Source organism: Schistocerca piceifrons, chromosome 3, assembly GCF_021461385.2.
Source record: "Schistocerca piceifrons isolate TAMUIC-IGC-003096 chromosome 3, iqSchPice1.1, whole genome shotgun sequence".
Lineage (NCBI taxonomy): Eukaryota > Metazoa > Arthropoda > Insecta > Orthoptera > Acrididae > Schistocerca > Schistocerca piceifrons.
This window is the reverse complement of record NC_060140.1, coordinates 534,086,219-534,230,397: the sequence shown is the minus strand read 5'-3', so window position 1 is coordinate 534,230,397 and position 144,179 is coordinate 534,086,219. Positions and strand designations below refer to the sequence as shown.

At 43.6% G+C, this 144,179-nt stretch overlaps 1 pseudogene; it reads left to right on the top strand.

Moving 5' to 3' along the window:
* The first annotated feature begins 23,782 nt into the window (after positions 1-23,782).
* LOC124790294 lies at positions 23,783-23,899 on the top strand (annotated as a pseudogene).
* Positions 23,900-144,179: the final 120,280 nt, after the last annotated feature.

Below are 144,179 nucleotides of genomic sequence, written 5' to 3'. Positions count from 1 at the left end.
CTTTACGAAGACGAGATTATCACAGGAACAAAAAAGGTCAAAGGGTGCTGGAAGTGATGGAATTTATCAAAAAAAAAAAAAAAGGTTCAAATGGCTCTGAGCACTATGGGACTTTACATCTGTGGTCATCAGTCCCCTAGAACTTAGAACTACTTAAACCTAACTAACCTAAGGACATTACACACATCCATGCCCGAGGCAGGATTCGAACCTGCGACCGTAGTAGTCGCGTGGTTCCGGACTGAGCGCCTGAACCGCTAGACCACCGCGGCCGGCTGGAATTTATCCTGAGTTATATAGTTCATAGTACATATAAATGACCAAGCGGAAAACGGGGGAAGCTCGTGGATGATGCGGTTGCACGCAGAGAAGTCGCAACTCTAGAGAATTGTTGCGAGATGCAGCAAGACCTGCAGAGTATCGACTATTCTTACAGTTCCCCCCTAGCGTTCCCCCCTCGTTAAAGGTGATGCCTGAATTTTAGTTCTGAGCAATGAATATTTATCGGTATTTGTTTGGTCTCGGTTATAATAGGTATTTTAATTTTTTACTAATAACCGGGCCGGCCGCGGTGGTCTCGCGGTTCTAGGCGCGCAGTCCGGAACCGCGCGACTGCTACGGTCGCAGGTTCGAATCCTGCCTCGGGCACGGATGTGTGTGATGTCCTTAGGTTAGTTAGGTTTAAGTAGTTCTAAGTTCTAGGGGACTGATGACCACAGCTGTTAAGTCCCATAGTGCTCAGAGCCATTTGAACCATTTGAACTAATAACCGGGAATAAAATCGGTATATCAATGGGCCATAGTGTTAAAAGTTTTGGTTTGTAGATGCAACTTTTTTTTTTAACGAGTTTGGTTGGCAGTTCTGTGGCCCCTGAAAGATTGGTATCCTCTTTGAAAGATATTGTTTCTAATGAAGGGAGTTAACTTACAGATCAACACACTACAGAACGAGTATTTATGAATAGACTGGACAATGGTATTGGCCAATGGATTAATTTATTATTGAAATTTTAACTATTGTCATGTAACTGTTCCTGGTAAATGTTAAATATCTATCTATATTGGTCATTCGAAATTTTTGAGAGAGCATTTTTGGTTTTGTCAATAAATTTCAACTGTATTCAAGTTATCATTACAAAGTAAAAAGATTTGTAGCTGAATAGCTTAGCGCCCGCTGCTTCGCTCACGTGGTGGTGGTGGTGATTACTGTTTAACGTCCCGTCGACAACGAGGTCATTAGAGACGGAGCACAAGCTCGGATTAGGGAAGGATGGGGAAGGAAATCGGCCGTGTCCTTTCTAAGGAACCATCCCGGCATTTGCCTGAAGCGATTTAGGGAAATCACGGAAAACCTAAATCAGGATGGCCGGACGCCGGATTGAACCGTCGTCCTCCCGAATGCGAGTCCAGTGTGTTAACCACTGCGCCACCTCGCTCGGTTTCGCTCAGGTGAACTGTATGGCCTGCAAACATTTCTTTCTTCTGTTTTTCTTTAATTGAATTTTTATGTTATTCACAACCTACAACATCTTCTAAACTGTTCCAGATAATTAAGGCCGTGGAAGCATGGTCTCTTCCGAATGAACTTGTGACTTAAAAGCGATTCTGTTAGCTGGAGTCTGAGGTCTTCGTTAATACTGCCTTTTGAGTTCTTGAGGTGATATTTTCATAAAAACTTTCATCCCGTAACACATATATGTCTTTAGAAGTCAGATACCAATTTTTGTGGAGTTAGCTTTAAATATGTTTTAACATAACGAAATATTTTCATAAAAGTTTCCGTCTCCTATTTCACCCTTGTGGTCTTCAGTCCAGAGAATGGTTTGATGCAGCTCTCCATGCTACTCCATACAGGAAAGCTGGATGCCGTCGGGAAAAATTACGGCTGTAGTTTCCCCTTGCTTTGAGCCGTTCGCAGTACCAGCACAGCAAGGCCGTCTTGGTTAATGTTACAAGGCCAGATCAGTAAATCATCCACACTGTTGCCCCTGCAACGACTGAAAAGACTGCTGCCCCTCTTCAAGAACCACACGTTTGCCTGGCCTTTCAACAGATACCCCTCCGTTGTGGTTGCATCTACGCAACGGCTATCTGTATCGCTGAGGCATGCAAGCTTCCCCACCAACGACAAAGTCCATGGTTCATGGTTCATGGGTGGAAGTTCACCCTCTTAAGGGTCGAATTTCTGTAAACACTGAAACGTATTTTTTTTTTATATATATTTCCATCCGAAAAGTGAAATTCCAGTTTTCGTACACATAGAACTGAATGTGCTTCAGTAATACTTTAATAATGATTTATTTTAGAAATAAACTTCCACCCACTGTTTTACCCGCATAGTGTTTGAATTTGCAAAACTGCTGATGCATGTATTTTCTTATTTCTGACCGAGAAACCAAATATCAATTTTCATAGTTCTGTCTTCAAAATGGTCTTAATAGCGACATATTTTCAAAAACCTTTCATCTCCTACTTCGTCCACTTGGGGATGAAGTTCAAACAAAGCCTAATTAAATGATACGTGTAGTATAAGATGAACACCCTCTCCAAATTTCAAGTTTCTATCCTTAGAGGTTTGGGCTGGGCGATGATGAGTCGGTCAGTCAGGACTTTGCCTTTTATACATAGAGATTAAAAGACGGGTTTTTTCATTCGAAATAAATAAAGAAGAAGAACGTTAGACCTATATAATTTGCTTATAATTGCTTATTACTTGTCGGTCGTTTCTATGAAATAATAAAAGAGAAAGGACGTTAGGCCAACAATAAATTAAAAACTTAACAATTCAGTCACACATTACAATAATAATACAAAGTAGCTGACCTGGTACCTGTGCCTTCATCAGGGTTTTTTTTTTTTTTTTTAACTTGTTGGAGAAGGCCAGCACCGTAGATTTAAAATAGCATCGTAACTATAATTAGCCGCTGCGCCACCACCAGTGAACGTCATAATGTGTGAACAACGTGATGCGATGGGCAGCGGCGTGAGACGAGGTACTGCGTGTGCGTGCGCGCCTTTGTGTGTGTGTGTGTGTGTGTGTGTGTGTGTGTGTGTGTGTGGTTGGTTGGTTGGTTTGGGGAAGGAGACCAGACAGCGTGATCATCGGCCTCATCGGATTAGGGAAGGATTGGGAAGGAAGTCGGCCGTACCCTTTCAGAGGAACCATCCCGGCATTTGCCTGGAGTGATTTAGGGAAATCACGGAAAACCTAAATCAGGATGGCCGGACGCGGGATTGAACCGTCGTCCTCCCGAATGCGAGTCCAGTGTCTAACCACTGCGCCACCCCGCTCGGTTTTGTGTGTGTGTGTGTGTGTGTGTGTGTGTGTGTGTGTGTGTGTACACAGTATACCCAAGATAGCTGAGCTTCGTCCCGAAGTTGTGAACGGCATATATCGCCTTTTGTTTACCACGGCCAGCAACCTCAGAGCTCTAGCAACATGCTGACGTCTTGTGTTACATGTGTGAATGAGGAAATGACAAGTGGAGTGCATGAACTTGAGCGTCCGCATAACGTGCTTTCACGAAATCTTGTTTCATCCGTTTCGTAATTTATGTCATAGCTACTGATAAAATGCGCGCACGGCACACACAAGACTAAAAGTTGGCAGCCGTTCGTACGTACACATCCTCCCCCTCACTTCCTTTTGCCCGTGGCGCTCAAAGAGTTTTCATCTTTCCCTGCCTCGTACTCTTCTTAGACTATAGGTCGATGCTCTATTTTCAAAACTGGAAATTTGTAACTTTAATGGCGGAGGGGTGCGGACGATGGAGCAGGTTGGGGGGTGGGAGATGCGGGAGGACGTGTACTCGACCCACGAAGGATGTAACTTACAGGATTCTCGTTCGACCGTTAACTAAATATTGCACTTCTGTCTGGGACTCTTACTAGACAGGAAATAGAGAAGATTCAAAGAAGAGCAGCACATTTCGTCACAGACTCTTCTGGTAAGCGCGAAGACAGGACGAGCGTAAGCCTAGCAACAACTGGCGTTGTACGAGTAGTCGTAAATTGTAGCTACGCTGGGAAAGAACCATGACTCCAAGCGCTGATTGAGAACACTGAGCTTCAAATTGTTATAGGAATGGTTAAAGCCGGATATAAGCTCAGCCAAAATCTTTACTAAGGAAGTAATGGTGTTCAGAAAGAATAAATTAAATACAATTGTTTTTAATAGTAGTTGATTTTGCAGTGAACCTGAAATAGTCAGTTCCTCGGGTTAGTATAGGTAGAGGATACACTGGGAAAACGTAACAAATTAATAACTGATTTCTTTTATCGATCCCCTCGTCACAGATGATATAGTTGCTGAAGAGTTCAAAAGAAGTAGCGAGTCTCATTTAGAACGGGTATCCTCTCACACAGACGTACGTAGCGGGATCAGATGACGTACATAGGGTTGCTCGTCTCAGGGTACATGAAATTCGAAAGTGTGCTGAAAAGTAATGCCACCGAATGCCTGCGGGAAAGTAATGTGTCCTGCACCCTGTTTCGGTTCGTACACTCTCGGAATTTTTACAGCGAAAGCCTTCTTGTAACTGGAGCGGGATGAACACCTGCCTGAGGTTATGGACCTTACCAAATGGGCCCATGACGAAACGCACTGTTTTTCTTAGGATGTTCCCCTTTTCCTCCCCAAACAAGGTGGCGCAGTAGTATGGCAGGAGATTTGTACTCGGAAGGGACGGTAGCTGAGATACCCCCGTCCAGCATTTATAATTTGGTTTCCTGTTGGTTTTCTAAATCGCTTAAAGTGATTGGCGCAATCCTTCCTTAGAAAACGACACCGCCAATTTCCTGCTCCATCTGAGTTTGTGCTTCGTTTTTGATGACCTTTTCGACGGCGGGACGTTAAATCATAATCTCTCTTCTTTCATTTTTACTGCTAGTTTTATATGATCGTTCGATTTTAAATCGCTCTGAACGCCGTCAAACCATGATTAAGATAGATGACGACAGAGTTCTACGAATGCGTTTACAGAAGCTCGTCCTCTGCATTACTGTAAGTGTATTCATATCGCAAGAATACTTAGGAGGAAGAGTACAAAGAGGATAACAGCAGTCCTGTATCCACCCCAGAAAGCACTAAATCATACTAACAACAAATAGGCTCCCATGTTACGTATAGATACTTGACAGAAAACTAAAATCTAGAAAGTATCACCAGCTTTCTACAGTAGGAATACTGTAGCTCACAATCTTTCAACAGTAAGAGGAAGCTTTTACCTTTGGAGACATTGGAATTCATGGGATTTCGTGGAATTTGTATTGCAAAGAACATACAGATCAGTAAGGTAGGGATACAACTACTAGACAAATCGAACATGAAAGGACTTTGAGAGTAAAAAAATGCCATCCTTGTGATATTAAATGCAATGTTCTCCGTAGATCAAATGAAGGCAGAAAACTAACATTCCTGGAAATTTTGAAAGTCAGTAGACAACAATAACGGAATCCTGATTTATTTGTTAATTATCAAATACATAAGTACATTTCCATTATTCACCCTTGCTAAAGCAGAAGCAGTCAGTTGACATTGTTCTCACTATAAGGTGACACGCTTGTTGTAAATAGTGTCATAGCTTCCCACCCCACTCACTGTATTGTCTCTTTCCTCTGCAGGCCGGTGTGGCCAAGCGGTTCTAGGCGCTTCAGTCTGGAACCGCGCAACCACTACGGTCGCAGGTTCGAATCCTGCCTTGGGCATAGATGTGTGTGATGTCCATAGGCTAGTTAGATTTAAGTAGTTCTAAGTTCTAGGGGACTGATGACTTCAGATGTTAAATCCCATAGTGGTCAGAGCCATTTGAATCATTTTCTCTTTCCTCTCTTCTTTCCCCATTTTTACTGTTCATCACATTCACCAAACTCTGCTTGCTATTATAATAATCCGTGCCATTACATGCTTTGTTTACTGTTTCCCCCTTTTACAGTCATATACTTTTATCTTTGAGCAGAACAGAATATAAGGCTTGTTGATACGTCGCTTCACTGTGTGTATTTTCAATATTATGTCAGTTTAGCAGTTTGTGAATAGTTTAGAAGCTTTAACTAATATCTGTACAACTTGTGGAGCACAGTATGTTTAGGTGAGAAAGTCAGGACGTTTAAGGATTTGTAGTTCTATCATATACACTGCTGTAAAAACTAATAGACCCTTCGCGAGGATCCCAATTCACTCAAGATTTATTGTTGCAACAATGCATATGGGGTATATGCAATGATTACTTTTACTGATCAATAGCACAAACAGTTCTGAGGTACGAGGTATCGGTCTATGCTGAAACACGCATATCGGTACGTGGTGTAGCCTCCACAGGAGCTGACTCTGGCATCCAATCGATCGTACAGATGGCAGATACTGGCCTGGGAAACGTTGTGTCGCACCTGCTCGAACTATTCACATAGTTCTGTAAGGGTCGTTGGTTGAGCAGTCACACGAATCATTTCTCATCCCATCATGTCCCACACATGCTCGATTGGAGACGTGTCCGGAGATAGTGCTGGCCAGGGAAGTTGCTGCACGTCTTGCAGAGTACGTTGAGTTTCACAGGCAGTGTATGGGCGAGTATTATCCTGTTGGAACAACACATCACATTCCGGTTGCAAGACCGGCAACAACATTCTGCCTGTACCGAGCGCTGGTTAGCGTCCCCTCCAGAAACACCATCTCGGACCATAAGGCTTGGGTTGCGACCAGTGTGTCGTGGACTAATGCACTCTACGAGAGAGCGCTCATCAGGTATACGTCGTAAACGCAAAAGACCTCCAGGCAGAATCTGATTTCATCGCTGAAGACCACGTCGCGCCATTCCATTTTCCAAGCGCTCCTCTGACGACACTAATCGAACCGTGCACTATTGTGGCGTCAGTGGAAGACGAGCTAGAGGTCTGCCTGCCCATAGTCTCACTGCTAATAAACCGCAACAGTTCGTATCCTCTGGGCTCATAAGCCCTCTTATCTGTGTCGTGGTATCTGAACGATCTCCCACTGCAGCCCTTGCAATACGATCCTGCCGGGCGTCTGTGCTGCGACGACGTTCAGAACCTCGTTTAGGGGTTTGAGAATGTCCACGTGATCACTGATAACAAGCATCGTTGCGCAACTGGCGCATCATGTCCGTGTTGTGTGTCAATTCTCCGAAAGGACCATCCCACCACTCGGAAGAACTCAATTTGACTTCTTTTAAATTCGCCCAGCAGGCTTTAGGAAGTACGAGTATGAAAGCTTCTCATTGGAACCGTCGCCTGCTTGCTTCACACGTTTGTCCCACACAGAGCCATCTGGCTGGGAGCATTGCTTATTAAAGGGGTGACACAGATGGCGCACTCGTAGCTATGTCACTACGCTATCTGTTGACGGAAGACGTTGAAGCTATTGTCAGTACATCCACTATCCCCCAGGTGACATCTGCCGCCATCGCATCAAAGTCTTTCCAGGTGTACTAACTTTTTTTCTGGGAGTGTATACGTCCATGAACCATAGACCTTGCCGTTGGTAGGATGGCTTGCTCGCCTCAGCGATACAAGTGGTCATACCGCAGGTGCAACCACAACGGTGGGGTATCTGTTGAGAGGCCGGACAAACATGTGGTTCAGGAGAGAGTCAGCGGCCTTTTCAGTAATTGCAGGGGCAACAGTCTGGATGATTGACTGATCTGGCCTTGAAACATCAACCAAAAACTACAGCCATAATTTTTCAAATGGTTCAAATGGCTCTGAGCACTATGGGACTTAACTTCTGAGGTCATCAGTCTCCTAGAACTTAGAACTACTTAAACCTAACTAACGTAAGGACATCACACACATCCATGCCCGAGGCAGGATTCGAACCTGCGACCGCAACGGTCGCGCGGTTCCAGACTTTAGCGCCTAGAACCACTCGGCCACTCCGGCCGGCCCTTAATTTTTCCCAAGGACATGCAGCTCTGCTGTGCTCAGGACGATGTCATCATCAGGAGAAACAGAATTGTCGCTCCATGGATCGGAATGTGGAATGTTAGATCTTTCAATTGCCCAGGCAGTTAGAAAATTTAAAAAGCGAAGTGGTTGGATTGAAATTGAATATAGTAGAAATTAGTGAAGTTCAGTGGCAAGAGGAACAGGGCTTCTGGTCAGGTGAATACAGGGTTGTAAGTATAAAATCAAATATGGGTAATGCAGGAGTACATTTAATAATGAATAAGAAAATAGAAACATGGGTCAGCTACTATGAACAGCATAGTGAACGCATTATCGTTGTCGAGATAGACACAAAGCCAACCATCATAGTAGTGCAAGTTTAGATGCCAACTAGCTCTGCAGATGATGAGGAGATTGAAGAAATGTATGATGAGATAAAAGAAATTATTTTTTCAGGTACTTACGGGAGACGAAATTTTAATTATGATGGGGGGATTGGAATTCGATAGTAGGAAAAGGAAGAGCAGGAAAAATTGTTGATGGAAAGGGGGGAAAGGAATGAAAGAGGAAGCCGCCTGGTAGAATTTTGCACAGAGCATACTTTAATAATCGCTAAAACCTGCTTTAAGGATAATGAAAAAAGCTTATATACGTTGAGAAGACCTGGAGACTATGGAAGATTTCAGATTGATTATGCAGGGTGAACATCAATGAAACCGAAAAGGACAAATTCCTGACTGGAAATTGAGGGAAAAAGGTCCTATGAACAGGTGACCGGAAATCCATCGTTTCCACGGTACATGGCGCTGACGAATGCGCCTTCCTCTGACCACATATTATGTGTTCCTTGTGTGTTGAAGGCTGTGCGATTGACACAGCGTACTGTAAGCAGCAGAATGGTCCGGTATTCACGTAGGAAACAAGCCGAGATCGTGTTTCCATATGGACAAGCAGATGGAAGTATTCTGTAGAACCCGGTTGTCCAAATCCGGTGTATGCACGTCCGCCGCACATACGTCCAAAAATGGCTTAGAATGTTGGGTGATGTGGTTGGCGTCTGTAAGGGCACTTGTTTTGGCATAGCCATGCTGCCCCTCGGCCGTTTCCATCTGCTTGGTCGTACACAAATACCATCTCGGCTTGTTATTTATTTGGCCTTGCGAGTAGCAATCGATTTAGCCATCAACAACAGATAGTTACAATGAATATAGAATTTGCTAAAAGAATACAGAAATGCATATTTACAAGTAGAGAAAGCGCAAACTGTCACAGCTGTGTCCACTATATTTTCGCAATAGTTAGATTAAAAGGTTATTAAAATTGTGTTGAGTTACAGTTCACTCCATCCCTGAAAAGTCTTCTGAAGCAAGATAAAAAAATAGAATATGTACCCATTAAAACCTACAGATTGTGCCCAGTACTCTTAATGAACTTAAAGATGACTTTATAAAGGCGAATTTCTTTGGTAAATAAAAGAGAAGTAACTGTTTGAGGAAAATGGCAGCCCATACTTAGCAACGTATTCAGAAAGTCCAACCGTTCGCAGTTAAATTTGGGTCACATAAACAAGATCTGATGACATCAGCTTCTGACTCAGGATCACATCACGTGCCGGAGAAGCGTAAACGTTGATCCGATGTAGACGCTGAAGAAAAGAAGCGTGAGTGAAGCGAAGTCGTATGATAGTAGAAATCATGGATCGGTCCAAATGCGTCCTCGTGAATCACGGCTGTGAAGGAAGACAAGGTCGGAGCACTGAGCAATAACAGCTTTTCGTTTGCTGGGAAACGTTCCATATCTCTTGTCATTGTTGGTTTGCGTGACCCTTGGCTTCATGTAAGTAGTCTGTCTAAGGTAATTTCAAATCCAGGACAGTGCCTAAAGATGTCGCTTGCTTGGCTAATGCATCACCATCCTCATTGTGCAGTATATCTGCGTGGGAAGGCACCCATAGCAAACTCATTGTCCGCCCCATCCGCGTGCTGCGAATGTATTCCGAAACAACATTCAAGATTTAGCGATTAGTTGTTTTGTTCCAGCTCCAGTGTTGGGTATTTTGAAGGACGCTTTGAGATTCATACACAATTACTATCCTGGGGAACGAAGTGGAACAGACAAACTTAAGAACTTCCAAAAGTGCCACTGTCTCCGTTGCAAATATAGAAACGTCTGGGGGCAGTTTGAAGGTTTTCCGTATCTGAATCAGGGGCAGAGAAATGCACATCCAGTATATTCTTCCTGTGGAATTTTGGATCCATCGGTATATACACATAGAAGACCAAGCCACTGAGCCGTAACGAGATGACTGAATCCAATAATGACATTAGCACTTGCCAAACAGTTTATATTAAACCGATAGACTGGAATATGACAACCGAGTGTCTGACGATCGTAGGCAAAAAGAGGCAAATGCGATGAACTTCGTATAGAACGTATGAGAGATGACCAAGTGTCAGAGCTGGTCAAAATGGCCGGAGCTTTATTTCTTCTGTAGAGCGCAGCCCGTAGACATAACTATCCATAAAGGCCATGCATTTAATTTAGAATGTATCCGATAACATTTTGCGTCCAATGCTCAAGGGCATCTTCCATACTTCCACTAAGAGAGCGTTGGTGGGCGTCGATCGCGTGGTTCCAAGACACGTGATAATGACTCTGTATTGTAGACTATTTAGTTTGTTGAGATGAACCTTTGGTGCATTGTGGTACAGTTGACAGCCATAATCTAGCCGAGGTCAAACAATCCGCCGGTACATGGTGAGTAAACTACTCTGGTGCGCTTCCCACCACACACGGGTGACTGGTCGAATAACATACAAGCCTTCTCACACTTGGTAACAATGGATCGGATGTGAGACGCCCAGCCACCATATCGGCTTGTTCCCGACGTGAATACCGGACCAGTCTGCTGCTTGCAGTACCCTGCGTCAATCACATAGCCTGCAACACACAGGGAACACACTACACGTTGTCGGAGGAATCTGAATTCGACAGCGCCATCTACCGTGGTAACAAAGCATTCCCGGACACATGTTCATAGGACCTCTTTTCCTCCATTTCCAGTCAGGAATCCATCTCTGCATTTTGTCGGTTTTATTAATGTTCAGCCTGTATATTGGCAAACCAGAGGATTCGGAACCAGATTTCAAATTTTAAGATATTTCCCGGACTAGATGTAGACTCTGACCACAGTTTATTAGTTACGAACTGTAGAGTACAACTAAAGAAACTGCAAATATGAAGGAAAATAAGGACAGGGGACCTGGATAGGTTGAAAGTACCAGAGGTTTTTGTGTGTTGCAGAGAGAGAATTAGAACAGGACAAAGGGACACGGTAGAGCACAAAGTGGTAGCTTTGAGAGGTGTAATAGTGAGGCCATCAGAGGATCAAATAGACAAAAAGACAAGGCCTTGCAGAAATACTTGGATGACACAGGAGATATTGAATTTAATTGATGAAAGAAGAAAATATAAAAATTCAGAAAATGGAGCAAGCGAAAGAGAATACAAACGCCAGAAAAATGAGAGTAACAGGAAGTGCAAAATGACCAAACTGGAATGTATATGCAGACTGAAGAGACTTGAAAAGGTCTCTGGAGGTATATAGTTGCATCTGATTAAGCAGGAATGTCTAGAGGACAAACTTATGATTTAGAAGCTTATCGGTCTTTCACTAGGGGAAAGATAAATACCCCCACAGAAAAGTTAAAGAGGCATTTTGAGAAAAGGGATCGGCTCTAAGAATATCAAGAGTTCAGGTGGAAAACCAGTCCTAAGCAAAGAAAGAAAAGTTGAAGGTTGGAGGAGTACATAGAGGGTCTATACAAGGGAGATGAAGTTAATGGCAATATTATAGAAATGGAAGAGGACGTAGATGGAGATGAGATGGAGATATGATACTGAGAGAAGAATTTAACAGAGCACTGAAAGATCCAAGTCGAAACCAGGCCGCGGGAGTAGACGACGTTCCGTCAGAAGTATTGACAGTGTTGGGAGGGCCAGCCGTGACAAAACTCTTCCATCTGGTATGTATGATATATCAGAAAGGCGAAATACCCTCAGACTTCAAGAAGAATATAATAATTCCAATTCCAAAGAAAGCAGGTGCTGACAGGTGTGAATATTATCGAACTGTCAGTTTAATTAGTTAGGATTGCAAAATACCAACATGAATGGTTTACAGCAGAATGAAAAACGGGGAGAACCCGACCTCGGGGAAGACCAATTTGGATCCCGGACAAATGTAGGAGCACGCAAGGCAGTACTACCCCTCCGACTTACACTCCTGGAAATCGAAATAAGAACACCGTGAATTCATTGTCCCAGGAAGGGGAAACTTTATTGACACATTCCTGGGGTCAGATACATCACATGATCACACTGACAGAACCACAGGCACATAGACACAGGCAACAGAGCATGCACAATGTCGGCACTAGTACAGTGTATATCCACCTTTTGCAGCAATGCAGGCTGCTATTCTCCCATGGAGACGATCGTAGAGATGCTGGATGTAGTCCTGTGGAACGGCTTGCCATGCCATTTCCACCTGGCGCCTCAGTTGGACCAGCGTTCGTGCTGGACGTGCAGACCGCGTGAGACGACGCTTCATCCAGTCCCAAACATGCTCAATGGGGGACAGATCCGGAGATCTTGCTGGCCAGGGTAGTTGACTTACACCTTCTAGAGCACGTTGGGTGGCACGGGATACATGCGGACGTGCATTGTCCTGTTGGAACAGCAAGTTCCCTTGCCGGTCTAGGAATGGTAGAACGATGGGTTCGATGACGGTTTGGATGTACCGTGCACTATTCAGTGTACCCTCGACGATCACCAGTGGTGTACGGCCAGTGTAGGAGATCGCTCCCCACACCATGATGCCGGGTGTTGGCCCTGTGTGCCTCGGTCGTATGCAGTCCTGATTGTGGCGCTCACCTGCACGGCGCCAAACACGCATACGACCATCATTGGCACCAAGGCAGAAGCGACTCTCATCGCTGAAGACGACACGTCTCCATTCGTCCCTCCATTCACGCCTGTCGCGACACCACTGGAGGCGGGCTGCACGATGTTGGGGCGTGAGCGGAAGACGGCCTAACGGTGTGCGGGACCGTAGCCCAGCTTCATGGAGACGGTTGCGAATGGTCCTCGCCGATACCCCAGGAGCAACAGTGTCCCTAATTTGCTGGGAAGTGGCGGTGCGGTCCCCTACGGCACTGCGTAGGATCCTACGGTCTTGGCGTGCATCCGTGCGTCGCTGCGGTCCGGTCCCAGGTCGACGGGCACGTGCACCTTCCGCCGACCACTGGCGACAACATCGATGTACTGTGGAGACCTCACGCCCCACGTGTTGAGCAATTCGGCGGTACGTCTACCCGGCCTCCCGCATGCCCACTATATGCCCTCGCTCAAAGTCCGTCAACTGCACATACGGTTCACGTCCACGCTGTCGCGGCATGCTACCAGTGTTAAAGACTGCGATGGAGCTCCGTATGCCACGGCAAACTGGCTGACACTGACGGCGGCGGTGCACAAATGCTGCGCAGCTAGCGCCATTCGACGGCCAACACCGCGGTTCCTGGTGTGTCCGCTGTGCCGTGCGTGTGATCATTGCTTGTACAGCCCTCTCGCAGTGTCCGGAGCAAGTATGGTGGGTCTGACACACCGGTGTCAATGTGTTCTTTTTTCCATTTCTAGGAGTGTATTTTAGACAATGGAAAAGCAAACCCACGTTTATAGGATTTGTACACTTAGGGTAAAAAAATTATGGTCTTGGGGTAGCACCATTGATTCATAATCAAAACGTTTTCGGTTCTGAGTTCGAATCTCGCCACTGCTTAAATTTTAATTAATAATCAGCATTGGCGGCAGAAGGCTTCCGGCATAAGAAGTCACCCTCATTCTCCCAACGGCCCTGTCAAAGAGGGCGGAAGATCGGACAGAGGTTCAGGGCACTCTCTTGTCCTAAGGGTGGGAAACTGCTCCTGAAGGCGGAAGAATCAACAAAGATCAACGGCATGAGGATGCAGGAGGCAATGGCAACCACGGCATTAAAGACACGTAACGTGTATCTGCAGGACATGTAGCCTGTAATTGAAGAAGTGTCATGATGATATTTCCTTTAGCAAAAGATTCCGGAATAATTTCCCCTTCGGATCTCCGGGAGGGAGACTGCACAAGGGGGGGGCCGGTGACCATGAGAAAAAGATTGAACGAAATAATAACATCCTACGAATCGGGGCTTGGAATGTCAGAAGCCTGAACGTGGTAGGAAAAATAGAAAACCTGAAAAGGGAAATGCAAAAGCTCAATCTAGTTGTTGTAGGGGTCAGTGAAGTGAAGTGGAAATAAGACAAGAATTTCTGGTCAGATGAGTATTGGGTAATATCAACAGCAGCAGAAAACAGTATAACGGGAATAGGATTCTTTATGAATAAGAAGGTAGGGCACAGAGTGTGTTACTGTGAACAGTTCAGTGATAGGGTTATTCTTATCAGAATCTACAGCACTTCAAAACCGACAACGATACTTGAGGGCCGGCCGAAGTGGCTGTGCGGTTAAAGGCGCTGCAGCCTGGAACCGCAAGACCGCTACGGTCGCAGGTTCGAATCCTGCCTCGGGCATGGATGTTTGTGATGTCCTTAGGTTAGTTAGGTTTAACTAGTTCTAAGTTCTAGGGGACTAATGACCTCAGCAGTTGAGTCTCATAGTGCTCAGAGCCATTTGAACCATTCGATACTTGAGGTATACATGCCGACGTCGCAAGCTGGAGATGAAAGTGTATGAGGATATTGAAAGGGTAATAAAGTATGTAAAGAGAGATGAAAATCTAATTGTCATGGGAGACTGGAATGAAGTTGTAGGGGAAGGAGTAGAAGAAAAGGTTACAGGAGAATATGGGCTTGGGACAAGGAATGAGACAGGAGAAAGTTTAATTGAGTTCTGTAAAGGCCGAGTGATACGGGAAGATTTCAGTTAGATTACACCATGGTCAGACAGAGATTCCGAAATCAGACACTGGATTGTAAGGCGTACCCAGGAGTAGATATAGACTCAGATCACACGATAGTAGCGATGAAGAGTAGGCTGAAGTTTAAGACTTAAGTCAACAAGAATCAATATGCAAAGAAGTGGGATACGGAAGTACTAAGGAACGCCGAGATAGTTTGAAGTTCTTTAAGGCTATAGGTACAGCAATAAGGAATAGCTCAGTAGGCAGTACAGCTGAAAAGGAATGGACATCCCTCAAAAGGGCGATAACAGAAGTTGGGAAGGAAAACATAGGTACAAGGAAGGTAACTGCGAAGAAACCGTGAGTAACAGAAGGAATACTTCAATTTATCGATGAAAGCAGGAAGTACAAAAATGTTCCGGGAGACTCAGGAATACCGAAATACAAGTCGCCGAGGAATAAAATAAATAGGAAGTGCAGGGAAGCTAAGAGGATATGGCTGCAAGAAAAATTTGAAGAAATCGAAAAAGAAATGATTATCGGTAGGACTGACTCAGCATACAGGAAAGTCAAAACAACCTTCGGTGACATTAAAAGCAAGGGTGGTAGCGTTAAGAGTGCAACGTTAATTCCACTGATAAAAGCAGACGAGAGAGAGGATAGGTGGAAAGAGTGCATTGCAAGCCTCTAAGAAGGGGAAGGTTTGTCTGGTGTGATAGAAGAAGAAACAGTATTCGATTTAGAAGAGATAGGGGACCCGGTGTTAGAATCAGAATTTAAAAGATCTTTGGTGGAATTAAGATCAAAAAGGCAGAAGGGATAGATAGCATTCCATCAGAATATCTAAAATCGTTGGAGGAAGTGGCAACAAAACGACTATTCACGTTGGTGTGTACAATGTATGAGTCTGGCGACGTGCCTTCTGACTTTCGGAAAAACATCATCCACACAATTCCGAACGGCAAGAGCTGACAAGTGCGAGAATTATCACACAATTAGCTTAACAGCTCATACATTCAAGTTTCTGACAAGAATAATATACAGAAGAATGGAAAAGAAAACTGAGGATGCGCTAGACGACGATCAGTTTGGCTTTACGAAAGGTAAAGGCATGAGAGAGGCAGTTCTAACATTGCGGTTAATAATGGAAGCACGCCTAAAGAAAAATCGAGACACGTCATAGGATATGTCGACCTGGAAAAAGTGTTCGACAATGTAAAATGGTGCAAGATGTTCGAAATTCTGAGAAAACTAGGGGTAAGCTATAGGGAGAGACGGGTCGTATAAAATATGTACAACAGCCAAGAGGGAATAATAAGAGTGGACGACCAAGAATGAAGCCTCGTATTAAAAAGGTTGTTAGACAAGGGTGTAGTCTTTCGCCCCTACTGTTCAATCTGTACATCGAGGCAGCAATGATTGATATAAAAGAAATGTTCAGGAGTGGAATTAAAATTCAACGTGAAATGATATCAATGTTGCGATTAGCTGATGACATTGCTATCCTGAGTGAAAGTGAAGAAGAATTACATGATCTGCTGAGCGGAATGAACAGTCTAATGAGCACAGAGTATGGACTGAGAGTAAATTGAAGAAAGACGAAAGTAATGAGTAGTAGTAGAAACGAGAACAGCGAGAAACTTAATATTAGAATCGATGGTCACGAAGTAGACGAAGTTAAGGAATTCTGCTGCTCACGCAGTAAAATAACTGGTGACGGACGGAGCAAGGAGGACATCAAAAGGAGACTAACAAAGGCATAAAGGGCATTCCTGGCCAAGAGAAGTCTACTAATATCAAATATCGGCCTTAATTTGAGGTAGAAATTTCTGAAAATGTGCTTCTGGAGTACAGCATTGTATGGTAGTGAAACATGGACTGTGGGAAAACCGGGACAGAAGAGAATCGAAGAATTTGAAATGTGGTGCTACGGACGAATGTAGAAAATTAGGTGGACTGATAAAGTAAGGAATGAGGAGCTTCCGTGCAGAATCGTAGAGGAAAGAAATATGTAGAAAACACTTATAAGGAGAAGGGACAGGATGATAGAACGTCTGTTAAGGCATGAGGGAATGACTTGCATGGTACTAGAGGGAGCTGTAGAAGGCAAAAACTGTAGAGGAAGGCAGAGATTGGAATACGTCAAGCAAATAATAGAGGACGTGGGTCGCAAGTGCTACTCTGAGATGAAGAGGTTAGCACCGGAGAGGAATTCGTGGCAGGCTGCATCAAATCAGATCAAACCAGTAAGAAGGCTGATGAGGAAAAAAAAAAAAAAAAAAAAAAAAAAAAAAAAAAAAAAAAAAAAAAAAAAAAACAGGTTTAGAGAAAACTTTTGACAATGTTGACTGGAATACTCCCTTTAAAACTGTGAAGGTAGCAGGGGTAAATTACTGGGAGCCAAATGTTACTTACAAATTGTTCAGAAACTAGACGATAATTGTAAGATTCGAGGAGCATGAAAGGGAAGCAGTGGTTGACAAACGACTGAGACAGGGATGTAGCCCATCGCCGATATTATTCAATCTGTACACTGAGTTAGTATTAAAGGAGTAGGAATTAAAATTCAGGAAGAAAAAATAAAAGCTTTGAGGTTTTCCGGTGACATTGTAGTTCTGTCAGAGACAGATGGAAGAGCAGATGAACGGAATGGACAGTGTCCTGAAAGGATATAAGATGAACATCAACAAAAGCAAAACAAGGGTTAAGCAATACAGTCGAATCAAATCAGGTGACGCTGAGGGAATGGAAGTAACGGTCTTTATACTAATCGAAGTTCTCACTGATGTTGAGTGGACTGTCTGTTCGGTCTTAAGGTGTCAGATGATGGCCTAGAAATCCGAAAGCCGGTTGATAACAGATGGTAATACAAATATTATTGCAGACAGACAGGGTGTTTCAGTTTTTAATATATCCTTCAAGCACCGACGGAATATGCTGGAAATGTTAACAGGAGGCAGCTTAAGGTTACGCGTCTTATAAGAATTGCGTAAAAGTATCGGTGTATCCTTAGCAACCAAATGGAAGTTGCTCTTCGAATTTCCCTGGCATCTCTACATACCATAAATTAAAGCCACATGCCGACTTTTTCTGTCTTTGTGTGAAGATCTACTAGCAGTACAGTGCGAGATGTCCCACAGTTCGCAGCCTATGTGCGTGGTTCGAAGTGCACCAGGATGAGTTCACAGTACTCTCATGGCACCCAAACTGTCCGGACTTCAACGCAATCGCCACGCCAACAAATTGTACCTCAGAGCACGCGTTTTTGAGAATACATTCATTTTATATTCGACCTGTACGAAGAAGATTTCCGTATATAATTTCTAAATATTTCGTGTAAATTGACTGAAATATGATGATGGCGTCGATTAAACAGAGCCTTCTGAGAACTTTCCTGACGTGCGCTTCTTATGTCGTTTAAGTTAAACTAGAATTTGGAGTCAATATTCCGTTACCTAACGTTGTTCTCCGAAGTGTAATTACACAGAGGTGACAATAGTCATCGGATACCTCCTAATATCGTGTCGAGGAAAATGAAACTGCATGTAGGGATGGACATGATCCCCAAGGTTAGATGCGCACTTATGTTGATCCATTGTGCCTTCCATAACGACGAGATCGCCTAGGGAGTGCCCTTAAGCGTGGACCCTACTGACGACTGTTGCATGGTGTTTGCTCTAAGACGTTTCACGCCTCACACGCCAACGGCCGATGGCGCATAAAACGCGATTCATCTGAAAAGCCGATCTATCGCCACTCTGACGAGGCCGAGTTGCGGTACATGGGTGTCTAACTCAAGTGCCTGGTGCTGAGTCCAGTACGCAGAGAGGTTCGCTGGACGGTCGTTGAGGAGACAACGTTGATAGCCTCTTGGTTCGCCTGGGTGGTCAGTTGCTCAACGGTTGCACGTCTATTCGCCCGTACACATCTCCGCAGGCGTCTTTCACCCCTGCCGCCTATGGCCCGTAGTGCACCACAGTTGTCTCGGCGCCAGTTTTGGTAAGCTTTAACCACGGCGGCATGCGAACACAAAGTCGTTTCTATAGGGCTTGCACCCTTGGACCGAAAGCGAATGATAATGCCCTCTTAGGCGTCAGATAAATCGCTCCATTTCCGCATTACCACAATGATTACTGTGTTTTCCTCGTACGCCGACACGTGTTTTTTATACTCTCCACTGTCAATGCTGCCATCTGTCGTCTGTGAGTGGTTACTGAACGTTGACGTCGGACATAGGCGGTGGTCACATAGATAAGACTGGACTGTGCTCATAATATATCACTATCTTATTTGAAGACGGACTAAGTTACCGCTTCTAGATTTGATAATGACCTCAGTTCGGAGAAGAGGATAGTTCAGGTTTCTTCAGGTATGCCATATTCAGCTGATGATCAGATCCTCCAAAACTACAAAAAATCGAGGATGTTAATTGCTATTCCACACAGTCCCAAAAATGTTCTGTGTGATTGTAATGAAATGTTTTACCGAGCGAGTAGAGGTGCCTTGAGTGTTCGTATGCACGCAGCCCTGTCGACAGGACTGTTGTCATCTTGGGAAACGAGAGTGTCCACAGGTTACTCAACATGTAGTACTTGATAGCCCAGATTTCGCCCTCTTGAGCATTTTCAAGCTACCTGGTGGTGAAACAGACGACAAAAGCTACAGCAGCAGCAATAAGATATGTGACTGTAGTTTTTCTCTGGGACGGAGTTGTGTGAAAATGTTTATGTATATTTCTGACTATTCTTGAAGCTACTGTTACTTTTGTCATTTTTTTCACTACCACGTAGTTTTGAAATACCCAGTGCGGGCGAAATTAGCTAATAAAGTGTTTATTTCAAAACTAAATAGCCTATGCAGTACAATGATTTCCCTGGAGAAATTTGCAGCGGCTGTGTGCGCACATACACATAAGACTACAAAAGAATCTTTCTGCAATTGTACCGCGTCTCGCTCGTCGAATCATCATACTACACTGTTTTCATAGAAGTGAGTGACACCCACCAACCATTCCAATACCGTGACTTGCATCAGAGGTGAAGAATCACATGACCACTTGGTGCCGGTTATATACCATCTACAGTGCTGCAAAACAATCAGTATGCTCTTATAACGGGTAACTAATATTTTGTTCACTGTGCTCAGTTTATTAGACTGGTGCTAACGGTAGAGGGTAGTGAAACATGAGTACTCTATGGTTTCAGAGGCGTCCTGATTCACGGGGAGCGTCCTATGTCAAGTGCTAATATGGTGACTGCGTGCCAGAGGTGTTATAATATAATTTCGACATTCTCATCCCAGAACCGCATATGGTGTACGGATTTCCGCTGTAATTATATTGCATATTTTCTTTCACTTTTTCACCCTTCTGCAGAGCATATTTTGGAAACAAGGTCTCCTGCTGTGTTGTTTTAACGCCTTCTACTGCTTTTCTCCTTTTAGTTAATGTTTTGAATTCTGGCTTGATGCTTTCGTTTTCTACTTCAGTGTGGTTACACACATAGTTTTAGGCATTTTGTTCCTTTCCCGGGTCTCAGGCGGAAGGATTCTCTTGGGGTATGGTTTTAATCCGAGACCTGTGTGATTAAGGAAAAAAGGGACTGGTAACTTTGCAGTTTAGTCCCTTTAATCTCCAAACCAATCAAACAAACAACCAACCAAGTAAACTACTTAGTGATTTTCAACTCCTCGAAATGTTCCTGTCTTCTGTGTCGTTGAAAAAGCAGAATCGACCGCCGCCGTCCACATGCTCCAGCGAGATGAGGTTCGCCCGAGTTCGCTCTGCAACGTACAGGAGCTGGATAAAACTATGGAAACAGCGCGAGAAATGCATGCTTGAACACAAGCGCAGTCACTAGCCACGGCTGCAGGCCGCAGGTTGCGCTGTCGTATTTGACCATGAACGGCACCTGTGTATTGTACTACAGAGGTTGCAAGGGTCAGTGGTGTGAGATCAGTGTTCTATCTCGCCGAGAGTGCATTACGCAGGAGCTGAATGAGTTCGAACGTGGACACGTTGTTGGGGCTATTATGATGGGTGCTTACGTAAGGAAGGTAGTCCAAGTGTTTGGTGTTTCAAGAGGCACCGTATCAAAGATTTATACCGCGTACAAGGAAAGGAGAAAAACATCTTCCGCAAGTCACAACGCGGACGAAAATGTATGTCGAGTGATCGTTACGGATGGTAATTGAAGAAGATTGTGACGGATAATAAGAGGACGACAGCTGCAAAAGTTACCACAGAACTGAGTGTCACACTCGTGAACCCATTCAGCACCAAAACAACATGAGGGGAGCTCCATAAACGGGGAATTGCAGGCCTAGCTGGGATTCCAAAACCACTCTTCAGTGATGCAAATACCCCTAACCGAAAAACTTTGTGTCGACGCTGTAAAACCTGGACTATGGAACAACGGAAGAATGTCGTTTGGTCAGATGAGTCTTGTTGCACTCTGTCCCAACTTCTGGCCGATTTTACGTCACTCTCCCAAACATAGCGGGAGTTCGGCGATGATTTGAGCAGCCTAATCGTGGTATTCCTTGGGACCCTTGGTTATTCTGCAAGGTAGCATTACTGCCAAGGGTTATGTGATCATTTGACTGATCACGTCCATTACATGGTATAGTGGTTGTTCCCCAGTGGTGACAGATATCTGGCATAACCTCAGGGAAACCTCGGTCGAATCTGAGGGATTGGAACGTCTTTCTGTTTTTTAAAAATATACTTTTCATTCTCTACTACAAGGAGTAGAGCAAGCTGTTTTAGATGAAGCCAGTTACCACCTGAGCTGGTAGTGGGTCACAGAGGTTCTCAACTGGGAGTAAGTAAGATGTTCTACATAAGTATCGCCAGCTTCACATTGACTTGAGAGAGAAGGTTAAGTTGTTGCAACTCCTACTACAATAACATAAGACTTGTAGCACTCTAATTGCCACTCGCAAAAACCCATACAGCAGATCACAGGGCCTTAGGAAGACACACCACTTGACATCTGCACTGAGCCATCTGCTAACTGCTTTGGTTCATACTACGTTCTCCGAAAATATGGAAAGCAAAGAGCTTGCAGTAGAAGAAATTTGTTTCACAGTGTCAAAGATGACGAACTGCTCATAGCTCTATTTGAGGATTGCGTTTTACAGTCTATGTGTACTAGAGTTTTTTGCTTCAAATGATCATCCTCCGCATCATATCCCTGAATACTGACGATTCCTTCTGGGGCACCCTGTATAAGGAAGCATCACACATTGAGTTTCTCGTTCAGAAACCACATTTGAATGTTGTTTGTTTGTGAGAAGAATATGTTAGGCCTCACGTAACAAAGAGAAACTTCCATCAGCATGGAGTTTGCGTAAAATACTGTGGCCACTAGATGCACAGATCACAGGGCATGCGAGGGGAGAGTGGCAGTGGTGGGGGGTGTAAGGGATATGCTGAGCGCTGGAGGGAAAGTGCTGTTCTAAACTGAAGCCTACACTCACATTTTTGTAAATATTAAGCGGGGTCCCTCCACGCCCACACTTGCTTGGTGACCATTCAGAAAGATCTCTCACCTCTGATTTGGTTGGTATCTTAAAAGAACTTCGTCGAGAATGCGGTGCCTTATTTTTGCCAGGCTTGTTAACCATTTGTAACTTTCAGAGAAGTGTCATGCATGTCGAATTTTGAATAAGACCTACACATTTATCGTGTTGCCGTGTTAACATTTGCTTCTTTGGCAAAACACTGATGAGTTTACACAGTCTCACCTCACTAACATGCTGCGCTGATGCAATTGCGAGAGAATTCTGAAACAGTGTTTATTAAGTTTATTAAGTGAGGAACTGACAAAAAGTAAGGTCAGTGTCTTAAGAAAAGGCACAAACTCGTACAAAATAAACGTGTAATCTCTTCACATATGCTATTCCGAAACCAACAGCATTTCTCGTTTCACCAGCTATCGATGGTCCTTAAAAATTACATTCTTCCATCGAAAAAGTGTGTAGTTAGTGGAATAACGCAGTAGATAATGAAGTTTTGCATATAACCATACGGCAAAATACTCTCGCTTTGTGTGCGACCATTTGCTGAAGTCTCATTTAGGTATCTCAAACTGTTTATGAAATATGAGGAATGTTGTGGATATTTCACACTGGTTTTATTGCTGGCACGGCGCTATCACAAATGGGTGTGCTACGTCAGATCAATTTTCTCGATTTGATGACCTCTACCCAAGTCTAAAGTAAACTTCAGTATGTTAGCTAAATTTCATACACAGCAACATATTATATAATATACACCAAACGCAAAATAATTGCGACTCCTATATTTCATTGCAAACTTTTTCGAATTCGCGCAGTGTTTTGCTTCCACGCATATATCACAGTAAGTAAGACCATTAACGAAGTGATGGGCACATCACGAATGTGGCACATGAAGCTACAAGTAAGACAAAAATGAATTTTTTTACCGAATAGTTTCTGTAAAATCACTTGAGAAGGATTGCAGGGCGTGCGCCACCGTATCCTGTGCGAACTGTACAACCTCGTCAAGTATCTTGAATGACGAAATGGGCTTGTCCGCAGCAAGACGAGTATCCACACTGACAGTGCAACGATGACGGGAGTTGCAAAGATTGTCAGCACAGCGACCATTGCTGCGGCTTCCGTTGATGCATCAGGTAAGTGAGGTGCACTGACACTGGTATAATGGTACCTCCAGTCACAACACTGGGCACAGCAGAAATACTGGGAAAGCACTGAATGTGCTGAGAAAGACTGTACTGTTTCCTAGGTGTTTTTTTCGCAAACAAAACGAAATTAAAATGTATTAAGTAGGCATCCAAATCATATTGAAAACCCAATAAAGTCCTTTTTCCTAACCAAGAAGTCAAGTATAAATGAAACCTACCGAAATAAGCAAAGAAATCTCGTTAAGTTTTTAATACGCAAGCCAACGGCCTTGCCCAGTGGTAACGCAGGTTCCCGTCAGATCACCGAAGCTAAGCACTGTCGGGCTGGGCTAGCATTTGGATGGGTGACCATCCGATCTGCCGAGTGCTGTTGGCAAGCGAGGTGCACTCAGCCCTTGTGGGGCAAACTGAGGAGCTACTTGACTGAGAAGTAGCGGCGCCGGTCCCGGAAACTGATACGGCCGGGAGAGCGGCTGATTTCTGAAATCAATTACAAAACAGTGAAAAACTTTCCTGACAAATAAGAAAGACTGTTAAATGAACAGATATATTTTATTAATCATATTTATTTTAGTAATTTTGCGGGATGCTGGGGATAAGAAGTGTTTTGTGGACACATTAATTGTAAAGAATCTGTATGTGGCTTGATCACGCACTCAACCCCCCTTTTCTATCACGGTAGCTGTATCACAAGGATAAATAAACGTGGAAACAATTAGTGAAGTGACCCTGTATATGACGCAATAATTTAATTGAATTATGAAGTAATTAGTTACCTTAGTAGTCATTAATCAATAAGGGAGGAAACGGCAGCAATTAAAAAAACACACACACGCACATATATATATATATATATATGTCACTGGTGAAATATACCTGTACATAATTATGGGATCAGATATAGTACATATGAAGAAGAGAAACAGCGGCAGAGCAGTGATAAAATACTTTCCTAACAAATAAGAAAGACGTCTTGCAAAAAGAACACAGCGTACAGCTGTACGACAATCTTGATACAGGTGCTCTCTTCTTTCTTCAAACATTTTCTGACAATGTGAGAATTCGGTAATACGTCTTTCTGTTCTTAATCGTAAACGCTTTTAGGCAGTTCTAAGTTTTCGTTTTTTCTGGAAGTCCCTTGAAACTACTTCATAATCTAAATCTGTATTCCGTAAGCCACCATACGGTTTGTATTGAAGGGTGCCACTACGATTTCTATTCTTCCCTACTGCAGTCTCGAATGGTGCTCGGGAAGAGCGGCTGTTGCTAAATCTCCGTACGAGCACTAATTTCTCATCGTACTTATTTCACAGAACGCATTTGCGAGAAAGTACAGTAATATGATGGCTGACTCTTCTCGGAACGTAGTTCCCGGAATTTCAATTGCAAACCTCTTGCATACTCCTCCCTGGTAGCATCTGTGGAACATCTCCGTAACGCTTTCACACTTACGAAACAATACTATGAAGAGACGCTCGCATCTTCGTCGAAAGAGTGTTTTATAAGCCAATGCTTTCGCCGATGAATTACGTCTCCTTAACACAAGAAGTGTAAAAAACAAAAAAACACCATCGGTTACAATTTTTTCGTGTTTTATTAAACTACACAGTCCATTGCGGACCCCGTGGGTCCATCGTGGGGTGCAAATCGTCTAATACACAATTTACTTTTGTTCTTCAGTGAGGAGACATGCATGTTCCTGTTATGAGAATGCTGGATGTTAGGTTTTGTATTTCAACAATCAAGTGCGGAAAATACGCGAGAAACAGCGGAAAAACAGTGAAAAACTTTCCTAACAAATAAGAAAAAACGTCTTGCAAAAAGAACACAGCGTACAGCTGTACGACAATCTTTAATGAAACAAGACTGATTTCTTGCCTACACACACATCCTCAGGTGTACATCTAAACAGAAAAATAATATTTTAAGTAATTAAAGAAACAGATGTAGGAAAGATGTGAGACCCAGCCTTCACTGGGAAAACGGCATTAGCCGCCAAATGCATATGGTACAGGAGAGAAAACTGAGGGACTTCTTGAATTATTCACTTCATTCCACAAATATACACATTCACAATAAAACATGAGGGCAACAAAAGCGTGAATTTCTTGAATCTTAGAATCACCAACTTCAAATAAAACCATAAGTTCAGCATACGCTGAAAACACACATACACAAGCAATTAACAACTCATCATCCCGTCGTACTGCACACAGAAGCCGGCCTGTGTGGCCGAGCGGTTCTAGGCGTTACAGTCTGGAGCCGCGCGACCGCTACGGTCGCAGGTTCGAATCCTGCCTCGGGCATGGATGTGCGTGATGTACTTAGGTTAGTTAGATTTAAGTAGTTCTAAGTTCTAGTGGATTGATGACCTCAGAAGTTAAGTCCCATAGTGCTCAGCGCCATTTTTTGCACACAAAACATGCTGCCTTTAACCCAATGTTGCAATGATGTAACTCACTTGAGTTGGACGAAACCAATCTTACGATAGGTTGTGCGCGAAAAAAACTATTTCCATAAACAACGGTTACAGAATCAAATCACTCGATGATGTAAACACACAAATAAACAAAAATAAGACAACAAATTGCTTCACTAAGAAAGAAGAGAAAATATTTACCTGTTTTCATACTTGGGCCCCATACCACAAAAATTGCAAGCCTATCAAAAAACCATGTAACAACTGCATTCTCCACGTTAGAACACTTAGTAGCCCACAACATAAAAACAAATAACAAAAAATTCAGCAGCAGTGGAGTATATAAAGTATTATTCCCTAATTGTCCTGTCTACTATGTAAGGAAATCAGGCAGATATTTCAGAACATATTTCCAAGAAAACATAAATGCTTTCAGACTCAACCACATTGCAAAATGTTATTGGACAGCTTTTGCTAGAAGCCAGACACATTATCAACTGGACAGAAAACAATTATGTAATATGTACAACACAATGATGCCCTTGGCAAGATGCGACTATATAGCTCTACAAAATCGAAAACCCTGAATCTATGTTAAATGAACAGATATATTTTATTAATCATATTTATTTTAGTAATTTTGCGAGGTGCTGGGGATAAGAAGTGTTTTGTGGACACATTAATTGTAAAGAATCTGTATGTGGCTTGATCACGCACTCAACCCCCCGTTTTCTATCACGATAACTATAGCACAAGGATAAATAAACGTGGAAACAATTAGTGAAGTGACCCTGTATATGACGCGATAATTTAATTGAATTATGAAGTAATTAGTTTCCTTAGTAGTCATTAATCAATAAGGGAGGAAATGGCAGCAATTAATTGACTACTGAATGACAAACAGTTTAAGTATAACAAAGTGGTTTACTGAACTAAGGACCTGGAAAAAATAAAGTACACATTACAATAACTCCTCTTATTAAAGGCACAAGGACTGGAATATTGAATGAGAAGTTGGTCGCATACTTAAAGGGGCTCCCACCCTCAAATAACGAGCAGACTGATTTGATCCGCACATTAAATGCTACTTTCCGACTGTCTAACAGCATGGCGATCGGTCGTGGGAAGTTTAATTAGAAAAAATAGAAAATTTGGGTGGTACTGGCGACACCGAGAACACGTGCTGCTGAGGGCTTCAGTGCAAAAACTATTACAAAGTCCCTACAGTGGCGGAGCAGCCAAAATACTTTATTACAAACGTCTTCAGTAGTACAAAGTCGGCAAAAAGCAAACAGTTGGTGCAGTCACTGAGATCTGCGCCGCCGACTCTTCTAACATGCTCTGTCTGTGAGGAAAAACCCTTCACGAATTACTTCTGTCCGGGTGACCGACCCCGTGCACTTGCTAGCTCGCAATAAAACGTCTTCAGGAGGAGACACAGAGGAGAACGCCTAACACGAAATGTTACACCCTGACGGTACCAAGGCTAGATCCAGAATCACATCCCTAATGTGCACTGCGCTCACACTTTCCAAGTTGAGTCATCCGTGATCGTCACCACAGTTGAAAGTTTCCAATATTTGCGCTCCGTGTTCAAACCCAATCTTGTGTTATTTATTTTTCTCTTGCCTTTGCGGAAGTATGTGTCATAAATGAGATTAACATTTTTGAGACATTGAGAAATACAGTGGAATTATTTACAAAATAAATATGCATTTCAATCTCATCAAAATTAAATTTTATCATCACGAATCTTACACAGGGTGAGACATGTGAGACTTATCATCCCTTTTATTTCGTTAACAGTTATAATCTTGAAACGTGGTTTTCGGCAAATGTTAGAGCGTCCAGGGCCACAGATTTTTTTTGTGTGGTTAATGTTTTTAGTGCTAGTACCAGCGGAGATACTGAAGCAAGTAGATTTTGTTAAATGGAACTGTATACTTTTTATAAGTGCATTCGATAGCTCTTGAGAAGACGATTGCAATGATATAGCGTTTGTTAATGTTGATGTTGAAACCTGTCGTAAAAAAAAATTCGAGAAATGTCCTAGAATGTGAGAGCCGATAGCCGGAATCGGCTTTAGTAGTGCAAACACCGCCAAGCAGAGCCTCGTCCTACCCTGTGTCAGAATGTCAACACATTTGCCTGTTTACTTGTCAGCACTCATTTCTGCTTCAGCACTTCCTGAGTGCAGACATTTACACCAATGAGAAGAAGCTGAACAGACTACTTTCATATGGTGATCGAAAAAGAAATGCCGTAGGAGCAGTACAGCGGTAAAGGGCTTTCTGACCGGAACGCCTGTGTCCGACGCGCCAGGCAGTCGCACGAATTATTAGATTAGATTAGATTAATTATTTATTCCATAGACCCATAAAAGAGGGAATCCTCCTGGGTATGGAACATGTCAGATAAACACATTACAAAAATGTTGAGTTTCATTAATTTTAATGATCCTCAGTCAATAAACAGTAAAATTATGTAATGAATTAAATTTAAACTTCTAATATTTACAGGTTTAATACTTACATCTGCTTTCTTTAAATCCATCATTCATACATTTGCTAGTTTATTGGCTATTACAGCCAAGTATTGTCAAAAATTAAAGTAAATTATTCATTTCAGTGATCCTCAGTTAAGCACAGTACAAGATTTAAAATTAAACTTCCACTATTTACAGACTTAAGATTTACATCTGCTTCCCATACATCCATCATTCACACAGTAGGTAGTTACTTGGCTGTTACAACCAAGTATTGTCAAAAATTAAAGTATAATAAATTTTCATTAAAATGGTTAACTGCACTTGTTGAGAAACTCATGGGTGGAATAGAAGGAGTTGGCCACCAAAAATTCTTTTAAATTATGTTTAAATTGTGCCTTGTCAGAAACTAAACTCTGAATGGTATCTGGTAACTTATTGAAAATATGTGTTGCTGAATACTGGACTCCTTTCTGGGCAAGAGTAAGTGATTTTAAATCTTTAAGTATATTGTTCTTATTCCTAGTATTGATACTGTGTACTAAGCAGTTAGTTGGAAAAAGAGATGTATTATTTACAACAAACTTCATTAAGGAATAAATATACTGAGAAGCTGTTGTTAATATGCCCAATTATTTGAATAGGTTTCGACATGATGTTCTTGGATTTACACTACTCATTATTCTTTTTATACGCTTCTATACTCTAAAAAATTTTTCTCTGTTTGTGGAGTTGAGACTCTAGTGCGGACAGGCTGTTTGAACGTCAAAGAGAGAACAAGAAAGAAGAGTGCAACTGACAGAGAATCCGAAGAAGCTGGGACAGTCGAAAATCCACACTAGCTTCGTGAGATGCAACATCAACAGCCGTGAAGCGTAAACGTACGATGCGGCATCATAGGAAATTACACTGTATGATATTACTTTATTTTTGACGTTATAAATGGACAAGTGTACCCACACTTGCTGACGAACATTCTGCCTGTTACTGTAGAAGAGGTACCACTGGATATTCGACAGTGTATGCGGTTGAAACCGACGGTTTTCCGGCTCACTCGTCCCGTGTTTCAGCGCAAATACTGAATGAGAACTTTCCTGGACTTTGGACAGAACGAACTTCGGTTGTCAAATAGCCTGCGAGGTCCCCCGATTTGATTCCTTTTGATTTCTTTCTTTGGGATGCACTCAGAGATGCAGTCTATGACGAAACCCCAACTACCACAGACGATGAGTGTTGTCGAATCGCCACTGCATACTGTACCATGTCATCCACTGTAATTACTCTGTTCATCAACATCCTTTCAAAAGACGATTGCAAATGTGCCTTTCAGTCCATGGTCAACAGTTTGACCACATGTTTAGATAAAGGGTAAAGCTATTTGTGTGGAAGACAAAATTTATGTAATGTGGTTTGGATGGTTATCAAATTATTGTCAGTAAATTATTTATTTCATTTATGCGTGTACGAAATTGCATTACGATGTCAAATAAGTCGACACTTGTATTGCACGAAACTGGTAACGCTGTCATTACGCGCCTATGTTCAACATGAAACGACGTTTCATTAAGAAGACTTTTATTTTTCGGTGTAAAGGTGGTAACCAAAGTATCATTAATAAAATGGTTACTTCAGCGAATGTATCCCATGTGATACAAATTAGAGCAGTGTAGATAGAGACAGTTCTCCGACAGGATATATTTTACCTCTAACAAGCACACAGGCGCGTACAGGAAAAGATAGGTCAAATCTTCCTTGTAACATTTAGATATTTAATACGGTAGTTTTCCAGTGTACAAGACCTCTATTTTTGAAGAATAAACAGTTGATATCTCTGTTTCAGCTCACGTAACTCTGAGAGGATACACAAATCTGAACTAGTTTTTCTAAGCCCTTTGTGATATACTGTATTCTAGCCTATTTCGTATTTCCATATACAACATTCGTAGGTGAACCTGCATCTAGGTCGTAAATTGGACACATTTCTCGAATTTTTTCGACAGGTTTCAATGTCAACGTTGACAAACGCTATATTACCGTGATTGTCTTCCCAAGAGCTGTCGAATGCAGTTATAAAAAGTATAAGGTTCTGTTTTAAAAAACCGCACTTTCTTCAACATCTCCGTTGATAGCACCGCTAAAAGCATTAACCACGCAAAAAATACGTCCCCTTCGATGCTCTAACTTTTGCCGAAAGCTACGTTTAGATATGTGTAACCGTTCAGGAAGTAAGACGGGTATTACGTCTTACGTGGCTCATCCTCTACAACCTTATGTTACTAACAGTAATTCAAAATGAAGGACATATAAAGTCTAATAAAAAACGGTAATGTACCAGAATGCTGCTATAATTGTTAATTGCAAGACATTTTACATTAGCAGTAGGCCTACATCCGCATTATCGCCATCTTCAGGCTACCTGCAACCAAATATACTTTGTTAGAGTTGTAACATTATAACTGATAAAAATTTTGTTTTGTTTACGTTTGCTGTGCAATGAGGATGGGACACTTCTGTAATGGGCGAATGCAATTCTTCACCTGTCAGTAAATGTACACGTCGTAGTGTTGACTGAACTGCATACGCTTTGATGGAATTTCTTTTAATGAACACGTCGATTTTCCGATTTCATAGATAAACAGACCATTGTATAAGGAGGGATAGCTTTGCACACCCCGCGAGTAAATAACGTACAGGAACGGCTCCATTTTTATGTAAAGTCGAAAACTTCGTCCAAAAGCTGATGATAGATTTCTTTGTTTCAATTGGCCGACTGCTATTTAATTTTCTCACCTCAAACCGATAACATTCTCTTACTACAGATGTGATAAATTCTGTTTGATTCGTATTTACAACGAAAACGGGATTGAAATCAGGAATTATAATGGAGGTCTGAAGTCAAAAGAATCTCGATGTTTCCAATGATTCACCAAACGTAAGTTTTTCACTGGTGCTGATGTGTTTGGTGACACGACGCTGCTGAATTATGTGTGTCCCCTTGAATAAATCGTACCAGGTGTTTGAGGCTTTGAAGTCCCATCTTACTGACAGCAATGAGGCTGCTTTAGGCATTGCTTACTGCCACAGTGCTTGTCTCGTAACCACAAAATGGCTCTGAGCACTATGGGACTCAACTGCTGAGGTCATCAGTCCCCTAGAACTAGTTAAACCTACCGACATCACAAACATCCATGCCCGAGGCAGGATTCGAACCTTTAACCGCACGGCCACTTCGGCCGGCTCGTAACCACATGTTCATTGTTTATAGGTCTCTATGAAACGATCTAGCACCCACGAATCGATCCTTTTATATTTATCTCAATCAGATCCTACTCTTGTCATTTGTGTCCTCCATCATGATAGCTGTTTTGTACTTGAGAGCATGCTCGTTCACAACGGCCCAATACTTAACGCTTTCCAAAAAGCAATTACTAATAGCTTTTCTTTGTCTCCAAGGAGTCAGTGGCAAATCTGGTCCTCGAGTTCAACAAGATGTAAACCAGTTATAAGACGGCGTCATGATGCGTACGCAACAGCCGCTAAATCTGGAAAGCTCAAAAAAGATATTTATTGTCAGTTTTTAGACAAAGTTTTGTGACCTTACGTAAAAATTCTGTGATTATTGACTTGTGTGATGGGTAAATCTATTCATCCTGCTTGACGATGAAATCGCAATATCCATGTGTTCGCCGGCCATTGTGGCCGAGCGGTTCTAGACGCGTCAGTCTGGAACCGCGCTGTTGCTACTGTCGCAGGTTCGAATCCTGCCTTGGACATGGATGTGTGTGCTGTCCTTATGTTGGTTAGGTTTAAGTAGTTCTAAGTCTAGGGGACTGATGACCTCAGATGTTAAGTCCCATAGTGCTGAGCGCCATTTTTTTCCATGTGTTCATTGAAAGTAATTCCGCCAAAGCGTATGCCATTCTGTCAACCCTACGACCTATACTTTTACTGACAGGTGAAGATTAAATCGCCCATTACAGAAGTGTCCTATTCTCATCGCACAGCAAACGGAAATCATAAGCAGAAGCAATGCAATTAATGAAATAAATATTTGGGTCCGTAATCGATTGCAGGCTCCAGCTGTCGAGAAAATGCTTTGATATGCTTGGTGTGCCCCGAATTTATCGACCGATCGTCTTTAGCAATGTTAACGAGGTTGCTTTTTCTAATCATATTCACACTAAAATATGTGACTGTGCCATCTGTGCCTTCCCACGGTGCTTATGGTGCTCTGAATTTGTGATATGAATGTTTTTATGGTACTTATAACTCTAAGAATTGGGCTATAATGAAAGAGAATTGGGCTATATTGAAAAGAAAATTATAAATTCTAATAGAATTTATATGTTTTTCGTATAAGGATGTACAAGATTGTGTGATGATAAAATAATATTCTATGGTAATAAAACTGTAAAATCGTCGTGTCTGTCTGTCAGAACACGCTAATCTCCAAAACTACTAGACATATTTTCATGGGGTTTTCGCAGTTAACTTGAGAGTAGTTGGGGCAATGTAAAGGCTTTATTTCATCAAAATCGGAACAAGAAAAGAAAGGTATCGTAATTTAAAGTTTTAGGAGCCTGCTCAGCTTAACAGCGACGGTACGCAAAGGCCCTTGTTTAACTTCCATTGAGAGGTATGGACAAACAGCTAGTCTGTATTAAGATTTGAAATACTTGTTTCTCTTCTCAGTAGTTTCATTCTATTTCTCAACGTCACAAAAAAATATTGATGTCTTGATGTGACATACTCATAACAAAAAAACATAAGATTGGATCTGAACACGGAGTTCAAAAATTTTGTAGCTGTGCCCCTAGCCACTATGCTACCGACACGCTTGGTTTAATGTTGCGCGCTAACTAATGAAGTAGCGTCAAAACTTTGACTCAATTTCTGGAAAACTATTGAGTGTTGGCGCCTAAAACAAAATGAGTGCCCGTACAGTTTCACCATTCTTTCACCAAGTTAAGTTTCAATTGTGTCAGAGAGCGATCGACGGCGGGTCCCCCTTCTTAGAAAAGGCGTATACGTTAACGCCATCTGATGGAGCTGTTTTCCTGACGTCGAAACGAGCGCACTCTAACCAGTTTGCGCTAATGCTTCTTCATAGTAACTTCGACGACATACTTTGTATCATTATGTTTTGGGAAGGTCTACTGTTCTGCTATGTTGACACTGTACTATAGTGCTTGCTCTCAATGTATACTTGTCGTAATTTATTCAATGTCATCGCTTTGGTAGTCATGTATTCTACATCTTTTTTAGATGTTCTGTAAATGGCATAACGCCGAAACGCTACGGATTAGTAACGTTAATAAAGAATTCGTGGCCGAGAGTTAAGATTTATTCTATTACAAGAATAATATTTTTACACGAAGAAAAATCGAAGTGTGCACTGATCATTATCAGCATTTCACTTAACATTACGATTACGACCGCAGATATCGATACTATTGCCATGCGAACGAGCAGACGAACAGAATTTTGTTTCTTTCAATCGTTTCGAGTGCGTTCAGGGATTTCCCATTACAACGGCTTCAACTTCTGCAGTAGACTTTGGTGTAACAACGTGGTATGCCTGACCGGGACACTGGGCGTCTGCCACAAAAGTCACACCATTTCCAAACTTTCTACTCCACTCACACACTTGCTGCAGTGCCAAACGTGCATCACCACACTGCGCCTTCAATCACCGATGGTTTTCAATAGATTTCGTACTTTCACTACTCCGAAAATGTATGTCAGAACGCCATTCTTCCTTGATGATTGTTGCAATTGGGGCAGTAATTTTAAACTGGTAATCTGCCCGCGTTTCGCTTGTCTGTAGTATTCTTCCACCTACAGGACACCTAAAAAGACGACGTCAATTTTTATCAGATGATGACATATACCACCTGGGGGATAGTAGATGTACTGATCTGCATCTACATCCATACTCCGCAAGCCACCTGACGGTGTGTGTGGCGGAGGGTACTTTGAGTACCTCTATCGGTTCTCCCTTCTATTCCAGTTTCGTATTGTTCGTGGAAAGAAAGAGTGTCGGTATGCCTCTGTCTGGGCTCTAATCTCTCCGATTTTATCCTCATGGTCTCTTCGCGAGATATACGTAGGAGGGAGCAATATACTGCTTGACTCCTCGGTGAAGGTATGTTCTCGAAACTTCATCAACAAAAGCCCGTACCGAGCCACTGAGCGTCTCTCCTGAAAAGTCTTCCACTGGAGTTTATCTATCATCTCCATAACGCTTTCGCGATTACTAAATGATCCTGTAACGAAGCGCGCTGCTCTCCGTTGGATCTTCTCTATCTCTTCTATCAACCCTATCAGGTACGGATCCCACACCAGTGAGCAGTATTCAAGCAGTTGGCGAACAAGTGTACTGCAACCTACTTCCTTTGTTTTCGAATAGCATTTCCTTAGGATTCTTCCAATGAATCTCAGTCTGGCATCTGCTTTACTGACGATTAATTTTATATGGTCATTCCATTTTAAATGCCTACTCCCAGATAATTTATGGAATTAACTGCTTCCAATTGCTGACCTGCTACTTTTTAGCTAAATGATAAAGGATCTTTCTTTCTATGTATTCGCAGCGCATTACACTTGTCTACACTGAGATTCAATTGCCATTCCCTGCACCATGCGTCAATTCGTTGCAGATCCTCCTGCATTTCAGAACAATTTTCCATTGTTACCATCTCTCGATATACTACAGCATCATCCGCAAAAAGAACTTCCGATGTTATCCACAAGGTCATTGATATATATTGTGAATAGCAACGGTCCTACGACACTCCCCTGCGGCACACCTGAAATCACTCTTACTTCGGAAGACTTCTCTCCATTGAGAATGACAAGCTGTACTGATAATGGTTTCAACGCCATTTTCCACAGATAGCGTAGTGGCATAGCCACCAGAGCGCCATCCGTGTCTATCCTTTAATAGGGAATGCTCGTAGCCAGAAGGTTCAGTGTGGGGCAAACGTGTGAAGCAAGTAGGCAACTATGCCACGGAGAGGCATTCGTGCTTCCTACATCAAACTGAGCGAATTTGAAAAGAATCAGATTGTGGCCTTCCGACTGGTAGAACGATGCTTCCGAAGAATTGCCACACAGGTTGGACGTGCTGCATCAGTTGTGCAACGATGCTGGTATTCATCACGTGAACATCCTCATACCCGTAGGCAAAGTTCTGGACGTTCACGCAGCACAGACGCCCATCAGGATCTTCGTATTCTAAGGGTAGCAGTGGCAGATCGTACAGACATCACAGCGCTTGTGAGCCCAGAAGTGTCAATATGAACTGTTGCCGACTGTTTATTAGCAGTGAGACTACGACAGGTGCACCTCTAGCTCGTTTTCCACTTGCGGCACAGCTCCGTTGTGCTCGGTTCGATTACTGTCGTCAAAGGATCGCTTGGAAAATCAAACGGCACCCCTTGATTTTCAGCGTTGGAAACAGATTCTGCCTGCGAGTGATGGTCTTTTACGCGTACGACGTAAACTTGTCGAGCGCTGCCTCGTAAAGAGTATTCGTCCAAGACATACTGGGCCCACTCCAGGCCTTATGTTCTGTGATGCAATAAGCTTCATTCACCTTTGGCATTTCTGGAGGAGACGCTAACCAGAGCTCGGTACGTCCAAAGTATTGTTAGCCCCATTCTTTTGCAGTTTTTGGAAAATGAAGGTAATGTGTTATTCCAACAGGATAATGCTCGCCCATACACTCAACGTGCTCTGCAAGACATGCGGCAACTTCGTTGGCCAGTGTGATATCAATACTTAACTTCAAACGAGCACGTGTGGGATGCGATAGGAACAGAAGTGACGTATCCCAGGACAGCATTCGGCATCAGTAGGATCGACTGGATGCCGGAGTCAGTTGCCGCACAAGGAGGTTCAAAAAATGGTTCAAATGGCTCTGAGCACTATGGGACTTAACATCTATGGTCATCAGTCCCCTAGAACTTAGAACTACTTAAACCTAACTAACCTAAGGACATCACACAACACCCAGCCATCACGAGGCAGAGAAAATCCCTGACCCCGCCGGGAATCGAACCCGGGAACCCGGGCGTGGGAAGCGAGAACGCTACCGCACGACCACGAGATGCGGGCACAAGGAGGCTACACCACATTTTAATATGGGTGTTTTAGCGTGGGTCAGTACCTGATACCTCACAACCGCTTGTGCTATTGATGTGTGAGTGTAATCATTTCATGTACTCCGAATGCACTCTTCAGCAATAAATCTTGAGTGGACTGTAAGTCATTATAAGGGTGTATTCGTTTTTATGGCAGTGTATAACTGACTCTTTTAGTAAATGTTCTTTGTGAGGGGGTGAGGGATGGGAAGATCACGACCACCTTCCCTTGGATTCCCTCGCTCCCTTCGCCCTCAGGGGTTTGCGCGATATCGAGGCGAACATATCAACTAAGGACTGTACCGCGTGGTCGTCCAGGCGTGGCAGCCTAGAACAACACGCAATTTGTGGAGACAGTGTGTGCCGAGTAGGCCAACGCGTGCGTGACTGTGGCAGTCGGAGGCGCCGCCACCCACGCGGGACAAGGTCTCAGACGCCGCCCGCGCAGCGCGGCCAAATGCTGTAAGCGGGCTACTGGAGCCCCCTGCTGTGTCTGCGGCCGCCTCTCACCACCGGCTCTTGGCACCGTTCCCTGTGTCGTCTCGCCACTGACCTACTGCGTCTGGGCGTACTGGCCACTGCTTGATTGCTTTCAAGGGAAAGAGAACTGTAGGCGCCGTTTGTCTGCACAAGTTCGAAATTCACTGACACCGCAGTTAGGCACTGTAATTTTTACAGGGGTATCAAAACAGTTCAGTACAGTATAGGGCATTCAGTATTAGTATTGATTAGCTGCTTGTTTCCTTTTAAGGGACAGAGAATTGTAGTGAGCTTTTGTCTGCGCAAATTCGAAACTTACTGGATCACAGTTGGATACTGTAATGTTTGCAGGATGCAGGGGTATCGGTTACTTCAGTACAGGTGCACAAAGCAAGGCATCGGACAATTCAGTATTAGCATGTCAACTGGTTGAGTACATTCAAGGGACTTAGTGGTTCCAGAATGAGATTTTTACTCTGCAGCGGAGTGTGCGCTGATATGAAACTTCCTGGCAGATTAAAACTGTGTGCCGTACCGAGACTCGAACTCGGGACCTTTGCCTTTCGCGGGCAAGTGCTCTACCAACTGAGCTACCCAAGCACGACTCAGTGGTTGCATAGCCGGGTATTGTAATGCTTTCGGGAGTATTAGTCAGTTCAGTACAGTTGCGCGATGGGTGTATCAGACAATTCGGTATTATTGTCGGTCATTTCATACCCGATTTTAGAACTGGGAGAATCGGGTAGTTAGTTTATACTTTCTGAGAGGCGAGGTATCGTGTACCTTACCTGATCAAAGATATCTGGCCAGCGGTATGTAATGCGGAGATGACCGCTGGATGCGACGAAAGGCGAGCACGTCATTATAAAAGGAGGCAGGGATCATTGTGTTGTTAGCAGCTAAGCAGTAAAAGCAGAATGGGTCGGTGAGGATAGCTCAGTGACATCGAACGTGGACCAGGCACTGGATGTCACCAGGGTAACAAATCCATGAGAGACATTTCAGTTCTTCAAAAGCTGCTCAAGTGACGTGATTGTGAAGTGGAATCGTGAAGTAACAACCACAGCTAAACCACGACCAAGCTGACCTTATGTACTGATGGACGGGGACTACCAAGCATTGCGGAAGATGGTTATAAAAATCGCATGAAGTCTGCGGAAATGTGAGCTTCAAACTGGTAGCAGCAATACGGCCAGCATAATGGCTGGCGTAGAGAGTTAAAACGTATGGGGTACAGTGCTCGCCAATCCGATGGAAAGATCTGGGTTTGGGAATGCCTGGAGAACTTTACCTGCCGTCATGTGAAGTGTGAACGGTGAGGTACAGAGATGTTACGGTATCGGGGTGTTTTTCGTAGTTAGGGGTCTGGTCGTCCTATTCCACTTAAGAAAACATTAAATATAAAACACACTTTAGAGAAAGCGGCACCTGTGAATCGATGGTTTGTGGACAATATCATTCCTAAAACACCTTGACCTGGTCAGAGTCCCAACTTGAACCCACTGGGAGGAGTCAGAGAATCCACTTCAGACCCCAGCGTCAAGCATCACGTACTTCACTTGTTTCGGCTCTTGAGGAAGAATGGACAGCGCCTCATCCACTGACACTCAGACACCTCACGGAAAGCGTCTCCAGTAGACCTTAAGCTGCCATAAAGGCTGATTGTGGACACATTACATATTAAAGACCACTAGTAAGTGTGCCGATACTTTTCATTGGATAGTATATTTACGATACACATATGTGTTTCGGTAAATAAACGTTTATTTCATTACGACTCCTTATCGTAATAATGTACATTATATCCGTGAATATCGCAGTGAACTCACATCGCATTATATCTACTTTCAATAATTCACACTGTATTTGTGATGGGTGCTTGAATTTATCTATAAATGAATGTTAATTTCATCACAATTCGTTATTGCACCTCGCCATAAATTTAAGAGAAAGATTATCATTATTGTAATTCTTGTTGCTACCAGGGTTATTCTAAACTTAAAGAACGCATCGATCTGACGAGCGTCGCAATCCCCCCCCCCTCCCCCCGTCTACCGACCTCATCCCAACCCACCACATCCCTGCCGCCGTGTCATGGACCTTCTCAATCGTTGACGCCAATGCGACGATAACAGCGAGCAGGAACGATAGTTCACAATTCACTATTTGTGTGATTCAGAACTACATGACAAAATTAACAATCCCATCAATTTTGAGGTTCGTAGTGTAATACTGTTTCTGGTTACCAAAAATGACCGCCCTGTCGAAATTGTCAGAAAGATGTCCCAAGATTACGTAAATGGTGCATCATTTTTAATGCCAGATGAAGAACGGTCAGATCGACCTGTACGATATGCAGTGCCTGTGTTGCTGACGAGTACGATGCAATGTACGATGCATGCACCTCCGAAGGAACAGTGCACCGTACTTTTGAAAAATACAGACACTGCAATATCGTATTTATCCGCCGACGCCGGACAAGCGACTTTCAATTAAAATGTCTTCTCTGGGCTGGAAAATACACAATGAATCTACGAGTGCAGGCTGAAGACAGGATTGACGACATAAGGAAGTTTGTTTCTGGCCATGAGTCGTGCTCGGGTAGCCTAATGGTAAGGCGACCGCTCGAGATACGCAGGAAATCCGGGTTCGAGTCCCAGTCCAGCACAAATTTTCACTGTCATCATTTCATTCTACTACTGATGGTGGTCTTTATTCGCAATTGCGAATTCATTTCATGTGGTCTGTAACGGTTGTGATCGCCGCAGTGCCTGATTCTTTGGACGTGTATGCATGTCCAAAGGAACTCTGTATCGTAATCACACAGCCACTACAATATCGTAAAACCAGAAAAAGCCAAACAAATTCTCACAAGGAAAAAAATTATAACGACAGTGTTTCGGGATCGAAAATGAGTCCTTACTCATCGATTTCATGCCCAGAGGAGAGACCTTGTGGAACCTCTTCCTCGCTCAATTGACGCCATTATAAAGCGTAGAGGAGGTGTTGTACATTACTGGCGTGACCTCTCTTGGGGATGACTGATTTACTTGTCTGATACGCTTATTACTGCCAAGATCGTTTAGGATCGCGCCTCTACGCTGAGAGTATTTTCCACCGCAGATAATAATTGATTTTCTGGCTCCAAAAGACAGATGATACAATTAGAGTAGAAAATGGCATGCTTGAATTTTATTTTAGTTAAGCAATGAGAGGTGCTGCACCATTGCTAGCCACTTACTCACTCTGACTTCTTCAGTCGAGTTTTCAGCGACGAGGGAAAAAACAAAATAGAGACAGCCGAAACGTGTTCCGCGCCGTCTCGCGACAAGGAGCCCTTTCACAAGGGAGGCCGTGCCTCTGGATCCCGCGAGCCGCTTCTTGCAGCCAACGAGTCACGCTCACTGAGTCTCAGATGTCATGTGGTAGCAGTACGTGCCTGGTGGCGTGTTCCTGTTGAGCTACTCGGTGACATCATGTTTCGCATGGAGCTGACTGTTATTGCTCCAAGGGATGTCTTCATGAAGAAACGCGAAATGCGGCATAGAAAGAACTGGTGCCACCCAGTACATATTTCTATGCCAGTTTAGGAGCTTTCCGATGTTTTTATGAGATTTCTACTTCTACACCTACATCAACATCTTCATTCATACTCCGAAATGTATATATGCAGAGTGGAGCGACGAATTAAAATTTGTACCAAGTCCAGGTTTCGAAGCTACGACTGCTGCTTACTAGGCAGATGCACTAACTACTACGCCACACGGGCACAGAGGCTTTGTAGAACTGCACAGACTACCCAAACACGCCTCCCTCCTCAATCCAGATTTCCATTCACGCCTCAGACCACTTGGTATTCCCCCTAAACTCCAACAGCATTGCAAAGACTCTCCAACTATAGTGGAGTAGCACCTCAACAGCGAACGAAAAAGGGGATCCTGTCTGAAACCCAGGCATAGTGCTTTAATCAGATGAAACTATATGCTTCCAGAGACCTTTTCTAGTCTCAGACATCTGTGATATATATGCAGTCTGATGTGATGAATGAAAATTCGTACCGTGGCGGGGATTCAAACCAGGATCTCCTGCTCATAAATGGAACGATATAGTTTCATTTTAGTAGGGCATCTGCGCCTGCATTCCCTTGTTTCGTTCTATGCTGAGGTGCTCTTCCAGTACAGCTGGAGAGCTTCTCCAATGTTGTTCGAGCTTAGGGGGAATACCAAGTGGGTTGAGGCGTGAATGCGAATCTGGATTGAGCAGGGAGGAGTGCTAGCATAGTGTGTGCAGTTGTGCAAAGCCACATTCGCGTAGTGGTTAGCGCATCTGTCTACTGAGCAGCAGACCTGGGTTCGAATCCCAGCCTTGGTACAAATTTTCACTCGTCGCTTGAGTCTGCATCACAGACGCTAGAGACGTCTATGTGGTTTCATACTCCGAAAACCACTGTGAAGCTCATGGCAGAGGGTACATCCCATAGTACTATTAGGGCTACTTCTCGTTCCATTTACGTATTGAGCACGAGAATAATATTTATTTAAATCAGGGGTGGCCAATACTTCGGCTAGTTACACGCTTTTTCCTCGGCCATCACCACCTCCGCCCACCCCCACAGGGGGCTCACCTTTCGTGAGTTTGTACATGCCGCTCAAGGGCCTCTGAGCTACTACAACTCTTTCTTCCTTCCCAGGCTGTATTTTCTTCCCCATACCCCTCCATAGTCTCTCCGTCCTTGCTGCCCCCTCTTCCCCTTCTCTCGGTGTCCATGTGTGGACCTGGCTATCTGCCTGGTTTCCTGTATTCCATGCAGTTTTGTTTCCCCTTGCTGTTTCTCTTTCATCTTTTTTGGCGTTTTTGGTCTCCCTTTGGAGTTTGACTCTCACTTCTGAATTTTCTGTCTGTAGTGTGAGGCATTTTGGGAAAAACTCCCTCTCTAGTGTCCACAGCGCTACTTCGTCTCCCCCTTTTTTCCCTTCTTGCTGTAGCCCCCCTACTTCCTGCTAGGTCACCAGCACTTGTAGCCAGGCTGTGTGGTGGTTGTTATGTATTGCATCTGGCTGAGCAAGGATCACACTTCTTATACCTGAGCTGTTGTCTCCCCACGTATACCTAGGAGTGGTTGCTTGTCATTCCGGAGCATTAGAACTCCCAGCAATAGCAGCTGCACCAGACAGCCCTTGCTGGGGCTGGGTGGCGCCCATGGGGTGAGCCTCAGATCAGACTGGATGGGATCAGGGCGGATGCTTTGCACATGAAGCGTATCAAGCTCCAAAAATCCGGCAATGCTCCTACGGCTGTCTGGTAATGGATCACTGAATGCTGCTTTTTATGACCCTGTGGCCTTTCCTTCCCTTGCTACACCCTGGGAGGAGAGGCAGCTGGCTTAGGATCAAACACTTTCCCCGCTACCTGGTCTGTACTAGGACGGATGGAGCACGAAGTCCCTATTTTTGTGGAAAATATGGAAGACATGTTTGGTGAGGTAAGATGCAGCCAGGTTCCCTGTTGATCAGAGCTGCTTCGGCTGCCCAATCTGCAATGTACTTGGCGAAGTTCCGGTGTCTACTACACCTCAGCAGTCTCTGAATGGGGTCAGGGGAGCCATTTTTATTTGGACGTCATCCTTCAAACTAAAGAGAAAATTTCTGCTAATCTGAAATGTTCATTTTGAATGACGTACGCAGAAAGATCGCAAGGAGAACTGCACCGATACCACTGCCTTTGTTATTGCTTTTGAGGGAGACACCCTTCTGGAGAAGGTCAAGGTTTTGTGTTATCAGTGTGACGTGATGCTGTACATCCTGCCACTCATGAGATGCTTTCGGTGCTTGCGTTTCGAGCCTTTGTCTTCCAGATGTACGATGGAACCTCAGTGAGGTGACTGTGGACACCCATTCGATGAGGGGAGCCCCTGTGTTCCACTATCTCTGTGCGTCACGAGCGAAACTCTGCATGCTTACCAGATTGCCCAGCTTGAGAGAAAGATGATGAGACCCCATACTCCGAGGACCGTAGGGAACGATGCGGGAGACACGCACCGCCGAAGAGGTAAGGTCGTAGCGGAGGTGGTTTGCCATTGCCTTCCTCCGACCGCAGTGGGGATGAATGATGATGATAACACAACAACACCCAGTCATCTCGAGGCAGGGAAAATCCCTGACCCCGCCGAGAATCTAATCCGGGACCCGTGCGCGGGAAGCGAGAACGCTACCGCAAGACCACGAGCTGCGGACTAAAGGAAAGAAAAGAAGAAACAAGAGTATAAGTTTACCGGGAGCCAACATTGCCTGCAGGGTGAGCGACTGTTAAAAATGGGCTTTTGAAAACAGCCACATGTCGCACTTTGTATTTTTTATTGATCGGTTCACTCTTCGAATGAACAAAGGCATCATCTGACTATACAGTTGGCTGACAACTTTAAAGATTACCTTTGAAGTTGGCTGACAGCTCTAAAGATTAATGTGGTTATACTACAGTACCTAAACCTATGTTTAAAGTACGTCTTAAGTACCGTATGATGACAGTACAGCCAGATTAATCTTTAGAGCTGTCAGCCAGCACCAAAAGCAATCTTTAATGCTGTTGACCAGCTTTAAACTGTATGTTCTGATGATACTGTTGTTCATTTGAAGAATAAAACTGGTCAGTAAAAAATAAAAAGTGCCACTTGTGGATGTTTTCAAAAACTTAAGAGTATCTGTCCCTGGATCACCTATCTTACACTGAGGCTCGTCAAAAACATGACTGACTCGATCCTGTATTAATGATGTGTAGTTTTGCTTGTTATGTCCATTCCACCTCCTCCCTCTTCCTTATCCCAGTTCCATCCCCCTCTCCTCTCGCCCCCTCATGTGATTCCCAAGCGCTCCTCTGTGGGTGCTACTCTCCCTCCCCAGCCGAAGAAGTGCCTCCCTTCTTCAGCGCCCACTTGTGATAGTGCTCCTTCCCACGACACCCCCCCCCCCTCCCACCTGGCTAATTACCACTCGGCTTCGGATCTAGCTGAAGCCTGCTCTCCCTCTACGCCCTGCCCTCCTCAGCCTATGAAAGAGAAGAAGAAGAAAAGTAAGTCCCAGGACAGTTCCTGTTGATTCTCTCTTTCCCTTCCTGCCTTCCGATGGCCACATTTCCCGCTGGGCTTTTAATCGTGCTGATTGGCTTCTGTACACCTCCGAGGACATGTTTCCACCTTCTTTGTCAGGTTGTATTGATGATGTCGTCAGCATACAGTTCTGTGGTGGAGCATGGCAGTTGTCACCACTACCTATGATCGTCGCCACGTCTTGCAACATCTTAAGTGGCACCCATCCTCTGCCAGCCTTATTACCTTTGCACGTCTTTGCGCTAAAGCCCGTTAGTTAATCAAAAAGTGCAAACGGGTGCATTGGAAATGCTTTGTCGCTTCTTTAGGTTGTTCTGTCCTTTGTCTTGCGTGTGGGATATATACTGTATCTTTTGAGGTTGTCAGCATCTTCCATTCCAGGCCTTGTCCTTCCAAGTGGACTTCGTGCAGATAAATGAGCTCTTGGAGAACAGCCGGCGACCCATTTTGCGACGGCACCGGCGTCAGCCTCCTATCGAACTGCCTTCTTTCTCCGGAAACAGTGAGCTGAAGCTTCCCACTTATGTTTTATCCATTTTCAGGCAGAATGCTACAATGAATCTTTTTCTGAATGGGAGCTTCTTCTGGCCCTCTTTTTCTCTCACAATACAGCTCCTAGTCCTGACTCGATCCACAACCAACTGCTTGAATGCCTCAGTCCTCCAAGACAACGTCGCTTCCAGGTGTTTACCTGTATTTGGTTCCAAGGCATTTTCCCCTCTCAATAGAGAGGCAATACTGTGGTTCCTGTTCTTAAGCCTGGCAAGGATCCTTTGTCCTTGATAGTTACAGGCCTATCAGTCTGATAAATATCCCCTCGAAGTTACTAGAATGGATGGTGGCTCGTTGCCTCAATTCGTTACTTGAATGTGAGGACCTTTTATCTCCTTACCAGTGTGGCTTTCGAGATGGACAGGCTCCGATCAATCGTCTGCTTCGATTGCAGTTTGGCAGGCCTTTTATCAGCATCGCCATCTTGTCACAGTTTTTTTTCGATCTTTGTAAAGCCTATGATACAACTTGGCGCTGTCACATCCTCCATACACTTCATGAGTGTGGTCTTCGGGGCCCCCACCCGAGTTTTATTCGCCAGCTTCTGTCACACTGGTCGCTCAGAGTCTGGGTTGGCATTGTTCTCAGCTCTCCACAGATCCAGGAGAATGGCCTTGTACAGAGCTCTGCAACATGTATCCTTTTTCTAATCGCTATTAATGGACTTCAGTCTCTGCCGGACCATTGGTCAGACCAGCTCTGTAAGTGGATGATATCTGTATTTGGGCTAGCTCCCACTCGGTGGCCTCTGTGGAACGGCAGCTGCAGGGTGCCATCTGCTGCACTTCCACATGGACACCCCTGCACAGTTTTCAGTTCTCTCCTCTTAAGTTGAGGGTGGGGCATTTCTGTCGTCTGATCTGGAGCTCTGCCTCGACACCCAACACCTGACCATGGTCCCTCAGTTGGGTCTTCTATTTGACAACCAGCTTACTTGGTAGCCTCATATCCATCATCTGGAGGTTGACTGTTTTCGTAAACTCAATGTTCTTCACTTCCTTGCCCATACCTCTTGGGGTGCAGATTGTTTGACTCTTCTTCAACTTTACTAGGAGTTAGTTTTGTCCCACCTGGACTATGATTGTCAAGTTTGTGGATTTGCTGCCTCTTCTACACTGGTCCTCTTGGATCCAGTTCACAGCCAAGCTATCAACTTAGCCACTGGTGCCTTTCGCACTAGCCCTGTCAATAGTCTTCTGATTGATGCTGGGATCCCTTCCCTTTCGATTCGGCAGTCCCAGATCCTGGTTTCCTATGCCATCACTATCTGCTCATTTCCTGTTCTATTTTTTTCGTGGCCGGCCGGTGTGGCCGTGCGGTTCTAGGCGCTTCAGTCTGGAACCGCGTGACCGCTACGGTCGCAGGTTCGAATCCTGCCTCGGGCATGGATGTGTGTGATGTCCTTAGGTTAGTTAATTTTAAGTAGTTCTAAGTTCTAGGGGACTGATGACCACTTTGAAATGTTATCAAGATCTGACTGAATATTTGTGCAGCTTCTTTCAGGCTGTACTTCGGTATAGACAACTGCATCATCTGTAAAATACTTGTTTTTAAGTTTAGCTGCACGAACGGGACTACAAAATAATGTATTCATTAACGTTAACGCTAATCATCTACACATATCCTGCAAACTGACTCGTTCCACGTCATTTCGATGAAAGAATCGTTCAAATGATCGATGGAACGTCCAACTAACTAACTCACTAAATATGTGAAAACTGTGAAGTTACTATGAACAGCAAGGGACGCAACGCGTCTCCGTGGCACACCCGAAGTTACTTCTACGTCTGACAACGACGACTACCGATCCATGATAACTTGCTGCAGCCTCTTTAGAAAAAATAAATAAATAAATAAAAAATAAAAATAAAATTAAAAAATCATTTGATACACCACACGATCATGCTTTAGATAATAACCGTAGGTGTGGTACTGAGTCAAATGTTTTACGGAAATAGATAAATACTGTATTTACCCGACTGTCTGGATCCATGGCTGTCAGTATGTCATGGGTAAAAATTATGAGTTGGGTTTCCCATGATCGATGGCTCGAAATCCCTGCTGTTTGGCATGGAAGAGGCAATTCTGTTCGAAATAACTCAGTATGTTTGGGCTCAGAATATTTTCAAAGGCTCTACAACAAACGGATACCAAGGATATTGGACGGTAGTTTTGTGGATCACTTCTGGTACCCTTCTTGTAGAAGGATGTATCCTATGCTGTCTTGCAACAACTGGGCATGATGTTTTGTTCGAGATACCTACAATGGTTATAGTTAACCGAGGGGCCGACTCAGGGATTCAGGTCTCAGCTGTTTCTTAACGTCACTGATACTAACATCTATTTCACTCTTCTTTTCAGTGATACGAGAATAAAACATGGGCAGTGCTCTTTGGGTTTCCTTTGTGAAGCTATTCTGCTTCTGCTTATGCTTTATTACTTTCAGTTGTTGTCTCGTCCGTGAATGAAAGGACACTAATTTTGGTGCCACTAACAGTCTTTACATACGGCCAGAATTTGTTTGGGTTTTGTGAAAGATCTTTCGACAGTATTTTGCTACGGTGGTCATTGAAGGCTTCACACATTACTATTTTGACAGTAAAAGCCGTTTGATTCAATATCTCTCTATCTACAATCCTATGCTTTGTTTTATACTAGTTATGCAATAGTACCTGTTTCTTTAGAAGTTTCACTGCAGGTACTGTGTGCCATCATTAAATGTTCTACGCAGTGCATGCTCAACTATTCATTCAAATTTGAGCCATAGTTTCTCTACATCCTAAGTTAAATTTTCAATTTCACCATTGAGATATGGTACTGCTTCTTGTTTGTCTAGTTCGCTGAACAAACAAATCTTTCTACTTGTTTTAGTAGCTCTTTGCACTTCGGTATTAGTTGTTGCTATAAATGCCTCGTGAATTTTAGTTTCGATGTGGGCATCGCTACAGAGGTTAGATCTGTTTATTGCCATTGGATCTAATGAATTCCCATCACGAGTGGGGTACCGAACTATCTATTCTAGGCAGTTTTCAGAGAAGGCATTTAGTAATGTTTCACAAGATGTGCCTTTTCACGACCACCACTAACAAAACGGTAAATTTTCCAAATGCCTGTTAGGTGATTAAGCACCATTGTGTCGATCCGCAGCCGTACATATATATTTGCCGAAAGAAATTTCCGACATTTGCTGCCTTGGGGTATTGAAATAACTCAGTGGCGGCTGATGAAAGTCTCTGCCGGACCGGGCAGAGTAACGTCACCTGTCCATTATTCCTCTTCGTTCGCAGCCCTACCGTATTTCAGTGCAAGGTCCGACGCAATTGTACGGCTGCACTGGAAGATCGGTAGTCATCAGGCGCATATATTATATAGGTATGGTGTCTGTTCTTTTGGACATGCTTGTCGCTGTCGACGGGACATTAGACACTACTCTCCCTGCCAGTAGTGTTGATATTGTGGTCTTCAGTCTGAAAAACAGTTCGATGTCGCTCTCCACGGTAGTCTGTCCTGTGTGTAACTACTGGAACACACATAAATCTGAACATCCTTATTGAAGCCAAGATTTGGTCTCACACTGCCACCATTCCCGCCCCCGCCCTTCCACCCCCCCTCCCCGCCCCCTCCCGCACACACACGTAAACTTTTCTCGATACCAAAGTGAAGAATTCTTGATTCCTATCCATTGTTTCAGTCACGTTGTGTCACAAATTTCGTTTCTCTCCAACTCAATTCAGCACTACCTCATCAGTTATCTGATATATCCATCTAACTTCGAGCATTCTTCTGGAGCACCACATTTTAAAAGCTCCTACTGTCTAGTCTTCTGTACTATTTATCGCCCATTTTTCATTTCCGAATTAGTCTATTCTACAGAAGAGGCTCCCTACCACTTAAATTTATATTCGCTGTTAACAAATCTCTCATTTTCTGGAACGCTTTCCTTTCTATTCTATCGCTATCTATCGCTTGCGCCTTTGTCCCGCATTTTGCCTGGGGTTGGCGTGGTTAAACCAGATTTGGCATGTTAATGTGAAGGGGTGGCCGGATTCCCTTCCTGCCGCCACCCCGTACCCGCCCGCCCCCCTCCCAGGACGGAATCAGAGTACCCCATCTGTGTGCGTACAGTGTAAATCATGGAAAAGTGCGGATGTGTTGAAAATGTCTGTGAGTCGTGTAACTGAGGCGGGACCTGGGGACCAGCCCGTTATTCACCTGGAGGGATGTGGAAAACCGCCTAAAAACATCAGGCCCTCGTCGTTAATCCGGCAGGCTGATTCGGTCCGGGGCCGGCGCGCCTACCCGAGTACAGGAAGCAGCACTTTAGCGCTCTCGGCTAACCTGGCGGGTCAGAACGCTTTTCTTTCTATAGTTAGACTGAATTTTATGTCCTCTGTACTTCGTTCGACGTCCGTTATCGTGTTACCCAAATAGCAAAACTCAGCTACTACTTTTAGTCGCTCTATTCCTAATCTAATACCCTCACCATCTCTTAATTTAATTATTTTTCATTATACTAGGTTTTTAATAAATGAAAAGCACCAGTTTGCTTTCGTTCTACAAAATAAACTGGTGCTTTTCATTTATTGTAATGTTGTTCTACCAAGAACCGACGGAAGATTCTGCTAACTAGGTTTTTTGTTGACATTCTGTTTGCAACGTGTTTTAAGACACTATATATTCCGGTCGACTGATTTTCCAAATCTTTTGCTTCTCTGAAAAAATTACAGTCTCATCGGAAAACCGGAAAGGCACTCATTTCTTCTCCTTCAATCTTAAATTGCGTTACCAAATTTCTCTTTGGTTTTCTTTACTGTTTGTTCAGCGTACAGAAAGAGTGCAACCTGATTTCTGCATACGTTGCAGAAAACATTTTACTCGGTGCGTTTTATATCTTATAGGTTCAGAATTTCAAACAGTATCAAAAGCATTCTCTAAATCTAAAAATTCTACAAATGTAGATTAGCCTTCTTTTAAATCTACATTCAGCGTTACGTAGTATATTCTTACGTTTCTCTGGCACTCAAGCTCACCTTTCTCGGAGTCGGTACCAGTATTTCCATTCTTTTGCAAATAATTGATCTCATAAAGGCCGGGCGGTGCGGCCGAGCGGTTCTAGGCGCTTCAGTCTGGAACCGCGCGACCGCTACGGTCGCAGGTTCGAATCCTGCCTCGGGCATGGATGTGTGTGATGTCCTTAGGTTAGTTAGGTTTAAGTAGTTCTAAGTTCTAGGGGACTGATGACCTCAGCTGTTAAGTCCCAGAGTGCTCAGAGCCATTTGATCTCATAAATCTTGCATACTAGATGTCATCTACATCTACATATAGGAAAAATTTTCGCAAGGATGGCTGTGGATACGTTGACTGCTCCATGTGCCTTGATTCGACTTTTCTCTTTTAGTACTTTGTCACATCCTCCCTGCAATACCAAATCTCCTGTCTCTTCTTCATGTACTTCTTCTTCCCTTCCTATAATACTGCCTTCACACTCACTTCGCTTGACAGCCCTCCTGTACACTCTTTACACTTTTCAGCCTTCCCTCTTTTGCTTAGTACTGCCTTGCCACCTGAGCTCCTGACTAGTGTAACAGTCAGTAACTGGACTCTTGGTTGGTGGTTGGCGTGCTATGAGGTGGCGGCTCGCGACCGCGAGCTGCACGGCCGGAAACCGGGGGCGGAGGGCCATCATGCCTCGCCTTACACTCTCCGCTGGTTGTGTAACGTGGACATGGCCCGGCAGTCCCCAGGCACGTAGAAAGTGGCGAAACTCACCGAGTTGGCCCTCCCGGCCTTCATGAAGGGTACTGCCCTGTGGCCGTTAGACTTTCAGAAGCAAGTGTTGAAATAAAACCTGACATCACAATTAAGTTGATGTCTCGCGACACATCCGCTTTTTTTAAACAAATTATTATCTTAATTGTGAGTGAATGGAAGCTGTCCTCGAGGCTAAGCTTGAATTCAAGCATTAACGATGGAGGGCGCCACGAACTCGTAAGTTATTTTCAACCAGGTCTCCGGATACTTTTGATTACATAGTGAATACCGATGTTATGCTTTCGCGCAACGCATGTTCGGTGTCCTTGATAGAGGGGCAGAAATATCTGTCAAATACGATCTATCACTGCAACATCATGTTCATTCAAAATGTGTAAAATTTTCTTCGAGAGACCTCCGAATGCTAGTGGTACCTCTCTTAAGGTTTGCAGTAAACAGAATAATATATCGATGATTAAAGCATGAACAGTTTCCTGCTCAGTGGTTACTATTTTGTATTTCCAGGTCTTGCATCAACATAGAAGCGTATCAAGGGTCGGAACGTTCTGACATCGAAAACGTTTGAAAACAGTATCTTGGTAAACCTGACCCCCATTCAGAAGATTTAAAAAATTGAACTGGGTGGCTATAGTACAGCTGAAAATTTTGAAAATACGCTCAGGCCAAACGCTACTCTCAAAATTTTCATAATCAAATTAAATAACAGAAATGGTCTCTCTCGAAGCTGTGAGGTTTGTGACCGCTACTACCCAACTAGTGGGATTCAGGATTATGTAATCCAACGGTTTTATACGGTTCTGGCCGTAGAACCATGAGACATATCTTTGGTCGTGGACTCTCGTGCTGTAACAGTCGGTTCCACCGACCAGTTTCAGGGTTCTTTGTACGTCCGTTCTGGTAGTGGTTGGTTTCAACGACTTCGGCCGTTCAGCATGAGATGACAATTAAAACTCCTGCAGCCGTCACTTTTGCGTTTAATTTATTTAATACAAAAATACAAAAGAGACGACTGGAGGTTTTTTAATTTTCATTTCCATTTGGAGGTTGTTTTGGAAGGTTTCGCACATTCTCACAGAATGCTCTCCTGGGTCCACAAAGGCCAAGCAACCAAAAACATGTAGTTCTCAAAACATTTTTTATTCAGATTTCATTACGACAGTTAACCTTAAAAAACAAAAGATTTGGAAGTATTGCAGTAAATCCATTAACCTGATCACCTGCAAACTTTTATAAGTGAGAAATACCTCTAGAAAATACTTTTTATCACTTAAATTTATGTTCGATGCCAACAAATTTCTTCTTTACATAAGCACTTTTATTCCTATTGCCAATCTGCTTTTATATCCTCTCTACTTCGGCCATTTAGTTTGTTGCACCAACAACAAAACTCACCTACTTATTTTAGTTTCTCACTTCCTAATGTAATTCCTGGAGTACCACCAGTTTTAATTCTACTGCAGTCTTGTGTTTCTCCCTTAGCCGTTCCTGCGTTTCCATTTTACACTTCGTCAATCTAATGTTTATAATCGTGTCTTCCATTTTATCTGCTTCATTTGCTGCATTTTTATGTTTTCTTCTTGCGTCAGTTAAATTTAACATCTCGTGTTTTCTCGTAGGATTTCCACTAGACGTTATCCTTTCGCCAGTTTGATCCTCTGCTACTTTTACTATTTAATTTCTCTGTGCTACCCGTTCGTTTTCTCTTGTATTCATTTCTCCTGTTTCACTCAACCGTAGCCGAATTCTCCCGTTAATACTGTCAACAACTTCTAATTCTTTTAATTTATCCACGTCTAATCTTAATTTACTACATTTCCGCAGTTTATATAGTACGTAACCACTAAATTATGGTCAGAGTGCACATATGACATTGCAAACATTTTAGACTTTTAAAAATCTGGTTTCTAAATTTGTGTCTTACCAGTATGTGGCCTTTCTGAAACTTTTTAGCCGGCCGCTCTAGCCAAGCGGTTCTAGGCGCTTCAGTACGGAACCGTGCTACTGCTACGGTCGCAAGTTCGAATCCTGCCTCGGGCATGGATGTGTGTGGTGTCCTTATTAGTTAGGTTTAAGTAGTTCTAAGTCTAGGGGACTGATGACCTCAGATGTTAAGTCCCATAGTGCTTAGAGCCATTTTTTTGAAACTTTTTAGTTGGTTATTTTGTTATCTTACCAGTATGAAGTCTTTTTGAAACTTTTTAGTTACTTAGTTATTTTGTTACTTGTTCCACAGTTCGGATTTACGATAAACGTTGTGATGAGGAACATGTCAGCAGAACAAACATAGAACACCTACATACATCTAAATAAGAATATTTATATAGCTGCATGCTGGCCATTTACAGTTTTTTAATGTCTGGTTATCTCCACTCAAGAATTACTCTATAGTATAGAAGGAGTAGTTCAGGAGAAAGCTCTTTAATCTACATTTGAAAACACTTCTGCTATCTGTTAGACATTTTATTTCAATGGATAAATTGTCAGAGAGTTTTATAAGTGCGTATATCATCCCTTTCCGTGGAAAGTTATAGTCATTAAAGGGTAATGCAGATCACAGTTCCTTTAAGCGTTGTAATTGTGACTATCACTGACTCTTACTTGCGTGGATTGTTGATAAAATATTTCACAAGTGATTAAACGTAATTTGAGGGTGTGGTTAGTATTCCCCTCTGCTTAAAGATATGCCTGCAACATGTTAAGTGTGAATTCTACACATAATTCCAACGACTTTCTTGTGTGCAATGAGTACTTTTTGCCTAAGCGAGGAGTTACTCAGACCAATATCCCATAAGACATCAACTTACTGACTTTTATATCTCCAAAGTCGGTAATTATTCTTATGGTAAAAGTAGCCAAACCTAAACGTTGTAGCAGGTCTGCTGTATAGTTTTCCCAGTCGAAGTTTTCATCAATGTGCACAGTTAAGAACTTACAATTTTCTACCCTGTTAGTTATTTCTTGTTTGTAAACCAGTTTAATAGGAAGGAGGATATTTTTGATAGCACATAATTGGGCGTACTGCGTTTTTTCAAAGTTTAAAGGTAGCCCAGTTGAGAAAAACCACAGAATCAACGTTTACTGTTTTGTGTTTTGACGCTTCTTTGCTCGGTGTCACAATAACGCTTATGTGATCTGCGTCTCCTACTGCTTCTGGTACTCTACGTCTCTTTCACGCCTACAGTCTCCTTTTATGATCCTTAAACCAACTGTTACCAATGATAATATTGTTCTCTGTGCAAAATTCTAATAGACGGCTTCGCCCAGTGCGCGTTCAAAAATGGTTCAAATGGTTCTGAGCACTATGGCACTTAACTTCTAAGGTCATCAGTCCCCTAGAACTTAGAACTACTTAAACCTAACTAACCTAAGGACATCACACACATCCATGCCCGAGGCAGGATTCGAAGCTGCGATCGCAGCGGTCGCGCGGTTCCAGACTGTAGCGCCTAGAACCGCTCGGCCACCCGGGCCGGCCCAGAATGTGTTATTTTACAGATTTTCCTACTGTTCCTTTTCGTGATATCGGATTCCCCTCCCACCCCCCCCCCATCCCAAATGTTCCTCACCCTTACCAGTATGAATAACATGTTTTTGTTTCATCGTACATCCTTTCAATCTTTTCTTCATCTGCAGACTTGATGGCTTTGTTTATATCATGGCTACGAGAATACAGCCACTGTCCTGTTCACAGTATTTTTACCCGCATTCCTTGTTTCGTATTGATTGTCCGACTAACTCGTGTATTACTACTATTTGATTTTGATTTAGTTGCCCTGCAGTGTGGCCTTACCGTAAGTCCTGTTCTTTCTGCCACCGGATTTAACTAATTCCCACCGTACCTGACCTCAACCTTTTCATTTCGTGTTTTAAATTCTCCAACCTATATAGCCGACTGAAAGAAGTAACATTTTACGTTCCGACTAGTAGAACGAAAGTTTTGTCAGTCCTGATGGCGACATCCTCCTGTCATGAATAGTCTAACTCTCCCCCCCCCCCCCCCTACACACACACACACATACACACAACCACACCGGAGACAATCTCACATCCGGGATATTTTACCAAAGAGGATGTAATCATCATTAAATTATGTACTACAGCTGCATGCAGTCGGAGAATATAACGAATGTATTTTTCCCTTGCTTTCAGGCGTTCGCACTATCTACATAGCGCGACCATATTGGCTGAATGTTACAAGGCTTGACTATTCAGTCATCAAGACTGTCCCCCCCCCCCCCCCCCCTGCTTAAAAGGCTGCTACCTCTCTTTGCGAAGCATTGTTTGATTGTTTGATTGGCTTCCCTCATAGATACCTCATGAGTGTTGTTATACCTAATGTAAGGCTGTCTGTATAGTTGAGACACGCAAGCCACCCCACCGCGGCGTCCTGTGGGAAAAAGTAGCTAACTTAAAAAATAAAAGCTGTTGAGAGAACAACTTCCAGTCCTTTGATGTACAATGAGTTTTGTGTATCTCTTGGTCTAATTACTGGAGTAAAACAGGTCTCCAATATCACTGAACTGATGAGACGCAAATTTTTTGAATCTTGTCCCCTCTTGGATAAATTTCTGCGAACGCCAATACAGACGTTGATTCCGTCCTCTTGTATGCTTGCCTTGCAATCTACGACACTGGTTGTAAACCGTGAGCTGTCGACGTTGTATGAAATACTGTGACTTGACAGTGGAGTCTCATCGATGACTGACAAATAAAACCGATACAGGAGGCGCACAGAAATCCACTGTTTGGAAAGACGAATATTTGGAAATGTCAGAAAAATTCTGATATTTTTATGGTACTGACTGTAGAGACGTTATTGGTTAAGAACCTCTCGAGACTGCGGACAACATTTATCAACAGAAGTACAGCGGCGCAAGGCGCACGGCCTAAATGACGATGTGGGATCATAATGGTCGCTTTACGTAATTGGAAATTTTCACATTAAGTGAATAAGAGACCGAGTCGAGGAGCTACGTGTGTACAGTGAAAGGTGAAATTCTAAGGAGAGATTTGTGTTCGGAGAAACGTCTCAAGCTAAAGGCAGCGCTGACTTTCTGTGTAGTCCAGCACCGGTGCGAAACTGCTCTGTCAGTCCACTGAAGTCAATGAGTTGATGCTTCACCATTGGAAATCCCCAACAACCACATAAAAAACTCAGTCGTCTTGTATCAAAATTTTTATCTTACGTAAATGAAAAATAATGGTAGCGCGACATCTAACTCGAGTACTAGATTAAACGGTGCCGTCCACGTGTTGCCAAGGTTGGTACGATTACGCTGCAATCGTTTCGCTGAGAAGCCCTCACAGATCCTCCATTCAATCCAGATCTCGTCCCACGTCATTTCCACGCTTACTGAGGACTGAAAAAAGACATTCTTGGCCGTCGATTTACTTCGAACGGAGAGGTGCACGTCTGCGTACAAACATGATTCCGTAGGCAATGGCAAATATTTTTCCGTGAAGGCATTGACCATCTTGTCTCCGAGTAGCATAAATGTATCAACAGCTACGGCGATTACTTTTGAGATAAGAAACAGTTTACTTACTCTTTTCCATCTGTTCCGTTTTCATTTGCCTGCGCCTTGTATTACGGCGGACATAATAACCCTGAAGTCCTTTCTTAACTGAATAAACCTAGCATATGGAAAACTGACCAAGTGTTTCCTGAAGTATTTTGACTGTACTCAGATGCCTCGAGGAAATTATCCTGTTTGGTTATTCTATAAGCTGTTCAGGGATACGCTTAAGGTGTTTTTCGATATGTCTCTTATTCGTCACTCGTGATTCCTCCCTAGACTGTTAAAAAAACATTCTTAATTTTTCGTGATCTACTTTTATTTGGTTAATAATAACACTTCTAGGTCACTGGTCAAAATTCATCAATTTCAATACAAGCGAAATAGTTGAAAAACTGTCACATACTAATCCAATATGACGTATATCCTTATTTTCTGTATTATATAAGATATATTGGTGTTTAAAATCTGTAGTCACGGCAAATGAAAAGATGCAGAAGGTAATACTAATAATTGTGTTACGCTTGTCGTTGGTGATGCAGTTGTAAACACAGATATCACATGATTTTTTTTCTTAAAAAGGACTGCGAATGATGAACGGCTGTTACGAAGGAACTGACCTTAAACATTGACAAATCTAATGTAACGGACAGGCAATAATGGTTGAGCAATCAGCCACAACCGAAAACTAAGGTTATTCAATGGGAGTGGTTTATGGTGGAACTTTGGCATCAGTCTTATTCTGTGGAATGTGGACAAGTGAGTGCAGTCCGTTGCAACAATACTGTGGAGGAACGTTGTTTCCTCCAGGGACTGGCAGTTGAGCTTTACGGTTCGATTATTATATTTGAGAAACATTAACAACAGTTAAATGCCTACGGCTAACCGTCCAGGACGATATAAAGTAGAATGTCAACATAAAAACTGTAGGGAAAATAAATGCCAGACTGAGATTCACCGCAAGAATCTTAAGGAAATGTAATACCTCCAGGAAAGAAGTGGCTTACAAAACCATAGTAAGAGCGATTCTTGAGCACTGTTCATCAGTCTGAGACCACTATCAGGCTGGATTAATAGGATAGATAGAGGAGATAAAACAGAGAGGGGCACTTTTCGTCAAGATGTCGTTTCATAAGCGCGAGAGCGTTACGGAGTTGTTTAGAAAAGCTCCAGTGGCAGGCGCTACGAGAGACGCGTTGTCCATCACGGAGAAGTTTACCGTCGACATTTCGTGAGCGTATGTTGCAAGAAGAGTCGCAAGACATGTTACTTCCACACACATTCGCAACGCGAAACACCCACACCGAGAAAATGAGAGTAATTAGACCTCAAACGTAGGTTTATCGACTCGCTCAGGTAGCCAATAGGACTGTCGATATTTTTAAAAATTGCGAGAACCCGATATATCGGTATTTAAAAGAATATCATTACCTGCTCTTGAAATGCAGCAGAAATGAGTCGATATATCGACAGAAAGAATATCGAAGTACTTGCCTGTGAAAGTATCGGCTGCTGATTGTAAATATATCGCCGGTTTTAGAGCTGTATATTTAAGTATTTATTTATTATTAGATATTCTGTAGTTCAAGAAGCTAGCAGCCTGCTTATCCCCCTTAGAGCAAGAATTGAAAGGGAAACGATGCACATTCACGCTTAGCGATAAGCACTATGCTAACAGTGGTAACTACATGAAAGTGGCACAATAAAATGTGTGCAATTGGTCCGTCGTTCGGTTTGCCTGGAACACTTCATGTCGACTTCCCTATTTTTTTCATTTCTCTCAACGCCAGTGACCTAGCAGTTGTAGTGTCAAAACTGCGTGGTGATGCTAAACGTTGCAATTCCTGTTGGTACTACCGAGCGCCGAGTACCTTAGCATTTTTGCTCTCGTTATTTAGACTTTTGGGCACCATTTTCAAAAATGGCTGTGAGCACTATGGGACTTCTGAGGTCATCAGTCCCCTAGAACGTACAACTACTTAAACCTAACATCCATGCCCGAGGCAGGATTCGAACCTGCGACCGTAGCGGTCGCTCGGTTCCAGACTGTAGCGCCTAGAACCGCTCGGCCACTTCGGCCGGCGCTTCCTCTTTTGTGCCACACATACTCGCTTAGCACAATCAAAGCGAAAGATTGTACGTGATAAAAGCTCAGAAAGCAGCAGTAAGACTGTTTCATACACAGAGAGTAAAATTATGTTCTACTACATTTTCAAAAGGTGAACTTGAAATATTTACCGAAAATTACGAAAAAATATAATATAAAATAAAAATATCGGCACTCGGGATAGCCATTTTGATATCGATACATCGGATAGAATAATGCCGATATGTATCTAACTCCTTTAGAAAAATATATCGATATTTTATCAAAAGCTCTAATAGCCACGCGTGTTAACATGTCGCCTCAGGGATTCGGATGGTGCGCTGGCTCCGGATTAAATCCGCCCAGCGGATTAACAACTAGAATCGGTGTGCCGATCTGCCTAGATGTGACCTGTATGCAGTTTCCCACATCTGACTCGGTACCCAAGTCCCTCCTCACTTAAACGATTCGCAAATGTTCAGAAAGGTTCGCTCTCTTTCACATGGATAACACTGCTCGTAGACAGTTGAGGTACTCATATTCGGTCCTGGGAAGGAGGCGGGGGAGGGGGGAGGGGGGCAGAACGGGGTAACGAGGTGGCAAAAGGAATGACATCCGGCAATTCCATGCCAAATCCGTCACTAACCATGCTGCGGGACAAACGCATAAAAAAATGAAGAAGATGCAGAGGCTTAATGACTGTCCTGTTTCCCACGCACCATTCGCAAATGGCGCATGGAAGGGGAAACATTAGTCTTTTCTCGAAATAACCTCCACCCCAAATTTTAAGGCGACTGCACTGATGAGCCAAAACATTATCCACATCCGTTTAATAGCTTATTTGTCCGTCTTTGGGACGAAATACACCACTGATGCTGCGTATCAGGTAACCGACATTTTTTTAGCAGGTTTCTGGAGTTATGTGGCATTAGATGTCTATTCGCAGTTGATGTAAATCGGGTAAATAGCGGACCGCTGATCTGCGTACGCGGTAATGGCGCCCAGTAGCGAAGCTACCAAGAAGTGTTCCATAGGATTTACATCATGCGAATTTGGTCGCTGAGACATCAACGTGAGTTCAATATAATGCTCCTCAAACCACTGTAGAACATCGCTGTCCTTGAAGACATCAAGCATGAAGGGCTGCAGCTGTTAGCGTATGTCTTCGATTACTACCACAGGTTCCATGCAAGCACAGGCCAATGTTTTCTCTAGCATAAATCTGTTTTCATCAGCCTGCATCCGTGGTGCGCTGCACGTTTCGAGCCACCGTTCACCCCAATAACGGCGTTTATGGGGACAAGCATCAATCAAGTGTAGCAAAAATTTGATTCATCCAAAGAGACGAGACATTTCTACTGATCGACGGTCGAATCCCGATGGTCCCGTGCCCACTACAATCGTAATTGGCGGTGTTGTTGGGTCAACATGTGAACATGCATCGGTGGTCTACTGCCGAGCTCCATGTTCAACAACGAACGATGAACGGCGTACTTCAAAACACGTCTGCGTGCAACAGCATTGCGCTCTTTCGGCAAAGATGCCACAGATCACCGTCTGTCTTACTTTACACAGCAGAAAAGCCTCCAAAACCCGCGTTCTGTGAAGCGTCGCGGTCATCCGACCGTTTAGCGCCTAGTGGTTGTTTCACTGTCCTCCTTGCAATTTCTGTAGATGCTCACGACAGTAGCACGTGAACATTCGACCAGCTACGCCGTTATCGAGATACTCGTTCACGGGTTCTGCGTGATAATAATCTAGCCTTTGTCACAGTTACGTATCTCAATGGATTTCCCAATTTGCAGTACATATCTTCACTAGGGTTATGCCCCATCCGTGTCTGCTCGGCTAACATACGTTTGTTACCGAGTCACATGTCCGTAACGCCACCAGGTGGCATTCAACGGTGGGCGATAGGCGTAATGTTTTGGCTCACCACTACAACTGTAGATGCAAGTGAAGTAGATCTCATCCCCAAAGGGCACCGCCTGCAAAACAATCGTCTTACTGTTTCTGGTGTATTATTCGTTCGTGTAGGACCATAATCAAGCTCGAGTAACACGATAAACGAAAGAGATAAATAGAAGAGACACAGAGAATAGTTCCATAATTTATCACATCTTTGTTTAATTAACACGAGAAAAATGACGAAATGAATAAGAATGGGAAAAATGAAATTAGTATGTTTATGTACCCTCGTCATACACTCAGCGGTGGAATGCTGAGTACTGATGTAGATCTAGTAAGGTTGTAAAGTTCCTACTAGGTTTGGTAAAGGATAACCTTTGAAAGTAAATCCACATATGCCCTGATTTAGGAAAAGTGCCCTCTCATATGCAAGTTTTCTCGTGAATGAAATGTAACGAGGTCTGACTGCAAGAACTAGAAAATTACCTAGGCAGTCAACACTTACTTCTTTAGTGCAAATATTTACAGCTGGCTTCGGAAAAGGAAAATGAATTTAAGTGAACACAAGCAGTTCCAGAAAATATTTCACGAAACATAAACATATTTAAGCAACTGCTTGTAGCCCTTTTGAGCGCAAACGGGTGTGCGGACCCAATTTGCATTTTCTTTAGAACAGAGCACAGTGTCTCTGCCACCTGCATCAGCAACAGAACTTATCTTTTCTAACGAGAAGCATACAAATACGTGTCAAGTATAATGGTCGTAGTGACTACTACTACTACTACTACTACTACTACTATTGATGTGAACTGCAGACGATGATCTGTGGCATCTCTGGCAAAAAATCACAATGCTGTTGCATGCACAAGTGTTTCAGAGAACACCGTTCATCATTCGTTGTTGAACGTGGAGCTCAGCAGCAGACCACCCCTGACAGTTCACATGTTGACGCAACGATACCATCAATTACAATTGCAGTGGGCACGGGTCCATCGGTATTCGACTGTCGATCAGTGGAAACGTGTTGTCTCTTTGGATGAATCACATTTTCGCTACATTTAGTCCATGGTTGACCCCACAAACCAGATCATCGAGGTGAGTGGTGACTCGAAACGTGCAAGGAACCTGTGGTAGTAATCGAAGACACACGCTGACAGATGAATCCCTTCATGCTTGATGTTTTCACCGTGTCTCGGAGCCAGAACCGTGCTACATTTGTTTGAGGAGCATTATGCTGAACTCGGGTTGATGTCTCAGCGACCAGATTCGATTGATGTAAATCCTATGGAACACTTCTGGGTCGCTACTAGGCACCATCACTGCGTGCGCAAATAAGCGGTTCGTTATATACACGAATTATATCATCTGCGAATAGACATCTAATGCCACATACCTCCATAAACCTGCTAAAAAACTGTAGGATCTCTGATACGCAGCACCAGTGATGTATTTCGTCCCAGAGACGGACAAACAAGCTGTTAAGCAGATGTTCATAATGTTTTGGTTCATCAGTGTATGCTCTGCAAGCCACCTTAAAATTTGGGGTGGAGGTTATTTCGGGAACCACTAATATCCCCCCTTCCATGTTACATTCGTGAATGGTGCATGGGAAAAAGGACAGTAGATAAGGCTTCGTATCTTCATCGTTTTTTGTGCCTTTGTCCCGCAGCCCCGAGGTATCAGCGTGGTTAGTGATGGATTTGGCATGGAATTGCTGGATGCCATTCTTTTTGCCACCCCGTTAGCTCACCCTGAACCCCCGCCCCCCTCCACCATCCTGGAACCAAATATACCTCAACTGTCTGCGAGCAGTGTTATCCCTGTGAAAGGGACGGAACCAAATGTGGAACGCAAATACTACGATCCAATTCAAGTTATCGTACTAAAACTGCTGAATTCAATACTGCCTCATTCGACTGCATAGGACAAGATGTGTCAAGGAAAAGTTATAATAAAGTTCAGAAAAGTGAATAAATCTTGCTGGCACATGTATTACTGGTGTCCAGAAAACACATGGCATGCAGAGTCCCAAACGTAAGAAAATGAAACAAAGTATGAGCCATATAAATAGCAAAGCATTTTCAAAGGTTACTAGTAGGATGCGTGGCTACATGGACTGTATTACCAATCGGATAAACTGATAGCAAACAGATTCTGTACTGAACCTCACAACATACGTCATGAAGACTCAAAGACCCGATACTCACACATGTGATGATCTTCTGTATCATGAAAGTTACCCCAACTTCGATGTGAATCAAGAAGATAGTTATGCAGGAACCACGTGTTCTCTGTGAATGATTAATAAAGTCGTATTGCAAGTGTGCAAGCAGCCAAGTTGCATCGCACACCTCACCGTCCAGCGACCAGCAATTAGTGGCATTTATCAGCAAACCCGACCTTCCTCAACTCGGAGGAAAACATGAATGCCTATTCAAACTCGCAGCCCAGCATTTCCAGCGAAGAGCGTCGTAAACCGATTGGCCAGTCCATCCAGAACTCAAAGAATCATTCCTGGATGCCTCACAGACTACCCCAAAGGTAGCTACATTGCCCATTCACATTAATGTGACCACCTGTCAAAAGCCTAACTAACCACCTTTCACAGCGCGGTGCACTGCTAGACGTGCAGGAAGAGAGTCAATGAAGTTCTGGAAGGCACGGGCAGAGAAGTGGAGCAGAGTCGATTGCAGTGCTACGGCCAGCTGCGCAATGTTTCTCGGTTGAGGATCCGTGTTGCGTGCAGCGCAATTGACGTCTCCCATAAATCCTCGACTGGGTTTGATCCTGGGGAGTTTTGTGGCCAGGTAGGTACGGTAAACTCATCTTGGTGTTCTTGGAACGATGCACGTACACTGGAAACTGTATGACATGTTGCATTGTCCTGCTTGTAGATGCTATAGTGTCGAGGAAAAAACAAACTGCATGCAGGCGTGGACATGGTTCTCAAAGATAGATACATGTGTTGATCCATTTTACCACCCAGAATGACGAGATCACCCGGGGAACGCCACGAAAATACTCCCCAGACCATAATGCTCCCTCCTTCGGCCTCGACCCTTTCGAGCATTGTTGCAGGGCCGTGCACGCCAACGGCCATCTCTCCGATGGAGCATAAGGGAACTTGTCTCCACTCAGTGGACGTCCAGTTTCGGTACTGGCGTGCAAATTCCAACCTTCACCGCCCATGAACAGCAGTCAGGAAGGGCCCATGAACGAGGCGCCTGCTGTGGAGGCTCAAATGCAGCAACGTTCGCTGAACGATCGTTGAGGGGACGGTGTAGGTAGCCCCTTGCTTCATCTGGGCAGCCACTTGCTCAACAGTTTATGGTATACATCTCTGCAGCCATCGTTCACCCCTGTCATCTATTGCTCGTGGTGCACCACAGATGCCTTGACGGTTTCGAGTAGTGCAATTGTCCCATCCACGGTATATTTTAACCACGGCGGCACACGAACGTTAACAAATTTAACCGTCTTGATAATGATTCTACCTTTGGCCCGAAAGTCGATGAACATGGTCTTTGGGACATCACATAAATCGCTCCGTTCCCGCATTACGACAACGGCTGCACTGCTATTCACGTCCCCCTACCACGCTTTATATACCCTCCACGGCTAGTGGTTCCACCTTCCCTCTGTGAGCAGTTTGTTCGACGTGGACGTCGAACATAAAACGGTGGTCACATTAATGTGACTGGATCGTGTAACTTGGTCGTAATCGATACTTAGTACAGAACTGCACCTTTGCGGTAAGCCTGCAGCGACTAAAACGCGAAATTAACTGAATTGTTCAAACAGGTAACTAAATTTGGAAGTTGCAGTGTAATAGCCAACTTTAAAAGTTAGGTACACTGTAGCTCCACGGGACACAGAGGAGTGATCTGGAACCAAACCAGGACGATGATATAGAGCCTGACGATCAGGAACCGTACCACATCACATAGTCTACCAAATACTGGCGAACACTCTTTGTTCTACCGCCAGGATTCGAACTGGCCAGCTGTGTGCTGATCGCCAGGGCTGCAGGCTTAGTCTCCGGCGATGAAGAGGGGGTTCTTACTAAGCTCGTGCAGTGGCTGTCCGACTCCGCTTTACATCCGCGTCGCACAACCGCCCTGCCAACTGCCGTGGCTTGCGCAGACGGCCTGCTCATCAAGAAGCCGACTGCGCGCTCGGTGAAAGCCGTGTGCACACCCGCTGTTACGTCACCCGGAGCTCCGTATGCGGCTGACCGCAACCACGCAAGAACCGCGTAACGTCTGGTACGACCGTATCGTACTTAAGCTTATTACGTCGACCTCCCTCGCTGGTTGTTACTACTCTTCCCTGATCGACAAATGACGAACAGAGCGAAGAACTTGAAATCAATCTGGAGGGGTGGGCAATATTCCTTTAATGAAGTAGTCGGTCGGAATCTCTGGCATTATTTACGATTCGAACTTATATACGCATGACGCGATACAGATTGTGACATAAACGGAATCATTTCATTCAACACGGATTGTAATTAAAAGAAGCACTCCTTTTGAGTTATACTCGTGTGCGGTACGTATGTATAAGAGGTAACAATAAAGACACATTATCTCATCATTTATTTTTCAACAGAGTGGGTACTTAGAAGTAAGAAAGCAAGAACAATTTATCTGTTACATAGGCATGCATGGGATCGAAAACATCATTTGTGTTGCGGATCGCCGGCCGGGGTGGCCGAGCGGTTCTAGGCGCTACAGTGTGGAACCGCGCGACCGCTACGGTCGCAGGTTCGAATCCTGCCTCGGGCATGGATGTGTGTGATGTCCTTAGGCTAGTTAGGTTTAATTAGTTCTAATTTCTAGGGGACTGATGACCTCAGCAGTTAAGTCCCATAGTGCTCAGAGCCATTTGAACATTTTTTTTTTGTTGCGGATCACCTGCTTCCCTTAATGACTGATGTCTTACCTGACGGAGATGTCATCTCTCAGCATTATACACTGAAGAGCCAAAGAAACTGGTACATCTGCCTAATTTCGTGTAGCGCCTCCGCGAGCACGCAGAAGTGCCGCAACACGAAATGGTATGGACTCGACTAATGTCTGAAGTAGAGGTGGACGGAACTGACACCATGAATCCTGCAGGGCTGTCCATAAATCTGTAAGAGTACGAGGGAGTGGAGATATCTGAACAGCACGTTGTAAGGAATCCCAGATAGGCTCAATAAGATTTGTATCGGGGAAGTTACGTGACCAGCGGAAATGTTTAAACTCAGAAGAGTGTTCCTGGAGCCTCTGTGTAGCAATTCTGGACGTGTGGGGTGTCCTACTGGAATGCACAATGGACATGAATGGATGCAGGAGACCAGACAGGATGCTTACGTATGTGTGACCTGTCAGAGTCGTATCTAGACGTATCAGAGGTCCCATATCATTCCAAATGCACACGCCCCACACAATTACAGAGCCTCCACCAACTTGAACAATCCCCTGCTGACATGTAGAGTCCATGGATTCATGAGATTGTCTCCATATCCGTACACGTCCATTCGCTCGATACAATTTGAAACGAGACTCATCCGACTAGGGAACATGTTTCCTGTTGTCAGCGGTCCACTGTCGGTGTTGACGGGCCCAGGCTTTGTGTCGCGCAGTCATCAATGGTACACGAGTGGTCCTTCGACAGCAGTTTGCGGAAGGGCTGCACTTCTGTCACGCTGAGCGATTCTCTTCAGTCGTCGTTGCAGACGGAGATTTGATGTTTTAGTGGACTCGCGGTACACTCGTAATATGGTCGTACCTGGAGGTGCTGTGTCGCATCGCTCGTGCACCGACTATAACGCCACGTTCAAACTCACTTAAATCTTGATAACCTGCCCCTGTAGCAGCAGTAACCGATCTAACAACTGCGCCAAACACTTGTCTTATTTAGGCGTCGGCGACCGCAGCGCCGTATTCTGTCTTTTTACATATCTCTGTATTTGAATACATATGCCTATATCGGTTTCTTTGGCGCTTCTGTGTAGTTGTCTGTGTCTCGAAGCCAGAATTCTGTTACAGTGGTTTGGAGAGCATGATAGTGAAATCACGTTGACGTCTTGACCACCAAATTTGCCTGGTGCGAGTCCGATGGAACCCTTCTGGGTCGCTACCGGGCTCTGTGACCACGTACACAAATCAACGACCCGTTATTTACGAGAATTACATGACTTGTGCGTAGACATCTGATGTCACATATCTCCACAAACCTACCAATAAGTTGTAGAATCGATGGTACGTAGAATCGATGCTGTATTGAGTTCCAGATATGGACCAATAAAATATTAAGCAGGTGATCATAATGCACTTTTCCTTAGATGGAGCAATTTTCTAATCATTAACTAAATTTCAAGGAACGTATACATATTTTTAAACTACCATTTTGGCGTTACAAAAGGATAACATAAGTTATTTAAATTAATTTCAAATTTATAATCGAAGTTTCTGCAATTCGAAAATTTCTTTCGTAAAGAACAATTTTAAAAGAAATATTTTTTGATTAAAATTTACTCTTCCTTAACTAGATAACAAGATGTTCCCATTGAAGTATGAGACAATTAATGCAAATGACTTTCGTTTTTCGTAAAGATTTTATGCAATCTGTACTTTGTTTCCGTTGTGATTTTATGATATTTTCTTTGAACAACACATTTTCGACGACTCTTGGTTCAAATGGCTCTGAGCACTATGGGACTTAACTTCTGAGGTCATCAGTCCCCTAGAACTTGGAACTACTTAAACCTAACTAACCTAAGGACATCACACACTTCCGTGCCCCAGGCAGGATTCGAACCTGCGACCGTAGCGGTCGCGCGGTTCCAGACTGAAGCGCCTAGAACCGCTCGGCCACACCGGCCGGCTCGACGACTCTGGTTACATTCTTCCAGACAGCTAACAGATACATAAATTCTGAATAATAGGATTCACTGCAAATGATGTTTTATAAAATATTGATACCTTTGGAAATTTGTATGCACATCATTACGAATTCGGTTGGTAACGGTTGCGTCCGTCGCGCGGTGCACGTTTGAAACCGCCGTTCGCCATGATGACGGCGTTTGTGGAGACGGTCATCGACCTGGTGTAGCAAGAAACATGATTCATCCGAAGAGCTGATACGTTTCCATTGATCCTCTCTCAAATGCCGATGGTCCCGTGCCGACTGCAGTGGTAATTGCCGATGTCGTTGGCTCAACGAGGGAGCACGTAGGAGTCGCCTGTTGCGGAGCTCCATCTTCAACAAAGTACGATGAACGGTGTGCTCTGAAACACTTGTGCGTGACCAGCATTGAGCTCTTTCGGCAGAGATACCTCTCCTACTTTAGAGAGCAGATAAGGCTCCGAGCCCTACGTTCTGTGAAGAGTCCTGGACGTCTAACCGCTTTGCGCCTAGTGATAGTTTCACTGTCCTTCTACCTTTCTCCGTAGATGCTTTCGACAGTAGCACGTGAGCATTCGGCCAGCTTCGACGTTTGCGGACAATACAATGGAAATCCAGCCACTAGACAACGAGATGTGATCAACCTGCTAATGATATTCAAGAGAGCCAGGAAAGTTAAATAAAAAAAAACTCTGAATATTTGTGATTATTTCTTTCCTTTTATATCTGATGTAGTCCGCTCCTTTGGCTGAGTGGTCAGCGCTTGCGACTGCCATGCAGTGACCCCGGGTTCGATTACCGACCGGGTTGGAGATTTTCTCCGCTCGGGGACAGGGTGTTGTGTTGTTCTCATCTTCATTTCATCATTATCAACACAACGAGTCACCCAGTGTGGCGTCAACTTAAAAGACTGCTACTTGGCGGCCGAACGTACGCAGGTGAGGACTTCCGGCCATCAATTTCATACGATCATATTTTATATGTTGCAGCATTAGTTTTAAGTTTCTCTAACAATGCGCTTACAATGATTATTGGTCAAAATCATGGTTATCAGAATGTGGGAAAGACACATTACAAATTTGTTTGCTCGCCTGGGGTTATTACATGTGTGTTGCTAACCTGATAGAAATATGTTACAAACTCCACTCCAGAAGCTCATGGAAATTAAGTATAAGGAGCGATCAAAAAGTTTCCGTTTGAGGGTGTTACTCCAGCGTATGCGCAATGTAGTGCGACTCCGATGCTGGTATACAAGCATCGACATGCAGGCAAGGGATTTGTGTGGCACTCGTGTCTGCCTGACGTGCTTGCGGTAATTGCGAAAACGTGAGCTATGGCGACGTTAGTACCAAATACGTCCAAACACGACCAACGTGCTGTCTTTCTTTTCTTGGCTAACACAAACACCCGTAGACATCCACAGGAGAATGAAGAATGTGTGTGTGTGTGTGTGTGTGTGTGTGTGTGTGTGTGTGTGTGTGTTACGCCAACTCAAATGAGAGACATTCGAGCACCCGCCCTAAAGTACTGATCCCTCCCCATGCGAATATCACTGCGATATACCTCTCGTTTTATTCCTAATCTAACATTAGGAATTAATAGTTTTCATCTTCGGAAACGGAGGTATTAGTTTAAAATCTTTGATCCCTATAAAATTTTACAGTACCATGTATTTATCTCGTTATTTGATAATGGCCGAACAGCAAAAAACCGATTTGTAAAAAAACATTGTAGGATATTACACTAGTGTCGTGTGCGTTTTCATTCATAATAAATAAATAAATAAATAAATATATATATATATATTTCCGTCGATTCTTGGTAGAATATTATATATATATATATATATATATATATATATATATATATATATATATGTATGCTAGAAGCTAGCAAACTACGGTTACTAATGAGCGATGAGAAAACAAAGTATACGGTATTCTATCGCCGACAAAATGATATGGACGCCATTAGTACTCACAATTTTGAAAGGAGTGCGACCGGATTTATTGTATGGTTGTGTGACATGGGCGAGTACACAGCCAATGGAAGAGCGCATCCGTCCATTAAAAAGAGAGATTTTAAGAAAAATTTATGGTCCAGTATACAACGCAGAAACTGGTAGATGGGAAAGGAGGCACAATGAAGATCCATATCGGCACTTTAAGAAGCTGACATTGGGAGTACGTTTGCAAGAACAGTCTACTTTTATAATTGTTTATGGAGCCCCACAGCGCGAGTCCTACTCGCTCTCGGCCCTTACATATATAACGGATGTACTTGGTTTATAAGCTTTTGCAGTGACTGACTTTGTCCTCAAAAGCCATGCCAAGCTTGCAGGAAGGACAGAATTTACGTGCACCACAGGTATGTTCACTCAGAATTTTAACACTATGCCGTCCGGCGACACCACAGTGGCGTCGTGTGCGAAATAGTGGTCAACGACCGTCGACACCACAGTGGTGTCGTCTGCATAGTATCACTCAGTGGCCGGCGACACCACAGTGGGGTCTTCTGCATAGTATCGCTCAGTGGCCAGCGACACCACAGTGGTGTCGTGAGCATAGTATCGCGCAGTGGTGGGCGACAGCACGTTAGTATCTTTTGCATTCTGTTGGTGTTTAGGTAACAACAAGTTACACACGTCGACAAGTGTTTTGTTTTTACAAGTACTTGTGCCCTTTCATCATGGCGGACGAAAGAGACAATAGGATTTTTCAGAATGAGATTTTCACTCTGCAGCGGAGTGTGCGCTGATATGAAACTTCCTGGCAGATTAAAACTGTGTGCCCGACCGAGACTCGAACTCGGGACCTTTGCCTTTCGCGGGCAAGTGCTCTACCATCTGAGCTACCGAAGCACGACTCACGCCCGGTACTCACAGCTTTACCTCTGCCAGTATCTCGTCTCCTACCTTCCAAACTTTACAGAAGGATTATTTACGATGAATGGGTGGACGTCTTGTCTGACGTTCCGGACGACTTGGCCGATTGGAAAGAAGACAATAGCAGGAAGATAGTGAAATGCTTCCAAGAAGAATTCGGCGAACGCTACTGTTGCAAACTGATTCGGCTGAATCAGACGAAGAAGACAGTGCACAGTGGTCAGACTTAGATTTACCGAGGACCAATCATAAATTTGAAGGATCCCTGGGTCCAAACATATTTCCCAAAGATACACGGAGCGTCAAGGATATCGTACAATTATACAGGGTGATTCAAAAAGAATATCACAACTTTAGGAATTTAAAACTCTGCAACGACAAAAGGCAGAGCTAAGCACCATCTGTCGGCGAATTAAGGGAGCTATAAAATTTAATTTAGTTGTACATTTGTTCGCTTGAGGCGCTGTTGACTAGGCGTCAGCGTCAGTTGATGCTAAGATGGCGACCGCTCAACAGAAAGCTTTTTGTGTTATTGAGTACGGCAGAAGTGAATCGACGACAGTTGTTCAGCGTGCATTTCGAACGAAGTATGGTGTTAAACCTCCTGATAGGTGGTGTATTAAACGTTGGTATAAACAGTTTTCTGTGCCATTTCAGCCAATAAAGTTTTTGGTCCCTTTTTCTTCGAAGGTGCTACTGTAACTGGACTACAGTATCTGGAGATGTTAGAGAATTGGCTGTTCCCTCAGTTCGAACAAGAAGCACAACAATTCTTATTTCAGCAGGATGGAGCGCCACCACATTGGCACTTATCTGTCCGTAACTACCTGAACGTCAACTACCCGAGGCGATGGATCGGCCGCCAGGCAGCCCGTGACAGAGCACTTCTTCACTGGCCTCCAAGAAGCCCTGATCTTACCCCCTGCGATTTTTTCTTATGGGGGTATGTTAAGGATATGGTGTTTCGGCCACCTCTCCCAGCCACCATTGATGATTTGAAACGAGAAATAACAGCAGCTATCCAAACTGTTACGCCTGATATGCTACAGAGAGTGTGGAACGAGTTGGAGTATCGGGTTCATATTGCTCGAGTGTCTGGAGGGGGCCATATTGAACATCTCTGAACTTGTTTTTGAGTGAAAAAAACCTTTTTAAATACTCTTTGTAATGATGTACAACAGAAGGTTATATTATGTTTCTTTCATTAAATACACATTTTTAAAGTTGTGGTATTCTTTTTGAATCACCCTGTATATTGGGAACGATCTATTGAATGTATTAGCAACGAAACCAACAAGTACTACAGTCAAAATTGCAATAGAAGGAAATTGGATTAAAACAATGCCAAATTTGTCGACGTTACGGGACCCGAAGTTAGAAAATGGTTTGGGCTTGCTATCCTTATGGGAATTGTAAGAAAAGCAGGGATAAATGATTATTGGTCTACGAATCCGTTGATAGACACGCCGATATTTCGCCCAACGGTGTCCCGCAGCCGATTCAGACAAATATTATCATTTTTACATTTTTCCGACAGCAACAATAAAGTGGGTAATGCCGACCGACTTGTCAAAGTGCAATTCGTAATTGATTATTTTTCCAAAAAGTTTAAAGAAACCTTTAATCTAAGTCCAAACATCTCAGTTGATGAAGGAATGATACCGTGGCGTGGACGGTTAAATTTTAAAGTTTACAATCTGTCGAAAATTACGAAATACAACATACTCATTCGGATGCTGTGTGATTCGAGTATGGGATACATTTCCTCAGTCAAGATACATTCCGGCGCTGGACAGCCTTTAGCGAAAACATTGCTGGAACTACTGACACCTTCTGGTGGAAAGTGGCATCACCTCTGCATGGATAATTATTATAACAGTGTAGAACTTGCAGAGAAGTTACTTGAAAAGAAAATTCGAATAGAGGATTTCTGGAAAATTAAAGCGCGCAAAAGTCAATGTGTTTGAAGTTTGTCATCAACGGAAAGGTGACAAGCGGCCGGCGATAAGCCAAGTAATCCGACTTAGCGCTGCCGGCGCCAAACGAAAAAATTGTACGAGACATGCGGATGGCAAAGTTTTAACAGGGGTATAGAAAATAGTCCCTTGATAAAGTATCTTATACGATGATTGTAGAATGAAGGATACAATTTTCACGACTAAGTATTAATGAACATTACTACAATGATTTCCTAGGAAGAAGACTTATCTATGCCGAATAACTGTGTTATTCTGTCTCCATTATGCCAATACAGTATTGGTTCCCATTTTCTATAACAGGCCCCAACCAGAAGATTTCCTTGTACGGATTTGGAAGCTATCAACTGGGACCAGAAGATTTCATGTTCAGCCAGATCTCTCCCACTGACTACTTAAGGATGGGCAGCGACCCCGAAAGTAGTCGCTATTAACGGAAGACAAATAAATAAAATAAAAACAAAATGTAGCTGTGGAACGTAATTTCCAAAACAAATAAGACCTCATATTTTTTGTTTCTACTATTCCCGCAAAAAAATACGTTTTCAGAGTTGTAACATATGATATCCCAGCAGCCCTTGTGAGGTTACCCTGTTCGGTATTGTAGTCGTCTCGACCAGTTTCGGGTCCCCCTGCTCTTGTTAGGTCTGAAGATGATGGGTCCGTCTTTCCCTAGTCCCTTTACACCGGTGGCTGTCGAAGCCGACTACACTGTTTTAACGGCGAGTAAATTCCACATGGCGACTAGTGTTTCCCGACACCTGTTCCATAAAAAGTTCTGAAAGTCCTGCCACAAAGCAGCACATTATAGCAGCTCTATTAGGGGGAGCAAGAAATGAAAAGTGGAAATGCCTACATTCTCTCCTGATTGTGACTGGTGGAAGGCTTTACGTTAAATGATATAATGTAGTGATTTGAAACTCAGCGAAATACACCCATCAGCCTTGTGGTTTCTGTAGTGTGTGTACTTCTAAAGCGGGAGTAGGTGGTCCTTCGTGACTAGCCAAGTTACTTATTGCAGTATGGAAGACCGAGAAAATAGGAAGTGCGTTCCCAGGCGTGCACGTAGAACTCTCCTTGGGTAATTTCGTGTTGTGCTTGGCGAGGGTTACCGATTAATGAGGATGGACTTGTTCGGTAAAACGAGAGACCACAGAGCTGAGCGAGGAGTCACTAGCTATCTGGAAGTGGCGTTGGATGAAAGTAACGGGCTTAGACAATGCCAATAAATTTAATTTGTTTTTGAGTAAATTTGAAAGTGATGTTTTTCTGTTATCGTTTCCCTATTGGCCTTGGATTGTGTTGTTGTTTTATTGTTGTGATTGCTATTGACCAGTTGGAGGCAATGTATGACATGTTAGAAGTCTACATATTTTAGACCATTGATCGGATTTTGGAATCTTTCTAAAGTAGTTGTAGTGTTACAATGCTTTGATTCTTGATACTGAAATATTGAGAATCTCAGCACCATCTCGAGGGTCAAAGCGATGCTTCTGACCCTTATTTAGAATGATTTTACGCGTTTAGTAGTGCAGAGATGTAATCCAGGTTCGCCAATAAGCGTTTCTGGTTAAATTTATGGAGCACTGCGTCGCGTAATTTGTCTCGCGCGCCCCGCTTTCCCAAAAGTCCTTGTACTGTGGCCACAGTCGGGAGTGTGATTTCGTGTGTCGCCACGGACGCTCTGACCCACGGACAAAAGGAACATTTCAGTGTGATTCATTGATGTGACCTCTCTGGTTTTCTCGACATGATTGATTGATGACGTATTTCTTCGTATTCAACCGAGTTGTTTCTCATTCCCGCTTTAGTCCTCATAGCCTCATGAAGTTCCGAAAGGCGTGGCACAATGTGTAGCCTTCAAAATTGCGTCTGTGACGGAGATGCGTTCCAAGCAGAGAGCTATCGTTGACTTTCTTTCGGTGGAAAACCAGAGCATCGCAGATACTCATAGGCACTTGCAGAATGTCTACGGAGAGCTGGCAGAGAACAAAAGCGCGATGAGTCGTTGGGCAGGGCATCTGCCATTATCGCAACAAGGTCGTGCAAACCTGTCCGACCTCCCGTCTGCTGGCCAGCCCCACAAAACTGTGACTACTTCAGTGTTGGAACGTGCGGACACTCTCATTCGAGATGTACTCCTCAGAAAGCAGCACGTGAGTGATGGAGAGGTTATTGATGCAGCAGAACTTCGGTTTCAACGTCGACCAGTAGGGTGATACCATTCGGCATATAGGCTCTCTCATTAATGTGGCGCAAGGCTGTGTCATTGAACATAGATTGAAAAATATGATTTTGTAGCCAAAAGAGAGGGGAATATGGTGTACCGCAATTCTGAATAAAGCCAACCTGATTTTTCGCTTTTTTTTTCTTTTTTTTTTTTAGACCAGTACGCAAGCTGGCTATGCATTTAACTTAAAGGATAGCACTATGAGCACAAACATTTTATGCTGTAGAAAGATGCATAATCATGGAGAAAGATATACAGTCCACTATCTATAGGAAGACAACAGACCTCTTTGGAACTTACATGGCAATCCAATACTATACAAGGAGAGAAGGGTGGCTTGGTTGGTTTGTGGGATTGAAGGGACCAGACTACTAGGGCCTTTGGTCCCTTTTTCCATGAACTTGAAACACCCACAAGGAATAAAAACAAACAAGGGAGATGACAAGAGACGACACAGGACAAGAAAGAGACAGACAGAGACCAGACAAAAGGAATTAAAATCACATCGAGTGTGACAGTGGTTGGCCGACCATAGAAACAAAGGAAAAGCCAAACACCAAGAAACGCACTAAAAACCCCAACACAAAAAGTAGACAAACACTTGGATCAAGTGATAAAAATCTCCTACACGAATAAAACTCAAAATTAAATCTACCATCGCAACGTCATCTGATAAAAGTGCAGGAAGCGTATCGGGCAGCACAAACGTCTGCCTGAGCGGAGTTAAAAGCGGGCAGTCCAACAAGATGTGCACCACAGTCAAAGATGACCCACAGTGACATAAAGGTGGGTCCTCACGGCGCAATAAATAGCTGTGCGTCATCCAGGTGTGGCCAATGCGGAGCCAGCAGAGGACAACAGAGTCCTTGCGAGAGACCCGCAAGGAGGAGTGCCACCGGTAGTCTCCATGGCCCAATGTTGTTGTTCATAATGATCTGCTAGAGTAAGAGCATAACCGACACGACCAGCAACCATCGAACTGTCAGTATAGATAACGTCAGAGCCTTGAAACGCGGCAAGGATGGAAAGAAAGCGGAAGCGGAGGGCCTCAGGAGGGACTGAGTCCTTCGAGCCCTGTGCCAAATCGAGCTGAAGGCATGGGTGGGGCACACACCATGGAGGTATACGCAGAGAGGCCCGGAAAAGAGGTGGAAGACCGAAAACTTTAAGCCCAGAGAGAAGAGCTCTGACGCGAACCGCGATCGTACACCAAGACTGGGGCTGCCGTTCCGGAAGATGGACGACTGACTGAGGGAACAGGAGACGATAATTGGGATGCACGAGCAAGCTACAAACGTGTGTAGCATAAGCGGCCAGTAATAGTCGGCACTGGAACCGCGATGGAGGGACACCTGCCTCTACAAGTATGCTGTTGATAGGGCTTATCCGGCCAACTCCAGTGGCGAGTCAGATCCCGCTGTGAAGGATGGGGTCCAGCAACCGCAATGCGCAAGGGGATGCCGAACCGTAGGCCAGACTCCCATAATCTAGATGGGGCTGAATTAACGCCTGGTACAGCTGTAGAAGGGTAGACCGATTGGCACCCCAGCTGGCGTGACTCAAGCAACGAAAAACGTTAAGATGCTGCCAGCATGTTTGCTTAAGCTGCCGAATATGAGGCAGCCAACTCAACTGGGTATCGAAAACCAATCCCAAAAACCGTTGCGTCTCCACCACAGGAAGAGGTTCGCCGTCAAGATAAAGCCATGGCTCAGGATGAACAGTGCTGTTCAGCAGCTGCAATGCCAGTGGAGCTATAGTATAGGAAGAAGTCGCCAGCATACAAGGAAGCTGAGACAGACGTTCCCACCTGGCGACCAGATGCTAATGGCAGGCAAAGGCCATACGAATGGTAGACTCCAGGCACACCAGATTATCGGCAGCAGAGCGGCCCTTACAGAACCCACCCTGAGACAGAGCCAGAAGGCCCCGAGACTCAAATAACCAACTCGACCTCTGGCTCACCATGCCTTTGAGCAACTTGCAAAGAACATTGGTGAGGCTAATGGGGCGGTAGCTGTCCACCTCCAGTGGGTTCTTGCCAGGTTTCAACATGGGGATTATGACGCTTTCCCGCCATTGCGACGGGAACTCACCCTCAACCCAGACACGGTTGAAAAGGTCTGTGAGGTATCGCTGGCAGTCCACTGAGAGGTGTTTGAGCATCTGACAGTGGTTGCGATCTGGCCCGGGAGCCGTATCAGGGCAAGTGGCTAGGGCACTTTGGAATTCCCACTCACTGAATGGAGCATTGTACGATTCAGGGTGGCGCGTGTCTAATGAAAGTTCCAATCACTCTTTCAGGGAGTGGAAGACCAGTGGGTAATTTGCAGAAGCTGAACTCTGAGCAAACTTCTCTGCTAGGCAGTTTGCAATTGTACCGGAGTCACTACAGACTGCTCCATTCAGTGAAAGTGCAGGTACACTGACGGGGGTCTGATAGCCACAGAGTCAAATAATCTTGGCCCAAACCTGTGATGGAGAGGTATGGAGGCCAATGGTGAAGACCTACCTTTCCCAGCACTCCTGCTTGCATTGGCAAATGAGGCGGTGGGCTCACGCACAGAGCCGTTTGAAGGTGATGAGGTGTTCCAATGAGGGATGCCGCTTGTGACACTGGAATGCCTGTCTGCAATCTTTAATTGCCTTAGTGATCTCGGGCGACCACCAAGGCACAGTCCTCCACCGAGGGAACCCGAACAGGGAATGACGGATTCTGCGGCAGTAACGATGCTGGTGGTGACCGAGTGAACCACCACATCAATGGCATCATTGGAAAGAGGCTCAATAGTGGCAATGGAGGTGAACAAGTCCGAGTCAGCCTTATTCATAGCGCATCTGCAGGGGCGCCCAGAAGAGAGACGCTGTGGAAGTGCCAAAGATCGGAAAGTCGTCATGCACACTCCATTGGACAGATGGTAATAGGCAAGGGCTGCAGATCGAAAGGTCGATGGCTCAGTATGTGCCATGCGCCACACTGAAATGTGTGAAGGCACCATTATTTAAAAGAGAAAGGTCGAGCTCTGCCAATACTTGCTCAACGATGTTGCCTCGGCCTGTTGCCACTGATCCACCACACAGAAGTCAACCAGTAACAGAAAAGGTGGTGGAAATTGGGCTATCAGCGCAGCCAGAACATGCTGCAGGACATCACCATCCACACCCAAACAGCGATAGCTTCTAAAGTTGTTTGTAGAGGGACAGACTCGCTGTAAAGGGAGTGAAGGACATAGACGCAGACGCCACCAGAGACCCCTCATAAGCTGACTGATTCTTATAATAACCCTGATAGCCATGGAGGGCGGGGGTTCACATAGCTGGAAACCAAGTTTCATGAAGAGCAATGCAGAGGAAAGGGTGAAGGCTGAGAAGTTGTCGGAGCTCAGCAAGATGGTGGAAAAAACCGCTGCAGTTCCACTGGAGGATGAGATTGTTCATGGCCGAGAATGGCATGACGGGACCGAGGAGGCAGATTACGCCGCTGGAACACCTGCTGCCACCGATTGAGTACCTGTGCGAGTGACATCCGTTGTGTCTGAGAGTCTGGCGAGATCTAGGTCCTCAGCAGATGCCAGAATCTCTACCTCTCCCTCAGACGCAGAGCTTGTAGGTTGCGGTGGGGTGGGTGCCACCGCAAGTTCCTTCGTCTTAGAGGTCTTCTTTTTGGACTTTTCTCACTGCTCCTTGGGTTTCACTGGTTGGGAGGGCTTCACTGATTCAGTCTCTGGGACAGAAGAGGATCGCGAAGCCCTACCACCAGCTGCTTGTAGGCACTTATGCCACTGCTGGGCGTCATCCTTCCCACTTGTGGAAACTTGGGAAGAGAGGGACCCAAGGGACCCATTGCGAGTGTGAGGAGCCGAAGAAGTTGAACGCTTCTCTGGCTTAGAAGCGGGGACAGATGTCCCCGATGGGTGGGGGGTGTTGTTCCTGAGATAGGTGGCGCAGGAGCAACAGGGTGGGTAGTGCCCCCCATGGGCATGGGGGCATGTGGAGTTGTACGGCTCGGTGAGCTGACTGGAATTCACTGAACTGATGGGGCTGTCACAGTTGTTGTAGTGGCAGCAAATGAAGAAGTCATTCGTACAGGATGGAGTCGTTCATATTTCCTCTTAGCCTCAGTATAGTTCGGTCCAGGGTCTTACATTCCATGATTTTCCACTCTGTCTGTAAGATCCTGCAGTCTGGCGAGCGTTGAATGATGCTCTCTGCAGTTGACACAGTTGGGAGACGGGGCACATGGAGTATTGGGATATGGTGGGCGTCCACAATCTCGACATGTGAGGCTGGAAGTACAGCGGGAAGACGTATGGTCGAACTTCCAGCACTGAAAGCACTGCATCGGGGGAGGGATATAGGGCTTTACATCACAGTGGTAGGCCATCACCTTGACCTTCTCCGGTAATGTATCACCGACGAAGGCCAATATGAAGGCACCAGTAGCAATCTGATTATCCTTCGGACCCCGATGAACGTGCCAGACGAAATGAACACCTCGACACTCTAAACTGGCGCGCAACTCGTCATCAGACTGCAAAAGAAGGTCCCTATAGAAAATAGTACCCTGGACCATATTAAACTCTTATGGGGGTGTGATGGTGACTGAAACATTTCCCAACTTGTCACAGGCAAATTACCTTCGTTACTGGGCAGAGGATGCCGTTTTTATCAATACTGATCCAGAGCGCATTTTTGGACAAGCCCTCCTCCTGCCCAAACTTGTCCTCTAAATGCTCTATGAATAATTGAGGCTTCGTTGGCATGAAAGAGTCCGATCAGTTCTCGCAGAAACTAGGAACTGGGGCAAATAAGTGTCATCGCCATCCTGAGCCTTACGCTCCTCCCACGATGTGGCCAGGGAGGAGAACGATTTGGGATCATATTTCTGAGCGTTGAACTGAGTCCGAGAACGCTTAGAGACTGCTGGCGCTGACCAGATGATGTACCACACTTCATTGCAGGTCATCCGCTCTTATGCCACCCACTCCGACCAAGGGCCCTCCCCACTGACGCCACCCAGCCTCAGCATGGGCCACCTGGCAGGATGGCCATTGCCGGGAGTCCCGATGCCCCAGGCATATAGGCATCTACTCCTTGGCATTCGTGGGGAGTTAATGGTACAGGCACCAGCAGGGCGATCCCTGTGTCGTCAGGGGGCTACAACCAACAGTGTACATGGCGGCCCCACTACAACGGACTGGCTACCGTGCTGGATATTAGGTGCAAGGAAGCCCATGGTCGTCGTCTTCGCAAAAAGCAACACTGCACAGTGCTTGGTGGAAATCGCACCCAGAAATGTATCCTCGCCCAAGAGATGGAGAACGAGCGGGACGGCAATGCGACGATGAGAAAGCTGGCTAAATGTCTCAATGCACGATGTAGACAATGCACCATGTAAGGTGCCCTTCCCCAATTGGCTCGCTCTTCGGAAGAATTTGGAAACATGGTCAGACCCGAGAGGGGACCATCACATATAGGCCGAAACGTTTGAGACTCCTTTTATTCGCCTCTTACGACAGGCAGGAATACCGCGGGCCTATTCTAACTCCCGAACCCGCAGGGAGAGAAGGCTGGCTGCTGGAAGGAATATTTACAAGGGATACACAAAGAAAATGATCTTGATGACTATATTATGGAAAGGGAAGATGAATCAGATGAAAATGACATTGTAAATATGATACTGTGAGAAGCATTTGACGAAGTATTGAAAGACCTACTATATTTTACTCACTATAAGACGCACTTTATGTTTCAAAAAACTGTCCAAGTTCGTCTTGTACCCGAAATTAATATAAATAGGCCCAGCGTTTGGTTTAAAATCTGCACCAGTCTTAAAAATGGCCATATAACACTGTCTAGCCCAGTGGTTTCCTTAGACCCTTACTCCTTTGTGCAATCAGACCTTAGCTAGTACCTCCGCTCTCCCCATCCCCATCCCCTGCCGTCTGTTGCCCCCCTCCCCCCCTCACCCACGTTATCACCAACTTTAGCACCTAACTGAACTGTAGAATGAAAGACTTTTCTTGTAACACTTTTATTTTTAAAGTGATGAAAGACGAATGATACTTTTGTGCGCGCGTGTATGTGGGGGGGGGGGGGGGCGGGAGGGGGGGAGGGGGGAGTTGTTGTTAGCCCGAATAACGAAGGAATGAGAGGTGCATCGCAATTACTACCCACAAAGCCTTCTCAGATAAGAAAGCTAACTAGCTAGAATGAGGGCAGGCACTTGTTACAAAACACACAACAACTCCACTTAAAATTAACCAAGTAAAAATGTATTCGCTATGCTTAATGTTCGTAAATAACATGAGTGCTGCACTGGCAGAAATTGGAAGACTTTAGGTTGTTAATGCTTTGTGTCTGACCACAGCCACCAATAATAACAATAATAATGTGTACTGCATTATAGTACCCCTTATGTAGTTACTCCTGTGTCATGCTGTCACTTTCTCGAAGCGAGTAATGAAACTATTTCTGGAATACTGCAGTACTATCCACAACTTCGAGACGACGTTTCCTTGATGTAGTTAGCATTTGTTACGTATGTGTCTTACTTTTATCATCAACGATGTACGGCACGGTGCGCAACATATGTGTGTACTGTATGGACTGTCTGAGGAATCTGTAACCTCTACCGCATTAATACTACCAATTGAGAAAAGTAATTACTGATAACTTATATAGTTAATATTAGTCTTACAAAATTGTGATAACAGTAATGACCTTTTGAAAATAACTTAGTTTTGTGACTGTAATAGAATCTAATCGTTTTGTTTTTACCCCTCAGAAAATTCCATTTCATCTCTGAGGGCTAATTACCCATAGGTTGGAAAGCACAGGTCTAGCTCATGATGCGTCATTGCTGTCTACCGGTGCCAGAGAACTTTAATTGAAAGTGATTTGTTATCGGTAACAGTACAATGCGTTTGCTAGTAGCTAGTTGCGTAATGGAAAAAAATAAAAGTTATTCATATGATGCAGGTTGTAAATTGAAAGTGACAGCACATGCAGAAGAACATGGAAACAGAGCAGCTGAGCGGCATTTCGGCCCCTCCATCAGCGGGCTAGTAAAGAAGAACGAAAAATATGAAGAAAACTAAATGTGCAATCAACGGACTGAATGCAAAATTGCCAAAGCTAGAAGATGAGATATTGAAAGGGATTCAAGGACACCGTCAGAATGGCACCGGGATCAATACAAAATCGATTCAAATACAAGCTCGTAAGCTAGCACTACAGTAGAACGTAAAAGACATTAAGTGTGGAGTTGGTTGGTGTTACAGGTTTATGAAGCGTCATGAACTTAGCATGCGAACCAAAACCAAAATATCTCAGAAAATTCCACGAGTGTGTGAAGAGAAAATATCATCTTTCCATCGCTTTGTTATCCAACATCGTAAGAAAACCAGTGTGTAACTAAGCGAAAAAGCGAATTTGGTCGAAACTCCTCTGACATTTGATGTGCCGAGTAAGAGAATTGTTGCCATGAAAAGTCCTAATACTGTAACCATAAAGAAAAGTGACCATTAAAAAATGCACGACACTGTTGTCCTTTCATGTTGTGCTGACGGTACTTTTGTGTGCAAGACAATGTCAAAACCTTCTGAAATACCGTACGTACCGTTGTTCACGTGCATACGAGGCTTGGATGGAAGAGGCTGGTATGAAACCGTGAATTAACAGAGTGCAGGAGAAAAGGAAAGGTGCTTTATTGAAGAAAAGTTCTCTTCTTGTGCTGGATCAGTTTAGAAGTCATTTGAAAAATTCTTTGAAATAGAAACTGAGACAGGGAAATACAGATTTTGCTGTTATTCCCCGAGAACTAATTTCATAATTGCGACCTCGTGATGTCTCCATAAATAAACCACTTAAAGTGTACCTGAGAGCGGAATAGAACACTCCGAAGAAGCGTTAAAACGACCTACAATCAAACAGGTGTGTCAGCAGATAAAATAGTCATGGTCTATAGTGAGAGAGGACATTATTGTTAAATCTTTCACGAAGTGCGGCCTAAGTTGCGCTCTCGATGGCAGTGAAGACCACCTTTTATATGAAGAGGACAACGATGATGACGGAGAGCAGGAAGAACAAGAAGAATGTTCAGATGATGATTTTCAGGAATTTTAAAGGTAACTTCGGTATTATAAAATGAGAATTTCGTTTTTAGTCTGGCTTTGCAATCTAATAATAAAATCCATAAAAATGTTTTTTAAATACACTCCTGGAAATGGAAAAAAGAACACATTGACACCGGTGTCTCAGTCCCACCATACTTGCTCCGGACACTGCGAGAGGGCTGTACAAGCAATGATCACACGCACGCCACAGCGGACACACCAGGAACCGCGGTGTTGGCCGTCGAATGGCGCTAGCTGCGCAGCATTTGTGCACCGCCGCCGTAAGTGCCAGCCAGTTTGCCGTGGCATACGGAGGTCCATCGCAGTCTTTAACACTGGTAGCATGCCGCGACAGCGTGGACGTGAACCGTATGTGCAGTTGACGGACTTTGAGCGAGGGCGTATAGTGGGCATGCGGGAGGCCGGGTGGACGTACCGCCGAATTGCTCAACACGTGGGGCGTGAGGTCTCCACAGTACATCGATGTTGTCGCCAGTGGTCGGCGGAAGGTGCACGTGCCCGTCGACCTGGGACCGGACCGCAGCGACGCACGGATGCACGCCAAGACCGTAGGATCGTACGCAGTGCCGTAGGGGACCGCACCGCCACTTCCCAGCAAATTAGGGACACTGTTGCTCCTGGGGTATCGGCGAGGACCATTCGCAACCGTCTCCATGAAGCTGGGCTACGGTCCCGCACACCGTTAGGCCGTCTTCCGCTCACGCCCCAACATCGTGCAGCCCGCCTCCAGTGGTGTCGCGACAGGCGTGAATGGAGGGACAAATGGAGACGTGTCGTCTTCAGCGATGAGAGTCGCTTCTGCCTTGGTGCCAATGATGGTCGTATGCGTGTTTCGCGCCGTGCAGGTGAGCGCCACAATCAGGACTGCATACGACCGAGGCACACAGGGCCAACACCCGGCATCATGGTGTGGGGAGCGATCTCCTACACTGGCCGTACACCACTGGTGATCATCGAGGGGACACTGAATAGTGCACGGTACATCCAAACCGTCATCGAACCCATCGTTCTACCATTCCTAGACCGGCAAGGGAACTTGCTGTTCCAACAGGACAATGCACGTCCGCATGTATCCCGTGCCACCCAACGTGCTCTAGAAGGTGTAAGTCAACTACCCTGGCCAGCAAGATCTCCGGATCTGTCCCCCATTGAGCATGTTTGGGACTGGATGAAGCGTCGTCTCACGCGGTCTGCACGTCCAGCACGAACGCTGGTCCAACTGGGGCGCCAGGTGGAAATGGCATGGCAAACCGTTCCACAGGACTACATCCAGCATCTCTACGATCGTCTCCATGGGAGAATAGCAGCCTGCATTGCTGCGAAAGGTGGATATACACTGTACTAGTGCCCACATTGTGCATGCTCTGTTGCCTGTGTCTATGTGCCTGTGGTTCTGTCAGTGTGATCATGTGATGTATCTGACCCCAGGAATGTGTCAATAAAGTTTCCCCTTCCTGGGACAATGAATTCACGGTGTTCTTATTTCAATTTCCAGGAGTGTAGTAACTGCTTAAACATTAAGGTGCGTCCTATAGTCCGTAAGTAGAAGCGAGGCCCCAGGAATAGACAGCATTCCCACAGTAGCACTGAGGTCCTTGGGAGAGCCACCATGGCAGAACTATTATATCTGGTGCACAAGATACGAGGGTTGGAACTTTAATGGTGGCAGCTATTTATTTACAGCTCGTACAAAACAGATACGTGTTTCAAAGTTTTACTGACCTTCTAAATAGTCACCAGCGTTGTGTATAAACAGTTACCAGTGATGTGGAAGTCGTAGGATATTCTTAGCAGTGCCAGTTGTGTTGAAAGATCGAGCGGCGCGGTCTATTGCCCGACGAATTTGTAGCAGTTCTGAAGCGAATGCCGTGAAATGTTTCCTTCAATTTAGATATCGAACTTACGAGGGCTTAAGTCAGGGGAGTGCAGTTGGTGGTGTAGCACTTAGCAGCCCCATCAGTCAAACAAATCAGTAACAGCTTGCACTGTACGTGCTTGAGCATTGTCCTGCAAAATGATGGTCAAGTCCCGTAGAAAGTGTCGTACTTCTGTCTCTAAGCTGGTGGTAGGTTGTGTTCCAAAAATGAACAGCATAGAGACAGAAGTGATGACACTTCTGCAGGACCTGACCATCATTTTGCAGGACAATCTTAAGCACGTACACTGCAAGCTGTTTGGCTGTTTGATAAGTGTTAAGAAGTGTGTTCTGAATGTATCCGTATAAAGTACTACAGCCTTGAGCAGAAGGGGAAGGTAGGCGATAAACATTACACCAGAAGAGATAGAAGCTTTTGAAATGTTTTCTGCAGAATAGTACCGAAGATAAGATGGTGTGACAGCTGTAAGAGACTGTTCGTAATACTTCGTCTTACGGGATTGTTATTTGACTCCATTTATTGTCGCTTTAAAATAATAAAAATAATAAAATTTACTCTGATGTAGTAATCAGATTTAAAATAACATTAGGTTGATCGTAGCTGCAGCAAATCGAAATAATGTACCCCAAATACAGGCGGTTAAGTTTAACAAATAAAGTTTATTCTTCGTAATGTCACCTAAAATATCGTAGGTTGGTGGTAAGCTCTATGTAATTAAGTGAATTGAAATTTAGGTCGAACCCCAATATAGTGAGTGGCAAACACTCTGTATAAGTAAAATAAGTAAAATAGCTGGAAAATAGAGGCGGTGATCATAGCTAAAATTAATCGAAGTCCAACCCTAAACTAGCAAAAATAAATGGTAGTCTTATCGATAAACGTTGTAATGATCTTCAGGGCCAATCAGTGACGATAACAACCAACGTCCCCACTGGCAAACTGAGCTAAAATCGGACTCGTTACTAATAACTTGTCTTCAGTCGCAAAAATACAAATTCTCCTGAAAAACTGATAGAAATATCGAGTTAGATACTGAAAATCAGATTTATTATCATTTAATACACATTCTCAGTAAAAATCAATGCTTAAATCGTTTCCTGAAAAGTGTTTCACATTTTTGCTCTCAGTCCTATGAATTCTGTAATAGTATCCCCTATAATACATCGTTCATTAAACCCGCTTTCTTTTTATTGACGCATGATTCATGAGGGATATTATAAATGTAATTATAAGGGCGACATGAAATGTCCAATAGCCAATTCATATCAGTTTTGCCTTAATTGACTGTTGCGTTAGTTCTTGGTGGAATACTTTGTACATTAAGAACGAAAAAACTCACGACAATGGTGTAATGTTCTGCAGTTTTTATTTTTTTATAAACTGGTTTTCGGCTGTTGCGTCAGGTACAAGGATAAATATGAGAGGCTGTGAAATTTATGTGAGATCAAAGATTTTAAACGTGGTGCATCTACAAAGTATCTCAGTTGGTTTACAAAATGGTTGATGTTTGTTTTAGCACGAATACTAGTGGCATTATTTCAGTAAAATACGATGGAGAGATGTCTAATTACTCTGGGTAGCGAATTAGCGAGTTAATGATAATTAGACTCGATGATCGCACTGGGAATTTAAACGGTGGATATATCAGTGATTGCAATGGCACTGTTGACTCTCTGTGCTTTTTGTTGTCTGATTCGATTTCCTGCCGGCTGTATTACTCGTATACTGAGTTGGACATAGGGCCAATTGGGGTGAGCATGCGCTCAAGGAACGATGCCGAACGCACCGCGGGGTGGCCTCAGAGTACACAGAAAGTGGCTTCCTTTTAGACCGGAGAGTGCCGGATAGGGACCAGAAGGACGGGGTGCCGAGCAGTGGCGTCTCCAGAACCACCGGTCAATATGCTGAGACCTAATACTGTGTCAGAAAGCAGCTCCCCCACTTTTCGCCCAGTCTGACGTGCTGGCCGTAGCACGTGCCCACAGGGTGGCGTGAAATAATGTTCCTGGTGGAGGGACAGACTTTCTAGAAATTTTGTTGGTGTCTCTGAGTTTGAGAAAGCAGAAGCTTCACCTGCAGATACATCTTTACAAAGCATACCTAAACACCAACTGAAGAACGATCAGTGATAACGCAGAGGTTTTTCTTTGGGTTATGCACTACACATCTAGGACATGTAGCTGATTGTGTTGGCTGTGGAGTTTAGATAACTGAAGCTGGTTGTGTACATGGCACTGACACAGATGATCCGTAATCCACATTATTCGACAGGAAGGCCGGCTTGAGTCTGTTGATCCAGAAGGTCTTCTGACCATGAGGTATTTCAATAACAAATCGTTTTTTCATTGTATGAATGTGCCAAATATGGTGTATCATAGGTTGTAGAGATTTTCTCTGTGCATCATGTGTGATGAATAGATGTGAAGAGGTCATGATTTCAGGATGGATGAAGACAAATGTTGTAGCATGATGTCGAACATTAACTGGTTTAGCTGACGCCATGTGTTGTTTCATGATGAACGTGAAGGTTGGAATGTCACACTCTCCTGGTCTAGGATCAAAGAAATGATCTGGACGGATAGTTATTGTGCTATAAATCATTTTACAGCAGTGACGTTATATTTTGGAATCACATACGTACAGAGACTCTTTAAATTGTTGGTTAGTTGTCACCCAGTAATCTGAAAGGTGGGCTTTTTATGCTCTCTTGATATTGTGACACCACTGCTCAACTTTTCTGTTCGACTTTGGATGGTAAGTAGTGGTTTTGATGTGGTATTTGAACAATTGACACTCAAGCTGCTATCCTCTGTCAGTGGTGACGATTTCTGGGATTCCAAAGCGTGCGAACCGTGATAGTAAGATACTGGCAACACTTTCTGCATGGGTGTCCTTCAGTGGAACTGCCTCTGGCCAGCTTGTAAACCTGTCGAGTGTTTTTATTACTTTGGTGAGATCTTGAGAGTAACATGTATATGCAAGAAGGATTGTCCATTTCACTGAAAGCTCCACAATCACTGGTCGTATGTTCCGAAATTTTTGCTCGTTGACAACAGACATGTGTTTCTGTCCACACCTTCATACTTCCTTCAATGAAGGCCCAATTAAGCGCTGTGGAATCAAGTCTATTATGCCTTTGATTCCGGGGTGACCCAAGGCATGCAGTATATGGAAGACTTGTCGTTGGTAGGCTGGGTGAACGTATGGCGTGAGTTTACCTGTAGAATTATCATAAAATAGCTGTTATCCACCAGGAGTCTGAATTCTTCACTTTGGCAGTCTCTGGGTCACTTCTTTGTGCATTTGCAATGTCTTCGTGTGAAATACTGGCCGGTAACATGGTGTCCACACTGTGGAACATGTATCAGCAGGAATTTTCTCTCCTCCAGGAAGTACTGAATATGTGTTGTGAACTGTCTGAGAAATTCCAGTCGCCTGGGTGTTGCCTTTTTTCTGGGTACCGTTTAAACGCAAATGTTAGTTAGTGGCTTGTGGTCTATGAGTATTGTAAATTCTCTTCTTTCCAAAAGATAACGAAAATGTTTGACTGCCGAATATGCTGTCAACAATTCACGGTCGTCTGTACCACAGTTACGCTGTGTATCGGTGAGAGACATGTAGAAAAATGCAAGTGGTTCAAATGTTCCTTTCTCTTGGCCTTCTTGTTCAAGGTAAAGAAAGGTTGTTGGACTTCCGCAGTATGTGGTACTGCTACTGGTATAGCCTGATGTAAGTCCTTGATTATTTTCAAATTTTCTTCCAATAGCGAAGTTCCTTGATTTGACACCGCAGCACAAGAATTATATCCCTTTCTTTTTCCCACGTTAACGTTAAGATGATATTTATTCAGCCATTGAAGAAGCTGTTGTAGATGCATTATCTGTTCTTCATCTGATGTTAAAGCAACAAGAATGTCATGTAAATAGGATTACACAAAAGACAAATCATTCAATATGCTACAAATAAATTGCTGCATTTTTTGTGCTGCGTAATGTTGACCGAATGGCATCTTAAAGAATTCGAAAAGTACAAATGGTGTGGTAACAGATGTTTTAGGCACATCTTCTGTTGCCACAAGAATGTGGTAATAGAATCGAATAAGACAAATTTTAGAGAATATCTTTCTGCAGGAGAGTTGATAGCCGAAATCTTGTAATCCTGTAAATGCGGCAATGGGTAGCGGTATGGAATTATGACAGCATTTAAAACTCTATAATCTCCAAAGGGGCTCCAAGTTGTTTCTTTGGAAATATATAGTGAGGACTAGACCAGCAGCTTTCAGAAGGACGATATATGCCAATGCTGATGATCTCCTGAAATTAAAGTTTTGCTTGCGCATATTTTTCTGGTGACAAGCGTTCGGGTCGTGCATGCACGGAGGTCCTGTTATTGTCATAATGTATGGGACATTAACTTCAGGAAAATCGTAATTAAGTTTCTCCGAGACAATGTTAGGACATCTCTTTAAAATTTCTCGAAATTTATGCTGTGGGTGAATCAAAAATACTAACCTGTCAGGCACTTCTACGTAGCCTGTATTAGCGACTAAAGTTTCTCGGTCGAATAACTTTTTTGACTTAGTATCGGGCAACAGACCATCATGGCTCAAAAAATCGGCACCAATAACTGGCTGGTGAACATTTGCAAGAAGCCATGGTCATGGAAACCTTTGTCAGATGCTTGTTTCGAGATTCAGTAGTCTTACACCATAAGTGTGTATTACGGAACCATTTGCAGCGCAGAGTTGAAGTTTATCAAAGTTTTTGTGATGTAATATTGTTGTTGACAATATAGAAACGTCTGCTACGGAATTGACTGGAAAGCGATGTGTGTTGCAATCCGTTATGAACAGGCAGCATGACGACTTACAAGGCACACCTTTTGTGCGAGGTCGCAAGTTCAGTCATAGTAAGGATCACTTGATAGTGTTGTGTTAACAGCTATGACACCGAAAAATATTAGCTGCTAATGACGGAGGGCGACAGAAAATGAGTGCCAGGGAGGTGCAGAGGTCAACTTTCAATGGGATGCACCTCTTACACTTCACAAAATTGACACTGTCGACATTCAAGAAGTGTACAAAACGAACCATTAATTTTTACCATGAACACCGAGCGAAAAATGGCGCGCGACGGTGATCACTAAGGTTTGCACCATCAAGACCGAAGATAAATTCCATGGAAGTTACAAACGGTGCTGGACGTTTAGCTAGAGATTCATTCTTAAAGGATATATATAGAACCATACTGCGGTAACAGGATGATGAGAAATGATGGAATGTGTTGACTTGAAACCGAATGCGAAACAGTCTCTTGTGGAGCTTACCGTGAAACTGGCTATCCTTTAAGGAGTAGCTGCAGATAGCGCAATAACATGTTTTACAGGCACGGAAAAAACAAACATCCAGAAGCTGAATTTGTCCAGTGGTTCCAGGTGATACGAACTGTAATGTCACACACATTCTGGAATGGACAGTTTGCTCTAAAGGAGTATGATTTTTATACGCAGTCCACGAATCAAATAAAAGCAAGCTATTTTGTCCAGCTATTAGCCAAAAACAATGCTCATACCATAGGTGTAGTTATCTTACTCCCATTTTTCCACTCTTGCTTGCCGTGACGTAAACATTCCCTACCGCCCTTGCAAGATCAAGCGCAAGAGAAAGAATTGTTGGGAGTAGAGCACCTGCAGCTACTCGCAGCACAATAAATAACTTTGCAGCTAATTTGCCATCCACATGTAACAGTTGATATACTTTTATACGGATGAATTAAGGCAGTTTAGTTGGTCTTGATACAACTCCCCTGGTACCTTAGTTTCCAGGGTTCCTTTTATATGCATTTCCTCTCAAAATTCCACTTGGCTGGAGTTGAAAACAATTCCATATTGAACGATGAGATAATTTTGTTACTTACAAATTTTCGGGTCGATTCCGCAGTTTGCAGTGCATCGTCAAGTTGACGCTTTGTTTGAAATTTCGTCATCTTACGTCTTCCAGTCCTGTAGCACTGTTTGAGAGTAGGCTTCCCTTGAAATCAATGTAATGTACGTCGCCCGCAAGTTGATGTGCTTAACGTCGTAGGTCAGTGCGATGCAAATTCTGTAAATTTTATCGAGCATCCTTGACAGGCGTAAGCATCAGTTTTTGTGACAAGTGCGCCTCGTTCTCCCACGAATATCCGTAGCTTTTCTTATTCACTGCACGGTCATGCTGCTGCGGACTTACTCGAAATCTGTTCATAATTGTTTTTTACTATGCTGTCGATGATCCTCCATATATATAATTAGATTTAGTTCTCGCTCCTTGGGCGACGATTGTCCTTTACTATTTTTCACTTGAGACGGGATTTGTGGCTTCCCGTCCGACAAGCATGATGAACTACATGGCTCGGCACCTGTTTCAGTATCAATTCCACTTCTCAAGCTCATATCGTCATCATTGTACTCCTTATGTGCATTGTCCGCACAGTCGAGCATATACGACACCACACATTCCAATGACTCATCTTGCAGAAACGCTAATCTTCAATCTGCCACTTCTTTCTCACTCTGTGAAATTCCTTTGGCTCCTTTTTGACGAAATTTCTCCCTCGGCAAATGTCGTTATAGATATAATGCAATGTTTGCTTTCTTTATCGTTAGCATGCTCTCCTTTGTATCAACACCACTAGAACTACAGCACTGTCTGTGAGTTACTCGTCGCCTAAGTTGTTGAACTACGCTCCGTAGCCTCGTGCTGTGCTCACCTTTGGATACCTCCAGTGGCGCCCCTGTTACCATTATCAGCCAATATTTTGGTGGCATGGTAGACAATCTTGCACTCAAGAGGTTCCATGTTAGAATATTTTACTCTTTCGTTTCCTTAATAATTAGTTGCGTGACAATATAATATAATAGGAAGACGCGGCTAGTAGTAAGAAACAATGCGGCTCCAGCACAATTAATGTACACTGAAGTGACAAAATTCATGAGATACCTTCTAATACCGTTTTGGACCTCCTTTTTTCCCAGCGTAGCGCAGCAAGTAGTCGTGGAAAGGACTCCACAAGTCGTTGTAAGTCTCCTGCAGAAATATTGAGCCATGCAGCCACTAAGCCGTCCATAAGTGCGAAAGGGTTGCCGGTACAGGATAATGTGCACGAACGGACCTTTCGATTATGTCCCATAAATGGTCGATACGATTCATGTCGGGCGATGTGGGTGGCCAAATCATTCGCTTGAACTGTCCAGAATGTTCTTCAAATTAATCGGGAACAATGGTGGCCTGGTGATATGGATGCAAATGGTCTCCAAGTAGCCGTAAATGACGGTTTCCAGTCAATGGTCGGTTCAGTTGGACCAGAGGACCCAGTCCACGTCTACGTAAACACAGCCCACACCATTATGGAGCCACCACCAGTTTGCACAGTGTCGTGTTGACGTATGCATGGCTTATTGGGGTCTGCGCCACTCTAGAACCCTACCATCAGCTCTTATCAACTGAAATCGGCACTCATCTGACCAGGCCACGGTTTTCCAGGGTCCTACCGTTATGGTCACGAACCCAGGGGAGAGGCTGCAGGTGACATCGTGCTGTTAGCAAAGGCACTCGCGTCGGTCGTCTGCTGACATAGCCCGTTAACGCCAAATTTCGCCGCACTGTTCTGATACGTTCGTCGTACTTCCCACATTGATTTCTGTGGTTATTTCACGCAGTGTTGGTTGTCTCTTAGCAGTGACAACTCTGTGCAAATGCCGCTGCTCTCGGTCATTAAGTGAAGGCAGTCGACCAATGCGTTATCCGCGGTGAGAGGTAATGCCTGAAATCTGGTTTTCTGGCACACTCTTGTTACCAAGGCCCTCGAATATTGAATTACCTAAGGATTTACGAAATGTAATGTCCCATGCGTCTGGCTCCAACTACTATTCCGCGTCCAAAGTCCCGTCGTGTGGCCATAATCACACCGGAAACCTTTTCACATGAATCACCTGAGTACAAGTGACAGCTCCGTCAATGCGCTGCTTTTTGTGCCTTGTGTACGCTACACTACCGCCATATGTATTTGTGCATATCACTATTCCATGACTTTTGTCCTATCAGTGTAGTTTGCAGAACATTAAGAAATGTTTTTTTTTATATATAATGTTATTATGTTCTGCCAGTTGCCAAGAAAATTCAGTTAACCTTCGTAAATTTCTGTGCATTCAGCAACCATATACTGCTTTTTGCAAGGGCATTCCACACAGTCAGCTCCTCGGTACAGGGGAAACTCTGAACATTCCTCAGATAACTACAATGCATGTAGAAAGCAATATTACATGGTTTGTGAATGTCGTCACTTTAACAACCTGTTGTAGCTTGCCTTTAATGTTTTCTTATGTGACAAACGATAGCTTTAACTGCTTGCTATATTCGTTGAATCTTATCTACTGAAATTTTAATGTATATGTTGAGAACATTTAATGGTACGTGCGAAGTCAGTGTCTTAGCTTGGAGACTTATTTTCAATTGAAAAGAGACGCAGCACGACATTTAAAAGAATTCCTTAACATATGCACTTGCGACAGCAAAACCTGTCGACCATAATCTGAATACCTATTTTTAGCAAGGTTAGAAAGAGCAGACAGCTACGTTATGGTAGATATTGCAGGATGGTGAACGTAAAAACTTTTACGACATATTGTATGCAGACTGTGTTGTGATGGAGACTGCATGAAACTGAATTGCAGCTCGACAATAAAGAAGTATGATAGCTTTTTTTAGACGTTGAAACAGTGATATAAAATACATAAATTATTTAAAGGATAATAGCGCACGCCCATCTTGATCTGTCACCGAAGAAAATCTGTGATATATACCCCTCACATGTTCAGCACCTATCGCTGAGGATATGAAACAAAAAGGATAGAATGGAAGAAATGTACACACAGTATGACAAATGTTTCGTATCATTTATTACGTTTATCTGGAATTTCTGCTAAAGTTATAGTTCCAATTACCTACAAGTTATTTACTTTAACGAGTTTATGAACAAAATATTGTGTATGAACACAACATTGCATTATCAACAGCAGTGAGCTGTAGTATAGTTCTGAACTGAATTCCGCATTGTATTTTGTTTGATATGCGTTCTCTGATTGTTCAGACATGCTATATAGAGAGGGATACAGAAGGACTTGTGTAAAGCCTTATGCTTGATGAAACTTTAAACTAACAGATCGTTTTTCCAATGATGAATTACAGAGAGAATCACTAATCATACGTATTTGTAGTCATGATACCGCAACATTTGGAAAATGCTAATATGAATGCAGTCAATGTAGTCCACATGTAACGATAATATTAGCTATATATGTTAATGTTATTACTAAATTAATTTTCTTCGCACACCTACGAGCAGATTTAGACTTACGTGAACAGTACATTTCACTCCAACACACATTCGAATTGTGAGCCAAGCTCGGATTTTAAACTCTTTGGTATTTTTTTCGCGCTTACGTCAAACACATCTGTAAAGAGGCGTACATTGGTGTAGATGTTTGACCTTGAAAACTCAAATTTAAGATCTTAAGTTGCTAACATATTTGCTACACACGTTTACGTTACTCATGAAGTCTCTGTTTCGCCTGTCTCATATACCTATTAGATTGAAAATTTTAGTCAGGGTTCTCCTAAGAACCGTATTCAGCTACATCTATACTCCAGAAGCCACGACGCAGTGTGTGGCGGAGGGCTTTTCCGGTACCATCAACTGATCTCCCCTCCCCTGTTCCACTCGCGAATGGTGCATTGAAAGAACAACTGTCGGTAGTCCCCCATATGAGCTCTAATCTCGAGGATTTTCGCGTCGTTATCAATTCACGAGACCGATGTGGGAGGACGTAATATGTTGCAAGACTCTTCCTGAGATGTAGAATGTCGGAATTTCAATAGCAAACCTCTCTAAGATGCATAGCGCCTCTCTTGCCGCATCTGCCGTTAAAGTGTTTTAAGCAGTCCGTAGTGCTCTCGCAGTGACCAAACAATGCCGTGAAGAAACGAGCCACTCTTTGTTGCTTTGTTGGATCATCTCCATTTCCTCTATTACTCGACTTAGTAAGGAGACCAGATGAATAAAAAAATACTCAAGAATTTACCCTACAACTGTTTTGTAAGCTACTTCATTCGTGGATAAGGTACATTTTCGTAAGATACTCTCAGTGAATCTCAGCTTCGAACCTGCTTTTCCACTGCTAAGGGACTGTCGTATACTCTAGATGGTTTGTTTTGAATTATTCCCTAGGGTGTCACAGATGACTGACGGTTTGTCATAACGCGTTCGCTATCTCGATGTCAGACACAACTAGCATGAGAGCGAGAGGTGTCTTAGCTAAGATTGAACCAGTAGCGTCGATTCTGCAGTAACAGCCTGCACGCTTCTGAAGGTATTTTCCACTACACCAATCCACTGCAAGATGTCCCTTGGCTCTGTGAAACCTTTGAGAAACGCGTCGAATGGAATGGACAAAGGAGCATACTTTATGATGAACTTCCTGAAAACGTTCTTCAAGCCCACAAATCGTCTTACCTCAGTATAGTAATGGACCATGGAAATGAAGGGGTAGCTTTCAGCCTCTCTTGTGGTGGCCTAATCCCTTGTGTAGTAATTAGATGACCAAGAAACTGCTCTTCCATCGCCCCAAAGACACACTTTGATGGATTGAAAGTGGACAGTGATCTTGTAGTCGAAATATCTGGTGTCGGAGTGCAAGGTAATTAGCTTTGTCAGATCTCAGATATACACTTAGCAGGTACAGGTACAGGTCAGGAAATGTCTCGTCCATAAAACAATGTAACGTTTAACCAGCGCTGCATTGTTGAAATGTCATTCTGCTCAACTCGATCAGCCCTATCTCAGTGCAGACTATATAATTATAGTGTTTGCTGTATTGCTTGGAGGAACAGGAATGTTGAATAAGATCCATCGTAAATGAAACTTGCTTGCTGCAGATATTGTTGGCAAAGCCTTTGATATGCGAACAGGATAGCGGTCGGGTACTGTTCGCTCATTAAGATGTATACAGTCGCCACAAGTACTGCAATCGCCGTTCCTTTTTTGACATGGCGAGCAATGGAGATAGCCGGTCTCTACCCGAACAGCGATTGATGCCTTTTCTAAACAGAACAGAAAGTTGCTGCTTGGCGACCTGTTCCTTCAGCCGTGTCTATGCGTAAATCGATGACCTTGGCGTTGTGACGATGTGGTGCGCAAAAGAACGTTTTATTGCTGTTGAAGTAGGCGGGTTATGAGTGATCTCTAGGAAATGATGGAGCAGGCGGGAGCACGGAGATTTACCAGCGATCATTGGAATCTACATCCACACAGTTACTCTACAAATCACATTTGTGTGTCTGGCAGAGGGTTCATCGAACTACCTTCACATTTCTCTATTATTCCAATCTCGTATAGCGCGTGGAAAGAATGAACACCTATATCTTTCCGTACGAGCTCTGATTTCCCTTATTTTATCATGGTGATCGTTTATCCCTATGTAGGTCGGCGTTAGCAAAATATTTTCGCATTCGGAGGAGAAAGTTGGTAATTGCAATTTCGTGAGAAAAGCGCCTTTGTTTTAATGATGTCTATCTCAAATCCTGTGTCATTTCAGTGAACTCTCTCTCCTATTTCGCGGTATTACAAAACGTGCTGCCCTTCTTTGAACTTATCGATGCACCCCGTCAATCCTATCTTGTAAGGATCCCACACCGCGCAGCAGTATTCTAAAAGAGGACCGGCAAGCATAGTGTAGGCAGTCTCCTTACTAGATCTGTTGCATTTTCTAAGTGTCCTGCCAATAAAGCGCAGTTTTTGGTTAACGTTCCCCACAACATTTTCTATGTGTACCTTCCAATTTAAAATTTAAGTTGTTCGTAATCGTAATTCATAAACATTTAGGTGAATTTACGGCCTTTAGATTTGACTGATTTATCGTGTAACCGAAGTTCAACGGATTCCTTTTAGCACTCATGTGAATGATCTCACATTTTTCGTTATTTAGGGTCAATTCCCAATTTCTCACCATACAGATATCTTTTCTAAGTCGTTTTACATTTTGTTTTGATCTTCTGATAACTTTAAGAGTCGATAAACGATAGCGTTATCTGCAAACAACCTAAGACGACTGCTCAGATTGTCTCCCAAATCGTTCATATACGGCCTTTAGATTTGACTGATTTATCGTGTAACCGAAGTTCAACGGATTCCTTTTAGCACTCATGTGAATGATCTCACATTTTTCGTTATTTAGGGTCAATTCCCAATTTCTCACCATACAGATATCTTTTCTAAGTCGTTTTACATTTTGTTTTGATCTTCTGATAACTTTAAGAGTCGATAAACGATAGCGTTATCTGCAAACAACCTAAGACGACTGCTCAGATTGTCTCCCAAATCGTTCATATACATAAAGAACAGCAAAGGGCCTATAACACAACTTTGGAGAACGCCAGAAATCACTTCTGTTTTACTCGATACTTTCCGTCAATTACTACCAACTGTGACATATCTGACAGAAAATCACAAAACCAAAAAAAAATCTGAGACGATATTCCATAAGCACGCAATTTCACTACAAGTCGCTTGTGTGGTACAGTGTCAAAAGCCTTCCGGAAATCCAGAAATACGGAATCAATTTGAAATTCCTTGTCAATAGCACTCAACACTTCATGCGATCAAAGAGCTAGTTGTGTTTCAGAAGAAAGATGTTTTCTAAATCTGCGTTGACTGTGTGTCAATAGACCATTTTCTTCGAGGTAATTCATAATGGTCGAACACAATATATGTTCAAATGCGAGGGTTCTCGACATGGCTCAATCCTGGGTAACCGTATCAGAGTTTTTAGTGTGGCATAGTTTTTGACGAAACTGCTGTTTTTTGTCACCTGTACAAAGTGTGGTACATATTTTTATATGTAACACATTTAATGAGTTTTTTCCCATTATGAAATGACAAAAAATTACGAAACGTTTGTTCTTTACGTTTTATGTTGAACGAATGGTGACCGAAGCACCACAGCTTCATATGCTTTGTTGAGAGATCATCGGTGCGCCGGACACATTTAGCCGTTTGCTAAAAAAAGAGACACGAAAAAGCTGTTTGACTTTAATGTTCTTAATAAGCAGTTTTATCTCGAATCTCGTTCTAGAGGGATGGCTACATATGATTTATTGGTAAATCTTTTAACATTGATCATGACAGCACTGAATTTTGTTTTGTAAATTTATACAATATAAAGTGTGAAAATAAACAGGTATTTTATTGATGAAGTGTACAAATTAACTACGCTATCTGAAGAATTTACTTTGACATATTTTGCTTGTTGTATTGGAAGCTTTAAACTACGGATGGACAGCAAAAACTATTTTTTACAGTTACGGGTACGAAATATTCAAACATAATCTATTGCTCACCTTTTAATACCGAAAAATCTGTCGTATAAAAGACTTGCAAGATTTCAAATATCAAAAAGTTTACTTAAAAGAAAGCAAGAAAAGATATGCAATATGCAAGCATCGAATATATCAAAGATTACGAAAAACACTTTAATGAAAGTCTAAATTGAACAGTATGTCAAGCATGGCTTAAGCGTCGAGTAGCAAAGTTCTTCTCTGGTTGTTTATATACCAACGAAAAAAAACAACTAACCCAAAACAAATAACATACATCGCCGAGGAAATTAGCATAATATCTGGATGTTGGTAACAAATAATTCCGTCAGAGAAAGTACATATAATATGTCTGTATATTTAGAGATAGAGTTCCCGGTGCGCAAACACGCAGTCACATAACAACACGGCGGATTACTGCAGATTCAATAAGCTCTGGGGGCGAAAATCTACTAGGAGTCTACTTCTACACTTACAGGGTGTTTCAAAAATGTCCGGTATATTTGAAACGGCAATAAAAACTAAACGAGCAGCGATAGAAATACACCGTTTGTTGCAATATGCTTGGGACAACAGTACATTTTCAGGCGGACAAACTTTCGAAATTACAGTAGTTACAATTTTCAACAACAGATGGCGCTGCAAGTGATGTGAAAGATATAGAAGACAACGCAGTCTGTGGGTGCGCCATTCTGTACGTCGTCTTTCTGCTGTAAGCGTTTGCTGTTCACAATGTGCAAGTGTGCTGTAGACAACATGGTTTATTTCTTAGAACAGAGGATTTTTCTGGTGTTGGAATTCCACCGCCTAGAACACAGTGTTGTTGCAACAAGACGAAGTTTTCAACAGAGGTTTAATGTAACCAAAGGACCGAAAAGCGATACAATAAAGGACCTGTTTGAAAAATTTCAACGGACTGGGAACGTGACGGATGAACGTGCTGGAAAGGTAGGGCGACCGCGTACGGCAACCACAGAGGGCAACGTGCAGCTAGTGCAGCAGGTGATCCAACAGCGGCCTCGGGTTTCCATTCGCCGTGTTGCAGCTGCGGTCCAAATGACGCCAACGTCCACGTATCGTCTCATGCGCCAGAGTTTACACCTCTATCCATACGAAATTCAAACGCGGCAACCCCTCAGCGCCGCTACCATTGCTGCACGAGAGACATTCGCTAACGATATAGTGCACAGGATTGATGACGGCGATATGCATGTGGGCAGCATTTGGTTTACTGACGAAGCTTATTTTTACCTGGACGGCTTCGTCAATAAACAGAACTGGCGCGTATGGGGAACCGAAAAGCCCCATGTTGCAGTCCCATCGTCCCTGCATCCTCAAAAAGTACTGGTCTGGGTCGCCATTTCTTCCAAAGGAATCATTGGCCCATTTTTCAGATCCGAAACGATTACTGCATCACGCTATCTGGACATTCTTCGTGAATTTTTGGCGGTACAAACTGCCTTAGACGACACTGCGAACACCTCGTGGTTTATGCAAGATGGTGCCCGGCCACATCGCACGGCCGACGTCTTTAATTTCCTGAATGAATATTTCGATGATCGTGTGATTGCTTTGGGCTATCCGAAACATACAGGAGGCGGCGTGGATTGGCCTCCCTATTCGCCAGACATGAACCCCTGTGACTTCTTTCTGTGGGGACACTTGAAAGACCAAGTGTACCGCCAGAATCCAGAAACAATTGAACAGCTGAAACAGTACATCTCATCTGCATGTGAAGCCATTCCGCCAGACACGTTGTCAAAGGTTTCGGATAATTTCATTCAGAGACTACGCCATATTATTGCTACGCATGGTGGATATGTGGAAAATATCGTACTATAGTGTTTCCCAGACCGCAGCGCCATCTGTTGTAGAAAATTGTAACTACTGTAATTTCGAAAGTTTGTCTGCCTGAAAATGTACTGTTGTCCCAAGCATATTGCAACAAACGGTGTATTTCTATCGCTGCTCGTTTAGTTTTTATTGCCGTTTCAAATATACCGGTCATTTTTGAAACACCCTGTATATCCATACTCCGCAGCCCACCTTGCGGCGTGTGACGGAGTGTACTTCGCGTACCACTGTCACCTCCCCCCTTCCCTGTTCCAGCCGTGAATGGTTCTGAGGAAGAACGATCGCCGGTAAGCCTCTGTGTGGACTCGTATCTCTCTGATTTTATCGTCATGGTCTTTTCGTGAGATATATGTATAGGCGGATGCAACATATTTGTTGACTCTTCTAGGAACGAACACTGTCGGAACTTCAGCAATAAACCACACCGTGATGCAGAATGCCTCTCTTGCAGCGTCTGCCACTGTGTTTTATTTGATCATCTTCGTGATTTCTTGCTTTCTAAATGAACTAGAAACGAAACGCATATTACGTCTCGTCGGATCTTCTCTATTTCCCCTGTATATTCTACCTGGTATTCCGTACTGTATTGGTAGAATGAGCGTCTTGTAAAATGTACAGTCTCTAAAATGATAGGAAGTCCAGTGACCAGGAAGAGCACGTCAGAAAACGTGAACGACAGTACAGATTTGCTCTGAAAATAAAAATCATCTGGTGACGTGTGGGACTGAGTTAATAATCGGCCCACTTGCCGAGGACAGCTAGCTGTCGCCAATCTTGCTCTATGGCGGAACGAAAGAAATGCTAAGTCGATACGTTACATCCTGCATTTAGCAGACACTGCAGTTGCGAACATTACGGGAATGTTTTTTCTACTCATCTGCCTTAACTTATATTTTTCTACATTTAGAGCTAGGTGCCATTCATCACTCCAACCAGAAATTTTGTCTAATTCATTCTTGTATCCTTCTACAAGCTTCGACACCTTCCCGTATCAAAGCGTCGTCAGCAAACAGCCACAGACTGCTGCTCTCGCTGTCTGGAAGATCATTTGTGTATATAGAAGATAACAGTGGCCCTATCATATTTTCCTGAGCACTCCTTATCTCTGATGAACACTAGCCGTCGAGAACAATGTAATGGATTCTATTACTTAAAAAGTCTCTGAGCCACTTACGTATCTGGGAAGCTACACCGTATGCTCGCATCTTCGCGAAAGATCTGTTACGGGGCACCGCGACCGTATCAAACGCTTTCTGAAAATCTAGAAATATGGAATCTCTATTACTTAAAAAGTCTCTGAGCCACTTACGTATCTGGGAAGCTACACCGTATGCTCGCATCTTCGCGAAAGATCTGTTACGGGGCACCGCGACCGTATCAAACGCTTTCTGAAAATCTAGAAATATGGAATCTCCCTGTTGCTCTTCATCCATGGTTCGTAGGATATCATGTGAGAAAAGGACAAGCTGAATTTTGCAAGAGCGTTGCTTTCTAAATCCGGGCTTTCCCGTCGTAAGAAAATTTCTTATGTTTGAACTGAGAATCCTGCAGGAAACCGATGTTATGGGTATTGGTCTGTCATTTTGCGGGTCCGTTCTTTTACCCTTCTTATATACAGGAGTTACTTGCATTTTTTTCCAGTCGCTTGAGACTCTGTGCTGTGCTAGAGTTTCACGATAAATGCAAGCCACTTAAGGGACCAACGCCATGTAATACCAAACTGGAACTCCATGCAGGAGGTATATTTGTACGATCCTCCTGCGTGAACGATTTCTCAAACGCGAATTTTAAAAGCTTCAGCTTTTCTTTTGCTGTCTTGCCTCAGGTATGCCCAGAATTTTCTCGGTTTCTCGGCAGGATCTATTAACAAGGTATGAATCTATTACTAAGGTATGATGGTGGTAGTTGTAAGCTTCGCGCATCGGTCTTCTTACAGACGCACGGGTCTTTACTAACTCTTTTCTAACATGCAACAGTCTTTGCTTTCTCACGATTTTCCGAATTTTGTCATTAAACCACTTTGGGACTTTTTCCATCCTTAATCCACTTACTCGACACATGATTGTCCAGAGCGCGATTTATAGTCCGTTTATCTTCCTCCATAATTCCTCTACTTGTATCATACTGGAACTAAATAATGACCATTTTTTATCCTAGTGGGATATCAACAAATGCTTACCTGCTCTTTCTAGCAAAAGTACTCCCCTAGTCTTTTTGAGCGATTTATTAACTTAATAACCATCGCCTCTGTGATGACATCCTTCATCACTACAGACACCGTCGACAAGGTCAGACCTGTTCGTAGCTACAACGTCTAAAATATTTCCATTGCATGCAGGTTGTATAGTTACCTGTTCAAGGCAGTTTTCTGAAAATATGTGCAAAAGTATTTTACAAGACTGCCTGTCCGTACCCGCTGCGGTGCATGCTCGGACATCCCAGTCTATACTCGGTAGACGAAAGTTACCTCCAACTAATGTTGAATGATTTTGATGTTTCCGCGCTTCTGAGCGTAGACTTTCCTTGAATGACTCTAAACCTGACACTACGGAATCAGGTGGCCATGGTACTTCGACCTTCCATGCATCAGACTTTCGTTGAACCAACTTCTCGAGATTGAACGCTGTAATACTGACAAGAGGCTCTCGTAAAATGTTTCAGGTAGTTTGTTGTCGCTTTTGCAACGAACAGGAGAGATTTTTGACCACATAATTGCAATTTCTACACATAATAAAATCAATTTCTTCGTAGACTAATTGTAAAATTACGTACACAGACAGTTATTGATGCAATGTTTCAGTCTTTTTCATTTTTTATTTTAACACCGCTAAGCATTTTGATGGTCATGCGATCAAAAGTAGGTGCATTAGGATACTTTTACATTGTTGCATTTGTTAGTGATATACACATGTGTTGTCTACTTGACAGGCGGTACTGTGGCATGGAGATTGTATGTCATCCTCCTCTGGTGGAGAGTAGCATTAAAATGATTTATACGATTTTCTTTGTGTATGTAGAAACAGCACTTACTGTATATCTGGGCGAATGTACAAGTATTTGCTGCTATAGCAACATCCATCTGCGTCTCAGTTATCAGTCTTACAATTTAAAAGCTGTACAATTCAAAGAAGTTAGTTTTCACAAAGACTCTGGACATAAGATAAAAGTTGCTTCGAGGGTATGAAGGTATATTAATGTTATGTATTCTTAGTACAGTTATGTGAAATTACTTATTGTAACTCACGAAAATGAAACTGTGATAAAGATTGGTAATTTGGATCTGTTGAATTTTCAACTTTATTTTGTTGCATCGTGTAGTTAATCTATATACGAACCTTGTTTCGTGTAAATTAGAAATAGAAATGGATTATGTAGCTAAGTCTTGTTTACACGTTACTGGTTTCACACTAATAGATTCGAGGAACTTCAAAAGAGATTGTCTGAGTTGAATTTGTTTTCTTATTTAATAACGCAGTGCTGAAAATTTTGTCGTGACAAACGCCCGGAGTTTGCTATAGCAGCATACAGCGTATATATTCGCCCAGCTTCCAAATATATGTAGAAAAGTGTGTAAATCGTTTCAGTGCTGTAACAGTTGTTACGTTTCTCCACTAGAAAAAGACGACACGTAACCCCACTGCCACAGCGCTGTCTGCCAAATAGTCAGCACATGTGTATATCACAAACAAATTCGACCTGATGATGGAGACATGAACAACGAAATCAGTAGTGATGTTGAAATAAGTGACTGAAGCAGTGTCCTAAAAATTTTTCTGTATCTAATTAGTCGCAGCCCTTAACAAGCCGTCCATTATAGACAAAATATTTGTTTTTCATTAAGTAGCATAAATAATATACACGAACATACACACGGATGAAATGCCTTCAGGGACAAGTAATGACGCATCCGTCCAACGATCGCATAGCGATGCGTGCGGCTACACAGTCATTGACTCTCATTCCACGCTATTGTTCCGTCGACGCCTGGGCTTTACCGAGGTCTGTTGCCCTCTGTTCGCTGCCTTTAAAAGTAAGTCCATTTGCTGGCCGGTTTTTCCTCTCACGGGGCCCTATTGTACGGAAATTGAGCGTTATCCACAGTGATTCAGTGTTCGCACGAAAGTCTTCTTTTTTGTTGTGGCAGATGGACAGCACGAATAGGAACGTGCTTAGTGGGGGAAGTACAAGTTCAAGGCGAACGCTATTGTGAGCTCGGGCGGCTGATCGAAGTGATAAAAACTTCAGGGTGACGAGGAAGAGGGGGCGTGGCGGAGAGGGGGAGGACGCGTATAGTGGGCGCGGCAGATGACGCCGCAGTCTACGTGTGCGCCAGCCGTTGTAATGCCACTTTTCTGCGATATTCGCAAGGTTAGGTCAATGGACGACAGGTTAAACATGGTTTCCCAGATCTTAGGCAGTGGATAGTCCAAGCACTTAAGTGGAAAATGAAGTAATCAACACACTGTTCAGTGGTCACACATGCATTTAGTCCGACGCACAAATATTAAAAGAGCTGAGAACAGTGTCAGCACCAAAGTTGACCACCTTGAAGCGTCACGATACTTTCAAAAAAGTGTTTGTATCGTTTATCCAGGAAAACATGCTCAAAATTGAATTGCATGGGAGTACAATAATTTCCCAAATTCTAAAAGTTTCCAGGTTACACAAAACACACTAGGCTACACAAAATTTATTAATTAGCATGCACAGAAGTATAAATTTGTCTTTATGCCTATATTTACCCACATTTACTCTTCTACAGTAGAGTTCGCTAACGATACATTGTACAACAGGCCACTAGACTATTACTCTGATACATAATATGGAATGTCTGATTTTTTTACTGTAGCTGTAAGTTCGCGCATTGTTGTAGACTCATGTTATTCCTGTGTCTTATGCTTCACTTTTTTCGCCATATATCATGTAGAGAAACCTGCTTGAATTTCCTGTTCAAAGTTGTTTTTCTACGCAATTTTTTGCATTATACAGTTGTCGCAACAGAGTGAGAAAATTTTTGCGTGCTGCCACCTGCATAACGTATCATTTATGTGTGCAATAGCTTTACAGGTGTATAATTTTTCCTACGGACATCATTTTGCTCCTGTTCTTCTTCCCTTGTTTCCTCATCATCTCCTATATTGCGGAGTACTATAAGATCAGTACCGAGCGAGGTGGCGCAGTGGTTAGCACACTGGACTCGCATTCGGGAGGACGACGGTTCAATCCCGTCTCCGGCCATCCTGATTTAGGTTTTCCGTGATTTCCCTAAATAGCTACAGGCAAATGCCGGGATGGTTCCTTTGAAAGGGCACGGCCGATTTCTTCCCAATCCTTCCCTCACCCGAGCTTGCGCTCCGTCTCTGATGACCTCGTTGTCGACGGGACGTTAAACACTAATCTCCTCCTCCTCCTATAAGATCAGTAGCCACGTCGAATGTAATCATCCGGATTATATAACATCTTTTGCATTTGAGATAATTCAGCAACTGCTGCTGGATTTTCTTGATCTTCAAAATTGTTCAAATGGCTCTGAGCACTATGGGACTTAACATCTCAGGTCACCAGTCCCCTAGAACTTAGAACTACTTAAACCTAACTAACCTAATGACATCACACACATCCATGCCAGAGGCAGGATTCGAACCTACATCCGTACGTAGCAGCAGCGCGGTTCCGGACTGAAGCGCCTAGAACCGCTCGGACACCGCTGTCGGCCCGTTTCTTGATCTTCGATGGGTACGTAAGTGTCTTGATCATCTCCTCCACACCCCGTTTTCTTGAAGCACTTGGTGACAGATTTGGGGTTTATTTCCCTTACCGCCAAGCCAATCTTCATTTCCCTTACTGCTAAGCCAATCCAATTTACTGTATCTAAGACAGCAACTGAACGTGCAATAGCAAATTCACTTTGGGTTTCATCGACACTAATAATAAGAGACTGTGTAAGTGCTGGTGTATAATGGGATTTGATGTGTTGATAACTCCCTGAACCATGGGTTGTGTGTAGCTCGTTGAGCTCGGCGGGAACCAAGCCAGTTTCACGTTTGATAACGACCTTCGAGTGATAGCTTACATTGACTAGGTAAAGGAAAACTTGGCGATTTCCTTTTCTCATTTTCTCATAAGACCACTCACCATCCACGCCTTTTTATTGCTTCGCCATGTGACTAGAATCTTACTGACGTATGTGTTTCCGAAACATACAGGGTTTTGCCACTTTTCCAATCACCAGTGCCTGCTCCGTTTCACCTAACATGTTTTCTCCCTTGTCAGAAACATGTTCTTTAATATACTCGTACTTACATATACATTTTCGTATGACGGCTTATATGCTCAGGGATTGTAACCTACATTTACAAAAAACATACTTAGAAGCTATCAGCTGTTGGCGTGTGCGGTGACAGCTATTGCAACCTCGCAGCTGCAGTATAGCCAACCACACGCGAGCTGTCAAGTGACGCGTTTCACCGGCCCGGAGTAAGGTAAACTGTAATAAGGCAGCCGCGCTGGATTAGCCGAGTGGTCTGAGGCGCTGCAGTCATGGACTGTGCAGCTGGTCCCGGCGGAGGTTCGAGTCCTCCCTCGGGCATGGGTGTGTGTGTGTTTGTCCTTAGGATAATTTAGGTCAAGTAGTGTGTAAGCTTAGGGACTGATGATCTTAGCAGTAAAGTCCCATAAGATTTCACACACATTTGAACATTTTTTTGTAATAAGGCAGAACTGTCTAAGCTTTCGTCCACATTATACGATGAATTATTAATTAAATATTACAGTTTTCGTTTCGTTTCCACCTTAGCCACGTTCCACTTTATACAAAAATTAGCGTAGTGTACTGAATGCGTTGGGACTGAAATATTTGTACGCTTCGACCAGATTTCCGAATTATACAGGGTTATTACAAATGATTGAAGCGATTTCACAGCCCCACAATAACTTTATTATCTGAGATATTTTCACAATGCTTTACACACACATACAAAAACTCAAAAAGTTTTTTTTGGCATTCACAAATGTTCGATATGTGCCCCTTTAGTGATTTGGCAGACATCAAGCCGATAATGAAGTTCCTCCCACACTCGGCGCAGCATGTCCCCATCAATGAGTTCGAAAGCATCGTTGATGCGAGCTCGCAGTTCTGGCACGTTTCTTGGTAGAGGAGGTTTAAACACTGAATCTTTCACATAACCCCACAGAAAGAAATCGCATGGGGTTAAGTCGGGAGAGAGTGGAGGCCATGGCATGAATTGCTGATCATGATCTCCACCACGACCGATCCATCGGTTTTCCAATCTTCTGTTTAAGAAATGCCGAACATTATGACGGAAGTGCGGTGGAGCACCATCCTGTTGAAAGATGGAGTCGGCGCTGTCGGTCTCCAGTTGTGGCATGAGCCAATTTTCCAGCATGTCCAGATACACGTGTCCTGTAACGTTTTTTTCGCAGAAGAAAAAGGGGCCGTAAACTTAAAACCGTGAGATTGCACAAAACATGTTAACCTTTGGTGAATTGCGAATTTGTTGCACGAATGCGTGAGGATTCTCTACCACCCAGATTCGCACATTGTGTCTGTTCACTTCACCATTAAGAAAAAGTGTTGCTTCATCACTGAAAACAAGTTTCGCACTGAACGCATCCTCTTCCATGAGCTGTTGCAACCGCGCCGAAAATTCAAAGTGTTTGACTTGTCATCGGGTGTCAGGGCTTGTAGCAATTGTAAACGGTAAAGCTTCTGCTTAGCCTTTTCCGTAAGATTTTCCAAACCGTCGGCTGTGGTACGTTTAGCTAGCTGCTTGCTTTATTCGTCGACTTCCGCGGGCTACGCGTGAAACTTGCACGCACGCGTTGAACCGTTTCTTCGCTCACTGCAGGCCGACCCGTTGATTTCCCGTTACAGAGGCATCCAGAAGCTTTAAACTGCGCATACCATCGCCGAATGGAGTTAGCAGTTGGTGGATCTTTGTTGAACTTCGTCCTGAAGTGTCGTTGCACTGTTATGACTGACTGATGTGAGTGCATTTCAAGCACGACATACGCTTTCTCGGCTCCTGTCGCCATTTTGTCGCACTGCGCTCTCGAGCGCTCTGACAGCAGAAACCTGAAGTGCGGCTTCAGCCGAACAAAACTCTATGAGTTTTTCTACGTATCTGTAGTGTGTCGTGACCATATGTCAATGAATGGAGCTACAGTGAATTTATGAAATCGCTTCAATCATTTGTAATAGCCCTGTACATGGTCCGCCTTATGAACTTCCATTATATTTGTTTTATTAGCAACTGAGCGGGAAAAGCGACTTACTGAATCAGTGACTCGATTTATACCATCCTTCCGCTATCGACTTTAGCTATTTACTCCTTGTATTGTGAATCTGTGGGATAACACTTATCTCACACTACGTCCTGCAATTTTGACGTCATTTTTACGTCTCATGCAATATAAAAAATCGATGCGGCAGGCGCCATACTTATTTTGGCATATTTAGCTGTTCTTTATTATTACCTGCAGTATGCCGTTTCAAGGCCACGGCGCATTGAAAACGAATCACAAACACCTCACTCTTATCACTAAATGTCAGTTAATAACGAATCAAGGATATTAGCCTTCAAGAGATTGTACGATAACTGAGACTTGAGACAGCTGTCACATGAATAAGCTCTAGCGTAATGAATAATGTCGTGGTTTACGAAGTCGAAGCATATAGGTTTGCTTCCCCCTGCATATTAATATTTGACATTTCTCATCTAAAGTGTTGTTGACACAATCCAGGACTTTCTTATGAATGTAATACAAGTATGTTCTGCAATATTCAGTGTTATTTAGCATTTCCGTCTGATTTGGGAACAAAGGATGAAATAAATATTTCGCTTTTTATTTCCGAATATGTGGCGGTTTTCGAGTGTGAGGATAGGCGGCAACCTAAGTGGACAGCTTGAATTGCTGCGAGTGAAACGGGGAGCAATAACATTCGTATTATTCTTTCTCGTAAATATTTTGCGGGTGACTATCACCTCAGAAGACCTCCTGCAAACCAATAGCACTTCCGGTTGATATATTACTGCCGCTAACGACATGAGTGAGCTGTTACCCATGTGAGAGAGGCCCACATCGAACGCTAACGAAAGTCGATAGTATTCCTGCAGTTCTCGATATTGCATGTGACGTCAAAAATGACGTTACGTTTGCAGGCAGTTTTGTGAAATGAGGTTATTCCAGTGTTATTTATAATCCGTCTTGATTGCAAAAAATGTGTATTCACATGATCGGTTTTGGTTCCTCCAGAACCATCTTCAGATCTGCAATTTCGGTTACAGCTAGAGTCATTGTTTCGAGAAATGTCACAGTACAGATTCGTCAACGTGCAATACGGGGTTATTTAGTTACGTAATTTTTTTGGATCCAGATTTTTTAAAGTGCTGTTGTGATCTTGAAAAATAAGTGTTGTTAGAAAAAATATAAAGACCAACGACAAGGCGAGCATTAAGCCAACCGACGGCAAATTCTGACAATTGTGGTAAGAATCTTTACATTTTTACGTCCATGTGGCAATGAATTAATAATTACATCGACGTTAATAGTCGACATATAGTCATAATCACATCAAATAAAACTACGGAGTAATGCTTTTGAATAATAATTTCAGCAACTTGTACGACTTATAAATGTGACCCTACAGCCATGCTGGATATGGAACAGGTTCAAATGGCTCTGAGCACTATGGGACTTAACTTCTAAGGTCATCAGTCCCCTAGAACTTAGAACTACTTAAACCTAACTAACCTAAGGACATCAAACACATCCATGCCCGAGGCAGGATTCGAAACTGCGACCGTAGCGGTCGCGCGGTTCCAGACTGTAGCGCCTAGAACCGCTCGGCCACTCCGGCCGGCTAGGCGCTACAGTCTGAAACCGCGCGACCGCTACGGTCGCAGGTTCGAATCCTGCATCGGGCATGGACGTGTGTGATGTCCTTAGGTTAGTTAGGTTTAAGTAGTTCTAAGTTCTAGGGGACTGATGACCTCAGATGTAAAGTCCCATAAGTGCTCAGCCATTTGAACCATTTGAACAGAACGTTAACAACTATAAAATGCATAACGGTAGACAAAAATATTGTTCGTTTTTTCCAACTTAATGGATTTGCGCACACGTTCCACAACTAGTTAATGTGCTCAGTATGGGGTATGATCACCTCTAGCGAAATACATCCCTTATGAATACAGGGCATACTGTGACATGCTGAGGCAATAATGCCCATTCTTCCTGCAGACCTGCCGCAAGTCTTGGAGAGTGGTTGGTGGATGTTGACGTGATGCAACCCGTCTCCCTAGTGCATCCCAGCCATTATGCAAGGGAATCGGGAGAGCGAGCAGATCATGCCATGCTTGCAAAATCTTCCGTTTCCTAGGAAACGTCGACCACCGGTGTTCTATGAGGTCCAGCAAAACCTCACAAGAACCGCACATGACGTCCCAAGGTCTCGTCACAACACCTGACAGCAGTTAAACCTTGCCGCTTCAACCGTGCAATTTCATGAAGAGGTGTTCGAGTGGTCAACATAATCCTTGCCCACACCATTAGGCATCCTCCTCGATATCGGTCTCATTCCGCAATGTTTGGGTTCCGAAATAGTGTTCCACGTTCCCTCCAGATGCCAATCCGTCATGAATCACTCTCCAGACCAAACAAGGATCATCTGTGGGCAGAACATTGGCCTACTGTTCCACTGTCCAGGTGGCATGTTCACGACTCCACTCTAGAGGTTCCCTTCTGTGAAGACGCGTCAGAGGCAGACATACAGCAGGTCTCCGACAATAAAGACCACTCTGCCGAAGCCTTCTGTACACTGTCTGCCTCGATACAATATTTCCAGTGGATGCTGCGAGGTAAGATGCCAGTTGCTGTGCAGTACTAAGGCTGCACCGTCGTGCCCTTACAGCCAAATAACGGTCCTCTCTTTCTGATGTCACAAGTGGTCGGCCCTGCCCTGGTTTCGGGATACAGTTTGTGTCTCTATTAACTGTCGCCACATCCGAGAAACAATAGAACGATACACATTAAGCCATCGGGTGACATCAGCACATCAGTTTGCGACTCTCCTTGTTCCATTCTGCCTATCCCACCTCCCCCCCCACACACACACACACGCACATCAATCACTGCAGAGAGTCGAGTACGCGTCTTTCCTGTGCCATACTGCGCCGTCTGTGACTGTGTACGCAGCGATTGTGAATGTGGGATTACCTGGCAAATACTAACCCACCTGATAGGTGCCATGACGTCATCGTTGGCGGGGTTGTCTGTTGATCGGAGTACCTTCTTCCGTGCAGAATACGAACGTACGGACATCTGTTGACAGTTTGTATGATTATATCGTTAATTAGCCACAGGACGAGGAAATATCGGTTTGTTGCTTTAATTTTGGACACCGGTGTAGTTGCTAGTCACTGGTCTCTAGCGTGGCGAGCTGTGAGAGGAACCGAGCCGAACATTGCCCTTGCACGTATAAGAACTTCGTGCAAATGGTTGCTGATGGTCTCAGCTGACTAGCATCTCCATACTGCAATGCGGTCGTAGACTGTAATTAGTCTGATATGTCCATCCAGGCGTGAATCTGGGCTCCGCACTCGTCCACAACGAAGATGACCACCGTGTATGCGTTATTTGAGTCACCAGTACCAACATTCACACACATGTGGTACCTCACATTCAACGGGTAGGGCAGTTACTGAGAAAAACCATTCTGCGTACTACAAGACTACAACACAGCCTCGATGAAATTAATTTAATTTCGGGGCCCGTCGACGTCGTCCTGAGATGGCTACAATGTTTTCTATCCCAGCACTGTCCTGGAAACAACGGACTACTCTTTCAGCAAGTCAAATACTGTTGTCATTGGTTCAGCCTTTACACTATCAACTCCTACTCTCATCCACCGTGACTCTTTAAATTATTGCATTATTAGCGCTTCTTTCAAATATGGAGTTTCTACGTCCTTTTTTCAGGTATTTTCAGCTAAATTTCTCTAATGTACTTCATTTATTCTCATGTTCGCCATGAACCACTTTAGTCAATTTTCTGTAAATTCATGTAACCGACCTTAAATGAATGAAGGTAATGGGGATGAACTCAGTGAAAATGCGATGCCTTGAAATGATGTCATTGAACCTACGCTCGGAAATGCTGAACTCCGATGTAATGAGTATGTTGGGGGAAAAAAAGTGCGTGCTAGAACAGGACGCGAACCAGGAATTCCTGCTTTCCTCGAGCAGGTGCCGTAAACATTAAGCTCTGTGAACACGCTTCCAGGCCTGACTCAACCTTCCGTTGTTACTGGTGGTTCTCTATGGTTATGGTTCCTCTGGTTGTCCCAATCAGGAATGCAAAACCTCCAGTTGTTCGAAAATAGTAGGAGGAAACATGAATGACAATGGAAGTTGTCTTGGCGTACCCAGATGCTTAATGGCTAAGGCTGCTGCCCGCCGAAAGCAGGAAATCCAAGCAACTGGTAAGGAGTTTTCTGCGTCAGTGCCGTTCAGGAAATACAAAACATTTTTTATTTTTAGTTAACAAATCGTGTAATTTATATTATTTGTTTCAGCTCCGTCACTCAGTTATTGATAATGTTATTATACACTCCTGGAAATTGAAATAAGAACACCGTCAATTCATTGTCCCAGGAAGGGGAAACTTTAAAGACACATTCCTGGGGTCAGATGCATCACATGATCACACTGACAGAACCACAGGCACATAGACACAGGCAACAGAGCATGCACAATGTCGGCACTAGTACAGTGTACATCCACCTTTCGCAGCAATGCAGGCTGCTATTCTTCCATGGAGACGATAGTAGAGATGCTGGATGTAGTCCTGTGGAACGGCTTGCCATGCCATTTCCACCTGGCGCCTCAGTTGGACCAGCGTTCGTGCTGGACGTGCAGACCGCGTGAGACGACGCTTCATCCAGTCTCTCGCAGAAGACGACACGTCTCCATCCGTCCCTCCATTCACGCCTGTCGCGACACCACTGGAGGCGGGCTGCACGATGTTGGGGCGTGAGCGGAAGACGGCCTAACGGTGTGCGGGACCGTAGCCCAGCTTCATGGAGACGGTTGCGAATGGTCCTCGCCGATACCCCAGGAGCAACAGTGTCCCTAATTTGCTGGGAAGTGGCGGTGCGGTCCCCTACGGCACTGCGTAGGATCCTACGGTCTTGGCGTGCATCCGTGCGTCGCTGCGGTCCGGTCCCAGGTCGACGGGCACGTGCACCTTCCGCCGACCACTGGCGACAACATCGATGTACTGTGGAGACCTCACGCCCCACGTGTTGAGCAATTCGGCGGTACGTCCACCCGGCCTCCCGCATGCCCACTATACGCCCTCGCTCAAAGTCCGTCAACTGCACATACGGTTCACGTCCACGCTGTCGCGGCATGCTACCAGTGTTAAAGACTGCGATGGAGCTCCGTATGCCACGGCAAACTGGCTGACACTGACGGCGGCGGTGCACAAATGCTGCGCAGCTAGCGCCATTCGACGGCCAACACCGCGGTTCCTGGTGTGTCCGCTGTGCCGTGCGTGTGATCATTGCTTGTACAGCCCTCTCGCAGTGTCCGGAGCAAGTATGGTGGGTCTGACACACCGGTGTCAATGTGTTCTTTTTTCCATTGCCAGGAGTGTATTTGTGATAAATCGTTGTTAACATTAAAATTTTTCAAATTTTCAGTGTGTTATTCCCTAGTCTCACAACTCTCTTAAAAATACCAACGTTTCGTCAATGCCTGTCAGTAGGATCGTGGCTTTGATGTTCGACCAGTCCACACCGTATTTCACTACTGCATATGTATCGACTCTGCCTGCATCAGTGGAAGATACTTATCTCTTAAACTCGAGCGTCATTTGGCTATTGTCGTTTTGTCACTACTGCTATTGTCCGTGACTGGTTCATCTGTACAACTTGGAAACCGAATAAAATAAAATTTTTTTCACAAAAATTATGGTACGTTTAGCAATCTCCACCACTTTTCTCTGTGTTATATTGATGTGTCGGATCAGGGATCCCAGGACCTGGCTTTTAGCAAATGGTCAAGTGTGGCTTTCTGCTAAAAAGCGTTATCACTGCAGCAGGTTTATCCGTTTCTTGTCTGCCCACAACTACTCCATGTTTTTGTGCATTCCTGTTTTTGCAGTATTTGTTGAGCATCCTGGTCCCTCAGATGTTCCATCTCTCTCGTTGTGGATTCGTGTTTATCAGTGGTATTTCGTTCCTCTATGACCTTTCCTATGCGGTTCGTAACATCCGTAAAAGAGCTTGAAATTTGATGGCTCCTCTATCTCAGTGTTGAGTTATAGTGAGTGACTTAAAGCCCCTATTATGAAAAGGACGAGACCATCACAGCGCTAGTGAACTACACAAGGTGCTCTCTAAGCAACTCTGGTTCATATATTTTCATAGCCTTGTCCCCCACAGATTTGAAAGAACAAGTCATAAGAATAGTTCTGCTGTTTTTCAAACCTTACTATTTACAAAAAAGCGTTCATTCTTGACATGCTACTCCTAATTGCTCTTATTTTTTAACCTGACAGACTCTACTATATTATTTTTTCGTCTGTTACTGAGAATTCCAGTATGCGCTTTATACACTACTTCTGCTAGGTTGATTTCTTTGACATTACTTCTGATAGACTGCTTCCTTTGAAATTACTACGCTTACTAAAATCAACACAGAGTGCCCTTCATCAAAGTTTGCTGTATCACATAAGTGTAAATGCAATCGCCTAAGATTCAATTACATTTATGGTGTTTTATGTTCTTAAAGATGTTAAAAGTCTCCGTCAGTTCTCCTAAACATATGTAGACGAAGGTTCTTGTTTCCCACTCTTCCATTTCAGTTTCTGCTGAATTTATTTATAGCACCACAGCGAAAATTTCGAAAAAAAATTGGTACTACAGGATAGTTTGATGTATTAACGGTGCTTGGGTTTCGAAGGCTGTGGATGAATTTCGAAGATATGAAAAAAGCGTGTTGGGAGATTTGAATTATGACGGAATTGTAGTAGTAAGAGCTACGGTGGTATGACCACAGCAGCGGTGCAGTGAAAATGTTTGGAGAGTAAAGTTAACATTGAAAACTAAACATGCCATCCACTTTCTTTGATGTTGTCATGCAAAAAAATGGCTCTGAGCACTATGCGACTTAACTTCTGAGGTCATCAGTCGCCTAGAACTTAGAACTAATTAAACCTAACTAAGCTAAGGACATCACACACATCCATGCCCGAGGCAGGATTCGAACCTGCGACCGTAGCGGTCACGCGGTTCCAGACTGAAGCGCCTTTAACCGCACGGCCACACCGGCCGGCTGTTGTCATACATTCCAGCAGCATATTACTTCAGAAGAATAGACAAATGCAAAGCAAATAACTTACGGAAATCCATGTGAGTGATGTCGTCGATAACCGCCGATATCTCGACTGAAGCACACATTGCCATTCTCAAGGGAAAACTGCAGCAAGTAAACGCAGTACAAGCGAATTTAAGACCTCCTTTTTCAGAGGTACTCCGGAAAGATGACACTCACACACACACACACACACACACACACACTCACACACACACACAACACTAGCACTATCACAAACCAAAGACGACCAACGTCAAAAATTATCAGTATGAAATTCGTAGTCAACGGGTGAGGTAGCATGAACTCTGTCCCTCTGTTTTCATGCAGGATTTACACAGAAATCACCATCTCTTTTTTAATGCTACTTGCTCAATTAATTGATTATTAATTGCACTATCGATAAATTTTGACATCGGTCATCTTTGGTTTGTTCAAATGGTTCAAATGGCTCTGAGCACTATGGGACTTAACATATGAGGTCATCAGTCCCCTAGAACTTAGAACTACTTAAACCTAACTAACCTAAGGACATCACACACATCCATGCCCGAGGCAGGATTCGAACCTGCGGCCGTAGCAGTCGTACGGTTCCAGACTGAAGCGCCTAGAACCGCTCGGCTACAACGGCCGGCTCTTTGGTTTGTGATGGCACTACTGTTTACTGTGTGTGTGTATTAAATTTCTGGAGTTTCTCTGAAAACCGAGGTTTAAAATTCGCTTGCACAGTGCTTACTTGCTGCAGTCTTTTCTTGAAACCGGCAGGGTGTGCTCTGGTGAAAATATCGGCGGTTGTCGATGACGTCACACAGGTGCATTTCCGTAAGTTATTTCAAATCTATAACGCTGGGAGAAAGTAAAGTCTCACATCGTTTACCACTATGGGGAGGAAATGCATTGTTACTTGCGGAGTTTGGATAAACTTCGCAGCAGTAGAGTAAGATTGCAATGTGCATTGTCGCTATTGCTGAGCCGTCGTGATCGAAATATTGTTCTAACGTTTACCAAAGGTGTGCATCATATTAATTCTCCCGCCGCCAGTCGGAACAAACAACGCACTAGTCTAGCTCTTGTTCGTGAAAGGACCCATTACAGTAGCTGACAGATGGGTTTTGTTTCCAAGGAATTGTTTCGACTTCATTTAATGATAGCTTCAAAATTTTCGGATTTTTCTTGGGATTGGCTGGACGGTGCTTCATGGTCGCAATCTGACTGAGAATTTTACTGTGTAACTGCCCGGCATTTGGCAAAGTTTGAACGTCTCTGTGGCTCGTTGTCTAATACTATATCTTGACGTTCTCAGAGAAATTTCAGGAAGAAAGCTTTTGACGACGCAGATTTATCCGTGGTAGGGAAAGGTTTAAAGTTTGTACCAACTCCCAAGCGTTTGCCCGTGATTGATTTTATTAGTTCTGTCAAACAGGCTGTTTTAAACTACCTTGTGATGTCGCAGAGGAGCCTAGGAGGGAGGTACGCCGTGTGTTGACAGGGACACGCCCACACAAGAGTAATATCACTACGGCTGAGAGTTTTGTTCTATGTTCACTTAGAGTTGATCCCGATATTGCTATTTTATTTGTGAACAAGGACAATCCTTCCGTTGTTTTGGACAAGCAGGATTACGTTCAAAACATGCCTGTTTACTGCCCGATTCAGCGTATCGCGTTATCGGTTCTGACCCCACAAAAAGTGTTGACAGGAAGTTCCTTATCCAGGAGATTATCAAGTGTCTCAGTTCTTGTTGTACTGTTCCACATAGGTTACATGGCCTCCAAAAGACCCACAAGGAGAGGGTTCTTCTTCGTCGGATTGTAACGTTGGTCCTCCGACATATCGTGTTGCAAAACATCTTGCTACTCTGTTGAGCCCTATAGTAGGTCGGCGTGAGCAACACATTAAGAACTCGACTGATTTGTTACATCGATTAGAAGGAATCTGTTTGAATGAACCTGACATTCTAGTAAGTTTTGTTATGGTGTCTCTGTTCACCCATATTCCTCTGGCTGATTCGCTGTGGCTGATTGACTTCAGGTTTGGCACTGATTTAACGAACCTATTTCTACGTGCGTTGACTTCCGGTTACTTTTTATTTAATCACTAGAACTACGAGCAGATAGATGGAGTTGCGATGGGAAGCCCGTTGTCACCTATTTTTGCCAATCTGTTGATGGAAGATTTCGAGGAGCGTGCCTTGGAGGCGGTGGCCTTGAAACCTTCTTGTATTTTGAAATATGTAGACGATACTTTTTCTGTTTGCTCTCATGGCAGTGAAATTTTGAACGACTTTTTAGAACATCTGAATTCAATCTAACCAAATATTTGTTTCACGATGGAAGTGGGAAAGAATCGCTATTTTCCCTTCCTTGATGTGCTGGTCAGGAGGAAGGTGGATGGTACATTGGAACACGCTTTTTGTACAAAGCCTACTGACTCTGACTAGTGCCTGCAGGCTCATGGTTGTCACCATCCGGCTCAATGTGAAGGGGTAAATCGTATCTTGGTTCATAGTGCCTGTGTGATCTCGGCCCCTGAGAGTATGTCAGCTGAGTTAGCCCATCTCGAAGTTACCTTTCGTCAGAACGGTTATAGTGGGAGACAAATTGAGTGATGATAATACCGAGGTAGCACCAACGTCTACGGCCTTTTTGGCTTATGTAGGAAACATTTCGAACAGGATTGGCCGTATTTTGCGGAAATGTGAATTGTGTCTCTCGACTACAGCCTAGGATCAGGGTCCTTTTAGGTTCCGCAAAGGATGATCTTGGTTTGCGTAAGGCGAGTAACAACCATATTCCTAACAGTTGTGGCATGTCATATATTGATCAGACTATCAGGACTATGGAAGACCGGTGTATTGAGCATAAGCGCAATCCACGCGTACAACAGCCAAGAAAATCAGCCATTGTGGCACACCGTCTTGGCACGGAGATTCTGGCATGCGCTCCCATTGGGATAGTGTTGTTAACGAAGCACTTGAAATGAAATTAGCAGGTAACCTTATAAATGGAGATGGTTTTTGTTTAAATTCTGCGTGGAATGCTGCTCCCTCCCTTGTCAAAAAATAGAGGGACAGAGTTTATGCTGCCTCACCCGTTAATCACTAATTTCATTATCGATAACTTTTGATATCGGTCATCTTTGGTTTGTGATGGCGCTAGTGTTTACTCTGTCTCTCTCTCTACATATATATATATATATATAATGTGTGTGTTTTATCTTTCAAAAAAGTTCAAATGTGTGTGAAATCTTATGGGACTTAACTGCTAAGGTCATCAGTCCCTAAGCTTACACCCTACTTAACCTAAATTATCCTAAGGACAAACACACACACCCATGTCCGAGGGAGGGCTCGAACCTCCGCCGGGACCAGCCGCACAGTCCATGACTGCAGCGTCTTTAGACCGCTCGGCTAATCCCGCGCGGCCTTTTATCTTTCCAGGGTTTCTCTGAAAACGGAGGTTTTAAATACGCTTGCACAGCGCTTCACTTGCTGCAGTTTTGCCTTGAAAATGGCAGGGCGTGCTCCCGTCGAAATAACGCGGTTGTCGACAACGTCAACAGGCTGGATTCTCGTAAGTTGTTTGAATATTGTATACACAAGGAGAAACTAAGGTCTCACAAGTACAAAGCATTGGTGCCAATTCACTTATTCAAACTTCTCACATAGAGACCACGTTATTGGTATTATAACAGAATACATAAATCTTAGCGCGCGCTACTGTATAAACGGATTCACACTAGTTCTTCAGAGATATAAAAGGCGGCTTTTTTCTATTGTTTAACTGAAAGTTCTTTGGCTTTAGATATTTTTCACTGATGCTCAGTAATCTGTCACTATACAGGGTATTCCAGAACTGATGGTCAGTATTCAGGGATATGACAGCAATGATCGTTAAAATGTTCAAATGTGTGTGAAATCTTATGGGACTTAACTGCTAAGGTCATCAGTCCCTAAGCTTACACACTACTTAACCTAAACCTTACAACTTGTAAGGTATGCATTTTAGAGAATGTCTTTACTGAACACTTTTTCTTGTTTTGGTTCATACTATCGTTTCCCAAAATATGTAAAGCAAAGAGCGTACAGTAGAAGAGATTTTTTTCACAGTATCGAAGATCAAGAACTGCTCTTAGCTCCTAAGGTATGCGTTTGAGCCCATATTTACCCGACGTTTTTGTTTCGAATGATCGTTCCTGTCATATCCCTGAATATTCACCATCACTTCTGAAACACCCTGTATAACAGAGCCCAGAGGTTGTGCGAATATGTAAATTTATAAGAAAGCTGCATAATTCTGGCCCGTCTGCCTTTGAAAATTTTCATTTGCAATTGCTCGTTCCAAAAAATCGTACCGTAACCATAGTCTCGTGTCTTTCATGTTCCGACTCTCCCCGTTAAATTTTCTAATCAGTTTGCTTTGATTACAAATCTCTCGATACGCATGTGTTTGTCTGCTGAGTTTTATATTCCGAAAACGTGGGTTGGAACGTTCTCCGTGGTGAACATTTTACCGACTCATGGTGGAAGAAAAGAATGCCTTTATTTTCCCTGGCCCCACACGCAGTGCCTATGAACTATAAAATTCATTGTACATGCACAGAGTCACGACCGCAGCACTGCAGTGAAAATATTTCAATGTTATGCTTACCATTAAATGTGCTAAAGAAATACGACTTCTGCTTTTACTTAGCTGCATCTGTAATGGTGTATGTATTTTGGTTCCTTCCCTTTTTTTCCCTAAACAACTGTGCCGAGGTTAACGAGATGCATTCATAAATGGCACCTGAATACTCGTCGTAAGGGGTATAAATTAACTATGCCGAAGTTGTCAGAGCGAGGTAAGTTACAGGTCGCCAATACAAAGCTGGAGGCTGCATGCCGTTTATGGAACTTCTTCACTTATTCACTACAGACTGATCCTCTAAAGGCAACGAAAAGACGAGGCTTTCGGCTGTATAAACTTTATTGCAAACTGAAAATTTTAATGCAACGCTTGACTGTCGTACTCGTCATCTCCATTTGTGCTTTGTGGAAAGTGGAACTCGCATCAAAACGTCGTTGCGACTGCGCCTGTCCTTGCTGTCTCATTCTGTCGCCGAGGTGACCGTGAATACGGCATTCAAACACAGTCATTTTTATGGAACACAAAGAGCTGCTAATAAAACAAACCATTATACGTTACCCGTTTCGACCGAACTAATCACCATAGGCAACATAAAACTGTTATAACAGCTTGTATGGCATCACTTCTGCTGTGGCGTCAGTAATAAAAATAAAAGTAGAAACACCGTTCTGCGTAGGTGTCGTCAAGGTTAAAATGTGATTGCGTAACTGGGCAGTCTTATGACACTGGCTATTTCTATGTTAGCTGCTCCAGGGTGCTCTCCACAACAGCAGCAAAGATTTTTTTTTTGGTCATCAGTCTACTGACTGGTTTGATGCGGCCCGCCACGAATTCCTTTCCTGTGCTAACCTCTTCATCTCAGAGTAGCCCTTGCAACCTATGTCCTCAATTATTTGCTTGACGTATTCCAATCTCTGTCTTCCTCTACAGTTTTTGCCCTCTACAGCTCCCCCTAGTACCATGGAAGTCATTCCCTCATGTCTTAGCAGATGTCCTATCATCCTGTCCCTTCTCCTTATCAGTGTTTTCCACATATTCCTTTCCTCTCCGATTCTTCGTAGAACCTCCTCATTCCTTACCTTATCAGTTCACCTAATTTTCAACATTCGTCTATAGCACCACATCTCAAATGCATCGATTCTCTTCTGTTCCGGTTTTCCCACAGTCCATGTTTCACTACCATACAATGCTGTACTCCACACGTACATCCTCAGAAATTTCTTCCTCAAATTAAGGCCGGTATTTGATATTAGTAGACTTCTCTTGGCCAGAAATGCCTTTTTTGCCATAGCGAGTCTGCTTTTGATGTCCTCCTTGCTCCGTCCGTCATTGGTTATTTTACTGCCTAGGTAGCAGAATTCCTTAACTTCATTGACTTCGTGACCATCAATCCTGATGTTAAGTTTCTCGCTGCTCTCATTTCTACTACTTCTCATTACCTTCGTCTTTCTCCGATTTACTCTCAAACCATACTGTGTACTCATTAGACTGTTCATTCCGTTCAGCAGATCATTTAATTCTTCTTCACTTTCACTCGGGATGGCAATGTCATCAGCGAATCGTATCATTGATATCCTTTCACCTTGTAATTTAATTCCACTCCCGAACCTTTCTTTTATTTCCATCATTGCTTCCTCGATGTACAGATTGAAGAGTAGGGGCGAAAGGCTACAGCCTTGTCTTACACTCTTCTTTATACGAGCACTTCGTTCTTGATCGTCCACTCTTATTATTCCCTCTTGGTTGTTGTACATATTGTATATGACCCGTCTCTCCCTGTAGCTTACCCCTACTTTTTTCAGAATCTCGAACAGCTTGCACCATTTTATATTGTCGAACGCTTTTTCCAGGTCGACAAATCCTATGAAAGTGTCTTGATTTTTCTTTAGCCTTGCTTCCATTATTAGCCGTAACGTCAGAATTGGCTCTCTCGTCCCTTTACTTTTCCTAAAGCCAAACTGATCGTCACCTAGCGCATTCTCAATTTTCTTTTCCATTCTTCTGTATATTATTCTTGTAAGCAGCTTCGATGCATGAGCTGTTCAGCTGATTGTGCGATAATTCTCGCACTTGTCGGCTCTTGCCATCTTCGGAATTGTGTGCATGATGCTTTTCCGAAAGTCAGGTGGTATATCGCCAGACTCATATATTCTACACACCAACGAGAATAGTCGTTTTGTTGCCACTTCCCCCAATGATTTTAGAAATTCTGATGGAATGTCATCTATCCCTTCTGCCTTATTTGACCATAAGTGCTTTTAAATTCCGATTCTAATACTGGATCCCCTATCTCTTCTAAATCGACTCCTGTTTCTTCTTCTATCACATCAGACAAATCTTCACCCTCATAGAGGCTTTCAATTTATTCTTTCCACCTATCTGCTCACTCCTCTGCATTTAACAGTGGAATTCCCGTTGCACTCTTAATGTTACCACCGTTGCTTTTAATGTCACCAAAGGTTGTTTTGACTTTCCTGTATGCTGAGTCTGTCCTTCCGACAATCATATCTTTTTCGATGTCTTCACATTTTTCCTACAGCCATTCGTCTTAGCTTCCCTGCACGTCCTATTTATTTCATTCCCCAGCGACTTGTATTTCTGTATTCCTGACTTTCCCGAAACATGTTTGTACTTCCTCCTTTCATCAATCAACAGAAGTATTTCTTCTGTTACCCATGGTTTCTTCGCAGCTACCTTCTTGGTACCTAAGTGTTCCTTCCCAACTTCTGTGATGGCCCTTTCTAGAGATGTCCAGTGCTCTTCAACTGTACTGCCTACTGCGCTATTCCTTATTGCTGTATCTATAGCGTTAGAGAACTTCAAACGTATCTCGTCATTCCTTAGTACTTCCGTATCCCACTTCTTTGCGTATTGATTCTTCCTGACTAATGTCTTGAACTTCAGCCTACTCTTCATCACTACTATATTGTGATCTGAGTCTATATCTGCTCCTGGGTACACCTTACAATCCAGTATCTGATTTCGGAATCTCTGTCTGACCATGATGTAATCTAATTGAAATCTTCCCGTATCTCCCGGCCTTTTCCAAGTATACCTCCTCCTCTTGTGATTCTTGAACAGGGTATTCGCTATTACTAGCTGAAACTTGTTACAGAACTCAATTAGTCTTTCTCCTCTTTCATTCCTTGTCCCAAGCCCATATTCTCCTGTAACCTTTTCTTCTACTCCTTCCCCTACAACTGCATTCCAGTCGCCCATGACTATTAGATTCTCGTCCCCCTTTATATACTGCATTACCCTTTCAATATCCTCATACACTTTCTCTATCTGTTCATCTTCAGCTTGCGACGTCGGCATGTATACCTGAACTATCGTTGTCGGTGTTGGTCTGCTGTCGATTCTGATTAGAACAACCCGGTCACTGAACTGTTCACAGTAACACACCCTCTGCCCTACCTTCCTATTCATAACGAATCCTACACCTGTTATACCATTTTCTGCTGCTGTTGATATTACCCGATACTCATCTGACCAGAAATCCTTGTCTTCCTTCCACTTCATTTCACTGACCCCTACTATATCTAGATTGAGCCGTTACATTTCCCTTTTCAGATTTTCTAGTTTCCCTACCACGTTCAAGCTTCTGACATTCCACGGCCCGACTCGTAGAACGTCATCCTTTCGTAGATTATTCAATCTTTTTCTCATGGTAACCTCCCCCTTGGCAGTCCCCTTCCGAAGATCCGAATGGGGGACTATTCCGGAATCTTTTGCCAATGGAGAGATCATCATGACACTTCTTCAATTACAGGCCACATGTCCTGTGGATACACGTTACGTGTCTTTAATGCAGTGGTTTCCATTGCGTTCTGCATCCTCATGTCGTTGATCATTGCTGATCCTTCTGCCTTTAGGGCCAATTTCCCACCCCTAGGACAAGAGAGTGCCCTGAACCTCTATCCGCTCCTCCGCCCTCTATGGCAGAATGAGGCTGACTTCTTATGCCGGAAGTCTTCGGCCGCCAATGCTGATTATTTATCAAAATTTAGGCAGTGGCGGGGATCGAACCCGGGACCGAAGACGTTTTGATTATAAATCAAAGACGCTACCCCTAGACCACGGGTCAGCGAAGATAGAGATGAAAAAAACGAAGGTTGTTGAGTTACACGACTATGGGCATGTTTTCTCCTTGATAATGCTGCAGCATGACTTTTATAATTTCTTTTTTATTATTAACGATATGGTAGAAATGATGCTATATCAGCTGCTATAGCAATTTTGCGTTTCCTGTTGATGATTAGTTCGATCGAACCCGGTAACAAGTGTTGTTCTGTTAGCAGCTTTTGGAGCTATATTTTTAAATGGCTCTCTTTAAATATTTACTAACTGTAGGACGCTGCCTTACAAAAATGTAAGTGGATGCCGCACTTTCATATTTAAGAGCCAGGACATAAGTTGTACATCAAGTTTGGTGTCTCGATTTGACTTGAAAATAGAGGGAAAATTCGACACTTCTGTCGGTTACAAATGTTTATCATTACAGAGATTTTAGCATAACACAATTATAACGGTATAGATGGTCTGAATTAGTCTGCACCAGTAACTTCAGTTTATTATACGAGGCATTAATTTCGTAGACTAAAGACAATTATGTTTTGTTTACGTTTTATTAGCTAATAGCTTAATCTCATCGTCTCTTGAGCACTAAAACCATATTTGACCGCAGTTTTCTTGCATAACGTATCAGAAGTCAAAGTGCTCCCATACTCATCAAATGAACGCAAGGGAGCATAAGCAGAAATCCCGCATAGCCGCTCTCGGCAAGATACTAGTTGAGGTGATTTGCCGCTGCTTTACTCTTTACGCCACTGCCTGCCTTCCCTTCACCGGATGAATGCAGAAAACGAAAATTTTCCAACCGAACCAGCTTGCCACCGAGTCGAGCGCTACCACAGACGCGCGTTACCGACCGTTTTTTTAAATCTGATTTTGTTTTTTTATTGATGGTTGGATTTGTTTGAGGCGGACGTCCCATGACATCCATTCAAGTTCGTCGTTGATTCATTCGCTCAGTTTTATGTTACAGTGGGCAGCTAACCCTCTGACCGAACACGCTGAGCTACCTCGGCCACAGAGGCAGGTGATTTCTTTATAAGCTAAAACATTAATCAAATACAGGTAAGTGGGTAGGAAGTAATTTAATTTCAAAATGAACGAAGCTTTCATGAAGTTTGAATTTCGAAGCACCTCTTTATTACACAGAAATTACACACATGAAAAAAAAGTTTTGCATCACCCCGGTTCCCAGAACTGCTGAAGACAGACGTCGACTGTTGATATTGTATCACAGACACAGTCCCTTTAACTGTTCAGAGACGTCACTAAACCCGCCCAGAGAAGTAAACAACCATGCATGAGCAGTGTCTATTAGACGGAGGGAGTCTGACATCCGGTCAGTTGCAGTCATTCCACAAGGAAGGAGGTACACAGCTCGTGTTGTCTGTAGTTCAACCATACCGCAGTTCGATCGCGTCCACATTGTTACTTCGTGCCAGGAAGGGCTCTCAACAAGGGAAGTGTCCAGGCGTCTCAGAGTGAACCAAAGCGATGTTGTTCGGACATGGAGGAGATACAGAGAGCCAGGAACTGTCGATAACATGTCTCGCTCAGGTCGCCCAAGGGCTACTGCTGCAGTGGATGACCACTACTTAATGATTATGGCTTGGAGGAACCCTGACAGCAACGCCACCATGCTGAATAAAGCTTTTCGTGCAGCCACAGGACGTCGTGATACGACTCAAACTGTGCGCAGTAGGCTGTATGATACTCAACTTCACTCCCGACGTCCACGGCGAGATCCATCTTTGCAACCACGACACCAAGACGCCCAAAAACATGCGGAATGGACCGCTCAGGATTGGCATCACGTTCTCTTCACCGATGAGTGTCGCATATGCTTTCAACCAGACAATCGTCGGAGACGTGTTTGGAGGCAACCTGGTCATGCTGAAAGCCTTAGACACTCTGTCCAGCGAGTGCAGCAAGGTGGAGGTTCCCTGCTGTTTTGAGGTGGCATTATGTGGGGCCGACATACGCCGCTGGTCGTCATGGAAGGCGCTGTAACTGCTGTACGATACTTGGAAGCCATCCTCCGACTCATAGTGCAACCATATCGGCAGCATATTGGCGACGCATTCGTCTTCGTGGACGACAATTCGTGCCCCCATCGTACACATCTTGTGAATGACTTACTTCAGGATAACGACATCGTTCGACTATAGTGGCCAGCATGTTCTCCAGGCATAAACTCTATCGAACATGCCTGGCACAGACTGAAAAGGGCTACTTATGGACGACGCGATCCACCAACCACTCTGAGGGAGCTACGTCGAATCGCCATTGAGGAGTGGGACAATCTGGACCAACAGTGACTTAATGAACGTGTGGATAGTATGCCACGACGAATACAGGCATGCATCAGTGCAAGAGGACGTGGTTCTGGGTATTAAAGGTACCGGTGTGTACAGCAGTCTGGACCACCACTTTTTAAGTCTCGACGTATGGTGGCACAACATGCAATGTGTGGCTTTCACTAACAATAAAAAGGGCGGAAAAGATGTTTATGTTGATCTCTATTCCAATTTTCTGTACAGGTTCCGGAACTCTCGGAACCAACGTGATGCAAAATTTTTTTGGTGTGTGTGTGTTTCCTTTGTTTGTACTTCTTTTCTCTGTTCTTCTTACAACATCTAATACAGATTTTTCTCTAGTGGATTGCTTGCCTCTCTCGGCAGAGAGACCCGCGGTTGTCTCCCATCACATTGGTATCTTGAGACTTATTAAACAGTCTAAATTCTTGATCTTTTCCAGCATATTGGCTACGACGAACAGATTTTGTGGGTCCTATTTTCTGTCTGCTAACTTAGAAAGAAGCTTTTGGATGATACGAAAGCCTCACTCTCACTCGGAGTCATTTTTGATTCAAAGTTGAATTCTAACATCTTTTTCGTACGCCAGGTTGAACAAACATGCTGCCCAGATATAGTCGTGCTTGACACATCCTCCATCTTTGGGTAAGGGATTCCCGACAAATTTAATTCAATCCGACTTAAGTTATAGAAGAAAAAAACACAACATTTTCGCTGAATGAGGTGTCCTTCGCAAAAAGATGAAGAGCCAAAGAGCTTGTCATAGAAGTTACAGTATATACTGGCCAGTGCAGCTACTGACACCGATATTTCAGTTTCATATCATTATTATCCTTCCCATGAACCTTGGACCTTGCCGTTGGTGGGGAGGCTTGCGTGCCTCAGTGATACAGATAGCCGTACCGTAGGTGCAACCACAACGGAGGGGTATCTGTTGAGAGGCCAGACCAACGTGTGGTTCCTGATGAGGAGCAGCAGCCTTTTCAGTAGTTGCAGGGGCAACAGTCTGGATGATTGACTGACCTGGCCCTGTAACATCAATCAAAACGGCCTTGCTGGGCTTGTACTGCGAACGGCTGAAAGCAAGGGGAAACTATAGCCGTCATTTTTCCCGAGGGCATGTGGCTTTACTGTATGCTTAAATGCTGATGGCGTCCTCTTGGGTAAAATATTCCGGAGGTAAAATAGTCCCCCATTCGGATCTCCGGGCGGGGACTACTTAGGTGGACGTCGTTGTCAGGAGAAACAAAACTGACATTCTACGGCTCGGAGCGTGGAATGTCAGATCCCTTAAGAGGGCAGGTAGGTTAGAAAATTTAAAAAGGGAAATGGATAGGTTAAAGTTAAATATATTGGGAATTAGTGAAGTTCGGTGGCAGGAGGAGCAAGACTTCTGGTCAGGTGAACACAGGGTTATAAATACAAAATCAAATAGGGGTACTGCAGGAGTAGGTTTAATAATGAATAAAAAGTAGGAGCATGGGCAAGCTACTACAAACAGCATAGTGAACGCATTATTGTAGCCAAGATAGACACGAAGCCCGCGTCTTCCACTGTAGTTCAAGTTTATATGCCAAATAGCTCCGCAGATGAGGAAGAGATTGATGAAATGTATGATGCGATAAAAGAAATTAATCAGATAGTTAATGGAGACGAAAAAGTAGTAGTCATGGGCGACTGGAATGCGACTGTAGGAAAAGGAAGAGAAGGAAAAGTTGTAGGGGAATATGGACTGGGAGTAAGGAATGAAAGTGGAAGCTGCCTGGTAGAATTTTTCACGGAGCATAACTTAATCATAGCTAACACTTGGTTCAAGAATCATGCAAGAAGGTTATATACATGGCATGGAAAAGGCCTGGAGACACTGGAAGGTTTCAGATAGATTATATAATGGTAAGACCGAGATTTAGAAACCAGATTTTAAAGAAATTTCCAGGGGCCGATGTGGACTCTGACCACAATTTACTGGTTATGAACAGTAGATTAAAACTGAAGAAACTGCAAAAAGGTAGGAATTTACGGAGATGGGACTTGGATAAATTGAAAGAATCAGAGGTTGTAGAGAGTTTCAGAGAGAGTATTAGGGAACAATTGACGAGATCAGGGGAAAGAAATACAGTAGAAGAAGAATGGGTGTCGTTGAGATATGAAATAGTGAAGGCAGCAAAGGATCAAGTAGGTAAAAAGACGAGGGCTAGTACTAATGCTTGGGTAACAGAATAGATATTGAATTTAACTGATGAAAGGAGAAAATATAAAAAATGCAGTAAATGAAGAAGGCGAAAAGGAATACAAACATCTCAAAAATGACGTCGACGTGAAGTGCAAAATAGCTAGATGACAAATGTAAGGATGTAGAAGCATGTACGATAGATGTAAGATAGATACTGCCTAGAGGAAAATTAAAGAGACGTATGAGCTCACATGGAAAACCCATCTTCAGCAAAGAAGGGAAAACAGAAAGGTGGAAGAAGTATATAGAGAATCTACACAAGGGCGATGTACTTGAGAGTAGTATTATGGAAATGGAAGAGGACGTAGATGAAGAAAAAATGGGAGATACAATACTACGTGAGGAATTTGAGAGGGCACTGAAAGACCTAAGTCGAAACAAGACTCTGGTAGTAACATTCCATTAGAAATTCTGACAGCCTTGGGAGAGCCATCCATGACAAAACTCTTCCATCTGGTGAGCAAGATGTATGAGATAGGCAAAATACTCTCAGACTTCAAGAAGAATAATTCCAATTCCAAAGAAAGCAGGTGTTGACAGGCGTGAAAATTACAGAACTATCAGTTTAATAAGTCATGGTTGCAAAATACTAACACGAATTCTTTACAGACGAATGGAAAAACTGGGAGAAGCCGACCTCGGGGAAGATCAGTTTGGAGTCCGTAGAAATGTTGGAACACGTGAGGCAATACTGACCCTACGACTTATCTTAGAAGAAAGATTAAGGAAAGGCAAACTTACGTTTCTAGCATTTGTAGACTCAGAGAAAGCTTTTGACAACGTTGACTAGAATACTCTCTTTCAAATTTTGAAGGTGGCAGGGTAAAATATAGGGAGCGAAAGGCTATTTACAATTTGTACAGAAATCAGATGGCAATTATAAGCGTCGAAGGGCATGAAAGGGAAGCAGTAGTTAGCAAGGGAGTGAGACAGGGTTGTAGTCTCTCCCCGATGTTATTCAATGTGTATATTGATCAAGCAGTAAAGGAAACAAAAGAAAAGTTATGAGTAGGTATTAAAATCCATGGAGAAGAAATAAAAACTTTGAGGTTCGCCGATGACATTGTAATTCTGTCAGAGACAGCAAAGGACTTGGAAGAGCAGTTGAACGGAATTGACAGTGTCTTGAAAGGAGGGCATAAGAAGAACATCAACTAAAGCAAGTCGAGGATAATGGAATGTAGTAGAATTAAATCAGTTGATGCTGAGGGAATTAGATTAGGAAATGAGACACTTATAGTAGTAGATGAGTTTTGCTATTTGGTGAGTAAAATAACTGATGATGCTTGAAGTAGAGAGGACATAAAATGTAGACTGGCTATGGCAAATAAAGCGTTTCTGGAGAAGAGAAATTTGTTAACGTCGAGTATAGATTTGAGTCTCAGGCACTCTTTTCTGAAACTCTTTGTATGGAGCGTATCTATGTATGGATGTGAAACGTTGACGATAAAGAATTTAGACAAAAAGAGAATACAAGCTTTCGAAATGTGGTGCTACAGAAGAATGCTGAAGATTAGATGGATAGATCATGTAACTAGTGAGGAGGTACTGAATAGATTTGGGAAGAAGAGGAAGTTTTGGTACAAATTTACTGAAAAAAGAGATCGATTGGCAGGGCACGTTTTGAGGCATCAAGGGATCACCTGTTTAGTGCTGGGGAGGAAGCGTGAAGGGTAAAAATCGTAGAAGGAGACCAAGAGATGAATATAGTAAGCAGATTCAGAAGGATGTAGGTTACAGTAGTTATTCGGAGATGAAGAGGCTTGCACAGGATAGAGTAGTATGGAGAGCTGTATCAAACCAGTTTCTGGACTGAAGACCACACAACAACAACATCATTATTATTTGAAGTAGCATATGAAACCTGAATAATACAGGTGACTGAATTGCATTTTAAGTACTGCGTGTTAATTAAAAAAAATGTTTGCGATACAACTGTTTTGTTATTATTTCAGGATTTAGCACACTGAAAACTTCATGAATAGGCCACTGACAACAAAACAGGTTTACATCGATGGCTTGTATTTTATTTAGATTTTGATTTCCTTGTTTTTAGACCTTCCCTGGTGTTATTTACGGAGAAGATGTAAAAAATTTGACTTGATGTATTAAATAAATAATAATTCCTGAATTTTGTCAAATAAAGGTGTAGCTGGAGACCATGGCTGTTAAATGAAATAAATCGCTGATGGTGTACAGAAACGAGCTGCAAATTGATTGCATGCTACTTTTTGAACAACGTACCGTTATCGGTTCCGCTTTTTTCTCAGTTCATCATCAGTAGGCTTTCATGCTTTCAGGAAAAGAAATGGTACATTTGTTTCCTGCGTTGGCAGCTCACAGAAAACCAATGTATCATTTGTTTTGGTGAAAACACGGAAGCCGTCTGCCTATGAAATGTGAAAAATTCTAACTTTTTAAATAAAGCGACCTAAAACCAATTTGTGGTTGGTTGCTGTAACCATCAAGAATTTATTACAAGCGGATGTTCGGCCGGAATGTCTACAGTCTGTGGTGAGCATAGTGTGAACACGTTCTCGTAGGATGTGCTCCCAGCCTGACTCTTAGCCTGTGTTATTTGTGGGTGCCGACCCCTTGTCTGTTACTGCTTCTGGGTGTCCTGTAAGATTTCACAGCAAAACTGTGTTTTTGTGGCTTTCTGTGTTTCTGGCTCAGCCTCCGCCTAGAAAGGGGAAAGATTTGTGCCTGAACTGAAAGGGGGGGGGGGGGGAGGGTTCAATTGGACATCTTTTGGAATTCCTTAATGCTGTAATTTAAACATATAAAAAAATTGTTCTTTCAGAATAAGAGCCTGTTTCTTTGGGACACTGCAGTTCAAACAGGAGTGGCGTAATGTTAATGAGTATTTGTTATTCGTCAAATGAAGTGTATGTAATGTCTCGCAGTTTTCTGGGGCACGCAGCTGTGTTATTGAACTCATTTTGAAGTGTTCTGTCGGGTGAATGACTGCTCCCCACTTCAGTGTATTCTTTTGAGTAGTATTGCAAGGTTTTTTGAATATTTGTCAGTGGGTTGTTTTTCTCTGTTTTGAATTACGGAGAATTGTTTACGTTTATCTAGTTATTGGCCTAACTCACACTTCACGCACTAAATCAGCTGATATTGAAATTGTTTTTTTATTCCTGTTTAATGTCAGACAGATTCAAATGTAACTTCATTTATGTTATTTGAATCAAGTGTGTTGGATTGACCTTAATGAATTATGTGCAATCGAAGTAAGGGACCCAGTCCTTCATTAGTGCTTAACAGTGACGTGTGGTTCGGGTAGTGAGCTCCGTGCTCGGACCAAAGGGGTAAGTGTGGCGTTCGTGCCTTTATGACGTTCGTGCCTTTATGACGTTCGTGCAGTAAACATGGCAACGTGAACTACGGCGATGTTCCTACCACATGCGTCCAAACAGGACGAACGGGGTGGTCATGATGAATTCCACTCCACAATAGAACATTCGCCCTACAGTTTTGAACTCTCCCCATGTTATTAACATGCTTCAGTCCCTTAAAAATGGCCTTAAAGATAGACGATTCCTGTTGCAGGAGGATGTACAGCAGGCAATTACGGACATCTTCACGGAAAAGGACACGATGATTTACAAAACGAGTATCCTCAACACGATGCGTCGGTGGGATGATTGCCTCAGTACTCAAAGCGAATTTGCTTGAGTGGCACACCAGTTATGGACTGTGAGGCCCTCAAATGGAAACGTTTTGCTCGCCCCTTATACTTTCGGCTCTTTTCCAATTATCACACCAAGTTTCTCCGATTTTCTTGGGTATTTATACAAGGCCAAAAGTCAGTCGCGACGAACCATTTTTATTGTTTCAATTTTCGATTTACTGCAACTCTCGTTCATTTTGTCGAAACTAACCGCATCTTTCTTACTCCAGCACAGCTGTGTGGATGTGGTAGGGAGGAAGAGGAGAACGGTAACTGTATCTTCTTTGCTTGCTTAAATTGGCGTAAATATACAAATGTTATTGTGACGTCTGGTACAACTGATCTGCTACCTTCTGACTTTAGAAACACCATAAGTATCGGAGAGGACGCCTCCACAACTCAGTGACCAGCGTGTCAGACTGGTATGCGGAGGACGAGGGTTCGATTCCGATACAACCAGAAATTTTTCCTTTCTAGGAGGACTGAAACATGGTGCACTCAGCCTATAGGTGCCAATTGAGGAGATACTCAAGTCAGACGTAGGGGCTCCATGGTCTGAGGAGCTCTCAACGACAGGAAGAGCAGTGTGTTGACCCGATGCACCTCAACACATCCGAATGACGCCACTGGAAGAGGACGACATGGTTGCCGGTCGAGTCAGTACGCAGAGCTCTACCTTTAGCTAATATGTCTGCACTCAGCTTGAGAGTTCACTATTAATACTAAATCATATACAGTGTTCCTTGAAATTGGTGGCAAGTTGCAAATTGTTTATTTGATTTCATTGCGTTCTTAGCTATCAATGTAATAGCGCTGTCTGAAAGAGACCTCCTTAGACGCCAAAAAAATTTTGTTGTGCTCTCTTTCTTTAACAAAGGCAATTTTCTATCAGTTGGTGATGTCGAAAACTTTTTGAATATAATGAGTCTACCGGAATGTATTCACTGACAGAGCAATATACTGTGTCAAATGTGAACTCTGAAACAGTGGCAACAACTACGATTGTGAGGGAAAGAACTGTAGAGGAACTACGGAATTCGGACGTTTCATGAGCTCAGAAACGCTCGCGCTTCTTTCATCGAGCTCTGGACGAATACGTATGGCAGTGCGGAGAATTGAACTCACAATCCTGGGGAAAAATGCAGTGGCTAAATGGCTCCTTGGAAAACCGAAGTTACTGACGCAAACTCCGTGATACTGATCGTGAAATGACTGGAATAAACTGCGAAACTACGATTGTGTTGAAATCTCAGATCAGTTATGCTACCACCAATAAAGACATGTGCAAGATGATCTCAGTTTTTGAAAAACACCTTTTAGAACAGTGTTCGATTTTTGCTGCAGAGGTTTTTGCGTTTTTGTCACCTCACTTTTACAACCAGTGGCACGGAATCTCTAAATCTGCTGTCTGCTCTGATACCTTCAGTGTTCTCCAGAGCCTCTGTAAAATGTACCTATAAGTGGTTATTCACTGCGGGTTCTGGGTGATATCACGGTCTCATCACATCCGGTGTCAGGTTGCAAACTTGGGTGACTCCTCCCTCCCACTGCCCTCCCCCCTGGGAACCATGAGGAATTGATCAGGTCTCCCAGGAGAAACCCCTATCCCCTCTGACCAACAGGTGAGCTGGACAAATAGGAAACATTTCATCACCCAACTCTTTATTGTATTACGAATCCAACTGCCAGAGATCCTCTCATTCGAGGTATGACGTTCATAGTAAGAGGATGGGGGTACCTGTGGTCTAGGGGTAGCGTCTTTAATTCATAATCAAAACATCTTCGGTCCCGGGTTCGATCCCCGCCACTGCCTAAATTTTGATAAATAATCAGCATTGGCGGCCGAAGACTTCCGGCATAAGAAGTCAGCCTCATTCTGCCAACGGCCTTGTCAAAGAGGGCGGAGGAGTGGATAGAGGTTCAGGGCACTCTCTTGTCCTAGGGGCGGGAAATTGCCCCTAAAGGCAGGAGAATCAGCAATGATCAACGACATGAGGATGCAGAAGGCAATGGAAACCACTGCATTAAAGACACGTAACGTGTATCCACAGGACATGTGGCCTGTAACTGAAGAAGTGTCATGATGATCTCTCCATTGGCAAAAGATTCCGGAATAGTCCCCCATTCGGATCTCCGGGAGGGGACTGCCAAGGGGGAGGTTACCATGAGAAAAAGATTGAATAATCTACGAAAGGATAACGTTCTACGAGTCGGGGCGTGGAATGTCAGAAGCTTGAACGTGGTAGAGAAACTAGAAAATCTGAAAAGGGAAATGCAAAGGCTCAATCTAGATATAGTAGGGGTGAGTGAAGTGAAGTGGAAGGAAGACAAGGATTTCTGGTCAGATGAGTATCGGGTAATATCAACAGCAGCAGAAAATGGTATAACAGGTGTAGGATTCGTTATGAATAGGAAGGCAGGGCGGAGGGTGTGTTGCTGTGAACAATTCAGTGACCGGGTTGTTCTAATCAGAATCGACAGCAGACCAACACCGACAACGATAGTTCAGGTATACATGCCGACGTCGCAAGCTGAAGATGAACAGATAGAGAAAGTGTATGAGGATATTGAAAGGGTAATGCAGTATGTAAAGGGGGACGAGAATCTAATAGTCATGGGCGACTGGAATGCAGTTGTAGGGGAAGGAGTAGAAGAAAAGGTTACAGGAGAATATGGGCTTGGGACAAGGAATGAAAGAGGAGAAAGACTAATTGAGTTCTGTAACAAGTTTCAGCTGGTAATAGCGAATACCCTGTTCAAGAATCACAAGGGGAGGAGGTATACATGGAAAAGGCCGGGAGATACGGGAAGATTTCAATTAGATTACATCATGGTCAGACAGAGATTCCGAAATCAGATACTGGATTGTAAGGCGTACCCAGGAGCAGATATAGACTCAGATCACAATGTAGTAGTGATGAAGAATAGGCTGAAGTTCAAGACATTAGTCAGGAAGAATCAATACGCAAAGATGTGGGATACGGAAGTACTAAGGAATGACGAGATACGTTTGAAGTTCTCTAACGCTATAGATACAGCAATAAGGAATAGCGCAGTAGGCAGTACAGTTGAAGAGGAATGACATCTCTAAAAAGGGCCATCACAGAAGTTGGGAAGGAAAACATAGGTACCAAGAAGGTAGCTGCGAAGAAACCATGGGTAACAGAAGAAATACTTCAGTTGATTGATGAAAGGAGGAAGTACAAACATGTTCCGGGAAAATCAGGAATACAGAAATACAAGTCGCTGGGGAATGAAATAAATAGGAAGTGCAGGGAAGCTAAGACGAATGGCTGCAGGAAAAATGTGAAGACGTCGAAAAAGATATGATTGTCGGAAGGACAGACTCAGCATAAAGGAAAGTAAAAAAAAAAACAACCTTTGGTGACATTAAAAGCAACGGTGGTAACATTAAGAGTGCAACGGGAATTCCACTATTAAATGCAGAGGAGAGAGCAGATAGGTGGAAAGAATACATTGAGAGCCTCTATGAGGGTGAAGATTTGTCTGATGTGATAGAAGAAGAAACAGGAATCGATTTAGAAGAGATAGGGGATCCAGTATTAGAATCGGAATTTAAAAGCACTTATGGTCAAATAAGGTAGAAGGGATAGATAACATTCCATCAGAATTTCTAAAATCATTGGGGGAAGTGGCAACAAAACGACTATTTACGTTGGTGTGTAGAATATATGAGTCTGGCGATATACCATCTGACTTTCGGAAAAGCATCATCCACACAATTCCGAAGACGGCAAGAGCTGACAAGTGCGAGAATTATCGCACAATCAGCTGAACAGCTCATGCATCGAAGCTGCTTACAAGAATAATATACAGAAGAATGGAAAAGAAAATTGAGAATGCGCTAGGTGACGATCAGTTTGGCTTTAGGAAAAGTAAAGGGACGAGAGAGCCAATTCTGACGTTACGGCTAATAATGGAAGCAAGGCTAAAGAAAAATCAAGACACTTTCATAGGATTTGTCGACCTGGAAAAAGCGTTCGACAATATAAAATGGTGCAAGCTGTTCGAGATTCTGAAAAAAGTAGGGGTAAGCTACAGGGAGAGACGGGTCATATACAATATGTACAACAACCAAGAGGGAATAATAAGAGTGGACGATCAAGAACGAAGTGCTCGTATAAAGAAGAGTGTAAGACAAGGCTGTAGCCTTTCGCCCCTACTCTTCAATCTGTACATCGAGGAAGCAATGATGGAAATAAAAGAAAGGTTCGGGAGTGGAATTAAATTACAAGGTGAAAGGATATCAATGATACGATTCGCTGATGACATTGCCATCCCGAGTGAAAGTGAAGAAGAATTAAATGATCTGCTGAACGGAATGAACAGTCTAATGAGTACACAGTATGGTTTGAGAGTAAATCGGAGAAAGACGAAGGTAATGAGAAGTAGTAGAAATGAGAGCAGCGAGAAACTTAACATCAGGATTGATGGTCACGAAGTCAATGAAGTTAAGGAATTCTGCTACCTAGGCAGTAAAATAACCAATGACGGACGGAGCAAGGAGGACATCAAAAGCAGACTCGCTATGGCAAAAAAGGCATTTCTGGCCAAGAGAAGTCTACTAATATCAAATACCGGCCTTAATTTGAGGAAGAAATTTCTGAGGATGTACGTGTGGAGTACAGCATTGTATGGTAGTGAAACATGGACTGTGGGAAAACCGGAACAGAAGAGAATCGATGCATTTGAGATGTGGTGCTATAGACGAATGTTGAAAATTAGGTGGACTGATAAGGTAAGGAATGAGGAGGTTCTACGCAGAATCGGAGAGGAAAGGAATATGTGGAAAACACTGATAAGGAGAAGGGACAGGATGATAGGATATCTGCTAAGACATGAGGGAATGACTTCCATGGTACTAGAGGGAGCTGTAGAGGGCAAAAACTGTAGAGGAAGACAGAGATTGGAATACGTCAAGCAAATAATTGAGGACGTAGGTTGCAAGTGCTACTCTGAGAAAGGAATTCGTGGCGGGCCGCATCAAACCAGTCAGTAGACTGATGACCAAAAAAAAAAAAAAAGTAAGAGGATGAAGCGCCTGCAAAGCAGGACCAGCTAACGCCCCCAGGCACAAAAGGAATAAGACTGTTAGAATTGAGGTTAACTACACAATATTATTAATATTATTATTATTATTAGTATCATTAACAAATATAGATTAAAATATATACTTATTGTTTATTACTGTCTCCAGCTGCGCAATGCGCCCCTGATCCAATATTAGAATAGCAGGACAAGGACACCAAGATACACTATGCGATCAAAAGTATTCGGACACCCTCAAAAACATACAGTTTTCATATTAGGTGTATTGTGCTGCCACTTGCTGCCAGATACTCCTTAACAGCGATCTCAGTAGTCATCAGACATAGTGAGAGAGCAGAATGGGGTGCTCCGCGGAACTCACGGTCTTCGAACGTGGTCAGGTAATTCAGTGTCACTTATGTCATACGTCTGTACGCGAGATTTCCACCCTCCTAAACATCCCTAGCTCCACTGTTTCCGAAGTGATAGTGAAGTAGAAACGTGAAGGGATACTTACAGCTCAAAAGCGTGAGGATAACCTTATCTGTTGACTGACAGAGACCGCCGGCATATGAAGAGGGTCGCAATGTGTAATAGGCAGCCATCTATCCAGACCATCACACAGGGATCCTAAACTGCATCAGGATCCATTGCAAGTACTATCACAGTTAGGGGGGAGGTGAGAAAACATGGATTTCATGGTAGAGCTGCTGCTCATAAGCCACACATCACGCCGGTAAATGCCAAACAACGCCTCGCTTTGTGTAAGCAGCGTAAACATTGGAGGATTGAACAGTGGAGTGACGAATCACGGTGGACAATGTGGCGATCCGATGGCAGGGTGTGGGGAAGGGGAATGCCCGGTGAACGTCATCTAGCAGCATGTGTGAAATTCGGAGGCGGTAGTGTTACGGTGTGGTCGTGTTTTTCATGGAGGGGACTTGCCGTCCTTGTTGTTTTGCGTGGCACTATCACAGCACAGGCCTAAATTGATGTTTTAAGCACCTTCTTGCTTCCTACTGTTGAAGAGCAATTCGGGGATGGTGACTGCACCTTTCAACACGATCCAGCAGCTATTCATAATGTACGACCTGTGGCGTGGGGGTTACATGACAATAACATCCCTGTAATGGATTGGCCTGCACAGAGTCCTGACCTGAATCGTATAGAATACCTTTGAGATGTTTTGGATCGCCGACGTCGTGCCAGGCCTCACAGATCGACATAGATACCTCTCCTCAGTGCAGCATTCCGTGAAGAATGGGCTGCCATTCACCAAGAAACCTTCCAGCACCTGATTGAACTTATGCTTGCGAGAGTCGAAGGTGTCATCAAGCATTACCCATGGAGGGCACCACGAACTTGTAAATCATTTTCAGCCAGGTGTCCGAATACTTTTGATCACATGGTGTACTATTGTCCACACTGCCAGAGCAGCAGCCCGCAGATTGACTTCCTGATTTATCTGAACTGATCAGCTACACTGTACCACTGCTACTGCAGCAGCCACAGGTGTTCAACGACACCACTCCACCACCTCAACAGCAGTAGCAGCAGCAGCCGCCTCCAGTCGAGCTACCGCAGCTCACAGAACCGCAGGCAAGTCAGCCATTAAGAGTGCTACTATCCGCCAGCACACATAATGTTACTGTGTGTCGATTAAACGAATAAACATGGGTCTGGATCCTATTAATGACGTTGCCATGGAGAATGAAGTTGAAAACGTGCAGTGCATTGATTCCAGAGTTAATGCTCACGGTACAAGTGCAATACATGTGCAGTGATGTGTCATGGGCTACATAAGGAATAAGATGACAAAGGAATGTGATGCATTGCATACTCCAACAGGCGTTCAAATGATAGAAATGTATGATGAGGCCTCATTAGAATTGATATCATATGGGTCGAATAAATACTTAAAACATCCAAGCGTTGTGAAATTAGGTAATATGTACCATGTAATATCGATGGGTACAGAAAGATTGTGCCACTGGCTTACTGGGAGTCTGTAGACTATTTGACCAAAAATAGTGTTACAATGAATCAAGCGGAGCAGTGTATGAAGTAATGATTTTCACGGGTTTGAAGCTGGGTTCCATCGTCCTGACGACAACACAATATTTCGGCGGGCCATCTGGCCGCCATCTTCAGGTGAGATTGAGTGCACAATCATGCCGGAACTGAAGAGACCTCATCTTTTTTCCTTTATTGTAATTTCATTCCCCTGCCCCATATGGGCCGGGGAGGGCTGTCAGCAGCACAATCCGCCGCTCTTCAGCCGTGAAATCTCAGATTCGGCGGCTCCTTTATACCGCGGGTACTGGCCGTTGCGCGTGCGCGAGCAACGGAAGAGCTGCCCTCTGTGAGGCGAGGAATTGCAGCGGCGCCAGCGGTGAAAACTGTCAAAAGCGAGGAATCGCAAAATTAAAATGCAGCCGGTCGGAAACCAGACCGTTGTTGTTTTATCTGTGATAAAATAGGATTCCACGTCATACTTAAAGGAAAACCTTTATCTCTATATCATCAGACAGACGCATTTCAATTGATTCTTTCAATACGCAATCCCAGTAACGGGAAGCCGAGGCAATAATTTGTGTCTCATTATACGACATATTGTGCCCTTCATTAAGACAGTGTTCAGCAACGGCTGATTTTTCCGGCTGGAGCAGACGTGTATGCCGTTGATGTTCCACACATCGATCTTGAACTGTATGAACAGTCTGTTCAATGTAGGCCTTTCCGCAGTGCCAGGGGATCTTGTATACCCCAGGCTTCCTCAGACCCAAATCATCTTTAACCGATCCAAGAAGGGATCTAGTTTTGGCCAAAGGCATAAGGACGCTTTCAATACATATTTCCTGAGGATTCTTGAAAACTTCGAAGAAATACTTCCCGCGAAGGGTAAAAAAGCAACTGATGTGGAAGATTCCTCACTTTTGACAGTTTTCACCGCTAGCGCCGCGCGGCAATTATTCGCCTCACAGAGGGCAGCTCTTCCGTTGCTCGCGCACGCGCAACGGCCGGTACCCGCGGTATAAAGGAGCCGCCGAATCTGAGGTCTCTTCAGTTCCGGCGTGATTGTGCACTCAATCTCACCTGAAGATGGCAGCCAGATGGCCCGCCGAAATATCGTGTTGTCAGGACGATGGAACCCGGCTGCAAACCCGTGAAAATCATCAGTATTTGATACGCCGGGAAAATCTACGTTATCACAGTGTGTGAAGTACTGTGTACCCCCTGTACCAAAGTGTGTGACTGTAGGTCAAAACTCGAGAGGGTGAGTTCATAGCGCATTGGCTTAAATGCCAAAGAAGTAGAATTCAAGGCCTACAGGCTGGGAACTGCTTCCAAAATTTTTTCGGTATGTTTCCTACAGAGTTGCTTCTTTCATGCGCACTCACTGTCCTCACGTAAGTTAACGACGAACACAAATGATCATAGCCTTGTTCATTATAATGATGAATTTGCAGTAGAGGCCCATGATTCGTCTTTTATTTTTATTATAGTTGCATACATGGCTGCAAATAATCTATACAAACAGCGACTGATGAATAGCTCACCTAGTAGCAAAGGGCTAACATACTGAGGTGAATAGCAGCAGGTGAAGTGAAGAAGCAGCAGCAGGCACATTCTGTGGCAACTATGTTGTTTAACAGTAGCTACAGTTTAAACAATGTAGGCTATAAATGCAGCAGTGTCAGTGTGATATCTAACTGGGAATTGTACACAGTGGTTTTATTAGGAGATCCATGATTTTGTGACATTAAAGAGACATTGTTCATGTATGCGAGTACGTGATATGTCAATGCGTATTACTGCTTTGTTCCATGACAACGTTTACTCTGTGTCAGTAACGCTGGAAGATCATACGGTCACAGCAGGAGACTTTCCTGGAACTACTAAAACATTTAACACCAGAGAGCGCATACAACTGTAGTAACAGACATTTAAGAATCTAATATGCAGAAGTTATTCTATAAAGCATGCTGTAGACTGTCGACTAAGGTGGCAATCGTATGACCACCGATTCTCCGAGATATTGGTGAGTAAACTGTTGGAGTCTGCTAGCCAAGCTAAGTGCCCATCGGAAGAAGCCATCGCTCAGCTGAATGATTCATTCTGCGGAGGAATAGAAGTAGAAATGTATGAGTCGTGTGTGCCAGGAGTAGTCACAGGAGTGTGATCGTATTTAAGTGTGTTCGTATACTCTGCAATACTTAACTGTTTATAAATAGTTTTGGAGCTACACGTATGTGCCAATGCGAGTGCGTAGTCATCTTGAAGACCGAGTATACGAAACATTCCCTTCACGTGAGTCTTGTAGTAGCCGACTGGTCCAGCAATGATGATGATGCTGGAAGTGAGAGGAGGAATAAGAACGGATCATTACTTCCTGATAACGTACATACATTGAATATAGAATCTTCAGATTGTGGGAAGACTAATTTTGTTCTAACACTGTTAATACATCCTGAGGCGGTCCGCTTCGAGCATGTATACGTTTTTTTCAAAAACCCAGTTTCAGCCAAAACATCAGCTATTGAAGAAGATATTGCATGGCATTGAGCGAATAAAGTACCAGACATTCAGAGAAAGCAGCTCTATTCCGCCACCTGAAAATGTGAAGCCAAACAGCATATTTGCATTGGATGACGTCAGTGTGGAAAAGCAGTGTGTGGACCGGTAATACCTCTGCTTTGGCCACCAAATGTAAGTCGACATATTTTATTTGAGCCAGACACACCCAAGGATCCTGAAGTAGTTGATCCTCGATAATGCAAACCTTATTATAGCTTTCAATCAGGGCAATCTGAATTTAAAGCAAATTTATCAAGCTCATGTGGGAGTCAACATGTTATTCAACAAATCAGTCAACATATTCGGGAGTACTGGAATAAGTCGCAGTATGGTTTCTTGGTTATTGATAAAATGCGGAAATTGAATGAGGGTTGATGCAGAGAAATCTTCGATGACATTCTGCATAAAAGGCAGTGTACCAGAAGGTAAACCTGACATTATATTTTAGGCTATGGACAAATTCGCACATATGCATGGCATGAAGCGGAAGTCAAACATACATCTACACATCCACAGAAAAACTGAGGCCATCAGCATAACATCAACGGAATTGGATAGCGATGTCAAAGCAGCAGATGCAATAGTAGAATCTCATCTGAATGACAGACTCCAGCAAGATGAACAAACAATCAACACACGGTTAATAGAATAGGATGGCATTATCAAGACAGCACTTACGAAAGTCGAAGAGTTGCGTGACAGAGTTCAGCCGTATGAGGAGTATGCAGGGGGAGAAACTAAAGCAGTCAACGGTAGTGTCAGTGCACGATTAACAGAACTGTGTGGAATTAAATTTTCACTCTGCAGTGGAGTGTGCGCTGATACGAAACTTCCAGGCAGATTAAAACTGCATGCCGGACAGACACTCGATTCTGGACCTCGCCTTTCGCGGGCAAGTGCTCTACCAACTGAGCTACGCAAGCACGACTCACGATCCGTCCCCTCAATTTTATTTCCGCCACTACCTCGTGTCCTACCTTCCAAACTTCACAGCATTTCTCTTCCGAAACTTGCAGTACTGGAAGAAAATTTCACTCTGAAGCGGAGTGTCCGCTGATATGAAACTTCCTGGCAGCGTAAAACTGTATGCCAGACCGAGACTCGAACAGGAGGTTTTATATCAGTGCTCACTCCGCTGCTTCATTCTGGAAACATCCCCCACGCTGTGGCAAAGCCATGTCTCCGCAGTATCCTTTCTTCCAGGAGTGTTAGTTCGGCAAGTTTCGCAGGAGAGCATCTGTGAAGTTTGGAAGGTAGGAGACGAGGTACTGGCTGAATTAAAGCTGTGAGGACGCGTCGTGAGTTGTGCTTTTGGGTATCTCAGTCGGTAGAGCACTTGCCCACGAAAGGCAAAGATCCCGTGTTCGAGTCTCTGTGCGGCACACAGTTTTAATGTGTCAGGAATTTTCAAATTTGCAACTTGACTGGAACAATGGCAATGTTAGTCTGCTGCAGCGTATGTACTCGATGGTTCGTTCTTCTTACTATTAACGCAATGCATTTGGATGTATTCGCAGGTCACTGAAGTTCAAAGCATTAGCACCGGCTGTCATGACCGACTGCTCTATGCAAAACTAAAGCATTAAGATGGACCCTATAAACCTCTGTATTTATTTCAATCGCCAGACTGTTTCCCTTCAAACACAGTGGTGTATGCGTTATTTTGCATGATCATGTTATTAATTCTCACTTCTCATGGAACTGTGCAACAAAATAAATGTGGCGGTGCTACTTCAGACCAGAGACGCCCCATAGTGGCAACTCAACGTGTGACCATGGACATGCAGATATTTTACGATGATCGTGGACAGTTTTTGTTTAAATATGTTTTATTCCTTGTATTCGAAAACACTGGATGAGTATTGACAACGTTCTCAACAACCTTCGCTCGATCCAACCCATTTAGAAAAGGTAAAGAGAGCCTAGACTCACCATACAGCTGCCTAATTAGCCCACAATTACCTCAGAAAGTGGTAGATGACGACGCACTCCAGTAAGAAGAAATGGTGACATCACTCTGAATCTACAATAATAACGACAACATTGCTTACGTCGAATTCGATTAAAAAGTTGTGTGTCTCCATGACATATTGAAAAGTGCATCAGTAAGAAACCTTGAAGATTATAACTGCCCAGAAATTAGCGGACTCAAGAAAAAGTGTGGTGGTACACACATAAGTGATTATATTTGTGCTTCAGGAAACATACAAATACTTCTAAGATGGATTATCGGTAAATGAAGTCCTTTTTGAAAACAGTTTTTTTTACTACCTCCTCCTCTTACAAGGTTCAAGTAAGTATTCATTATACGTTGCCTGTGCGATTTAATGAGTACCGGGTTTATAAATCTAGAAGCTTCCTCAATACGTTTTGGAAGTGATACCTGTCCACAGCCACCAGTATCCGAGGGCTTCTCTGTACAGGATAAGTGGCTGACCATTTACACGGTCCACTCACATTATGTGACCACAGGTCTACGTTCGACATCAGTCTGCAATAATCACTCAGTGATAGCAGGTAGCAGCACTAGCAATGGAAGGTATGTAAAGCATGTTGAGGGGATGCAGGAAACAGTGCAGTCACAGTCGTAATGCAGAAGTGTGCGCGATTTATCTGGTGTGTATAAATGCATGGTCGTTGGATTTTGGACCAAGAGTGGAAACATTTCCAAAATAGTTAAGTTTGTAAATGGTCTGCATATTGGCATGGTTAAAAGTATACCGTCCATGGCAAAATGGCTCCATCCTAAATCAGCACCGAGGCAACTGTGGTACGCCACAGGCCACAGATGACATGCGTGAAGGATAGCTGTGGAGATGTGTACAAAGCCAATGATTTTACTATGTATCCAATGAGTGGCAACAAGTGGCCTTTTGAGACGCATTACAGTCACTTGGCCATCGGTATTTACGGTGTAAACTTCTGGAAGCGAACTTCTTGCAATGATCTTTTGAAGGATCCAGACTGGAGGGCATTCCCTGAGTGATATCTT